The sequence below is a fragment of the Lepus europaeus genome, chromosome 13 (genome assembly GCF_033115175.1).
Source record: "Lepus europaeus isolate LE1 chromosome 13, mLepTim1.pri, whole genome shotgun sequence".
Lineage (NCBI taxonomy): Eukaryota > Metazoa > Chordata > Mammalia > Lagomorpha > Leporidae > Lepus > Lepus europaeus.
Window position 1 is genome coordinate 28,039,638 of NC_084839.1, and position 144,179 is coordinate 28,183,816.

General features: G+C 44.1%; 1 protein-coding gene and 1 pseudogene across 1 annotated transcript; one reads left to right on the forward strand and one right to left on the reverse strand.

The window, feature by feature from the left end:
• Positions 1 to 16,505: 16,505 nt before the first annotated feature.
• On the reverse strand, positions 16,506 to 75,001 carry SRD5A2 (steroid 5 alpha-reductase 2). Its single transcript, XM_062209211.1, has 5 exons — positions 74,697 to 75,001; positions 26,238 to 26,401; positions 24,005 to 24,106; positions 21,047 to 21,197; positions 16,506 to 18,423 (listed from the first exon to the last, which is right to left on the reverse strand). The coding sequence occupies exons 1-5, from the start codon at positions 74,975 to 74,977 to the stop codon at positions 18,357 to 18,359; spliced, it is 765 nt and encodes a 254-aa protein (XP_062065195.1). The 5' UTR covers positions 74,978 to 75,001; the 3' UTR covers positions 16,506 to 18,356.
• Positions 75,002 to 76,533: 1,532 nt separating this feature from the next.
• On the forward strand, positions 76,534 to 77,109 carry LOC133772306 (protein N-terminal glutamine amidohydrolase-like; annotated as a pseudogene).
• Positions 77,110 to 144,179: the final 67,070 nt, after the last annotated feature.

Below are 144,179 nucleotides of genomic sequence, written 5' to 3' on the forward strand. Positions count from 1 at the left end.
CTGCCTTTCAAATAAACCTATTTTTTTAAACTCACATGGAATCACAACAGACCCAGAATAGCTAAAATCATCCTAAGTAATAAAAATAAAGCTGGAGGCATCACAATACCTGACTTCAAGACATATTACAGGGCAGTTATAATCAAAACAGCTTGGTCCTGGTACAAGAATAGACATGTCGACCAATGGAGCAGACTGGAGACCTCAGAAGTTAATCCACGTATCTACAACCAACTAACCTTTGACAAACAAGTTAAACATCACTCCCTGGAGAAAGGGCAGTCTCTTCAACAACTGGCACTGGGAAAATTGAATCTCTGCATGCAGAAATATGAAACAAGACCCCTACCTGATACAAAAATCAACTCACAATGGATCAAGGATCTGAACCTAAGACCTGAAACATCAAATGACTAGAGGAAAACATAGGGGAATCACTGCAAGACATTGGAATAGGTAAAGACTACTTGGAAAAGACCCCAGAAGCACAGACAATCGAGGAAAAATAGACAAATGAGATTACATCACTGTTAGAAGCTTTTGTACTGCAAAAGAAGCACTGAACAAAGTGAAGAGACAACCTACAGAATAGGAGAAAATATTTGCAGAAGCCAACTGTATATCTGATAAAGGAATAATATCCAAATAAGGAGCTCAAGAAACTCAACAACAAAACAAGCAATCCAGTTAAGAAATGACCTAAGGATATGAACAGGCATTTTTCGAAGGATGAAGTGCAAATGGTCAACAGACACATGAAAAGATGCTCAGGATCACTACCCATCAGGGAAATGCAAAGAAAAACCACAACGAGGTTTCACCTCACCCAAGTTAGAATGACTATCAGCCAAAAAATAAAAAATAACAAATGCTGGCACAAATGTGGGAAAATTGGGAAACTAAATACACTGTTGGTGGAAATGTAAACTAGCACAACCATTATGGAACACAGTATGGAGATTCCTCAGAATTCTGAAAATAGATCTACCATATGACCCAGCCATTCCACTCCTGGGAATTTACTCAAAGGAGATAAAATCAGCATATAAAAGAGTTATCTATACCCCTATGTTTACAACAGCTCAGCCTACAAATAACTAAGATATGGAATCAACCCAGATGTCCATAAACTGGTGAATATATAAAGAAAATAGGGTATATCTATTGAAAGTCAGCCCTAGACACAAGGGTTTGTAAAAGAATAAAAATAAAAAATAAAAATAAAAAAGGGTGTGTATATATATATATATATATATATATATATGATGGAATACTAAACAGCTATAAAAAAAAAAAAAAAGAAATCCTGTCTTTCACAACATGTGATTCAAATGAAAGAGGCTGTGCATGGAGCAGAAACCGCTGTGCCAAATTAGGCAACTTGGGAATTGGGCACAGGTGGGGTCTTCCCGTGGTCCTCATTCTACACTCCCCTTCCAAACACTAGACAAGCACAAACTATTCGGGCAGCTTATCATGTTGGTAACCAACAACAGTGAGGGACAGAGTCCCTCCACAGATGCTTGAAGGAACCAGTCTGCACTCAGAGACAACTGGACCCACTTCTCTTTATTTGGTGGCTGACTTAGAGCCATCTAAATCCACCCTTTGTATTGAGTAATTCAGCACCATCTTTAGAAACGTTCAGAGGGTCAGCGCCGTGGCTCACTTGGTTAATCCTCCGCCTTCAGTGCCAGCATCCCATATGGATGCCTCGTTCTAGTCCCGGTTGCTCCTCTTCCAGTCCAGCTCTCTGCTGTGGCCCAGGAGGGCAGTGGAGGATGGCCCAAGTGCTTGGGCCCTGAACCTGCATGGGAGACCAAGAAGAAGCACCTGGCTCTGGCTTCGGATTGGCGCAGCGCGCCGGCTGTAGCGGCCATTTGGGGGTGAACCAATAGTAGGAAGACCTTTCTCTCTGTCACTCTCTCTCTCTCTCACTGTCTAACTCTTTCAAATAAATAATAAAAAAAATTAAAAAAGAAATGTTCAGAAACATCAGCAAGTTTCTAGATGACTCTACTCTAAGATATACCCTACTTCATGGTCTGTGCAAGTAATCAAAAAAAGAGCAAAAGAAAGCAAGCCAGGTGTGTTGATGGCAAATTACAGTCTGTCGGATGCCACATGCCTCAAATAAACAAGGTAGCTGCCAGTTGGCTCCCACTTACTGTTGACATGTAGAAACTTAGGTTTCCAAGGCATATGAAGATTTGGAGCTTCGTTGCCTTTCAGACTTTGTAAACTCCGTGTAGTTTAACAAGCAAAATATGTCCTAGGCTCTGAAGTTCGCAGCCTCCGATTAGCCAGACGTTCTGATGTTGCTGAGACCACTCAAGCTGGGAAGCAGCTGTTGGCCCAAACCAGATAGGATATGGCCAGCACAGGAGGATACCTTTGCCAAAGAAGGATTATAACTTCACCATGGGCCACCAAGTTTGAGAGAGAAAATCAAGAACCCAAGGACGTTCTTCTGGGAGCACACCAACACTTTGGAGGCAAATAAGGAAAAGGTGTGGGGGCTGGGAATTAACAGCCCAAGAAGTAGGAAGCAGGAGCTGACCTTGAGGTGCAGTAAATGATGCCACTGCTTCAAATGCCACAATCCTGTGTCAGAGTCGGGGTTCGAGTCCCAGTACTCTGCTTCCAATCCAGTTTCCTGCTAATGTGCCTAGGAAGGTAGCAGAAGATGGCCCAAGGCCTTGGGCCCTTTCCACTCATGTGGGAGACCTGGATGGAGTTCCAGGCTCCTGGCTTTGGCCTTGCCAGGCCCTGGGTGTTAGAAGATGAATCAATCTCTCTCTCTCTCTCTCTCTCTCTCTCTCTCTCTCTGTTGCTCCCCTTAACTCTCTACCTTTCAAATAAAATAAATATTTTTCTAAAAAGGATGTAGGATAGGGGCCAGATTATGATGTGGCAGGTTAAGCTACCACCTGGGACACTGGCATTCATAAGAGCACCAGCTCAAATCCTGGCTGCGCCACTTCCAATCCAGCTCCCTGCTAAAGCACCTAGGAAAACAGTGGAAGATGGTCCAAGCGCTAGAGCCCTTACTGCCCATGTGGGGGACCCAGATGGAGTTCTAAGATCCTAGCTTTGGCTGGCCTAGCCCTGGCGGTTGCAGCCTTGCAGCCATTTGGGGAGTGAACCAGTGGATGGAAGACTCTATCTATTTCTCTATCATCTATCTATCTATCTATCTATCTATCTATCTATCTATCTATCTATCTTTCCCCCTCTCTATAACTCTGCCTTTCAAATAAAAAAATCTTTAAAAAGAGAACAATAACAAAAAAAAGCAAGTAGGAGGCTAGCTAAAATACTGAAAAACACAGGCACCAAGGGAGACAAAGGGGTGAAGGAGGGAGCCACAAGGGAAGCGTGGAAGTGGTTCTCCAACCACACTTGAACTTGAGGCGACTATAGCTCCAACTGACAGCTTTACCATGAGCCTGCGAGAGACCCTGAGCCAGCACCACTCCGCAGAGGTGCTCCCAAATTCTTGATCCTAAGAAAAGGTGGAAAACAGCAGAGATGTGTGGTTGTGAGCCACTAAGTATTGGAGTCCTTCATTATGCAGCCATGGGGGACTTATGCAGCGAGAGCCTTTTCAGCAGAATGATGGGGCAGAATCCAGGACACGTTCTGCTAAACTGTGATTTAGGCAAGGGGACGTGAAGGAAGGGAACACAGAACTCCTCATGAAACTGACTCTGAATGCTGGTGGCTGACTGACAAAAAGAGCAAGTCTTCGGCACCAGGAAAGAGTTTGGTTCTGCTTTTTATTGGGAGAAGCCTGACTATGTTTCAGGAGGAAAAATCCATAGAGAACACTTGGAAGATAATTATCAGCGAGGAGGCTGGCGCTGTGGCAGAGTGGGTAAAGCTGCAGCCTGCAGTGTCGGCGTCCCATATGGACATGGGTTCAAGTCCCAGCTGCTCCACTTCCAACCCAGCTCCCTGCAAACGCACCTGAGAAAGCAGTGGAAGATGGCCCTAGTGCTTGGGCCCTAGCACCCACATAGGAGACCCAGAAGGAGCTCCTGGCTCCTGACTTCAGCCTGGCCCAACCTCAGCCATTGCAGCCATTTGGGGAGTGAACCAGTGGATGGAAGACCACTCTGTCTCTCCCTCTCTCTCTGTAGCTCTGCCTTTCAAATAAAATAAATCTTTACATACATACATATATATGTCAGCAGGGATGCTGATGCACCAAGGTCCTTGTGGAGGCAGAGGTAAGGAGGGACCTACTCCCCAAAAATGCAGGAGACAGACTGTAGTGCAGACAATGGAGCCAGAGGGAGGGGAAATGTGAAATCCACATCACGGGTGTCCAGCATGTCCAACTCTACCACGCAACGTCCTGGTCCTTTCCAAGGATTTGTATGTGCTCCCAACTCTCCACCCAGGGAGAACACAACAACCCTGATGGGAGCAAACGCATGACGTGGATAGTTTCCGTTCTGTTCTAGACCTGGAATTTCTTAGCGTCAAAGCTGGGTGTATCTAAGAGCATTGGAGATAACACTGTTCTGGAGGGCTTGCCGCTGGAAGACTCTGCTGAGAACTGTAATCAAGTGCTTCAGCAGTCAACCCCAGGGACTCGTGTGTTACGACTCCCTCCCAGGCTGACTTTCCCTCTTCCATGCCCCGCCCCTGCCATGCCCAGGCCCTGCACGATCAGATTGTAGCCAACCCCATTCATTCTGCGTCATTGCTGTGACGTCTCCTTCCTCTGATGCCCATCGCATTTTCTTCGTGCTTCATAGTTTTTGTTGTGCCTTAGATTCTTGTAATAGTGTCTGAGTCACTGTAGCAACACCTCTGACCCAGAGGCCATGCCACGTTGATCTCAGTATTCTCAGGGCATAGCACAGCCCCTAGCAGGTTAAGACATGGTATGAAAGATGCATCCAACGTAGCACTCGGCACTCAGGGGGTTCTCCTCTATTGTTCTCCCTTTTGGCTGGTTGGAAGGAGAAATGGCCATGTGTAGATAGACGTCTTAACTGGCCTATAGAGGAAGGAGGCCTGGCTATTTTGCCTGTCCTTGGAACATGCATGTCAGCACAAAACTGTCCACCCCAGGAAGGTGATACTTCATTTTTGCTTGTCTCTTGGAACTCGAGTCAACTGCACTGAAGATCAGTTCAATTCTAACATCTGGTTGTTGCTGGAAACTGGTTTAAGGCCATCCTGACAACGAATGGCCAAGCCAATACCCCTGCAGTTCAGTTCCTGTTACCCCTGTGGCTGGGTCTTTCCCACACAAACCTGACAAAGTGAGGAAAAGTCCCACAAAGCAACCACAACCTAGGGGACGAGACTCTGTTCAACTTCAGAGAAGTTTTTGTACTTATCATCAGAATTGGTTTTCATGGCTGCTGTGTGTCATCCCATTACTCAACAAAATGCTAGTCAACCCCATTGCGCCAACATGGGCTTTCACTGGGAGTGGCCTGTCACTCTTCCGAGGGCCACAGTCACTGTGTATGCTGATGTGTGTGGATCTCCCTCCACTTAAGTTTTGAGTAAGGAAAAGGCAGGGAGTACATGGAAGGTACTCTCGCACTCTACTTGTCTCATTGGCTTTTTTTACGATGAATGGTTTTGTTTAAAAATTTTATTTATTTATTTATTTATTTATTGAGAGGTAGAGTTACAGACAGTGTGAGGGAGAGACAGAGAGAAAGGTCTTCCATCCACTGGTTCACTCCCCAAATGGCTGGAGCTGAGCAGATCTGAAGCCAGGAACCAGGAGCTTCTTCCGGGTCTCCCACAGGGGTGCAGGGACCCAAGTGCTTAGGCCATCTTCTCCTGCTTTCCCAGGCCATAGCAGAGAGCTGGATTGGAAGAGGAGCAGCTGGGACTAGAACCTGGGCCCATATTGGATGCCAGCACTGCAGGCAGAGGCTTTAGCCCACTACACCTCAGTGCCAATCCAAGCTGTTTAGAGAAAACTATAGGGGATAGATATGAGCCAGGTCTCTGTACACAAGGACAGCTTTAACAAAGTCTGACAAATTGCAGCTTTGCTCTCCATCTTTTGTCTTTGAAAAATAAGCCATGATAATACAACCAAAGCTTCTAAAATACCCCCTCCCTAATCTCATGTTCTTCCATTCCCAGAGCACTAATAATTCTGAAATTGGTTTGCATCATTCTTGTGCTTTAAATGTTAACTGCACATGTATATATAAACAGCATTTGTTATTTTTCTGTAGAATTTTACACATTAAATGAATGGCACCACACAATTGCACAATGGTGCAATATTCTACCTGTGTCTTTTGCTTAATGTACTCTGCTTAATATTCCATAGTCTATACATTTGAGATTTCTCCATGCTTGCATGTAAACCTTTAATTTACGTAAGCTACTCTAGAGCACTTCATTCCATGGAGAGTAGTAATTATCCTGTTGATCAACAGAGAGATTGGTTCCAAAACTTGTCATTGCAAACAGTGACACCACAAGCACGTACGTGTGTGCACGTCTTCCTGAGGAAACGCAATTCTCACCACGAGCACAGTCCAAAAGAAATACAATGCAGGCCACACAGCCGATCTTAAAGTTTCTAGTAGGCACATGAAAAATAAAAAAGAAATATAAAATTTTAATTATGATACTATCACATTTAATCCTTCTATCCAAATATTGTCATTTCAATAAGTAGTCAATAATACGAATCAGATATGACTCTTCTTTTTCTAGTACAGGTTGAGCATCCCTAATTGAAAATTCAAAATTTAAAATGCTCCAAAATCCAACTTTCTGAGCACTGCCATGATGCCACCATTGGACAGTTCCACTCTTGCCCTTATATGACAGGTAAAACGCAGGCACACTAAAAATCTTGTATAAAATGACCTGGAGACTGTGTGCATAAGGTATATATGAAAGATACATGAAGTTTTGTGTTTAGACTTGGGTCTGATTCCTCCAGATGTCTCATTATGTATTGCAAGTATTTCACAATCTGAAAAAAATCCAAAACACTTGTGGTCCCAAGCGCTTCAAATAAGAACTCCTCAGCCTCTTATGTCTCATCATGTCTAGTCTTTGTTTTACGTTTGCAGGACATCCCACCTTTTCAAGGATCAGTGGCTACTCGGCTAGAGGCTGCTGGAACCGCACGTGGTTCTTGGCTACGAACCAAACAGCTGGCTTGCTGCGTGGCAATGTCAGCAAAGTGGCAGTGTCACGAAGCATTGTGAACATGCTCTTCAAGGTGGCTGTCCCGATTTCACTCCCAACAGGAAAGCGTGTCGTTCTGGTTTCTCCACTTTCTCATTATTGCAGGCATTTTGATTCTTGGAAATTTGATGGATCGCAGTATCTCTCTTTTGTTTTCATTTATTTTCCCCTGAGAGTGAGGTGGATCCTGTCATGGTAGATTCATGGTCCACGCAGCTTTCGTCATCTGTTAAGTGGCTATTTGGGCTCCTTGCCACTTGGGGTTGTTGATATGTAAGCATGTGGCTTGTTGTTCCCTTCCTATATCTTTTTCCTACAGAAGATTTTTTTTAAAAATATGTTCTTATCAGTCGTTTCCTTTGTGTGTGTGTGTTCTTTCTTCTCGGGGGGAGGGACCATTGCTAGAAAGAAAGTCTTTCCTATCTCAAAGCCATAGTCTACAGTTTTTTCTAAAAATTACCTATCACACAGGAAGGATAGCAATCTACAATTTAGTTTTTGTATGAAGTGAGTTAGGAATTTAAATTTTTCCCAAATGGCCAATTAGTAAATTGTACCAGAAAATTATATTGAAAGCCCATCTCTCCCTCATTTATAAGAACTGCTATATTTCTGTGATGATTTAAACACGTGGGTCCTGGCTCTTTGCAGGTATTTAGGGAGTGAACCAAGGGATAGAAGAGCGCGCTGTGTGTGTGTGTGTGTGTGCCTGTGTGTCTAGCTCTCTAACTCTGCCTTTCATGTAGGTGAAAATAAACAAACAATCATTATTTTTAAAAAGAAGAGAGAGAGAACTCTTTCCGAGTATGATGCCTTCTGGGTGTGCAGGGTTTTGACGAGCAGCTCACCTTCATACAGGTTGTGACTAGCATCTGGGCTCTTGCCCTTGCCAACATGGCCATCTCACTGCTCACTCTGGGCCCTGGTGTCATCCTAGCCACCTTCACCCAGAGCTCACCACGATTCTTCACCTGCTCAGTCTTCTTGCGACAATTTTAGCTTATTTTCTTTTCATAAAAATAAATCAGCACATTTATTGCATAAAGGTTTTTGTTGTCATTTGTCATGTTGTTCTTCTATCTGTATTTATATCTTTTTGTTGTATAAAACAAATGTATGGAAAGATCCAACATGGGAAATGGGATACACAGCAGACTCATAGAATGGCAGGCGTCCTAAACAACACTCTGGCCTCAGAATCAGCCCTTAAGGCATTCAGATCTGGCTCAAGAGCCCATGAGAGTATTGTAGGCATGGAAAGCCAAGACACCATGGAAAAGAAAAAAAGAAGAAGAAGACCTAAATGAAAGATCTCTGCGAGTGAGATCCCAGTGGAAAGAACGGGGCCATCAAAGAAGGAAGTACCTTTCTCTGAAGGGAGGAGAGAACTTCCACTTTGACTATGACCCTATCGGAATAAGATCAAAGTCAGCGAACTCTAAAGGCTTCCATAGCCCTGGCAACTCATGACTAGAGCCTAGGGAGATTCCTGATGCTATGAACAGGAGTGTCAAATTGTTAAGTCAGCAACAGGAGTCACAGTCACTGTGTACTTACATCCCATGTGGGATCTGTCCTTAATGTATTATCTAAATGTGCAGTGATGCTATAACTAGTACTGAAACAGTATTTTTACACTTTGTGTTTCTGCGTGGGTACAAACTGATGTGATCTTTACTAATTATATACTGAATCGATCTTCTGTATATAAAGATAATTGGAAATGAAAAAAAAAGAAACCCTGGTGTTAAATTGGAAATGGCATAGAAAATTTTTTTAAAAAAAATATTATGTAGGATCTCTGTCTTTAATGTGCTGTACACTCTTATTTAATGCTATAACTAGTACTCCAACAGTATTTTTTTTCACTATGTGTTGCTATATGGCGGCAAACTGTTGAAATCGTTACCTAATATATACTAAACTGATCTTCTGTATATAAAGAGAATTGAAAATGAATCATGATCTGATTGGAAGGGGAGAGGGAGCGGGAAAGGGGAGGGTTGCAGGTGGGAGGGAAGTTTTGGGAGGGGGAAGCCATTGTAACCCATAAGCAGTACTTTGGAAATTTATATTCATTAAATAAAAGTTTAATTTAAAAAAATAAAAATAAAAAATAAAACAAATGTATGCACCTTCTCCACCCCCAATCAGTTTTTCCTGAGGTTCATGTAGTTTTTGTCCTCAAAGAACTAATTGTTAGTGTTGTTCAGCCGATCTCAATTTTATTTTCATAATTACTTTATTATTTCTTCCCTTCCATGCCCACATGAGGATATTGTAGACAAATATCAGTAGCAGCTTTATAAACTGCAAGCAACATCTGTAGCAATCCAAACTGCCATCAACTAGCGCATAAGCAACGTGAAGGTACGCATTCATTCGAATTAAAAACTGCAATAATACATGTAATAGCATAATTCAAAAACATCACACAGAATGAAAATAGAGCACACACTGTATGATTCTGTTCAGCTGAAATTTTAGGAAGGCAAAGTCAGCAATAGTGACAGCATGCATCAGTGATTGTCTGAAAGCGAGGTGAGGGTGGGGTCCTTACTGAGAAGGACCCTCAGTGTATCTCCTCAGCGATGGAGATATCCTGTTCCTGGTTTGAGGCAGCAATTGATCACACAGCTATGGAAATTTTCAAAATTCATCAAATCGTACATGTAAAAGCAGGTGCATTTTTATTATACCATCATAAGCTCCTTTTTAAAAAATGCACTGAGATTCCATTTCTAAATCAGTGGAGTAGTTGACATTAAAAAGATTGGCAATATATATGTTGCTGAGAGCATGGAGCAATTAGAACATCTATTGTTAATGGGAGTGTAAAAGTGTATTCACTTTGGAAAGCTCTTCGGCAGTTTATGATCAACATAAATATGCGCCTACCTTACTATGTGGAAGTACATATCTAAGAAAAATGCAAAACCATGCCCACAGGGAGACTTTTCAAAAACATCCAAAGTTGTCTCTTTTTTCTCGAACAGCCCAAAATATAAAACAGCTCAAATGTCCACCAAATGAAAAGAGACAGTTAACTTGTGAGGGCAAGTTACATCGCTTTCATCCTGTATCCCAGTGCCTGGATTCCAGCCCTAGCTCTGCTCTGGACTCCAGCTTCCTACTAATGCACACCTTGGGAAGCAGCTGGTGATGGCTTAAGTAGTGGGGTCACTGCCACCCACGTGGGAGACCTGGCATTGAGTTGCAGGCCACTGGCTTTGGCCCCTGGCCCAGGGCCATTGCAGGCGCTTAGGGAGTGAACCAGCAGATGGGAGTGTTTCTCTTTCTCTTTCTCTCTTTCTCTCTCTCTTTCTCTCTTTCTTTCTCTCTCTCTCTCTCTCTCTCTCTCTCTCTCTCTCTCTCCCTCCCTCCCTCCCTCTGATAAAGACAAATAAATAAGTAGACACCAGTGAATTACTGATATGCACAAGAACGTGTGCAGGTTTCCAGGCACATGCCATGGGGATCCGTGTGAACACAGCAACCTCAGATACCAGCCCTCTGCTTACACACACCCCTCCCTGTCCGAGTACTCACAGTGTGTGAGTCCAGATTTTGGCTGGTGTAGTAAAATCATCATCCTGGTGTCTCCTCTGTGTGGGAGCTTCTTACCCTGTCCTGCCCCTTCACCTGCGGGGTAGTTGGACTTAGGTAATCTGGGGGCCAGAGTTTAGCAGGAGAATTTGTCCTCCATTAGTCTTCGATGTGCTATTCCTGGACTACCTCTGTTTACTTTTCCTCCCTGCAGGGAGAAGAGGAGGGATTGACCTATGGCAATGGAATCAGCGTGGTCCCTTCTCCCAGACTTACCGGTTAGCATCAGTCCAGCCTGAAGCCAAGTGCTCAACCCTGCTTAGAGTATGCGAAGGGAAAACAGCAATACTCAACAGTGCTTTGCCTGGAATTTCTTCTCTGCCTAGCTCACTGGAGAACCTGGTGTGGCCATAATTGGCTAACCCTGGGGCACCCTGGGAGCTGGCAAAAAAAAAAAAAAAAAAAGCTTATCAATCTGATTGATCTTTTCTAGGACCAGCTTTTTCAGATTTTTCTATTTTTAATTTCATCGATTTCTGCTGTTGTTTCTTCTGGTTGCTTGCAATTTATTTTTCCTAAGTTTCAAAAGTGTAACCTTAGATTAACAATTGAAAACTTTCTTCTTCTCTGAATTCTCAGTGTTTCCTCTGAGCATGGCTTAGACTGTGTTGTACAAGTTTTTGGTATATTGTATACTGATTATCACTTAGCTCAAACATTCATAACTTCTTCTGTGTTTTATTCTTTGGCCCTTGGGTTGCTTAGAAATATTTTACTTAGTTTTCAAATATTGGGAACATTTTTAGGTATCTGTTAGTGATTTCTAATTTGTTTCCATTGTGGTAAGATAACATACTCTGTACAGATCGAATCCTTTAAAAGCTATTGACACTGTAACTATGGCCCAACATGTGCTCTATGCTTGTACATAATCCATGTGCGCTTGAAAAGAATGTGTTCTCTCTCCATGTTGGCTACAGTGTTTTACAAGTAGAAATTAAATAAAGGTGATCAATGGCAGAGCCTCTCATTGTTTCTGTTGTCCCAGCCTTATTAAACTATGACTGATAACAATTACATAAAGCCTACAATGTGATGTTTTAATATCTGTGTACATTGTGAAATGATTACCACAATCAAACTAGTTAACATATCCATCTCCTTACATAATTAGCCTTTTTGTGGCAGGAAAATTTGAGATCGACTCTCCTAGCAAATTTCCATTCCTCTGTCTTTGCTGTGCCTCTTCCACCTTGAATGGTACACCTCTTGCTCCTCACACCTATTCAGATTTCCCTTGTACTTCAAGTTCTTTGTGATCAAATAAATTCAAGAAATTAAAGAAGAAGGCCTGGGAAGAGAAGGGGGCTTTAGTAACCATGCCACCTCTCCCAGCACAGCCTCTGGGGCTGAGTGTCCCCCATGAGCACAGTAAGCAGCCTATCACACAGGCACCTCTGCAGAGTCCAGTCTTCCTGGTCTGCTGTTCAGGGCCCTCTGTCATCAGTGAGTTTTTCCTCTGGCTCGGGGAGGGAGCAGGTGTCCCAAACACCTGTGATTCTCACCCTAACCGTTCAGAAATCCCCTGAAGGAACCCATTCCTCTGTCTTTGCTGTGCCTCTTCCACCTTGAATGGTACACCTCTTGCTCCTCACACCTATTCAGATTTCCCTTGTACTTCAAGTTCTTTGTGATCAAATAAATTCAAGAAATTAAAGAAGAAGGCCTGGGAAGAGAAGGGGGCTTTAGTAACCATGCCACCAAGGAGGGGGCGCCCTCTCAGGTCCCGATCCTGTCCCTGATCCATTTCATAAACTCCAAATGGAGGGTCCAGACAAGACCCAGCAGGATCGATTCAGCCCACTGTGCCTGCGCTCTGAGCAGCTCAGGATGGCGGCCGCCCTGGGAGACACCCTTTACCCTGAAGCTCTCGGGGGTTCCCAAGGCACAGGCCAGGGCCCTCTGAGCTGCTAAGGACCCATCAAGGTATCCGTTTCCCTCCTGTCCTGCTCTCGTAGCCGGCGCCTCTTCCTCCCAGGCTCTGTCCGGAGTGGCACGGTGCACGTGTCCTATGGAATTGGATTCTCTGAGTTTCTGTCAGTTCAATCAAGACTCAAAAATGGCCCTGGTTTTGTACGCTGGCTGCCTGGCCGGCTCTCGCTGCTGGGGAAAGGGAAATGTGCTTTCTCCATCCTACGTGGAAACAGAAACTCCTCGGCCCCCGTCTGCCTGGGAAGAACTGGACGCCTGTGGTCCTCAGGGGAGGACCTTGCAGGAGCTGCAGGAGAGCCACCACGGCACGGGCGGCCCACAAGCTCCCTGACTGCAGCTCCCCCGTCACCCAGCCGGGCTAGGGGCCCCGAGCCTCGGGGCCAGGCCCAGCGTGCCCCGTCAGCAGCCCCCTGCCTCGTTTGCTGTTGGTCTTTGAACGCTGGTTCCCTGCTTCACCCGGCGGCTTCAGCATCACCTTGGCTCCAGCCACTGTACGAGGGACCTCAGAACACTTCATGGGAAATGAGTGCGTACGAGAAAACGGAGACGGAAAGAGCACAAGTTCATCCTGCACTTCCATTTTCCGGGAACTTTTTAAAAATAGTTATTTTATTCGAGAGGCAGAGGAGCTGCTATGCCCTGGTTCACTCCCCCAAATGCCTGCCGTGGGCTGGGGCGGGGCTAGAGCCACGTCAAGAGCTGGGACTCAATCCACATCTGTCACATGGCGGCTCCTTGAGCCATCACCTGCTACCTCGAAGGCCTGCAAGAGCAGGAAGCTGGAAGTAGGAACAGAGCTGGGACTGGAACCCAGGCACTCTGAACTGGAATGTGAGCCCCGGAAGTGGTGTCAACCGCTGCAGCAAGTACCCTTCCGCGTGATCTTCCAACTTTGCATTTTACCTCTGGCCTGATTTCATGTATTTCTCAGCTCCACTCGCCTGCCAATAGTTGATTCTGTTATAAACCAGCACAAAGGACATTTGCTAAGGAAACAGTATCTATGACAAATAGAAACCGAGGAGTAAAATGGAATTGATGATATGAGATTTTCTTTCCAGGCGACACTAAAATCAACGCCTCCCTATAAAGAGGGAGCCTTTCCTGCAGAGACCCGCAGAGTGAAGGGGAACACGAAAAGTGCCTCCCCCTAGCCTCACAGCACAGGGACACTGCCACACACCTCTCAGAACCAGCCCTTCTCTTTCTCCCAAGTGTCCCAGCTACACAGACCTAAAACCATCTTTACAAGGTGAGCAGACAGAAATGCGATTAAATTATTTATTGTGAGGCACAGCCATATGGCTTGTGTTTTGAAAAGTCAGCTTCCCTTGAGAAAAATCGAAAAAAATCTCTTCCTGGGATGATAAAGGAGGGATCAGGCTCTGGCAGTCTGGACACACGGGAGCCAGGGACAGCCCCGTTTTCCAAAGCCTTTGTCTCAGCCCAGCACCAACTGCCTCTTTGTCCCTCTCCCACCATTCTCCACCTTCTTCTAATTTCTCTTCTTCCTTCCTCCTCCAAGCCCCCCAACCTCACTCATCTGGATTCTGACTGCTCTGAGCAAAATCAGACCCTGAACCCAAAGAGCACAGAACCAAAGACAGTAACACAGCATGGTGCACACTTGAACTTCCCCCTGGCAATTTACTTCAGTCCTCTAAACACCAAACTAAGGTTGGTGGGAAGAAAAGAAACACAACACAAATAGCACAGAGCCTTTTAAGATCGTGACTCACTGGTCTTGTAGAGCAAACGTACAACTCTCTTCCTTAGAAATTAAATCCACTCAATGGGTTATGAAGTCATCCAAGCATGCCTAGTGCCATCTGGCTGCGTGCCGCCTACTGTTGTCGTGGAACAGTGTAGATGCTGTAAAACCATCAGCAGCCTCTCTAAAAGGATTTGCTCTCCATTTATTGTTACTACACTTATTTTCCATGCCTGGCCCCCAGCCCACAGCCTGTTAGAGAACCAAAGGTGAGACAGGAAATAGTTCCTCATAAGCCCATTCCTTCCCATGCCAAGAGCTTGCTCATCTTGCTTAGCAAGATTGCCATAAAGTCACTACTGAAAGCCAACATAGCTATAGTAAAACTTCAGGGTTGTAAAACCATATGTGTATTCATTTGCTCCTGGAAGGACTTACGCCAACTAAATCACTATTTAATTGCTAATTTTTTCTTAGAGTGGTTTTTCCTCTTTTACAGTACAGTAGAGCCATGTTGCTCAATAGGAAGGTAAGTGCTGGGGACAAGGCAACTGTGACTTGGAACTTATTGCAAGTTGCAAGCTGAACACATATGTTATCACTTCTACATCAAGGTGGGAAACCACCACCCCCAGCTTGTCAAATAGATGGATGACCAAGGATCTGCCTGGTTCTCTCACAGAGTGAGGAAAACATTCCAGCAAACACACACAGGACAAGACGTATACCTCTGAATGGAAGCAGAGCACAAGAGTGCTAGCTGCTTTTCTCCTGTGTATGTTCCACAGAAATCCAAACAGCAGCTCCCAAAAGCCAAGTCCTATGTCTAATTCAGCAGCATGCTCCCATCCACTCAAATTGTTCACAGTGGACACTCAGTAAATGATTGGTGAGTATCTTCAGAGCCATCTGGGTGGGCTCTGCTTTGTCACTTATGGAAGCTGCACCTGTGCCTTAAGAAGAAAATAATTCTGGCTCTTGAAGGGGTGAGATGAGATGGTTGCTCCATCAGACTATGTATTGTGGGGAAGGGTGTTAACTCTGTGGACCTCAGGGTCTCCAGCTACAATATGAGGGGTGGGATTAGCCAATGTTTTATACTTGTACCAGCTCTTTCGGTGTAAATTCTGAAATGTATCTTCCACAAAGTCAGCAGGAAAATATGTCTTTCCTGAAAGCTTTGGCAAGAACAAGACAGATATTATCTTGTTCGCTAAGACACTGTAATAGTGTTTTAACTAAAAACCACTCCATAGAAATATCAATTAATCTTTTTGTTGCATTCTATGTTTTAAGGTAAATGGGGACAAATACATCTAGAGGTATCTATAACTCTATTATATTCATCTCACAAATATCCTAGCCCTAAACAACAAAACAGGGTTCAAAACAATGGCCCTATAGAACTGAGAACAGTTCAGTTACCAAGGGATGATTTCAGATTCCATGGAGTTCACACTACACTATAAATAAGGTCTATGGTCATGCTAACTTGAAATGGCAATAAAGTTATTTTTTTGTTTTCTGTTTTGTTTTCTTTCCTTAATATGTGAATTATCTAATTAAGTTGGGATTCGCCTACATAAAATTCCATAAAGCGCCCCCTTGTGGCACAAACATGCAATTACCAAACAGCCATTTTGTCCTGAGATGGCAGGTATTGCACAAACAGTAGCTCCCATGTATTGAATGCTGGTTACGTTTCAAGGACTAGCCTGGGTGTTTCGTACGATAACAAGATAAAAGGAGTAACAAAAGGCAGTTTTCAATGCCATGGAAAGAACTAGAAGCCTTGCAGGTCCCAAAGCTCAAGCTATACGGAAGATGTATCTCACTGTGAGGGTTCTTTACCCCTGCACGTAGGGTGGCAGCCAACCTTAGCTTCTGCCAACCTGGCACCTCCCCGGCGTTCTGAGCTCTGGTTGAGGAGCTCTAGAAGCCGTGCTTCTTCATTTTCAGCCCACAGCTCCTAACGTCAGGTTGGCAAAAAGAAAAGGACATCGACATCAAAACATCGGAGGGGAACAGGGAAAAGAACATGGCTCCATCCACTGCGGGCGACTCCAGCTGTCCCATATTTTTTAATTCAAACCAAATCACTGAACATCCATGACTCAAGAGGCATTTCATCAACAGCACAAGTACTCGTGATACGGTTACAGTTCCTATTTTACAGTAAGCTGCCCCATCTTCAGCTCTTTCAAGTTTCCAAAGCTTCTCGTGGTGGTTTTCTATACCTAGCATCACAGTGAACAAAATTGGTGTTGGCTAAATACTGTCAATGCTTGCCGTAAGCCCAGGCCTGAGAAACCAGATGTTTTCATATATCTGACCACGAGTGTCCACCTCTTCCACAGAGAGCCCCGTACAACAGCTGCCACGCTGGCTGACCCCTTCCCAGGGGTCACAGACCCAGACGCTTGCTCATTTCCCAGCTCACCTGGGTGCCCACATCCTCCATCTGCTTTAGAAAGTCAGAATACCAGAGTTGTAGGCAGCAGCCTCCCAGTTTTAAAATTTTGCAAACATTGAATATATATCTATATATGTGTAATCAAGCTATGTGTGGAACCTTATCTGACTCCACCAAGACAGGTTTCTGCCTACACGAAGTGGCCCTCCACCTGCAGTGCTCAGCTTCTGGTCTCGGGGCCTGTGAGGGTCAGTGGGCCCATGTCCCTGGGGACACACCTTCTTGGCCAGGTCCCACGGACTATGACGAAGGAACGCCAGGACAGGGAAGTTCTCAGTGCCTCTGATGCATTTCATATCCTTGGAGACATCTCCTCGAGCCAAACACCGTCCACTCTCACTCACAGGTTTCCCTCATTCCACATGTTCCCATGATGGGGCTATTCCCATCAGCTTCCAGAACACCCAGGTTTGCAACGTCTACAGTGAAACACTTCTCGGCTCCCTCACTGGCCATCCAAGGTCACATCTTTTTCTTTGTGGTCATAAAAGCCTGGCCTTCAAGAAAATGCACACCAGTTCTCCAGGCCAGGCTGTGATGATCTCTGATGGGGATTGAGAAATCCTCCAAACACAGAGGCACTCATCAGCTGAGAGGCTGCACAGCTCTCAAACGGACTCCGTGCATCAGCGTGTTCTCGGCCACCTGAGGAGGGGGCCCTTTCATCTAAAGTCTATCTGATCGCTTCGTCTCCTTCCTACTGAAGGAAAAGGAAGAGACGGCTCGGTCGCCATGTGGGAGTGAGTTTGTTCGAGGGCGGTGTGGTTTCAGAATGTACGTCTCTGCTACTGTGTAGAGGCACACACAATGTACGCCTTCACTAAGCTTGGCAAGCGTGTCCTCCACCCAGAACATTCCTGACTCCCAGCCCGCCCCCCTCCCCCACTGCTCCAGAGACCCCGGCAGGCACATGTAGCTGCATTCCCCATGGCAGAATACCAGGGGGAGCCTTGCACTTTCCGGGAGGAACAGCAAGGAAGGGGAAGTCTCTAGGGGACAGGGTCCATTTGAAGCTCCAATGGGAGACCAGTACAGAACTCTCTGGATGGGTGGGAGAAACCCTAGGCCAGCCCCACTCACAATCCCCAGGCCCGCTGGCAGAACACCAAGCGACCGACCACTACGTATGCAGGTGGCGGCACTTAAAAGTGAAAAATGTTGAAATCTTTACCTAATATATACTAAACTGATCTTCTGTATATAAAGAGAATTGAAAATGAATCTTAACATGAATGGAAGGGGAAAGGGAGCGGGAAAGGGGAGGGTTGCGGGCAGGAGGGAAGTTATGGGAGGGGGGAAGCCATTGTAACCCATAAGCTATACTTTGGAAATTTATATTCATTAAATAAAAGTTTAATAAAAAAAAAAAAGTGAAGTTTCAGCAGCTTGACAGTTTTCACTGGTGCTGTCGGAGCCTGGCTCCTGGTTTTTTCGCGTTCTTTAAAAGATGAATGGGATAAGGGCTCTCCGAGATTTGGGGTAGTCCTCAAACATTTTGAGGTAGAACCTAAGAGACAAGAAAGGAATAATTATAAGTGGAATGGAGCAGTGGTCATCAGTTGCATTTTGCTGTGCCTGAAAGCCTTGTCACATGCGTATCTATTTTCGGGTCTGGACTACCCCAGATGGCCACTTGCTCATCTTTTTACCTCCTACAGTCTACCTCGAGTAAGTGCTGTTGTTTCTTGCATTGGGAAAGAAAGGGTAGCAGGTCAGAGGACAATGCTGATGCTTGTACAACATTGTGGGTAAACTGATTGCCACTGAATTTTACACTGAATGCTTAGTCTAATGTTCTGTATATTCTACTGGGACAGAAAAGAGAATGGAATAGGTGGAAAGAAGTACCCATCGCAACTGAGCTTGTAAATACAGGGCTCCAGAGACCACAAAGAACATGAGCAAGCTTAACCCAGAGACCTGGCAATGTTCCCAGGGAAGTATCCTGACATGAGGTCTGGGGATGTCGCGAAAGTGTGAACTTACATTATGGATTCAGTGTCGCGCCCCCAAAAGATGGGCTGAAGTCTCACCCTCCAGGACCCGCAAACGGAACCTCATTCTAGAACAAGTCTTGCTGTAGAGCTCATTAAGACAAGGTCAGCCTGGGGTGGAGTGGGGGGTTGGGGACTGAGTGCTTCATCCAATGGGACGAGAGTTCTTAAAAGAACAGGACAACAGAACTGGAGACTGAGGCCCACGGGGCAGACAGAGGCTGACGTTAGACTGCTGCAGCTACACTAAAGCCAGGGAAGCCAGGGAGGGGCAAGGAAGGAGTCCCCGCTCCGGCTGTTACCTACTCCTTGAGCTCAAATTTCTAACCTCCAGAACTTCCACAGAATAAAGCTTTGAGGTCCGAAGCCCACCCTCGCTGGAGTCATTGGCCGTGGCAACACTAGGAGGCCAATGCATCCCGTCAAAAGCCTTTCAGCTTGGGGAACCAGGTTGTCCTCTTAACCAATCAAGCGTGGTAGCTCTTAAGCACCTTCGTTTGAATTGGGAGAGAAACAACAAGACTTACAAGAGGCGGCTGGGTTTGGGTGCCGGTTGCAGAAGACCGGCGAGCCGCCCCTGCCTGCGCCATCTCTGGCAAGTGCGTGCCTTTGCTTTTTAATCACCTGCACACAGCTCCATGCGGGCTGTGAAATAGGCGCCCCCAGACCCTCCCTCTGGGCAATCTGACATGAAAGGAAGAGACCTGGGTTTGGATTGTGCTGTGGCACCAGCTGGGAACTTCTGGTGGCTTCGCTGTCCGCCTCCCAGGGACCCTCCAAGTGCCAGTGGCACCCTCTCCTCTCCCTCTCCCTAGGGACCTTCCAAGTGCCGGTGATGCCCTCTCCTCTCCCTCTTGCTCTGTGCCTCTCGGAGACACCAGACCAGGCTGGAGCTGGGAGAACTGACTCCTAGGAGCCAAGGCCCCCCTGTCCTCTGCCCACCTCAGCCGAGGAGGTGGCGAGGAAAGGGCCCGAGGAAAGCTGTTGTCTCATTCATTTCTTCTCCGTGCCACTTTTTCTCAGAAGAAGGAACCCTCCTTGGTTTAACACCAGGGAATGAGTCACTGGCCAGATTGTGACTCCAAGGAAGAGCTGGAGGAGGACCCTCCTGGTCCGGGTTCCAGGTCCATGCCCACTAGGGGACAGACGCCCCTCCTTGTCCGTTGCCTGTCAGCATGGTCTTTCACCTTCCTGAAAATCAAGTTCAGGGAAGGGATCTGAAGTTCACACTCAGGTTTGAAGCCAAGTAACAACTTCCGAGGCTACCCCTGCCCTCCCCGTGACGATTTTAGTTAGCTCTTCTGTCTCCCAGGATAGCAGGGTGGGGAAAACCAGGCCGAAGACCTTTAGAACAGGTTCTAAATGCCTGCAATTCCAGCACTTCCCAGCAGATGGGGCTGTTTCAAAATTGCACCAAACTCACAATTGGCTTACCCTACCTCTCCAGGAAGCCAGGAATGACCTTGGCTGTGAGTTATGAGGGCGGGAATGTGAGGTAAGAAGGGAGGGACAGAAATAAGCCCCGGTGTTTCCAAGGAAAATAACCCTTCTGGAGTTGACAAAGCTCTGTGATGACCTGAACTGGTAGCACAAAACCTGGAATTAAAAATAGCAGAGTTACGGGCACCAGGGCTGGTGCTCCCCCCAGGGTCCTGTGTCCTGGCCATACCCCAGAATTATCTGTAAAGCTTTGGGAAATGCTGGCCATGGTCCCACCCATGGTACGCACTCCAAGAAATGTGGCAGACATGAACTGAACAAGCAAGGAAGTGGAAGTCACTTCTTTTGCCTCTTAACTCATATCTGCTGCTCACTTGTTAAGCAGTAAAGATCACCAGGCAAGCCTTCCAGGGCACGACTCCCTAGTGCTCCTCTGTGAACCCATCTTCAGCGAAGTTCTCAGGTGCCTTTGTCTACCTGCGCCAACTGCCACTCTTTGCAAAAGTTTTAGCGGCTGTCATCCAGCTAAATTCCAACTTCAAGAAGAGCCTGAACAGTTGCAATTTACCAGATTATTAATACCCACCTTCCTTTATAAAAACAAATGTCCTAGCTTTGTAAACTGGACTCCATGTGCTAAAACCTGCCGGGAGAAGAAAGTTTCATGGCCATTGCCACCATTATTGGAAAGTTTACCTATGGTGGTGAAAAGCACGCAGCCCAAGGAAACACAGTGAGAAAAATGCGAATGCAAATGCTGGGAGGGACCAGGCAGCCAAGGCATAGCCGATCCATTCAATGATCTCACCCAGGAAGTTGGCTCCAGAAACGTACGTGAACAAGCCACCTGTGTGCAGAAGAACCAAGGAGTCAACACCGCAGCTGACTGATTGTGACACGAAACCCCTCTGTTCTGTTCCAAAATGCATAAAGGCAACCAAAACAGATGCAGGGCAGGATACTCCCTCAGCAGTCACAGACATGCCAGTGGCCCATAGAACATTCTGGAATCGTGAGTGGCGGCCCCAGCTGCTTGGTGGGCTCCGTCCAAATCTCTAGCAACTACTGGACCACTAGCCTCGGGCAGACAAGGAAGAGGGGCAGGAGGTCTGGTTTCTGTTTTGTTCTGTGAAGGGACATTTTCAGGACACCGATCACTGCCACTCAACATAGTTCACATTCGGTCACATAGAGCAAATCAACGCGCTACGTCAACGTAATACAAATCAGAAGTGCTGTGAGAAGTAATCGTGTTCTCTTTTGGCATTTGCTCCCCCACTCCACACACACACACACACACGCACGCACGCACGCACGCACATACACTCACACACACATCTGCAAAGGAGCATGTTCCCTTGAAATTTAAAGAAGGGAAGAGGGGCGGGAGGAATGTGTCCCACAGGCCAGCTATGTCTGCTTCTGCTGTTTTGAAATGTCTCATTTTTCTATTCGACCAGATTATTGCCTTTCCCAAAACTGTATCTAGAAATCAGCACATTTCTAATGATATTAAATATATCCAAGCTCAAATTTTATGACCCATAATAAACTGGAGACGTTCTAACCAAAGCCATTTTTTTCTATAGTTACATAAAAATATTTTGTAAATCATCCTCCATCATAACTCAAAAGTTGGAAACTAACCTTGGCAACCTGGTTTGTAAGAGCTTTCTCTGCTCCTCTTTGTCTCGTTACTGACTGAAGATTTGAGAAATCAAAGCTCCTTAATGTTACCTTCCTTGAGGATGCCATTGTGTCAGTGGTTCTGGCCTAAGATTCCCTAGATCCTGGAAAGAACCAGTGATCTAGGGGTTGGCGCTGTGGCACAGGTTAATCCTCCTCCTGCGGCACCGGCATCCCATATGGGTGCACGTTCTAGTCCCAGCTGCTCCTCTTCCAATCAAGCTCTCTGCTGTGGCCTGGGAAAGCAGTAGAAGATGGCCCAAGTCCTTGGGTCCCTGCACCCGCATAGGAGACTGGAAAGAAGCACCTGGCTCCTGGCTTCAGATCAGTGCAGCTCCGGCCATTGTGGTAATTTGGGGAGTGAACCAGCAGATGGAAGACTTTTCTCTCTGCCTCTCCCTCTCTCTGTCTGTAACTCTACCTCTCAAATAAATAAATCAAATCTTTAAAAAAAAAATAAGAACCAGTGATCTATTGCAAAGGATCTATATCATTTTTGCTTGAAGTAGATACTCAAAACATATTCATAACATTTGAATTTATTTTAATGTGCTATTGAATTAATGATAACTGTGCCATTATTTTCTTGATGAATATTAATCTGCATTAATATATCAGAGTTCAGGAGATTTTTGGCTATAAAGGGATGAATTTATGTCAAAAAGGGTGGAAGCTACTGATCGACACAAATATTCTTAATGGATTTGGACTGAGTCACTTCCATCTGCTTTTATTGGTCAGCCTCATATCCTGTGTCCTTGGGAACAGTTACGATTTCAACTATGTTATACCTTTATCTCCAAAAATGTGCAGCCATGCACTACAGACCACTGCTTCAGTCAACTATGGGCCTCCAGTACAGCAGGGGTATACTGCAGGATTATAAAGGAGCTAAAAAGTTCCTATTGCCTGGTGACGTCATAGCCACTGTAGATGTCATAGCACGACGCGTTACTCACGCACACACACACACAGTCCGTAACACTTGATAGCTGTAATAGACAACTACGGTGCTCGTTTGTGCAGTCGCTATACTATGCTTTTACCATTAGTTTAGAGTGCACTTCTACTTATTAAGAAAAGTTAACTGCTCAGGCAGTTCCTTTGGGAGGTGTCCAGAAGAAGGCGTTGAAATCACAGGAGATGGCAGCTCCTTGCACATTATTGCCAACAAAGGTGTTCCAGCATGACAAAAAGATGTGGAGGTGGAAATTCTGACCCTGTGCAGACCTAGCCTATATAGTCACTGTGCATGTTTGTGTCTTAGTTCTTAATTGAAAAAAAAAAAAAAAGAAAGAAAGAGAAATGCTGTAAAGAGGGAAAAAAATAAAAATACTTAAAATTGGCTGGACCATACAGCCTGGGGGCATCATAAGCTGGGCCATCTGATTTGTGTATACTCCATGTTTGCACAACGATGGGACCACCTAGGGATGCATTTTCCAGAATGCTCCTTGTTGTTAAATGATGCATTACTGTATTTATACTTCTAAGTATAGAAGTATACTTCTAAGTATACCTCCCCTGCTAACATGTGATGGAGTGCACATGGTTCTCCAATACCTTTAAAAGGAAATACCCAAGTACTCCCCTAGTACTCACTAGATAAGTCCAGATCCATGGAGAGTGTTGGTGGTGAAGGATTCAGCTAAGCTAGCAAGGACTGGCCCTCTGTGTGTGTGGCAATCCTGTCTACTAGGTGGCAGTCTATCCCCACCCCACTCACACCTCACACTCTCTCCACCTCCAGGGGGTTAGTGTCTTCCTTCCAGGGGTCTCTTAGCTTCTGGGAGCAGACTAGAAAGGCAGATGTGCTGTGGCTGGGACAGGGCATGGAAGGCAAGGAGCAAGCGGGTTTGTACCACCTCACGTGTGCCCTCACTGCCCCTCCCCCTGGGTTACTATAGCTTTCTCGCTGGGACAGGCTCCAAAGAGGAACGGGGAGCTGGGGTCCAGGACAGGCATTACCTTGTGGGATCCTGTAGGTGATTTCTCCAGGCTTCCTGAGCTGGCGCAATATATAGTCACTGTGAATGTTGATGCCCATTCCCAGAATAAATATGCAGACACCTAGGCAAAGGAGAGAGAAGTTAAAATGTGGCCTCATTTTGGTGTTTTCCTTGCAAGCTACAGTTTTTTCTAAAACTGAAGGGAGAAGCCCTTATTTTCTAAGTCTGAGAATTGGACTGGGATATGGGAGGAGTATGGGGAGTGTGAGGGGAACCAGCCCTCGTCCAGGGTTTGGGAGGGGGAAGGGCTGTGCTGTTCCCTAGGCCTAAAGGCTGGCCCTGCACATAGCCACACGGTGGAGACAGGAAGGGGAAGCCAGGGGAGCGGGAAGCACCATTGTCTAATAGTTAACTAAACAGATGAACGGGTGGTTAACAGCAAGGCCCTGGCTCCTTCCCAATCAAACCAGGGCTGCCAAACTCAAGACTCAATTCCAACCCCTTCTCCTTTGTGAACCCTCCCAGAGGCTGGAAAGTTGAGGGCATCCCACGACCTAGTCCTGCCAATGAGATGCAAAGGCAGGTCTCCAGGGATGTCCTCTGAAACTCTCTTGCTTTGCTGATGGCCCTGGAGCCTCCACTTCCTCCTCAGTCCCCCTTTGCTTGCCCAGCATAACGCCTTGAGCGGCAGCCACTGCCTTGCAGGTGACCAACATGAGGGCCACAGGTGAGCGTGTTGAGTAGAGATGGGACAGGAAGCAGCCAGGTCCCTAATGGCCCCAGGAAGCAACCAAAGGAATGCAGAAGCCGTCAGCCCTCCATGCTGTGTAAGCAATGTGAATTTTTAATTGTTTAGGTGACCAGTCATTGGTTTGCTGGGACACACTGCGGAGAGCGTTCCTGACCCATGCTCATGAAGGGAATCTGAGGTAGATGAAAGGGCATGGCAATAAAACAGACTGCCACCACTGCCACTTCACACACACACACACACACACATATATATACTGATCACAGCTTTATGTATTTTTAACCACATATCCTGGTGGCGTCTCCACATGTACCATCCACTGGTACAGACAAGGGCCTGGTCTGAGCAGAGCAGAGCCAGGATCAGGGATGGGAGGCCCTGCATCCCAATGGGCACTATGACAATCCAGAACCCTCTCTGTCCCACTGAGTGGCCCAACCCTGCTCTCAACAGAGCGCATTTGGTCCTGATCAAAATGCATCAGAACCCAGGGTCCCTGATTTGGCATGATAGGAAGCAATGACCGCCCCACCCAGTCTACACAAAGGATCACTGGCCTGGGAGAAAGGGCACGGGCAGAGGTTGGGGGGGGGGGGTGGGCACAGGAAACAGAGTGGTGCAGAGACAGAGACGTGCCTGTGTGCCCACTCACTTCGCCTCTCTCAGCCTCAGATTCGTCATCTGTCAAACGTATATTCTAACCGTCACCTATGTTACAAGGGGAGTGCTGAGATCATTCATTCATTAATACTCATTGAGGGCTCACTAGGTACCAAGCACTGTCCCAAGCTCCTGGGCCCCGGAAGTGGCACAGCCAAGGGGTCCCTTGTTAAAGAGCTTGTATCTTAGTGGAAGAATGTAGAAATCAATTAAGATGATTTAAAAAGCGAAGCAAAAGATCACATTACGATCATCACAATGCAGAAAATCAAAGCAAGGTGATGAGACAGGGAGTAGAGAGGGGTAGGAGGTGTCTCTCTTTAGGTAAGTGGCTGGGAAAGTTTTCCCAAAGACTTTGCATTTCTTTTGTGGGTCAAGTAAGGGGAATGCAAAAATGGGACGCAGAGCAACCTGGTAGAGGGACTAGCAGGTACAAAGGTCCAATGCACTTGAAGAGTGAGGTCGGAGCAGGAGATAAGGAGATGAGGACAGGACGACAGGTCAAAAGTCACATCAAGGCCTCAGTGAGCGGGCAGGAGTTTCAAGTGCACCACGAAGCCATTGGTTGCTTTTAAGCAGGTTAGGCATTTCAGTTGATTCTGATTTCAGCTTATTATTTTTGGATTTTATCACTTGTTCCAAAAATGAACAAAGCCAGTACTCAGTGTCTTCCACTATTTGGGACGGGGTGGTCAGGGGAAGTCTCACTGAGGAGGCGTGAGACAGGGTGAAGGGGCTCACCATGCGGTCGCGGTGGTGGAGCGGGGAGAGGGTGAGGTGACTGGGACCCCGGGCAGGGGCGTTGGCTGGCCTGCGGAGGATCGCGTTCAGGTTTACTTACCCAAGCTAAACCTTAGATCCGTGTACCAGGCATCAGGGTAGTCCGCACAGTAAATCAGATAGTAGCCCTGGAGGAACCCATTTCCGATGCAGAAGACAAAGCCTTGGAAAAACAGTGCAGCTGGGAAAGGCCTCCCTCGGGTGAGCAGCGAGTAAATAAACGTCCTGGGGCAGTGGGGAGGAAGGGGAAGATTTTTGTGAACAGAAGACCCAGCAGGCGGGACGGCTGCAGGGAGGCCCTGGGATCTAAGCAATCATTGACACTAATATTTGTCATGTTTCATTAAAATCCACATTAGCCACCACATTTTTTTTTTTTTTTTTTACAATTTCAACACATTTTTACTTATCCCTAAAAAGTTGAGTGGGCATTTAGTCTGGTGATTCAGATGCCAGTCAAGACACCTGCACCCCTCATCAGAGTATCTGCCCCACATTGGAGTATCTGCCCCACATCGGAGTATCTGGGGTCAGGTCCAGTCTCCAGCTTCTGAAACCATTTTCCTGTTAATGCGGACCCCCGGAGACCGCAGTGATGGCTCAAGTCCCAGGCATGTGGGACACAAAGATTGAGCTCCCAGCTCTCAGCTTAGGCCTGGCCCAGCCCTGGCCATTGTGGGCATTTGGGGAGTGGACCAATGGCAGAGAGCTTTGTCTCTCCCAAATAAATATTTAAAAGAAAGCAGGGGTGGACATTATGGCACAGCAGAGTGTCTGGGACCTAATCCTGCCTCTCTTTCTGATCCAGCATCCTGCTCATGTTCATCCTGGGAGGCAGCAAATGATCGTGGTCCAGATACTTGGATTCCTGCCACCCATGTGAGAGACCTGGATGGAGTTCCTGGCTACTGGCTTCAGCCTGGTCCAGCCCTAGCTATTGCAGGCATGTGGGGACTGAATCAATAGATGGAAGATTTATTTATTTATTTATTCTTTTCTCACTTTTGCTCTCTCTCCATGAGAAGAGAAAGAGAACTTTAAAAAATAAATTTGAAAGTCATTTTTTAAGTAAATAAAAACATTTATTTTCATTTTAATTCCATCTGGATGGGATCACATTATTTGATTCTTAAAGAACAGCATCTTATTTCTTAAACTCATCATTATGTTTGAGACACAAACATGATGTGTATAACTACATTCCCTTTATTTCAGTAATTATATGTTATTGTTATGTTTAAATACACCACATCTGTTCCTCCATGTAAATTTGATGAATATTTCTGTTGTTTCCAATGTGGATTATTTTGTTACAATTCCCAACTCTGTCATTTTAATGATTTTCTCATATCTTTTATATATCTAAGTTTATTTTTCTGTAAGAAGTTAGATAAGAATCCAACTTTTTTCTGATGATGATCAATTTACTAAGTATCTCTTCTCTACTGATAGGCAATGCCATTGGAATTATGTCACTAAATTATCCTATGGATTGGTTCTTTTGGATTCTTGGTTCTGCGCCATTGGTCTGGTCCATTGCCAGTATCTCACTGGTTTGATAACTGTGGTCTGTTTTAAACTAACTTATAATATAATGAAATGTTAAATGCTTAAAGGGACAAATGTATTTATCATTGTAGATATTATACAATGTATATGTGTAACAAATCATCACATAGTACTCCACAAATATGCACAGATTAAAAAAGAAAATGTGGGAAAAAAATAAAAATGTTTGTTAACCCTTGGTGAAGTTACTCTTAAATCATTACACTTTGGAGGGTGGATTTGTAGGTTACCCTTGGTTATTTGTTCATGTAAACCATAAGATCAACTTTGAGGTGTTTTGTTGCCAGCAAGAGGGATTATAGTGACGTAGTGTTTGCTGGTTTTGAATTCCTGCGGTTGTAACAGGTGGACCTGGAGAGTCTGCCTCTGCACAGAAAACTCCTTGGGTCTCACCAGCAAGAAGTGTGGAGGAGCACCAAGGCCTAGGCAGTGGTAGGGCCAGGACTGTCCCACTGGAGGGCACCTCTGAACCTCGGGGCAGCTCTGCCATTGTGTTTGTTTAACTACCAGCAGGTCACCCCACGCAGTGACTTTATCTTAAAAGGCTTCCTGATTTCTGGAATGATTGAAGGTTGGTAAGGCAACATCTGATCTAATTTCCTCCTGATTTCACTATTTTCTCTGGGAAAAAAAAAATCTCTTGAGGTATGAAGCAGAGATGAGACATATGCAGGAACCAGGGGCAGGTGTGGGGACAGGAAGGCCCTTGCTTGCTTTCTTTGTCTGAAATATCTGGATTCTTGAGGTCTCCCACAGCTTGCCTGATTTCTAAAATGATGCGATATTGGGGCTGGCGTTGTCAACATCAGCATCCCATATGAGCAGTGGGAAGTTCAAGTTCTGGCTGCTCCACTTCCAATCCAGCTCTCTGCTATGGCCTGGGAAAACAGAGGAAAATGAAGATGGCCCAAGTCCTTGGGCCCCTGCACCCATGTGGAGAACCATGTGGAGTTCCAGGCTCCTAACTTTGGCCTGATCCAACCCTGGCTATTGCAGCCACTTGAGGAGTGAACAAGAGGATGGAAGATTTCTCTATTTTTCTCTCTCCCTCTCCCTAACTCTGTCTTTCAAATAATTTTTTTTAATTTAGTTGACAGGTAGAGTTACAGATAGTGAGAGAGAGAGACAGAGAGAAAGGTCTTCCTTCCATTGGTTTACTCCCCAAATGGCCGCTATGGCCAGCGCTGCGTCAACCCGAAGCCAGGAGCCAGGTGCTTCTTCCTGGTCTCCCATGTGGGTGCAGGGGTCCAAGCACTTGGGCCATCCTCCACTGCCTTCCCAGGCCACAGCAGAGAGCTGGACTAGAAGAGGACCAGTAGGGACTAGAACCTGGTGCCCATATGGGGATGCCAGCACCGCAGGAGGATTAACCTAGTGAGCCATGGTGTGACAATTAACGGAGAGAGTACAAATGGCAGGAGGGCCTCCTAGAGTCTACCCTTCCTCAACAAGCAAGAGAAAGAGCATCGGGGGTAGGGGAAGGAGATCGGAAACAGCTCTCACAGAACTCTGGGCATCAACCAAAGTCAACCAAAGGCTTGCTGCACCCCAGCGAGCATTTAGCCAAGAGCATGACGGGACCTCAGTAAGACCAGCAAGCTCTGTGACATCCCTAATTTTCTGTAGTCCCATCTCCCACTCCCTACCTCTGCACAGCCTTGAAAAAATGGCAGCCCCATTCCCAGGACTGGTGGGAGCCCAACAAGGATGGGGCTCTTTTGAAGCCTCTTGCCCAAGAGAAGTCATGCTCTTCCCTGTCTGCTTTTTCCTCCTCACCTCCCTGGTTCCCAGGCCCTCAGGTGACTGAATCACACCCCTGGCCTTCCTGTCTCCAGCTAGTAGACAGCAGATCATGAGACTTCTTGGTCTCTGTAATCAAGCTGGGCCAATTTCCATGATAAGCTCTTAGATGGAGATGTACATAAGCTACATAAAGATATGCACATCCCTATTGATTGTGCTTCTCTAAAGAGCCTTGACTAATACAAGTGTGATGGACAATATCTCTTTCTTTCATGGTATTGGTGTCTTTAAATTATCTGTGTCTTTTGGGACATCTATAAATTCTGAAAAATTCACATTTCTGTAGAAATAGGAAGTCACCCACAGAGTTCAAGTTTTTAAATGTAGTTGTATAAGACTGAAAGATGGTATTTTCCAGAACTCTGTGTATTTTATTACTCCATCAGTACAAAGATCCGTCCTGCTGCCTTTTCATAGCCCCACGCCTACCCCTGACCCAGTCCCTCGTAACCACTTTCTGTTCTCTTTTTCTGTACTTTGCCGTTTCAAGATTACATAAATGGAATCACTACACATGTAATCTTTCTAAGTTGGTTTTGTTCAGCCAGTGTAATTCCTTCAAGATCCAAATTCTAAGCTAGATTTTTAAGTGGAAAAATGACATAAGTGACAGTATGTACAATGTGCCACCTTTTTGCAATCAGCAAAGGGAAACAAGAAAATGTATGTACATACTTTATCATGTCTTAGGAAAGCTTCATTGGGATCTAACTTACATACATAAAATTCACCTCCTTTACAGTGCATAATTCAGTGACTTTTATGTGTATTCCAAAAGTTGTGCAACCATCAGCACGAACTAATTCCAGAATATTTTCATCATCCCAAAAAGAAACTCGGTACCTGATAGCAGTCAATCCTAATGTCCCCTCCCCTCTGCCCCTAGAAACCACTAATCTACCTTCTCACTCCGTGAATCTGCCTCTGCTGAACATAGAATCATACGATACATGGTCTTGTGTGACTGGTTTCTTTCACTTGGCATGGCATTTTCAAGGTTCATTCCATGTTGTAACATGTGTCACTACACTTCTTTATAGAAGCTAATAATATGCCATTGTATGGAGGTACTACATTTTTTTATCTATCAGTTGATAGGAATTTGTGCTGTTTCCACTTTTTGGCTACCATGAATCAAGTCCCTGTGAACATCCAAATTTTCCACGAGCATATACTTTTGTTTCTCTTAGGTAGACACCTACAAGTGGAAGGTGTAGGTCATACAGTTGAGAATTTGAGGATTTGAAAAACTGCTTAACATAGTAGCCAAATTTTCTTATTTCTGCAAAAAATAAAACCCTTAAAAGGGTAAATAAGAAATGAATTTTAAAAAATACTTCTAGGAAGCAGGAGGAAGGGAGAGGATAAAGACTGCAGGAACTAAAAGGAATTAAACTTCCTGGAATTTATCCTTTTTTATCTAGATTAGAGCTTTGGGCCACAGACATTTCTGTGTGCACTTAAAAACAAAATTATAAGGGCCAACGCTGTGGTGCAGTGGGTTAAAGCCCTGGCCTGAAGCGCCGCATCCCAAATGGGCACCGGTGGCCGGCAACGCAGCTCAGTAGGCTAATCCTCCGCCTGTGGCGCCGGCACACCGGGTTCTAGTCCCGGTTGGGGCGCCGGTTCTATCCCGGCTGCCCCTCTTCCAGGCCAGCTCTCTGCTGTGGCCCGGGAAGGCAGTGGAGGATGGCCCAGGTCCTTGGGCCCTGCACCCCATGGGAGACCAGGAGAAGCACCTGGCTCCCGGCTTCAGATCAGCGCGATGCACCGGCCGCAGCGCACTGGCCACGGTGGCCATTGGAGGGTGAACCAACGGCAAAGGAAGACCTTTCTCTCTCTCCCTCTCTCTCTGTCCACTCTGCCTGTCAAAAAAAAAAGAAAGAAAGAAAGAAAGAAAGAAAGAAAGAAAGAAAGAAAGAAAGAAAGAAAGAAAGAAAGAAAGAAAGAAAGAAAGAAAAGCCAAATGGGCACCGGTTTGAGACCCGGCTGCTCCACCTCCAATCCAGCTCTCTGCTATGGCCTGGGAAAACAGTGGAAGATGGCCCAAGGCCTCGGGCCCCTGAACCCACATGGGAGACCCGGAAAAAGCTCCTGGCTTCAGATCTGCACAGCTCTGGCCATTGTTTTCAATTGGGAAGTGAACCAGCAGATGGAAGATTTCTCTCTCTTTGCCTCTTCTCTCTCTGTGTAACTCTGACTTTCAAATAAATAAATAAATCCTTAAAAAATTATACCAAAAAGGAAAAATCAAATAATACAACAGAAAATAAACTGAAACATGAAATCAACTATACATAAAACTGGTTACACAACCACACATACAAAAGAATCATGTCAAGCGACTTTTGAATGTAATACTCTATATTAAAGTAGATATAAGAACAGAAAGAATGGCAAAGAAATAGCAAAAATTTATTTCATTTGATTCTTATATTACTGGCATTTTCATTTATAAATGAGTTTATGCATATTGTCAAAATGAGCAAAGAAGTAAATAGTCTGTTGTGATTAGGAAGCAAGATTTTCAGTGTCCAGGGCCGGGCACTGTGGCGCAGCAAGTTAAAGCCCTGGCCTGAAGCGCCAGCATCCCATATGGTCACCGGTTCTAGTTCTGGCTGCTCCACTTCCAATCCAGCTCTCTGCTATGGCCTGGGAAAGCAGTAGAAGATGGCCCAAGTCCTTGGGCCCCTGTACCCACATGGGAGACCCGGAAGAAGCTCCTGCTCCTGGCCTCGGATCGGCACAGCTCCGGCTGTTGCAGCCAATTGGGGAGTGAACCATCAATGAAAGACCTGTCTCTCTCTCTCTCTGCCTCTCCTTCTCTGTGTAACTCTTTCAAATAAATAAATAAATCTTTAAAAATAAAAAAAAATTTTTTTTAAGATTTTCAGTGTCCAACAAGAAGATTAAATACAAAATCACAGGGAAATCTATAGCATTAGGTTTGAACTGGAAACACCACTTTCAAGGCATGACTAGAAAATGGGCCCACTCAGAGGCCCTGGAGCAATGACACACCAGCAGCGATGAGCACACTGAGCAACCAGGTCTTTATACCTAAATACCATCCCCTAAAGGAAGCAGGGCACCAAGGAGGAAGAACCAACTGCACGACGGAGGCAGGGAACACACAGAGTGAGAGGTGTTTGAATGTGTTGCAAAGTAAGGAAAGAGTTGAAGACTGAAGGGCAGAGAGCAGGTTGGCAAAGGTAGAAAGATGCCAACTAGAAAGGGGTTCTGAGGGCCAAACTTGAGACACCTTGGCTCACAAAAAGAATCCTGACTAGAGTTAATTATAACCATTGCATGAATAAAAACTCATGGGTCCAAAGTGATAGTTTAAATTTTTTTAAATGTTTGCTACCATTGAACATGCTTATTACACCAAGTCCTTACTCCAATAAAACAATTAAAGGGATAATTAAGCACATCTAGTGTGGCCACCTTCTTAAAAGGAAGTACACATTTCAGCTGCTGAGTAAAAGCTTTTCTGAGGAATAACAGCTAACAAACAGAAGATGAAGTTGAAAGAAAACCTATTATTCACAGGATACCGAAGTATTACCCAACAGATCATGTGCTAATTGCAAGGAAAACATACATTTAAGAGGAAGAGATCTAGAAGTCATCATTTCCACCAAGAGACCAAACATAGCATGGCCAAAAGTGGGAGAATGTGTTACCGTGTGCACGGGGAAGCAGAGGGAGAATTGATGAGTCCAAACCCAGGCTTTTCTAAAAACCCTCTCCTGGAGGCTCAAGAGGTCACAAGAGAAGCACCTGTCAAGGCCACAGCCTCAGTGACCTAAGGACTGCCCACAAGACCCCGCCATCTCCCAGTGATACCTGGGCACCAAGCCTTTAACAAGTGGGTCTTTGAGGGACACCCAAACTAGTGTCCAAATCATAGCATGTAGCATTCTAGACAGGAGACTCAAGGACCATGCCATCACCCTGCGAACTTTCGCTGGTTCCTGGCCTGAATACAATGGTTCTCAGCAGTATTTGGAAGACAGCTGAAGCAGCATGACTACAAAGTGGATATGTAAATGTGATAAGGGAATTGCTATCTTCTTGGGCCATGTGTAGTCAGAGAACACCCTTATGTTTTTTAAAGATTTATTTATTTGAAAGCCAGAGTTACAAAGAGAGAGAAGGAGAGAGAGAAGGAAAGGAGAGAGAAGGGGGGAGGGAGGGAGGGAGGGGGGGAGGGAGGGAGGGAGAGAGAGAGAGAGAGAGGTCTTCCATCCACTGGTTCACTCCCCAATTGGCCACAATGACCAAAGCTGCACCGACCTAAAGCCAGGAGCCAGGAACCTCCTCTGGGTCTCCCACATGGGTGCAGGGGCCCAAGGATCTGGGCCATCTTCCACTGCTTTCCCAGGCCATTCCAGAGAGCTGGATCAGAAGTGGGGTAGCCAGGACTCGAACCGGCACCTATATGGGATGCCAGCACTGCAGTCAGTGGCTTTACTCATTACTCCACAACACTAGCCCCTGAACACCCTTATTCTTATAAGAGCCATGTTGTCACCCTTCCAAATGGATCACCAGAAATAAAATTATTGGGCAGGCATTAGATCTAGTGATGAAGATGCTAGTTAGGATGCCCACAACTCATAGAAGAGTGCCTGGGTTCAATTCCTGGCACCAGAGGCCAATTCCAGATTCCTACCTATGCACACCCTGGGGTACAGCAGTTGTTAGCTCACGTAGTTGAGTCCCTTCTACACACATGGGAGACCTGGGTTGAGTTGCCAGCTCCTGGCTTCAGCTCAGTGAAGTTCTGCAAGCATTTGGGTAGTCAACCAGTAGATGAGCTCACTTGCCCTACCTCTCTCAAATAAATAAGCAGTAAAAAATAAACAAAAGCTCTGATTTAAAATTATTATAAAATTACATAAGCATGAGAAATATAAAACAAAACTTTCAAAATGTTAAGTTGTTGACACTAGGTATTGGGTATACAGATGCTGCATTATTTTTTCAATTTATCTGACTCTGAAATTTTCCATTAAAAAAAATGTTGGCAAAAATAAAGTTATGTAAGAAATCTAGCCAGACAGGGCCTGGCACTGTAACATGGTGGCTAGGGCTGCCACCTGCAATGCCAGCATTCCATGTGGGCCCGGTTTGGTCCTGGCTGCTCCACTTCCGATCCAGCTCTCTGCGTGGCCTGAGAGAGCAGTGGAGGATGGCCCAAGTCCATGGGCCCCTGCACCCACGTGGAAGAACCGGAGGAAGTTCCTGGATGCTGGCTTTGGACCAGCACAACTCCAGCCATTGCGGCCAGCTGGGGAGTGAACCAGTGGATCGAAGACCTCTTTCTCTCCCCCTCTCCCTCTCTCCCTCTCTCCCTCTCTCCCCCTCTCCCTCCCTCCCCCTCTCTCTCTCTCTCTCTCTCTCTCTCTCTCTCTCTCTCTCTCTCTCTCTCTCTGCCTCTCCTTCTCTCTCTGTGTGTAACTCTTTCAAATAAATAAATAAATCATAAAAAAGTTACTGTCACAAAAAGAAAACAAAGAAAAAGGTTTTGATTAAAAAACCATTAGCAATAATTATTTCCATTGGGTATGATTAGGGGTGCTTTTTTTTTCTTACTGCTAATCTACATTTTCTAATTTTCCTAAAATAAATATACATATTTATATATCCACAAATTTCTTATTTTTCTTTTTTTAAAGATTTATTTTATTTATTTGAAAGACAGAGTTACAAAGAGAGGTAGAGACAGAGAGAGAGAGAGGTCTTTCATCCTCTGGTTCATTTCCCAAATGGCTGCAATGGCTGGAGCTGCGCCGATCTGAAGCCAGGAGCCAGGAGCTTCTTCCGGGTCTCCCACGGGGATGCAGGGGCCCAAGAACTTGGGCCATCTTCTACGCACTTGGGCCATCTTCTACTGCTTTCCCAGGCCATAGCAGAGAGCTGGATTGGAAGAGGAGCAGCTGGGACTAGAACTGGTGCCAAATGGGATCCTGGCACTTCTGGCCAGGGCTTTAACCTACTGTGCCACAGCGCCAGCCCCTATTTTTCTTCTCAAAAATATTTTATTAACTTTCTAATTTTTCTAAGCACTGCTCCTGAAGCAGTGCCATGCTGGTCTTGCTGGGTGGCATAGTACCTAGGTTACACATCCTTTGTGTTCTCTCTCTCTCTCTCTCTGTCTCTCCCTCCCCACACCCACTCACATTTAGGTTCCTCTCTCTTCTTCCCCAGGAGCCCTGTATCTGATATCAGCTACAGGGGATCCTACACAGCTGCCAACACAGGATTTAATAGTGCTACCCGGGCCGGCGCCGTAGCTTAACAGGCTAATCCTCCGCCTTGTGGTGCCGGCACACCGGGTTCTAGTCCCGGTCGGGGCACCGGATTCTATCCCGGTTGCCCCTCTTCCAGGCCAGCTCTCTGCTATGGCCCGGGAAGGCAGTGGAGGATGGCCCAAGTCCTTGGCCCTGCACCCGCATGGGAGACCAGGAGAAGCACCTGGCTCCTGGCTTCGGATCAGCGCCAAGCGCCGGCCGCAGCGGCCACTGGAGGGTGAACCAACGGCAAAAAGGAAGACCTTTCTCTCTGTCTCTCTCTCTCACTATCCACTCTGCCTGTCAAAAAAAAAAAAAAAAGAAAAAAGAAAAAAAAATAGTGCTACCCAAATATACCTGCACTAGCCCAATAAGTCCTCAAGTTTATCAGCCTATTAACCAAGCTTCCTTGCCTTACTAAAACTATATATCCATTATAATAACGTGAACTCATAATTCAGCCCTTTCTCTGAGGTCTGTCCCCCTAAAGACACCATCAAACTCTTAGGGTTTCTAGTTAACAACCACAACAAAACTCTTCCAGCTTGCAAATGAAGATGTATCCATAATTTGGGGAAAGCTCCACAATCATATTGAATGTGGTTCCAAGAAAGGCCTTCGGCTGTCCTATTTTTAAAGAACCAATAAATACAGAATACGTATGTTAGTCCACAGTGATGAATGAGTTCATTGACTGACTCTTTCCCTTTTCTTTGCTTATTTGGGCATCACACAGATGGCAACCTAGCAGGGATTACTGCATCGCTTGCTCTCAAACTCAACCCCCAAAATGGTAGGAATGTGAAAATGGTGAGAAGCCCCTAAACAGACTTAAGGCTATGACTGCTGGGTAGGGTGGGGCTGTGGTAACATCCTAGAGTGAAAAGCAGCCTGATCCAGCCTACGAGAACTCTTAAACTCTAATGTCCACCCTACCTTCTGCCTATTGCCATTGTGAGCAGCGACAGCTCAAGTTGCCTGGGATCTATGCAGCCCCACCAAAGGTGGCAGGATTCCTGTTGGGAGGGCCATGATGAGAATAGGCACAGCCTAACCAGCCATTCCTAGGGCATTCATTCCCTCACCAAATCCCCATGGCTAGGCTAGCAGATTGCTCTTCCGGTTGCTACTTTTAAGAGTTTAATGACTAATTGCTTGGATGTCATGGGGCCTTGAGGGACAGCAGTATTGTGGTACTTCAGACTCTCAACTTGAGTGTCATCTCTTCCTCTTTCTTAAGTCCACAAGGAGGAATGCTGGACTTGAGCCCTAACCCAATACACATTACCAGACATTCCCAAGGAGAACTTGACCCACAGACCAAAGTAATTAGACACTTGAGAAGTAAACCTAGAAAGAAATAATCAACAATATCAATAACACATAAAGTATCTAAGTAATATATGTAATAAATATTGAACAAACATCTACTATGGAACATGGAATCGCCACAGCAGAACAGCAATTTCAAATAAGCACAATAAATATCCTCAAAGAAGCTTTTCCTTCAAAGCAGGAAAAGAACCACATAAAATAACTAAATAAGAATGTTAGATATGAATAATGTAATAGTTGAAATAAAGAACGGAATACTTGCAATAAACAATAAGTAGCCCTGAGCAGACAGTTTAGAAAGAACAAGAGACTTAGGATCTCATGCAGGAAAGAAATGACTCATCATCGGTTTTAGACTCAAAGATTTTTATGGTTGGAAATTTTTTTTAAGTCCAAGAAATGTGGAGGTAGAAGAGACCTCAGCAATTCTCAACACTTGCATTTTTCAAATATGAGCAAATGAGGCTTGGGTTATAGAGCAGATTAGGCTGAGTTGAGTCTAAAACACTTATGCAAATCCTCTCTGGATATCATACTGGGTTTAAGACTAAAGAGACTGAATGATATATTTCTAGACCTAAAATTTTATCAAACTCTTTATTTTTATACATGAGAAAACTAGGGCCCAAGGAAATCAAACAATGTATCCAGAATATAGAATTCATTGGTGAGGAGGGTAAGGACAGGATCCAGGTCTTCTGATAAGCCAAATTCTCTGCTCTCAACTTTAATTGGCATTTTCAAAAAGATATCCACTCAGTCCTCTGTAGGTTTCACATCTGTGAATACAACCCGACTAAAAATATTTAGATAGAAATGTGTCTGTACTGAGCACACAGACTGTTTTGGCCATGATTCCCTAAGCATAATAGTAGAACAATCATTCACACAGCATTGATATTTTATTAATCATTATAAATAATCTAGAGAGGATTAAAAGTATATGGGAGGATGCAGAGGCTATATGCAAATACCACATCATTTTATATAAGGAAATGGAGCATCTGTGAGCTTTGGTATCTTTGAACAGATCCCTGGGGGTAGCAAAGGACAACTGTACTGTCAGGCATGGAATTGAGCGATATACCCCAAACAGGGGGTTATACCGTTAAGTAAGTTTGGGACTGGTTACAGCAAACAAACCTAACACATCCACTTACTGCGCTTACTTACACGTTTGCTCTTTCAAGCCTGGACTTGCTGAAGCATGTGGTGACTCTCTAGAAGGGACCTTTCAGGGTGCCACATCCGTCACAGAACTAGAGCTCAACTCCAGAACACTGGCCAAAAAGTGACGGGCACTCCCGCACAAATGAATGGATCCCGAAGCTCTGAGATACGACATTTGATTTTACAGATTTCACGGTCACCTCCCCCCACCCCACCCTCGCCACACACACACGCCAGCTACCTCCTCGCATCTCCAAGGCACTCCTTGCCTGATTTTTGTGTAGACAAACAAGAGAGACATGGCCTGGAGACTGCCACCGATGACCACAGCTGCATTGTGGATATGAACTCCCAGCACCACAGCCTGGCATGTGTTAGATCTCCTCATTGAAAGTCAGTGGTTTCAGGCCAGGGGAGAAGGGCCACCATTATCAGCCTTGCCGGGAAATGGGATGATAACTCCTTCCCTGTCTTCACTCAAGGCTGTGAGGGTGAATGTGGATGATATATGGAGAAGCAGGCTTCAAACTGCAGAGTGATTGCCAAGAGTACAGAGACAGGTGCAGCATCACAGGAGAGGCAGATTTTCTAGACACAGAACATCAAGGTGATCTTGAGGGCCTGCATTTTCCCCCTTAGTTGCACATCTTTCTTCTCTTGGTTCAAAAGCCCCTTGCTCTACCTTCCAGGCCCCTGGCCAGGTGTGAGTCATGGAGACCCTTATTAATCGGTATTAAAGAGCTGAGCAGGAAAGAAAAGTCCGTTGCCTGTGTTTTCTCTACAAGCTAAGTGCTCTCTTCTGCCGCACTTTCTTCTTTACATCTGGACTCTGGCCCCTGTGTCACCTCCAGAATACCTCCAACCCTATTCAATCATAGCAGTGCCTACAATTCATTTCTTTGCATAAATAATTATTTTCTGTGCTTCTAACGTATATCAAAATACACACAAGAGGGGAGAGGAGCTTGAATACCCAGCGCCAGACTGTGCGTAAGTAAATTATATTCTCAAGCACTGTCCCCTTTCCCAGAGTAAAGCAGAACAGACTGGAAATGTAGTGCAAAGGGCACATACTTGCTGGTCCAAAAGGCCTGGCTTGAAGGATTCTATTACTCCATAACTCTGATCCTGGACACATTTCATCTGCAAATGGACGTTAATCATTATTACCTCCTTGGATTCTTGCAGAAATTAAGTAAACATGATACAAGGGAAAGTACCCGGCATTGGATTATTGCTGAATAGTTGGTACTCCTGGCACTGACATCCTGTGAAAACTTCGGGAGCTTTAGTGGTAGCTTAAATTCCCCGAGGAAAGGGCCTTGGAAGGCTACAGAAAAGCATTATACTCCTCTGCTGCCCTGTTTAGGTCAGTGCCAATGAGGCCCCCAAAACAAGCTCAAAGCACAGCCATGTTTCAATTATACCATGCACCTACCCTTACTCTTCGAGCATTTTAAGTCTGAATGCAACACCGATATTCATTGCATCTCATCCAAAGGCATGCATGTTAATCAAGGCAGACTGCCTACTGTAACAACAGCAAAACATCGGAAGTTCAATGTAAGAAAACCTCAGTCTTGCTCTTGCTACAGGGTCGAGCTGTGCAGGGGCAATGCCCTGTTATAGTCAATCAGGATCCAGGCTCTTCCAAATCTTCTGTATCTGGCAATCGAAGGAAGACAGAGAGTGTGAGGGGTTGTGCAGGGCCAGGCTTCATGCCAGAAGTGGCATAGATTATTCCCACGCTCATTCCTTTGGCCCTGGCCAGTTGCAAGGAAGACTGGGTTTCCAGCAGGAAAAGGAGAAGAGGTTTGATAAACACACAGCCCAGGCAGAAGGCTCTGCAAAGCTCAAAGTTTTGGCAAACAAACAACATTCTCCTGAACTGAAAGTCTTCGCTGCTGAGATGAAGGTATACGAAATAGGATGCTTCATCACAGAAAAAGACAAACACGATGAAAAGAAACCCAAGTGACTGGCAATTAGCAGTGTAGAGTTTTAAGGGAGATTCCCCTTCAGATCCCAGACCCTGCAACAACATTCTCCAGTTTGAAACCATACCCCTTTAATTCCCTCCTACACTTCTAACATAGATTTTCATTCTTTTGTATTTACTGTGATACAGAGACTTGCAAGTATTCTGCAAAAATCAAGTTTTCTATCACTGCTAAGTAAATATTCATGTGAAGGGACTCTTATTGGAAAGGGTTAAATGAAATTGCAAATCAAAATTAAAGAAAAAAACCTTGAAAATTACACATCTTGCATATACCTACTGATATTTAACTGAATCTTCTTCAAATATAACTGCAATTGCTAAGATTATCAAGCCAATGGAAGATTTTTCACTATATGAAATTTCAAACTTCATTGTCAATCAAAATGGATTCAACTTCTATATATAAATACAAGGCTGCCAGGCCTTATAGACCGTTGCTTTGCGTGATAGTAACTCCTTCCCTGACCCCATGTCCTCTTTCATCCACTCCCCCACCTTTCTGCTTCCCTTTATAGAGTCATCTTCGTTTACCATTTCCGTGTTTCTCTTCTCCTTTCTGCCAGCCTTCACCCCAGAGGAACAGGTCTTGGTGAGGCCATCAGAGACCATATTTCGAAACTCAAAGGAGCCAGTTTTCAACTCCTCTTGCTGGGCAGTTATTCATTCCCTCCTTTTGGAAACGCTGTCATCACTTAGCTTCCAGCCCACCACTCTGTCCTGGTTCTACTTCATTGATTTGTCCTCATTCTCCTTTGCTGCTTTCTCTTATCTTCCTGAATTCTAAATCTCGGAGACCACAGAGCACAAGACTCTTGTCTCCTTTATCTACAGTCGCTACCCATGTGATCACATCTGTCATCGTGCATCGTTGTTACTGTCTGAAAGTGTCCCTCAGCATTCGTGGGCTGGAAATTCCATCTCAATGCAGCAGCGCTGGGAGGTGGGGTCTGCAGGGGAGTACTTAGGTCACCAGGGCTCTGCCCTCATAAAGAGATGAATGCCATTTAGAAGGACTGGTGCTCTGCTCTTTCATGTCCTCCTGCCTCCTGCCTCCTTCTTCAGTTACCCAGCCTCAGATTTGCTCTTATAGACCAGCTGTTATAAAATTACAACTTCCAGTTTTACATCCCCACACAAGATGTCTGCAGTCCTTGAACTCAGACTCACATAGCCAGCTCCCTACCAGATGTCCACATTCATGGATGTTTCAATATCAATACATATAAAATATCTAATTCCCTACCATTCTCAAGTCCCTGAGTCTTAGCCAACTCAGTAGATGTTGTTTGTTTTTTCCAATTGCTAATTTGCCCAGAATAAAGACTTTAGGCCACTCCTCTCTCATGTATTCTCCCTCTCTCTCCACTAAAATCTATTAGCAAACCCTGTCCAATCTCTAGAATATCTCCAGAATATGACCATATCTCACCAACTACACTACTCAATTGGAATCCAAGCTATCATTAAGCTGCTCCTGGCTATTTGCAAAATCCCTCTCACTTGACCGCCACACTTCCCTCACTATCATCCACGCTCAAGGCAAGTAAAACTTGTAAATAAGTAAAGCTATAAACAGAACAAGTAAAGCTATAAGCTGGATCATATTACTTCTTTATAAAAATTCCCCAGGTTTTTATGATTTCCTTGAAGACTCTCTAATGTCTGGGTCCCCCACTATTTCTCTGAACTCATCTACCACTTCTCCCCTGTTCGCCTCACTCCACGCACCCTGGCCTCCTTGCTGCCGCAGATCTTTATCAGCTCCCTGGAGAGCTCTTCCCAGATGTGCATGGGGCTCCTCCCCACCCCTTGTTTTTAAATCTGCTCAATGTTAGCTTCTCTGGCCACCCTACGTACCATACCAGATCTGCAATGCTTTCAGGGCTTGTCCTCATTAACCAGCCTTACTTTTTCCAAGAGCACTTTTCTGTACCTAACAGGTTATAGTTAGCTTGTTAATTACCTCCTCCCACAAGAATGTGAGATCCATAAGGAAAGAAATATTCTCTGCTCATCATCCATAGTACCTTGAACAGTGCCTGGCACACAGTAGGTCTACAATGAAGACTGAATGAAAAAGCCACTCATATGCTGTAAATAGTAGATATGATAAGCATATAACTTCTCAATTATATCCTATTAAATATGTATCATCACTTTCACTTCCTGGAAGGGGAAGTGGATATACTTTGCCCCTATCCCTCCTGCTGCATGTAACTAACTCCCTGGACATTATATAGAAAATAAACAGAAGAAGATTCTGAAAGGTGCAGAGACAGGCACACAGTCCCTTTTCATGGAAAACACAGTAGTGAGTTCCTTAGGTTTTCTTTTGGCTTCAGACAAGCTAGACTTGGAGCTGAGGAGGTTTGCAACCATGAAACACAACAGGCACAGATGAAAAAGCCCAACAAAGCTTGCTCTGCCTAGCCAAGGGACCAAACAATGGGGCAACCTAAAAGACATTGAGTTTTAGAAAACAAATGCTCTCCAACAATCAACACTCGGGGTGGGGGTGGGGTTTGGGATTGGGGGGGACTATGGTCCCATTCGCCCACCCCACCAGCCAAGTGTGATAGGAGTCTCAACTTTTCCCTCATCAACCGTGACAGGCACTCCCAGCTTCTTCTAGGGTGTCCGAGAAAGCCAAGGAGGGATCCAGCACTTTGATTCCTTCTGGGAAGTAACAAGGGCATCCGACCTCCCCACAGCGTTAGCAGAGACCACGCTGGGGCTGGGACTTTTTAACCCCATATCCTTGTCTTGGCCTGGGTGGTAATGGAGAAGTCCTCTTAGAGAAATGGAATATCCAACCTTCCCAGCAGTAATGGGGCTGCCGCTCACATACTACCTGGTGTCGGTAGAGGCCATTTGGAAGAAGAAAGGAAACACTCTTGGTTCTCCCAGCCAGACAAATAACAGTGGAGGACTTGGAGGGGCCCAGACTCCATCCCCCTGTGGTAACACAGGAACCTCCACATTCGCATGTCAGGGCAGGTCTTCCACCCCTATGACAAAATACTGAAGTGGTGCCCTCTTCCCTGCTGTTAGCAGTATGGGAGGCGGCCAGATAAAAGTTGGAACAAGATCCAGTCTCATAACAATGCCCAGGATGTCCATGTTTTCACTGAAAATCACTCATGGGCCAGCATGGTGACACAGCAGGTAAAGCTGCTGCCTACAATGCCGGCATCCCATATGGGCTCTTGTTCCTATCCCGGCTGCTCCACTTCTGATCCAGCTCCCTGCTAATGGCCTGGGAAAAGCAACAGAAGATGGCCCAAGTGTGCGCCCCTGTCACACTTGTGGGAGACCCAGCTAGGCTCCTGGCTCCTCACTTTGTCATGGCTCGGCTGACCATTGTGGTCATCTGGGGAGTGAACCAGCAAATGGAAGATCTCTGTCTCTCTATAACTCTGACTTTCAAATAAACAAATCTTTAAAATTAAAATCAGGGCCAGTGCTGTACCATAACAGGTAAAGCCACTGCCTGCAGTTCCAGCATCCTACAGTTCCAGCTGCTCCACTTCTAATCCAGCTCTCTCCTGTGGCCTGGGAAAGTAGCAGATGGCCTAAGTGCTTGGACCCCTGCACCCATGTAAGAGAACTAGAAGTTCCTGGTTCCTGGCTTCAGACCAGCTCAGCTCTGGCCATCTGGGGAGTGAACCAACAGATAGAAGACCTCTTTCTCTTTCTCTTTCTCTTTCTCACTCTTCTCTCTCTCTCTCTCTCTCACTCTCTCACTCTCTCGCTCGCTCTCTGCCTCTGCCTTTCACATAAATGAATAAATCTTAATAAATAAATAAATTTATCACTTAGGCCTATGCTGGGGCACAGTGGGTTAAAGCCCTGGTCTAAAGCACTGGTATCCCATATGGGCGCCAGTTCAAGTCCCAGCTGCTCCTCTTCCAATCCAGCTCTCTGCTATGGCCTGGGAAAGCAGTAGAAGACAGACCAAGTCCTTGGGCCCCTGTACCCACATGGGAGACCCAGAAGAAGCTCCTGGCTCCTGATTTCAGATCGGCTCAGCTCCAGCCATTGCAGTCATTTGGGGAGTGAACCAGCAGATAGAAGACTTCTCTCTCTTTCTCTCTCTCTCTCTCTCTATAACTCTATCTTTCAAATAAATAAAAACAAATCTTTAAAAAAAAATCACTCATCCTACCAAGAACAAAGAGGATCATAAACTGAATGAAAAAATAATAAACACCAATATATTATATAATCCAAAATATGTGGAGAAGAATATTTAATAAGACAATTACATTAGAAATGATGGAAATAAAGCAGTATAAGATACAAGTGACACATAAAGCAACAGAACATAGAAGAGATATTTCAAAAAATAAAGTAAGTAAATCCAAACAGAATTCTAAAAAAAGTTCAAGTAATCTATAGGAATCAGAAAAAGAGAAAAAAGAAATGGAAGAAAAACAGGAAGAAAAAGCAGAAAACAAAAAATAAAAGACAAGCATTATTATATCAAAAATTACAACAAATGTAAATTATCTAAATATAACAATTGAAAGAATTGACTAAAGCATTATTGAATTATATATAGCAAGGATAAAACTTTCATGAATGTCTATTTATCCAACATTAGTCAAAAGAAAGTAAGGAGAGGATTCTAGGAAAAGAGCAGAATCTGTCTCCCCCCCTTGATAACAATTACACTGGAAGAGTCTGCTTTGGAAATGGTGAATTTATTGAAGATTTTCAACTTCCAGCAAAAGGCTTGATGGTAAATTGTGCTCAGTAGCAGCTACTCATTCCCTAGCCCCACAGCAGGCTGCTGTTCATATGTTTCTGGAACACCTAACACACAGCTTACAGGAGGCAGGGTAAGCAAAACAAAAACAAAAACGAAGAAAACCCAAAACCTGCCCTCCAGATATCAGAACTGTGTGCTTGGGTCACACCTCTGCTTCAGATCACAGAGGTGCAGAGACAGAGCTGGGAGGCTATGGTTTTGCACCTCCCTTCATTGTAGCAAAGCCTTCTGTCACTGGCTGGAGTGACTCTCAAAGGACTTAAAGGGCCAAGCCCTCCTTTTCTCCCTTGATGTTCCTCTCTTTCCCCTTTTGGCAGCCAGACATTAAAAATGAGTTTGTTTGAAAACAACTGAATATACAGAGACACATGACCAAGGAAAGACACACACTTGAAAACACCTTATGTTGACACCTGATGGTGTAAAGACAGCCTAAAACAACAAAAACAAAATAACAAAAACAAATAAGCAAATCTTGAGGGAGAGAATCTGAGTTCCAGAGTCACAACATTATAAAATTTAAATGCCCAGTTTTCAGAAACTAAAAAAAAAAAAAAAAAAAAAAAAAAAAAAAAAATCACAAGGTATTCAAAGAAAGGAAACATGGCCCCTTTGAAGGAAAAAAAATTAACAGAAACTGTCCCCCCAAAGGTCTAATGACAGCTCTCCTCAACAAAAATTTTAAAACCACTGTCTTGAATGTATTCAGGGAAATAAAAAGTGGAGAGAGTCAAGAGAACAATGTATGAACAAGATGTCAACACCAATTAAAGAAACTGAAAACCTAAAAAGGAATAAAAAATTCTGTAGCTGAAAAGTACAATAAATGAAACAGAATATTCACTATAGCTATGCAAAGGCAGGTTTGATCAGACACAAGAAACAATCAACAAACCCAGATAGGACAATGGAAATTATTAAGTCTGAGGAAAAGGAAGAAAAAATAGTTAGAGAAGTAAACAGAACCCAAGGAACTCTAGGACATCATCTCTCCCAGGATGAGAAGAGAGATGCAGGGGCAAGCAGACGATCTGAAGAAACAGTGGCTGGAAATTTCCCCAATGTGATCAAGGACGTGCATATAAACATCCAACAATCTCAATAAACCCCAAGTCAGATGAATTCACAGAGATCAGCACTGGCTTACATGACTGTCAATCTTCCCAAAGACAGAGAAAAATCTCAAAAGCAGCAGCAAAGATCCTACTCACCATCTCTCCCTCTCTCTCCCTTTTAAGTAAAATGACAACAAAAATTTTAAAAGAATATAGAACTTCTAAAACTTAACAACAAAATAACTGATTAAAAATGAGCAAAGGACTTACAGACCTTTCGCCAAAGAAAACCAACAAATGACCAATGAGTGCATAAAAAAATGCTCAACATAACTAATCATTACAGAAGTGAACATCATAAACACAATAAAGTACTACTTCACAACGGTGATGGTAACAAAGTAACAAGCGTTGTTGAGGATGTGGAGAAATTACAACCTTTGTACAGTTAGTGAGAATGTAAAACCAGGCAACCACTGCAGAAAACAGTATGGTGGGTGTTTCCTCAATAGAATTAACATATGAGACAGCAACTTCATGTGGGTGTATGCTCAAAAAAATTAAAAGTAAAGTCTCCAATATCTGCAGACTCATATTCTTAACAGCACTATTCACAACAGCTAAAACATGGAAGCCACCCAAATACCCATCGACAGATAACGGAAAGGCAAAGTGTGGTGTCGATACTCTATGTGAAAGACACATGAAAGTTGTCAGGACCAAAATGGAGTTGCCTGTGTCAACTCCAACAAAAATAAACAAACAAATGAAGCCATGAGGTTATACAGAAAGGGTCTTACATACAATTGCCGGACAGTGACTGTTCCACAGAGGTCACCATAACCTTATACACAAGACACTTCTACGGTGACAACTGCCCAGCAAGTCTCTGTTCAACCTTAGACTAATGCCACTCTGGTTAATAATCTTTGTGGAAAAAAGATTACTGCTTCAAAATGTCTTATGAATCCTCCTCATTTGCGCCTGTTCCATTGTTCCCTTGCCTGAGCCTCAATCTCTTTGAATATGCCCATAGCTTACTATGGCAGTGCTTTGCTATTCCCAAACTATGTCATTAGCTTTCGATAGTCTCTCCTCTTATTTGTGTTAGCTTGTTATTTAGATTGATATATACAATGAAATAGTATGCAGCCTTAAAAAAGCAGCATATTCTCACATATGCTATAAGTAGAAGACCCTGGAAAGCATTCTTCTAAGTGAAATAATTCAGCTACAAAAAATAAAAATATAAATGAAAATAAATTATGAATGATTCCATTTATGTAGAGTAGTCAATATCAAAGAAATAGAAAAGTAGAATGGTGATTACCAGAGGCTAGAATGAGAGGGAATAGGGAGGTATTGCTTAACAAGGTGCATGGTTTCAGTTTAACAAAAAGGACAAAAAAAATCAAATAAAAAGATGGAAATGATGGTTGCACAACAATTATGACCATATTAAATATCACTGAAAGGTACATTTTAAATGATTATGATAAATAAAAATAATAATTTTTTAAAAGAAAGTAGAGGTTGCTATGAATTTCAAATAGACTTCAAAGCAAATAAAATTACGAAATCAGAGAGGGACATCATGTAGTGATAAAACAGTGAACTCATCATCATGTAACAGTGCTAAATGTAAATGCATCAAATAAGACAGCTGCTAATTATGGGAAGCAAAGCTGACAGAACTTGAAAGGGAAAAAGATAAATCCACTATGATAGTTGAAGGTGTCAGCATTCTTCTCTCAACATTAAGTGGGAAAATTAGAAAACCTAAAAAATTAGCAAAGATACAGAAAAATTCAACACCATGAATCAATAAGACACAATCAGCACTTATATTACACTCCACCCAAAAACGAAAACACTTTTTTCTTTTTTTTTAGTTAGAAAATTATGAATTTGAAAGAGTTACACAGAAAGAGAAGGAGAGGCAGAGAGAGAGCGAGAGAGAGAGGTCTTCCATCTGGTGGTTCACTCCCCAACTGGCTGCAACAGCCAGAGCTCCGCCAATCTGAAGCCAGGAGCCAGGAGTTTCTTTCTGGTCCCCCATGTGGGTGCAGGGGCCAAAGCACTTGGGCCATCTTCTACTGCTTTCCCAGGCCATAGCAGAGAGCTGGATCAGAAATGGAGCAGCCAAGTCTTGAACCAGTGCCCATATGGGATGGTGGCACTACAGGTAGCGGGTTACATGCTACGCCATAGCGCCAGCCCCTATAATTTAATTCTACTTTTGAAAAAAAATCTACTTGAACTTTACAGAAGAGAATTAGGAACTGAACTAAAATTAGTAGCAAAGTGTTAGCAATTTGGATTAATTAGCAAGAAGATAATCTGCAATTAATGAAAATTCTAAATTAGAATACAGTATTTAAAAGAAACTCTGGTTTATTACTTTCTATTACATTCTGTAACTCAGATCACTAAGGGAACTTGCCTAGAAGATCATCTTAGGAGACCTACTTTAATAAGAAATAATTAACATAATATCATGGAGGCCGGCGCCGCGGCTCACCTGGCTAATCCTCCAGCTGTGGCGCCAGCACACTGGGTTCTAGTCCCGGTTGGGGCACCAGATTCTGTCCCGGTTGCTCCTCTTTCAGTCCAGCTCTCTGCTGTTGCCCGGGAAGGCAGTGGAGAATGGCCCAAGTGCTTGGGCCCTGCACCCTCATGGGAGACCAGGAGGAAGCGCCTGGCTCCTGGCTTCTGATTGGCACAGCGCGCCTGCTGTAGCAGCCATTTGGGGGGGTGAACCAACAGAAAAGGAAGACCTTTCTCTCTAACTCTGCCTGTCAAATATATATATATATATATATATATATATATATATATGCGAATGGTACTTCTAAAGTATTTTAAATTACTCTTAAGCACTTTTCTTGGTGCAAAAAAAATTTTTAATTCGTGAATTTTTTCTTTTTTTTTCAACTTTTATTTAGTAAATATAAATTTCCAAAGTACAACTTTTGGATTATAGCAGCTCTTCCCCCATAACCTCCCTCCCACCCACCACCATCCCATCTCCCACTTCCTCTCCCATCCCATTCTTCATCAAGATTCATTTTCAATTATATTTATAAGCAGAAGATCAACTTAGTATATACTAAGTAAAGATTTCAACAGTTTGCACCCACACGGACATAACAAAGTATAAAGTACTGTTTGAGTAGTGGCTTTACCATTAATTTGCATAGTACAACACATTAAGGATAGAGATCCTACATGGAGAGTAGGTGCACAGTGATTCCTGTTGTTGATTTAACAATTGACACTCATATTTATGATGTCAGTAATCACCCGAGGCTCTTGTCATGAGCTGCCAAGGTTATGGAAACCTCTTGAGTTCACCAACTCCGATCTTATTTAGGCAAGGCCACAGTCAAAGTGGAAGTTCTCTCATCCCTTCAGAGAAAGGTACCTCCTTCTTTGATGGCACGTTCTTTCCACTGGGATCTCACTCACAGAGATCTTTCATTTAGGTCATTTTTTTTTTTGCCATAGTGTCTTTCATGCTTTTTTATTTTTTCTTAAGGAATACAAATTTCATAATTACAACTTTAGGAATATAGTTATTCTTCCCACCATATCAGGCTCTCACCCACACTCTCACCCCTCCTCCTCCCTCTCCACTTCCCAGTCCCATTCTCCATTAAGACTCGTTTTCTTTCTTTCCTTTTTTTTTTTTTTTTTTTGACAGGCAGAGTTAGAGAGAGAGAGAGAAAGAGAGAGAGAGAGATCTTCCTTTTCTGTTGGTTCACCTCCCAAATGGCCGCTACGGCTGGCATGGTGCGCCGATCCAAAGCCAGGAGCCAGATGCTTCCTCCTGGTCTCCCATGCAGGTGCAGGGCTCAAGCATCTGGGCCATTCCCCACTGCCTTCCCAGGCCACAGCAGAGAGCTGGACTGGAAGAGGAGCAACCGGGACAGAATCTGGCGCCCTATCCGGGACTAGAACCCAGGGTGCCGGCTCCACAGGCGGAGGATTAGCCAATTGAGCCCCGGCGCCGGCCAAGACTCATTTTCAACTAACTTTGTACATAAAATACCATCTCTATACTAAGTAATTATTTCAACAATTTGCACACACACACCAAAAAAACTATTTGAGAACTAGTTTTAGAGTTAACTCTCAGTACAACTCATTGAGGACATAGGTCCTGCATTGGGAGTTAGTGCACAGAGACTCTTGTTAACAATTAACACTCCTATGTATGATGTCAGTGACCACCCAAGGCTCTTGAAATCAGCTGCCTAGGCTCTGGAAGCCTTTTGAGACCACAAACTCCATCAGTATTTGGACAAGGCCATAAGCAAAGTGGAAGTTCTCTCCTCCCTTCAGAGAAAAGTTCATCCTTCTTTGATGGCCCCTTCTTTCCAGTGTGGTCTCTCTCACGGAAGTCCTTCATGTAGGACATTTTTTGCCACAGTGTCTTGTCTTTCCATGCCTGAAGTGCTCTCACAGGCCTTTCAGCCAGACCAGGAAGCCTTAAGGGCTGATTCTGAGGTCAGAGAGAAAATATTTATATTCAAGTGACCATGAACGTATGCCAAGATAAACCACCTACTAGATCATAATTCAAACTTCACAAATTTTTAAAAACATAATCTTAAAAAAATGTGTTCTTTGACCACAATAGAATTAAACTAGAAATAAAATGTTAAAAAGAAATCATTGAAAACTAAATAGCACATTTCTAAATAATTCACTGCTCAAAGAGAGAGCCTCAAAAGAAATTTAAAAATTATATTAAACTGTCTTCAGTGGATTTTGTATCAGCTTTGTGAAGTGAATCAGAAAACCTATTTCACAATTTTAAATCTCCCAGGGTCAAAATCTTCAGGTCCAAATGACTTCACTGGAGGATTCTATCAAACATTTAAAGAAAAATTAACACAAATTTTACACAATTTCTTTCAGAAAATAGAGGCTATTTTCCATTCTTTTCACAAAGCTCATATTATCCTGGTACAAAGACAGAGAGGTACAAGAAAAAAAAAGTATAGGCCACTATTGCTAAACACAAAAATATTTAATAAACAAAATTCATCGGTATACAATTATACCGCATGAGTGAGAAATTGAGGCTGATTCTAGAAATGCAAGGCTAGTTACTATTCAAAAGGAATCGATGCAATCCACCACATTACTAGAATAAAAAAGAGAAATAACCTGATCATATCAATCACTATAAAAATTCATGAAATTCAATACCTATTAGTGGTAAAATCTCAGAAAACAGAACTAGAGGAAAACTTCCTAAACTTGATAAAGCATATCTATAACTAACTTTACACTTAATGGTCAATGATGGGGGCTGGCACCGTGGACAGCAGATAAAGCCGCCGCCTGCAGTGTCGGCATCCCTTATGGGCACTGGTTTGAGGCCCGGCTGCTCCACTTCCAATCCAGAAGACAGAGATATCAGTTCTTATCACTCTTATTCACCAAAGTGCTGGAGTTATAGTCAGTTAATAAAGAAATTAAAAAGTAAAAAGCCGGCCAGCGCTGTGGTGCAGCAGGTGAAAGCCCTGGTTTGCAGTGCCAGCATCCCATATGGGCGCTGTTTTGCATCTTGGCTGCTCCACCTCTGCTATGGCCTGGGAAAGCAATGGAAGATGGCCCAAGTACTGGGGCCCCTGGTGGCAGATTAACCCACTACATCACAATGCCAGGACCTCAATTGATTTTTGATAAAACAACAAAAGAAATTCAGTACAGGGAAATAGCCTTTCAACCAGGAGAAAATCCTCAGGAATTAAATCTAACAAAGAAATCTTATATTAACATCAAAAAGAGCATCCATAAAGTACAATCTTCAAATTGGACTTCTTCAACATTAAAACATTTGCACTGCGGTAGAATGATATTAGAAAGATGGAAGAGTAGGAAGACTACCTTCAATCTCTAGGAATCACTAAGTTAACTGATATACTGACCAGAATACCTTTATGAGAGTTATTTTAAAAACAGATTGCAAGTACCACAGATGAGCATAAAACCAAGAATGGCCACATTGAAATAAGTAACCAAAGTATTTCACGTTACCTGTATCAGCAGCCCCTTCCCCAAGCCTGCACAAGAGATCATCTCTACACACACTTCAGCTTCAAAGACTGCGAGGGGAGCGAAAGGGCCATCCCATCCAGCACTGCTGGCCTTTCTGTACATATCTCAGGGGACAGGTTCCTGCCTTGCCTCCCGTGGAACAAGGACAGAACCACCATAAATTGGACTTCTGGGAATCTAAGTACAAATGAGAAAGGGTAGGTAGACGGCTACAGCCCAACGCAGCTCTGTAGACTGGGAGAAGACTTAGAAGCAGGGGTATCTCCCCAAAGAGAGAGGGGGGATGTTGGCACAGGCGTTCAAATCCTTGTTCTCTCAGTGTATTGCCTGAGGGGCTGCTGTCTGCCCCACTTCACCTTAAGTACCCACAAAACACACAGTGTGATGGTGGCAGCTAAGGACAAAGGAGAGGGGCTGGCTGGCTTGCTGCTAGACGGGGTCCCAGAATTGCCAGCTGCACTGACTGGTGGAGGTCTTAAGCTGTCAAAGTCTTTTCTGTAAAGACTGAGACAGGTGTCAGTTCCTCAAATGTGCGGACACCAAATGTACAAAATTACAAGGAACATGAAGAACTGGGGATACAATCAATGGGAAAAAATAAGCCTTCAGAAATGGATCCTAAAGAAACAGACATCTCTGAATTGCCTGATGAAGAATTCAAAATCCTCATCTTAAAGAAGCTCAGTGAAGTACAAGAGAACACAAATAATCAACTAAAGAAAATCAGGAACATAATGCCTTTAAAATGAGATTATCAGTAAAGAGATAGAAACTATAAAAAGGAATCAACCCAATTACTGAACTGAAAACATTAATAGAGAGCTTCAACAGAAGACTTTAATCAAGCAGAAAAAAAAAATCAGTGAAATTGAAGACCATTTGAAATTATGCACTCATAAAGAACAAAATGAGGGAAGAAAAATCTAATGACCTTATAGAACACCATCAAGCCAACAAGTATATGCATTACGGTGGTTCCAGAAGAATATAAAGGAAAAAAAAATGACAGAAAAGATTATTTAAAGAAATAATTACTGGGGGCAGGCATTTGGAACAGCAGCTCAGATGCCACTTGGGTACCTGCATCTCATATGTGTATGCCTACATTCAAGTCCTGGCTCTGCTCCTCATTCCAGCTTCCTACTAACGCACATGCTGGGAGGCACCAGACAGGGCTGAAGTACTTGAGTGTCTGTTACCATTGTGGAAAACTCAGACTGAGTTCAGCTTCAGCCTGGCTCAGCCTTGGCTGTTTCAGGCATTTGAGGAGGGAACCAGTTGATGAGAGAGCTCTGTTTCTCTGCCTTTGAAATAAATAAATGACATATATACATACATGTATACATATAATTTAAAGCTTTAAAATAAAAAAATAATAATTTCTGAATACTTCCCAAAATCAGAGAAAGGAAATGAGACCACAGATACAATATACCTAAAGTCTAGACAGAGCACATTATAATCAAACAGTCAAAAGACAAGGAGCTTTTTGAAAGTAGCAAGAGAAAAATGACATGTCACATACCAGGGCACCTCAATAAGACTATCAGCAGATTTGTCAAGAGAAACCTTACAAACCAGAAGAGAATGTAACAATATACTCAAAGAGCTGAACTAGAAATTCCAACTCAACTTAGATAAATTCATTCCATGAATTACTGATTTCTAATAAAAAGAATTAATGATACATGCAACAATTTCCATGAATCTCCGGATAAATGTACTGAGTGAAAAATGTCAACTCCAGAAGTTTTCATATTTTATTATTCCATTTATATAACATTCTTTAAATTATAAAAGTGTAGGACCTAATAATAGATTAATGATTGCCAGAGATTGGGTGCAGGTGGGAAGAGGAAGGAAGTAAAGATGGCAACGTAGTAGATCCTTCTGTGGAAGGAACTGATCTGTTTCCTCACTGCGTGAATGTCTTAGTCTCCTGGTTGTACTTTAGCAGTAATGCTGTATAGTAATTTGAAGATCCTACCTTTGGAAGAAATTGGCTAAAGGTAACAGGTCACTTCTATGTATTATTTCTTATAATTACTTGTGAATATGCAGTCATCTCAAAATATAATGTTAGGGCAGGTGTTGTGGTACAGTAGGTTAATCCTCCACCTGTGGCACCAGCATCCCATATGAGTGCCAGTTCTAGTCCCAGCTGCTCCTCTTCCTATCCAGCTCTCCATTATAGTATGAGAAAGCAGTGGAAGATGGCCCAAGTCCTTGGGCCACTGCACCCACATGGGAGACCCGGAAGAAGCTCCTTGCTCCTGGCTTCAGATCAGCCCAGCTCTGGTCATTGCGGCCATTTGGGAAGTGAACCAGTGGATGGAAGACCTTTCTCTCTGTCTTTCCCTCTCACTGTCTGTAACTCTGCCAAATAAATAAAAATCTTTATATCATGTTAAATTAAAAATTAAATCATGTAATTGTGTATATATCATGACCAGTGGTGACCAACCCAGAGAATCAGTTTTTAGCTGTAACAGTTTTGTTTGCTTGTGGACCATTATAGTCTCTTGTCCTGGCTTAGGAGATATTCTAAATTGTCTAGGTCAGTTGCAGACACTGCCTGGCATCAAAATTTATCTATTGAGTTAAAGATTCTCAAGAATTTCTTAAATCTTTCTCCAGATGACTTTGATGCTATGAGCCTGGCACCCAGCCTCAGGAAAATTCTAACATCTAGATTCAAGAGATAATCCAACTATGTGAATGGCAGTCCAGTGTCTGGTAACTATTGGGAGAAAAAACGTTCTCAAGAAATTGTCACAGCACTCAATTAAAAAAACAGGATTGGGGAGGCCAGCACTGAGGTGTAGTAGGCTGAGCTTCTGCCTGCATTGCCAGCATCCCATATGGGCACCGGTTCAAGTCCCAGCTACTCCTCTTCTGATCCAGCTCTCTGCTAATGGTCTGGGAAAGCAGTGGAAGATGGCCCAAGTGCTTGGGCCCCTGCACCCGTGTGGGAGACCCTGAAGAAGTTCCTGGCTCCTGGCTTCAGATCAGCCCAGCTCCAGCCATCACAGCCATTTGGAGAGTGAACCAGCAGAAGAAAACCGTTGTAACTCTACCTCTCAAATAAATAAAAATATTTTTTTAAAAAGTATTGGATTACTCTAGCTTTAAATCAACAAGCTTTTAAATTATTTCTCTATAGAGATAACTGAACATGGTAGGTGTGCCACTTCCTAAATACATGATTATATTAGTTATCTATTGCTGCATAATAACTCACCCTCAATCTTAGCAATTAAAAATACAAACAACTTTATTATCACAGTTCCTATCCATTAGGACTTGCAAAATGACTGGGTTGGGTGTTTCCAGCTCGAGGTGCCTCCCAAGAGGGCAGTTGGGTTGTTGACCAAGCCCGCGGTCACCTGAAGGTTTACTCACCTGGAGGAGCTTCTTCCCAGGTGACTCAGGCACATGGCTGCTGAGTTGGTGCTGGCTGTGGAGACAAGATCTCACTTCCTCCTCACATGGGCTTCTCCTAAAGGCTGCTTGAGTAGCCTCAAGACATGCCCCCAGAGCAAGCAACCCAAGAGAAAGAGCCAGCAGAAGCTATATTTTATAACTTCATCTCAAAAATCACACATCGTTACTTTGCTATGACCCACATTCTAGGAGAGGGCACTGGATATGGTATTTTGGAAAAAAAATAGTGTAAAAAAATTAAAGGACAACTTTTTAAACCACCACGACAACTATGGAAACTTAACTCCTATGAACTCCAGTTTCCATTGATAAAAGATTATAATGGGGGCCAGCATTGTGGCATAGTGGGTTAAGCCACTGCATACAATGCTGGCATTCCATATGGGAGCCAGTTTGTGTCTCATCTGCTCCACTTCTGATCCAGCTACCTAATAATGGCCTGGGAAATGCAGCAGATGATGGCTCAAGCAGTTGAGTCCCCGCTACCCATGTGGGAGACCCAGATGAACCTCTTGGCTTCAGCCTGGCTCAGCCCTGGCCATTGTGGCCATCTGGGGAGTGAACTAGTAGATGGAACATCTTTCTCTCCATCTCTTTCCCCCACACCCCTTTGTGTGTGTGTGTGTGTGTGTGATGTAACTCTGGATTTCAAATAAATAAATAAATCTTTAAAAAAAGATTATAATGGAGTTCAGTGCTGTGGCATAGCAGGTGAAGCTGGCCACCTGCACTGTCAGCATTCCATGTGGGTGCCAGCTCGTGTCCTAGCCACTCCACTTCTGACCCAGCTCTCTGCTATGGCCTGGAAAAGCAGTGGAGGATGCCCTAATTCCTTGGGCCCCTGCACCTGCATGGGAGACCTGGAAGAAGCTCCTGACTTCAGATCAGCTCAGCTCCAGCCATTGCAGCCATCTGGGGAGTGAACCAGTGAATGGAAGATCTCTCTCTCTCTCTGCCTCTGTCTCTGCCTCTGCCTCTCTGTAACTCTGCCTTTCAAATAAATCAATAAATAAATCTTTTTTTTAAAAAAAAAAGATAATAATGACCCAACCTCAGAAGATTGTTGGAAAAAATATTATTTATAGTATGTACCAGTAAACACTAGAATTCAATGTCTAAGTTTTTCTTCTTCCAAAACTAAGGAACTACATCATTAGAGTTTCTCAGCACAAAGCTAGCCCAGGAACAAAGGGGAAGGTCACTACTATGCCCTGGGACCCAGGTCCTAGGAAATGGAAGAGTGCACTGTTTCTTCGCATCATATCTTCTGCCCTCTTTGCCTGCATCATATCCTAAAAGGTTATTTCTCCTGGCAATTTCCAAGCCTCCAAATCTTTCCAGTTTTATTATCAAAACTACCATTCCTTTGTCCAAATCCCTCAGGAGGGTCCACTTTCTACTGTCTTCTAAGGAATAGCTAAAACCTATGGCCAACGCTCTTTTAGAAGTGGAGCACTGTGCAGTTAGCATCGTTTGTGATCACATTTGCAACTGATCTTAAGAGAATGGGAAAGAAGCTCTAGTACCTTCTCTAAGACTCGTACTTCAATCCAGATTAGAAGATTGAAGATAAACACTACACCTTAAAGCAAAGTTGAACCTGTCACTCATTCATGCTTTACAGAAATACTCTAATCAAATAGTAATGCGACAGTATTTGCCCTACCTAAACCAACCCCACTGTGAAAATGAGAACTGTAATGGTGGAAGAGAGGTCTTTTTCCAACTGGAGAGACCTGGGGAAAGGAGTGATGTGGTTATCTTTTTAATGTGGATATTCTCTATGGCATTGTTATCCCCAAGGAATATGAAGTCTCTGCCTAATGACAGGAAAAGCAGTTAGAGAAGAATCCTAATCTGGGTGTGGAAAAACAGAAAGATCATTTTGCCTGAAGTCTTTATGGTTGCCTTACGTTCATACCAATCCCATGGTTGCCAGATAGGCCTATTCTGTTTATGTGTCTTGGTGATGGACGGTCTTGATAAGGCATCTAGCATGTCAACATCACACAACTACAGAGAACAAGAGAAAATGAAATTTAAATTAAGGTCTTGTGCTTCAAAACAATTCATTCCCTTCCAGCTGGAAAAGGAAATTGTGACCAATATGTTTATAACTATTTCAAAAAGTTCATGGACAACGGAATTAAAGATAAGTTTGCTTTGGTGCAAAAAAAAAAATGTTGAAACCCATGATTTTTCTTTTTTTTTCTTTTTCTAGCTTTTTATTTCAAGAGTGTTAAATTTACAAAAGAAAAACTGTAGAGTTGTCCAAAAGTCCCAATATACTCTACATCCAATTTCCCTTCCAATATATTTGTCATAATCTGTAACCTACACTCAATTTCCCCAATTTTTTAATTTTTTTTATATTTTTATTTGATAGGTAGAGTTACAGACAGTGAGAGAGAAAGAGAAAGGTCTTCCTTCTGTTGGTTCACCCCCCAAATGGTCGCCACGGGCGGCACTGAGCCAATCTGAAGCCAGGAACCAGGTTCTTCCTCCTGGTCTCCTTCACGGGTGCAGGGGCCCAAGCACATGGGCCATCCTCCACTGCCCTCCCAGGCCACAGCAGAGAGCTGGACTGGAAGAGGAGCAATCGGGACTAGAACCCGGAGCCCATATGGGATGCCGGTACCACAGGCAGAGGATTAACCAAGTGAGCCACAGCACCAGCCCCTCCCCAATATTTTAAATCCAAACTCCCTCTGTCCCTCCAACACCTCCCAGCCCCTAATAACCAACATTTTGTGTTCATAAGGACGGAGGACATTTTTGTCTTTCTGTGTCTGTCTTGTTTCACTTGACATAATGTCCTCTAGTTCCAACCACTTTGTGGCAAATGACAGCATTTCATCTTTATGTCCATAGTACTCCATTGTGTATATGTATACACACACATATATGCATGTATCTCAAAATGGTTTTGCACCAAAACTTGCTGAAGTCCCCTCATACAACTGGAAAATAAAACCCCACATGCTCTGGAAAAGAAGCATTTCATTCTGAGGTCCTAATTGCATTGGCAATGACCATCTTCATTCTCCATGCTCTGAGACCTATGTTGGTCCTCTACCATGACCTACCTCCTTCCCAGCCTTAGCCTATGTGCTCAGGGGAGGGGGGTGTCTCCTCAGGAGACAGCCCTGTCACACTGGTTGTATCAGGGATGAGCATGTGACCCAATGAACCCCAACAAAGTCTTGCTTATAGTTTTTCCTAGAAATGCTTGTTTCCATATGCCTTGAACCTATAAAGATGCAAGATCCTGGAGGCTACAGCTGTCATGCTATCATCAAAAGACGCCCTTTCTAAAACCAGAGCCAATGCAAGTAGAGTCATGAGCTAGAGAAATCAACCCAGTCCTGATGGTGCCTTTGGAACCACTGCATCAATCTGAACCTGAAGCTGAAACATTCCAGTCACAGTAGCTCGTACATTAAGGTTTCACTTAAGCCCATTCACATGAGCTTTCCTGTCACTTGGAACCAAAAGAGTCCTGATTACTGCAGTATACACTCTTCTCTTCAGAAATAACCACCAGGTATTTTTTCCGAACATAAAGTCAGAACTGGTGAAGTTTTAGTTTATTTGCATATTAGCATAAAATGGAGTTTCCCCTGAGATGGTCTCTTTAGAGAAGAACCACCAAGCAGCTTCTCCTTGTTGGAGCCTCTCTGTATGCCAGTGGGCAGAGGGACAAGTCCTCTGTGCCCTTGGCCCACTTATCAGGGCTGTTGCCAAGGAATAAACACAAACACTGACAAAGAATACTCACTGTGAGTATAGTCAGATGGTACCTGTTATTAAGAATGATTTTGGACATATTAGAGAATGGGATGTACAGGCCAAGTGAGAAGGTGACTAAACACAAAATGAGTCAGTGGTGAAGCAAATCCAGGTTGACTTTTTTTTTTTTTTTTTTTTTTGAAAGGCAGAAAGACGGAGAGAAGGAGAGAAGGAGAGGAGGGAGAGAGCACTCCCATCTGCTGGTTTACTAGTTTACTCCCCAAATGCCCACAATAGCCAGGGCTGGGATGTAGCCAAATAGGGAAGCTGGGAATGCAATCTATGTCTTCCTTGAGGATGGCTGGAACCCAATTATTTGCACCATCACCGCTGCCTCCCAGGGTCTGCACTGGTGGGAGGCTGGAGTCAGGAGCCAGAGCTGGGAATTTAAGCAAGGCACTCCAATATGAGAGATGGCCATCTTAATTGATAATTTAGGTGCCTGCTCCCAATCTTACTCTTCTTATGATTTCTTGTGTGGTGGGTTGAACAGTAGCCCCCTAAAAGGCTATGTCTATTTCCTAACCCCCAGAACTTATGGATATTACATTATAGTGAAAGACTGAATATTATTTTACAGTGAAATATGTGATTAAAGAAGGGGTCTTGAGAGAAGGAACTCACCCAGCAGAATCCAGGTGGGCCTCGAACACACGTGTCTCCACACGTGATGGACATAAGGCCCACACAGGAGCAGACAGCGTGAAGACAGAAGCCAAGGTAAGGAAACAGCTTCTAGAAGCTGGAAGAAGCAAAGAACAGACTTCCCATCAAAGCTCCCAGAGGAAGTGGGGGCCTACTGGTGTCTTAACTTCAGACTCCTGGCCCCCTGGATGAGGAGAGGAAAAACAAATATCTGTTCCTTTAAACCACTCAGTGTGTGCTGATTTGTCATTGCATGGACACATGTCCACAACATAGGACCACACTCCTGGCCACACATTCAAACCACCTAAGTGGCTTCACCATTACTAAACGGGAGGTAGAATCTTGAAGATTAATTCAACCGAATCTTGGGCTAAGATCTTAGGCAGCAGTAGATGTAAGCATTCTTCCAGATTATTTTAACATGCAGCCAGGTTTAAAACAACCACACAGTGACTTCAAGTGGCTGATTTAGGTTTTGGGTTTTTTGTTTTGTTTTGTTTTTTTGTTTTTCTTATTTGATTGCTCAGATGTTTTGGCCTCTTCCCAGGCTATGCCCAGAGATTGGAGTGCCAAACCTAGTAAAATGCTCAATAAAACCACTTTTTCCCCCTGTAATGGAGTAGTTGCTCCATTTCTTATTAAAGGCTGTTCAGGAGGAAAATGCAATGCAGAACTCACCTGGTCATCAAAAAGTTGTTTAATTTTGCTGCTTGGGGGAATGGGAAGAGGGGACGAAAAAGTGCAGAGGGAGCAGGGATGGATGAGAACTCGGCCACATTCCCAGAATCCACGCCGGCCAATGACGGCTCTGGAGATCTGCAGCCTCAAGATCCAGAATGGAACACCCTGGGGGCCTTGTTTTGGGGACTTCCCTAGAACAAACACCATAGCTGCTATTCCTTCTAAAACCGAACCAGCTTTCGTACACTCTTAGAAAATCCCACAGCCAGCTCCTGGCCTGCCAGAGGTCAATTCTGCCCGACCTTCTGACACAGAATCTGAGGTTGAACAAGCAGAGACAGGGCTAGTACTCACTATCTAACCTTCCAGATCAGCACTATGGAGGACTTGAGAAACGAGACCGTAGGCAAACTACATCCCCCCCTTACCACTGGGTCACTTTCTTCAATGGGGATCTGACTTGGGAGGCCAATGTACACAAAACACACAAGAGAGGTGCTTCTGCACTTGAGGAGCACCTGAGCCTTCCTGCGCCAGACCTTTGGTGTAGAGAAATACTAAGAGCCCTCAGCCATGAGAGGATTAGCTTGAGGGCAACCACTGCTCTGACACTGCACCAACTCCAGTAACCAGGAGCCACGTTGTTGACCACCTAACTGTCCTGTCCTGATGCATGTCTGATCCCTCACGGGACTCTCCCAGGTGTACGAGCTTCCCAGTACTTCGGTGTGAAACTCAGTAGCTAACACAAATGCTAAAACAATTTTAGAACTTATTGTCTCATAGCTCTGGAGGTAAGAAGTCCAAAATCAAGGGGTTTGCAAGAGCTTCCTCCCCTTGAAGTCGCTAGGGAAGAGTTCTTCCTGGACTGTTCCTCGTTTCTGATGATGGCCAGCAATCCTGGGCATTCCTTGGTTTGTAGTGGCATTACGCCCACTTCTACCTCTATCCTCTCGTGCCTTCTTTCCACTGTCTCTCTGCATCTCTCTTCTTAAAAGGACACCAGTAATAATAGATGTATGACCCATCCTCATCCAGTATGACCTCATTTTTTAAAAAAAACATTATTTATTTTGAAGATCACAGTTACAGAGAGAGAGAAATCTTCCATCCACTGATTTACTCACCAGATGGTCACAACAGCCAGAGTTGGGTCAGACCAAAGCCAGGAGCTTCATCCATATCTCCCATGTGGGTGGCAGGGGCCCAAGCACTTGGACCATTGTCTACTTATTTCCCAGGCCATTAGCAGGGAACTGGATCAGAAGTGGAGCAGCCAGGACATGAGCTGACACCCATATGCCAGACCAGCACTGCAGGTAGCAACTTAACCTGCTATGCCACAACGCCTGCCCCAGATCTCATCTTTTAAAAAAATAAATAAATAAGAGATTTCTTTTATTTATTGGAAAAGCAGAGTGTCGGAGAGAGGGAGAGAGAGAAAGAGATCTTCCATCCGTTGATAGACTCCCCAAATGGCTGTGACAGTCAGGGAATGTCACAGGTGATGTTAACCCACTGTGTAACAGCAACAACTCAGTATGGCCTCATCTAATTGCATCTGCAAAGAACCTTCAAGGGGTCCAATATTCAACCCCGTACACAGCTCTGTTCTTACCTTTGAGTGTACCCACATGGCTGGATACCACCAGCAAGGCCTGGTCTCTCCCAGATGCTATCCTGCCACTGGATACCCTGACTCTGCCTCTGGCTTGCATCAGCATCTGTTGACTAATGTTTGGGCTTCCTGGCTGTCTGATCTCCAAGCTCCAGATGTTACCACTCTAACCTGTCCTGCCACCAACCAACCAGAACAGAACACTTCCTTGCATATTTGCCTTTCCAGGTTCCAACCAGGAAAAAAAAGGATGAAGTTTCCTGCAGAAAATCCTACACTGTCTTTCCAGTTATGGAAAAAGTCCCGTGGAAACACCACTGTGACCCATTCAGTATCCCCCCTTCTTAATGATGGCTCATGTAACTTTCCTGGAAAGTGTTCCTTACTGTCATTCCAGAGCCTCCTTTTTGTTCTCAAAGCACCTTTATTCTCTGAATATTTTAACACACACTTGAATGGAGCAAAAACATTTTAATCTGAATTTGATTTTATTTACTCCCAGCTTTCTCTACCCCCCCTCAAAAAAAAAAAAAGAATAAAAAGATTCAAGGCCATAAGCACAGATGTATAAAGTGTAGCAAGGTAGCATAAAATTTATAGAATAGGAAGACAAATGCAAATAATGGTATGAAAGTAACATAGAACAATAACTAAAATTAATACTCAGATTCTATGCCAACAAGTCAGATATGCTTGCTAGAATAGGAAAAAAATTTAACTGTGATAAAATATAGAAATACAATTTTCTACTAACCAATGCAATCAGTGATCATAAGCAAACAAACTAACACACACACACACAATTCAGTTGTTCAGTGGGGTCTTCATGGCTTCTGAGACCAGGGAAAATTTCTCCTCTAGGTCTTCACAGGAAAAGTCACTGAGCCATGCTACAAATAATATCCCTGCAGAATGTCCAAGGAAAACATTCCTAGGAATAGAAGCTTACAGTCATTTCACAGAACAGGTTATCCTAAGACTGGCTCATCAGTGGGATCATCAGTTGGGAGAGGACTGGAACTTATACCAAAAAAGGATAGGTAACGTCATGGGTAAGCAGAAAGGTGGCAGGTCAAGCACCACGCTGGGCTAGGGAATTCCAGGAGTAGGGCTATCTGTCGAGTAGAGAAGCCTAAAAGAGCGCTAATGAAGCCAGCTTCCAGAACTTCGGGAGATCTCCAGTCCGAGCACCAAAGTGCCTTTCCCCTAATGGGTAGCAAAATGTTCAGGGACTACTTCCCACACTGCTGCCTCAACATGTTCATCATCCCTCAACACAATGAGGCTCCTCTCTCCCCCATCAGCAAGCCAAAAGACCCACTTCCAACCACCGGATCCAACTCCAGAGAGTAATCTCCAAGTCTGCTGCAGGAGTTGGGAGGACTTGAGTAGAAAAGGGTCATTTGAAACCTCACTTTGGAATTTTAACATCTTTTTTTTTTCCTAATTGAGCATTCCCATATTTATGTCTACACTAATCGCCTTGCTTAAAAAAACAAAAGGCACTGGCCACTGGTAATTGAGAATTTAGAGGGTGGGAAGATACATGCTCCAGAATATCCTATGACATTTGATTAACATATGGACTCTTTTTATTTTTTTTTTTATTTTTGACAGGCAGAGTAGACAGTGAGAGAGAGAGAGACAGAGAGAAAGGTCTTCCTTTGCCGTTGGTTCACCCTCTAATGGCCGCCGCGGTAGCGCGCTGCAGCCGGCGCACCACGCTGTTCCGATGGCAGGAGCCAGGTGCTTCTCCTGGTCTCCCATGGGGTGCAGAGCCCAAACACTTGGGCCATCCTCCACTGCACTCCCTGGCCACAGCAGAGAGCTGGCCTGGAAGAGGGGCAACCGGGACAGGATCGGTGCCCTGACCGGGACTGGACTCTTTTTAAAGAACGTATAGTTTTAGAACAATGGGCTGAGGCATAGCATTGAGTATAATCAGAGGCCATTAAAAACCAATACACAGATGATCAGATTACTAAAGACAGATGCTAAAACCCATGGAAGAGACTTGTGCTTTCAGGGAAGACAGGCTAACAAGAAACATTTACTCTCCAGACAATAAGAAAATGTCAAATTATATGAAACAATGTCTTACAAAACATTGAGCAAGACAGACAGTGATCATTGAGAGAAAAAGCCAAATGAGGTCAGCCTTATAAGTGACCCAGCTAGGGGACTCTCAGAAGCAAGCTGGGAGACCTCCTGAGTTGAGAAAACAGAAGTGACATCTCCTGAGATCAATACGTGTGGAATACTCAGAACAGAGCACCAAAGAGGAGAGAGAGGCCAGAGATCTGGAGATCGTTAGTGTAATTGTATTAGGAAACAATCACCCAGAACTAGCAAAGGGAGCAATACTCAATGAGCCTGTTTCTACCAGCCAGACAGAAAATTCCTTAGGCATGAAATAGCAGTTAGAATACTCCAATACTTACCTCAGAGGAAAAGATGAATTAGCTGGGGCCCTGACGCTCCACTTGAACAACCTAACAAATCAGATCAATATCTGAAAGGAACCAATTACTTCCAAGTGACATAACTGCACCCCTGCATAAAGCTCAGGGGTATTTACAGGAATAGGAAAACACCAAACACTCAGCGAGATGCAACTTCTTATCACACACAGATTACCAGGCACGCAAAAAGCAGAAAAAACACTTCCCATAATAGTAACAATTAATCCATCAAAACAGACCAAAAAATGACACAGATGTTAATATTAGTAGGCAATGACATTAAACAGCTATTAAAACTACGCACCCTTGTGGGAGACCCAGATGAGGCTCCTGGCTCCTGGCTTCACTTTGGCCCAGCCTTGGCCTTTGCGAACATCTGGGGAACGAACCAGCAGAAAGGAAGATCTCTCTCTATATATAACCCTGCCTTTTGAGCGAATGGATAAATCATTTTAAAAATAAATGTAAAGAGAAGTAAGCCTACAATTTTAATCTGTCATGTCAATTCTCTCTGAATAATTGATAAAACAAGTAGACAGAAAATCAGCACAATACATAAGATATGAAAAGTACTATCAATCAAATCAAATTAACCTATGGACATTTTTAGAACACTTCTCCTCACTGCAGTACATATATTCATGTTTACACAGAACATTTGCCAAGAAGACACAGCCTGGGCAGTAATATGAATTTTAAACTCAATAAGCTTGAAAGGATTTAAGTCATAAAAAGTCATATTCTCTGTCCAAAATGGAGTTAAGTTAGAAATTGATAACTAAAGTCATCCAGAAAATCCCAAATATTTGAAAACCAAATAACACTCTCCTAAATAAGATAGATAAGAGAATAAGTCAGAAGAGAAATATAAATATTTTGAAATGAATGAAAATGGCAAAAACATCAGAATTTGTGAAGTGTCATAAAACAATGTTTGTGGTGGGAGTCAGTAACAAATGTCCCTACTAGAAGAAAGGTAATGTCTCAATCGCTAGGCTCAGCTTCCACCTTGGGAAACTAGAAAAAGGAAAGCAGATAAAACTCAAGGCAGGCAGAAAACATAATGAAAATCAAAACTGGAAACAAACAGTAAACAGGAAGTAGAGAAACTCAATGAAACAAAAACCTGCTTCTTTGAGATCCATAACACTGATGTTCCAGTCAGACATACCAGAAAAAAGTTTTTAAAAAATGACTAAGCTCATAGTGTGCATAATGCTTTCTCACACTTCACCAAGATTTACAAGTCCAAAGATTCCCCACGCTATATGAGTATTTTGATAACCAAGAACATGTACATCAACTCAATCTGTTAGGAAAAACTGTAATTGATTTTCCTGGAGATGAAAATTGTGTAAGACAAAAATGATAACAAGCCTCTAAACACAAGTTTTGGCTAAGTTACAGTTAGGACACTGCATTCCCTTACTGTCCAATTTAAAATGACGCACACAGCAACAGGGTATACTAACGGTAATACTTCTAAGACAATTCATAATCAGATGGGTATTATTGAATGATGAGCAAGACGGTATTTTTCCATTCAATTACTTAACGTACTCCTATAACACAGCCAACAGAAATGCACACCATCCATGGCTATCACCAAAATGTAAATACAAACATATTTGCGTACGTTTCTGCTTTTATACTTCCTTCTGCCCCTCTGCTGCCAACACACTGCAGTGTGTATAAGACGGTGGTTTAACAATTCCAGGTCCAAGACACATCTTTTATATCAACTATAACAAAAAGATACATACAAATTGGTTAACTCACTACCTCTACTGTTTATCATACATGGTCACCCTAGGACATCTGTAAAGCTTAAATGTTGTAAAGAATGATCTTTGTCCACAATAAACACAGGTACTTTACCTGAAATGCACAAATGTACCTACTGGTCTAATCTAAAACCATCTTCTAGATACAGAGATACTAGCAAAGGTCTTTCTCTTTCCCTTACCCTCCACCACTCCAGGGGCCAAGCCCACAGCTTGTTTGCCTGTCCACCTGTTGATTAACATTTGGGTTGTTTGCAGGTTTGGGCTACTAAAAAGAAAGCCACTACAAACAATATTATCTGAATATTTGTATGACCATATGCTTCTATTTTTCTCAAGAAAATATCTAGAATTGAATGACTGCATCATGTGTTTAACTTTTAAGAATGAAAAATGTTTGCCCAACTGGTTGCCATTTTATAACTCTATTAACATGGTAAGAGACTTCCACTTCCTCACCAACACTTGGTATGGTCAGTCTTTTTAATTTTAGCCAACCTAGTGGATACATCGTGGTACCTCTGAGGTTAATTTACATTCCCCTAATGACTGACAGTGATCATCTTTTTCATATTCTTATTTGCCATCTGCATGTCTTTGGCAAAATATTTATTTGTGTAATCTGATTTTTTGAAAATTATTTTTATAGTTATTTGAGAAAAAAAGAGAAGAAATGAATAAGAGAGTTTCCATCCATAGACTTACTCTTCAAATGCCTGCAGTGGCCAGGACAGGGCCAGGGTTGCTGGGGATGAAGCCGGCAACCAAAAACTCAATCCAAGTCTGTTATGTGGGTAGCAGGAACTCAATGACTTGAACTATCACTGCTACAAACCAGGGTCTGCAGGCGGCTGAATCAGGAATCAGATCTGATTCCAATTCAATGTGCAACTCCACCTTTGTAATCAGCATCTTAAATTTAAGGTGCAGTAGCAATTCATTGGAGAGAAAAAAATAGTACTTTCAACAAATTTAACTAGAATAATTGGCTGCCCAAAGTCATAAGAATAAACAGGGAAATTAGACTTCATCAAAATGATAAAAAAGACACAAACTGGGAGAAGGTATTTGCTAAGAACTTAGGTGGTAAAATACTAGCACTCAGAATACATAAACAACTTTCAAAACTGTATAAGAAAACAAACAACCCAATACACTAATATTTGGATTTGCTCAATCAATATGTAACTTGGGCAAGTGAAGAGCATTGGCTGACTAAGGAATAGAACAGGTAAGTTTTGCAGGATAGAAGTAAAATCACACTCTTCTTAACAAGAACAGAGACAGGACAGAGAAAGATTGTACTCACACAACAAAGGAGGTGGAGATGTTTCATGGTAAAATAGGAAAAACATCAAAGCCAATTACCCCTATTTTGTTCACAATAATGCCTAAGGTCAGCTTTGACAACACAAAGCAAGTAGAAGGGAACAGTTTTGATCCTGGCCCACAGCCTGTTTAAGATTAGATAATATGGCATAGATACAGAAGATGTTTGGAATTAAAAAGTAGAAATATTGAAGACTGAATACAAGGAGTGCAGGACAACTTAAGTCAGAGATCACAAATCACTATATGCACCCCTCTTCCTACACCACTTCCCGCCCACAGATCAGGGACTAGACCTTCGTACCAGGACCAGCTTCAGGGCCTGCCTTCCCAAGCTCGCTCCATTCACCCCAACACAGTACCACAGCAATGGTAATCTCAGGACAAACAGACAGCAACGTGACACACATAACACACAGCCGGGAACATCCAGAGCTCAATAAATATTGGCTTCTGCTTCCCTTCACCCTCTCCCAGAACCAGATGGAAGGCAAATTGCACTTCTGGCCTCAGTTCAGAGGTTTTAAAAATTTAGAGCTTCTATGTGGAGCTGAGTCTCATTATAGGCTCCTGAGTTGAGCACAGAAACTTTTTAAACAACTTGAGTCCAGACTTCCATATCCCCATTACCACGCATGGCAGGCAGTCAACCGAGGAATGGAGAGAGCCCCAGTTCCAGAAGCAAGTCGCCAGGCTTTGGCAAAAATCAGTAGGTAGAGGACTTTTGTACTCTGTGCAGGGAAAAAGCACACTGTGCTCCCCTCCCACTTGCCAAGGGCCCTTATCAGAGCATCCCTGTTGGTCTTCCCACAGTCCCTCACTCAAGCCTCTCACAGAGGGAGGGTAGCTCAGCCGGTACCTAGCTCTGTGTCTTTTCCGAGCTGGCACCGCTGCAAGAAGCCTGTGGTTGTGCAGTCCCTGCCATCGCTGAGTATTTTTTAAGTACACTATTAGGAGACCTACACGGTCCAACATCTGCACCACATACAAACCCCCAAACCACCTTACCAATACTAAGGGTGGTGGGAATCGGTCTCTAGTTGATGAATTCTTGGGTCTACCTCTCAGTCAGCTCTGAACCTGGGTAGGGAAGAAGGGTGACTTTCTGAATGCCCTGAAAACCCAACCCATCCATCTGCCCTCTGTCCTGTGCACACTCAAAACGCAGACAAGCCCAGATCCTTGACATGACCCTGGTTCCTCTCAGTTAGATTTTTCCACCCATCTGCTGTGCTCGGGTTGACATTGCTGCCACCCAAAGTTCACCCCAGAAAGAGCAGGGGATGCACAGTGTGGTTCTTCGTTTCACTGTAGAGGACAAGTACCAGGCGCAGAGCTTCTTCCCTGTCTCCCATAAGACCCAGCATGGTTCCGAGAAGCTGGAACTGGGATAAAGAGTGGGGGTCCTGGGTTCAAGCCCCGTTCTGCCCCTTCCTTGCTGTGTAACTTGGTACAGATCACTTCCCCAGTCTGGATCTCTTTTTCCCTGTGCTGTTTGTGGTTTTAAGTGACATTCAGTTAGGTCTAAAATGAGCAAGTTGGTCCTTTCTTCAACGTTTAAAGTGAAATGCACAAGAGCTCCGAATCTTGTTTACACTTTTGGCAAACACAGTCCCGTATTTTTCAGATGTGCTTATGATGTCATCCCATTTAGAATGGACACTCCAAGTCTCTTACTGTTTCCCATAAGGGTTTCAATAAAGGACTTGGAACCCAAGAATTCTCAGAAAATATTTACCTTCAAGTCCCCAATCTAACAACAACAACAACAAAAAAGCAGTAGAGATTTTCTAAAATATGCCCATTGCTATGCTATAGAATCTAGCTAAATTATGTTATAGTTTTATACTCAGTGTCCCGGCAATTCTATAACATTCAGTTTTCTTAAGGAGGGATCAGTAAACAATAGCCTACAGGCCAAAACTTGTGCACTGGCTGTGTTTATAAATAAAGTTTTATTGGAATACCACCATGCCCATGTGTTTACAAGATGTCCGATGGCTGCTTTCCTGCTTTAGCAGGAGAGGTGCACTGTTGCCACAGAGACTGAATAGTTGCAAAGCTTAAAATAGGTATCTTTCTGACATTTTACAGAAAAAAAAATTGTTGACCTCCCAATCTAAAACATCTTTCATTCGATCTTAATTGATCTAAATTATGGATGTCTCATAATGTGTTTGACACATGACCAAATCATGATAAGAATGTTGCTTATTGTGTCTTGGCTTTTCTTCTTAGTCCGTGGCAGAAGACATTTTTGTCTAGTGTTTCCATGTAGGAATTAATTATCCCTCTGATTTTCAGCCACAAGCATTTTCCTCAGGGAAGCTTGATTACTTCTAAATATTTAAGACATCTGGGTTCTGGTGTTGTGGCACATTTGGGTTAAGCTGCTGCCTGTGACACCAGCATCCCATATCCAAGTGCTATTCAAGTCCTGGCTCCTCTGCTTCCCATGCAGCTCCCTGCTAATGTGCCTGCGAAAGCAGAAGATGGCTCAAGTACTTGGGCCCCTGCCATCCATGTAGGAGGCTCTGATGGAGTTCCAGGCTCCTGGCTTCAGACTGCACCAGCCCTGGCCAAAGCGGCCATTTAAAGAGTAAACCCCTCCCTCCTTCTCTCCCTCCCTCTCCCCTCCTTCCCTCCTTCCCTCTCTGTCACTCTGCCTTTCAAATAAATCTTTTAAAAAAATTGTTAAAGCTACCTGCACACCTCATGATATAAAAGCAGCATTATCAGAGCCCATGAAGAGATTCACATTCCCAATCTCCACTTGTCCCTGGCTCAGCCATTTGCCCTTTGCTTCTATGAACAGATGAGAACTGTTTCCTTAGAACAGAAAACTGGGACCCAGCATGAGAAGCACCACTCGGACAGTCACACTGGCTGCGACCGAAGCTCAAGGCACAGCATCGCAACTGGATTCACGGATAAGGAACTCAGGCAGGCTTCCTGGAGGAAACGACGGATCAGGAAGCATTCGTGCTGCCGCAGAAGGAACCTGCCTGGTCAAGCACGATGCTATCTGACAGAGGCATCACGGAACCTGGCCGATGAGGAATGTGTTCCAGCAGCTACGTCTCAGGAATGAGCTCTCCGTGTTCAGACTCCGATGTGTGCATTCCTCACTGCCGCTAAATGTGCACCCAGGAAGGTCAGACTGGCCAGCACCTTTTATTATCGGGATTTTTCTTTTTCTTTGTCATCCAATTACCAAGGTCCCATCCAACCTCAAGAAAGATATCAGGCCAGCACAGGCATAGGTGTTGTGATGTTCACTGTTCGGACACCACAACTTCTTGGCAATGTGAAGATAAATCAGAGAGGCTGGGTGAAGGGACACGCCAGGGCTATTGTTGAGATCAACGAGGGACAAGATACGTCTGACTTCAAATGACTTTGGCAGTGGGATTAGGCAACATGCTTAGGCAGCAGCATTTTCATATGGTTAAACAACCCAAACAATGCCAACAATAGATTTTGAAGGGAGGAGAGTTATCTGGGTTGACCTGGTCATGCAACCTCAGCAGTAGGCATTCCCATGTACTTGCCAGCTCCCCCCTGCTGCTCTGTACTCATGCCGCAGGTGGCGTTCACTGGAACACCCAGCAGACGTTAGCAAGGACCAGAACTTTTCAACACACTGGGGACGCAACCATGAAGAAATGACACAAAAACCCTTGCCCCTGTGGAATTTACATTTCAGTGTGTCATCCTGTATTGAGAAAAAGTGTGATGAGATTTAACTTCTATCCCAGGGGACTCGCCCACTGCTCTAAACTGCCCCCAGGACACATCTTGTAAAAGGGTCTGAACCAGACCTGAGTCATGCTTCCTCCTGAGATCTTGTCCCTCCGTCCCAGTCTCTGTGTCACGTCAAATGTACAGGACAGAGTGAGGCCAACACAGCCGAGAGCTTTATGCTTACGGCGTCTTCATTCTGCAGCCAAGAGACTCCTAAAGCCCCAGGGCAGATATGCGTCAAGGCCCTAAAGAATGTACATGGACTTTGGACCATGTCCCGGAATCTTAACCAAGAAAATAGTTCTTGCTTCTGAAAAAAAGTTACATGTAAAAATACACATCACTTCTTTATCTGACCTAGACAGAAAAAAACAAAGCAAATTACATGACCAACTATAAATGAAAGGATAGGTGAATTTCTAAGATAACAAGAAGCCATTAAGACAGTACTATGGTAATGTGGGAAAACACTTAATATAAAGTGTTAGGTCATCAAGTAGAACAAACCACTATATATTTAATATAACAAGGATGTACAAATATCTACCAAGAAAAAGAAAATATTGATGGATATGTTCCAAAACATTAATACCTAATAGACTTAGATGCTAACATTATATTTTTCTATTATTCTATTTTCCTTTAGTGATTGTTGCTTTTTATAATTAAAAAGTTTAAAGCCTATATATACTTTTTTGAAAGCAAGCATGAGGTTGCAAGAACAAGCCTAACACATCCCTCATCATAACTAGGAGTCTGAAATACAGAGCCAGACTTCCTGGGTCTGAATTCTGATTCCTCCAACTGTGACCATGGGCGAGTGACTGAACCTTTTCTCACCCCAGTTGCCTGCCTAACAATGGAGGTGGCCATGCTCCCTGTCTACACGGCTTGGAATGAAGTCACTTAGAGGGACTGGCACAGAGTTTGACACCCAGTGAGCATTCAGAGCAACAGATCCAATATCCTAGGGCCCTCCAAAAAAAGAGTTCCAGCTACAGGGAAGGAGGCACACCCACCTGACACACAGGGACAGGTCTCTCAAATTTGTGCCGTTAGTGGGCAATTTTCCCTCCAGCAGCACCAAGCCCCAAATCTTTTACTAACATTTTAAAATTTCCCCTGAAGAAGCAGAACGGCATGAAGGTAATTCATTTTGTAGATAATTACTCCCTTGGTTTTTCTTTTTAATGTACTGGTCATAATTCATTGTGCAAAGTGCCTTTTGGTTTTAAAAACAAGTCTAAAATTTATGTTAATAGGATTGTCAGAAAACACTAACCATTACACTGAGATGAAATGATCTCATAGAAATGCTGTTTATCCTGCTGACAGTAGTTAATCTGAAGATAAAAATAATTGTCAATACAGTCAGTTTCCTGTCAAATATCTACTCAAAAAAAAAAAAAAGTTACGTATCTGCTCCAAAATCGGTGAAATTAAAACTGATCTCTTATCTCTGGCATCTGACATCCATCTACCTGTGCAAACTAAACCATCTAGTGCTGGGCAAAAAAAAAAAAGCACAGCTGATCACCTCGGAAGCTTGTCCACCATATGTTTTCAGTAACTATCTGTGGCAAGAACATAAACTTTGCTTCTTAATGATTGCCAATTCTTATGTTTTTAAAAGAAAATTCACCTAAGGTTGCATAAATATTAAATCCTGGCTAATATAGAAGATCCAGGGGACAGGAGTGAATCAGGAGAGACAGGTGGAAATCTTGTCTGCCCCCCCCCCCCCCAAATGAGGCATCATTTTCCCCTCATGGGAGAGAGACTTATGCGGCTCAGCTTTCAGAGAAATTCTTTAACGTAACTTGTTCTCTAAATGTCCATGGTCTTTTGGGGCCCAGAGATCATCCTATTCAAAATAAGGCAGTGTTTCTGTTTGATGGCTTAATTTGCTTTGGCAACTTTCTTCTGTGGAGGGACTCTGCCCCCACCCCAAACCCCCCTCCTCCGGCTGGGTTGGAGCATCTCTCTACCCTGAACCACTGAGATTTACAGGCTCATGTTGGAACCTCGCTGGGCACTAGCTGTATCATATTCTCAGTCACAGAACCTCACTCGGCCCCAATCTCTGTAACATGGACCCAATGCTTAATTTCCCACAAAGTTCCCAGGCGGGGCTAAATCAGACAGGAGACACTAAATGGTGGCGCACAGCAGGTGATTAAAAACCGTGTTCTCCCCACCACCACCACCCCGGGAGGCTTCACTCCTCATTCTCCAGACCCCCACATCCCCTGGTTTCTTCCCTGCCTTTCCTTCCCAAGTCAAAAAGCAAAGCCTGAACTCGAAATTTCAGGTTTAGAAGAGCATTTAGGCTCTCTGCTAACTTTGATCAACTCACCATTCAAGTTCCAAGAGAAAGTCGCTAAGCTGGGGTTAGCTCAGTCTCTGTGGTTGGGAACTAAGGCGGAGGGGGTCCCCCATTCACTTTCTCACCTCTGGTATCCCGCAAAGACCCAAAATGACCAGGACCTCTGAGCCAACTTGCTACAGGAAGCGCCAACATTCAAATTCTCAAGCCCCCGAAGCAACCTGCCTGCCCCTTGCCATAAAAACGCGAAGGACCAGGAAGCGGTGGCGCCGGCGGCCCCCAGGTAAGGCGCAGCCGCTGCCAATAGCTCTGCCCAACCTGAGTTTTCAGCTCGCTGCCCGCCCCGTGGGGCCTCCTCCCCAGGGCAGCCAGAGGAATTGGAGCACCAAAAGAGGTGCAGGGCCGGGGGATGGGGACGGGGGGAAGGCGCCCTCTATGCCGCAGCAGCGTCCCAACCCAGACCGTCCAGCCCGTCCAGCCCCAGGCCCCCGCCAGGTGCGCGCACCCGCCCGGCTCCCAGATGCCCGCAGCGGGCCGCACTGCCCCTGCGCGCTCCCCAGTGCGCGCCGCGCGCTGTCAGCGCTCCTGGACGCCCTGGGCTCCCGCAGGGAAACGCTACCTGTGGAAGTAATGCGCGCAGAAGAGGCCCAGAAGCACAGTGCCAGGAGGTCCGAAGAGAGCGCGGGGCTGCCGGGCCAGGATGCCCGCGGGCACCACGAAGGAGGGCAGCTCCTGAAAAAACCAGGCGGCGCGCGCGGGCAGGCGGGCAGCCCCGGGCACCAGGCTCTCCGTGTGCTTCCCGTAGCCCGAAGGCTTCGCGAGGTACAGGGTCAGTGCCCCCAAGGCGGCCAAAGTGACGCTGCCTGCCACCACCGGGCTCTGCTGGCACCGAAGAGGCATCGCGCCGTGCTCCCCGCCGTTGGCCACCGCGCACGCAGAAGAGAGCGCGGCCCCCACGGCCCCTTTATGGAGCAGGAGACGCCACCCCGCGTCCGCCCCTTCGGCCTTGGCTCCCGCCCCTCCATCGTGCCTCCCACCTTGGCGCGGCGGGCCCAGGCTGGGTTCAGTCACGATGCCCGGCGCGCAGAGCTGGCGCGTCGGGATGCAGCCGGCGCAGAAGGGGAGGACCAAGAGTTGCGCCGGACCCCCGGCCCCCCCTGCACGCCCGCCTTCTCCTCCCAGGTCACTTGTTCTTCACCCGTCACACCCTGTCCTGCGCAACTTCTGAGGCTACGAAATCCCAAATGAAAGCCGCTGGGACGACCCAGCCGGGGTCGCTCTCCCGCCCAGCGCACATCCTCTGTGCGGTCGCCACGCCGCTCGCGCCTCGGTGCCCTGCGTTCCGTCACCCCCTGTGCAGCTCCCACCCAAGCCTGCACCCTTCTTTCCACCCTGCGCCCGGCGTCCCGGCGCTTCGAGGGTCCGCGGGCAGGGCTGCTTCGCCGCTGTCCCGGTCAGTGCTGGCCGTGCCCCACCACGCCCCCAGGCAAGTACTGGCCTCCCCGTGCTTTCTCTGCATCCCCGCATGGGGCCCTGAGTCACCTGCCTCGATCAGAAACGCGCGTCCGCTGGGCGCGGGTGCAAGCGCTCGGCTTCCGGCTGCCGGTCGTGGTCCTCGTCCTGTCTGTCCGCCCCAGCCCCGGCTCCCCCTGAGATGCCCTGGAGCTGGCCCGGGCCAGGTTGGAGCGTCTCCCGCGGAATGCCCCCTCCCAGCTCCTGAGCGGGGTCCCCGGCGCTTCGCAGGCTCAGACGCGGTTCTTTTCCCGCCCTTCTCTCTCCCTCCACCCCTGTCTCTCCTACCTCTTCCCTTCGGTGATTCCGCACGCAGACTTCCGTGGCTGCCGCCTCCTGCCTCGTGCCCTCTTTCCGCTTTTTCTCGCTTCCTTCTTTCTTGGTCTTGGCTTTCGCCTTCCAGGTCGATCTCTTCCCGCCTGCTGTTCCCCTCACGTTCGCATCTTCTTGTCCCAACTTCCTAAGATTACGTTGTTCCTGTCTCCTTTGGTCCTTTTCTCTTCCCTCTCCCTTTCCTTGGGAGCTTTCTTCACCCTTCTGCGCTGGCTCGCTGCAGCTCTGACTCCCAGAGTCCCACTCAAGATTGTCCCCAGCTGTTCCTAGTTAGACCAGTTGTTCCAATAAAAGCCCACCCCCACCCACCTCATCTGCTCCACCTGGGCATGTATCTCCCACCTGGGAGACCGGGTAGAAGGTGCTACAAGGCACCCTCTGCTTGCTAAGCAATGAGATTTACTATCTACCTGTTGGGTTGAAAGTCTCATGGTAGACTCCACTCCTGGAACCAGCATGGTGCGCTGCACACTGGCTCCTCCCTGCAACTGGCCGGCTTGGTTCACCTTGGACCCCTGCCTAGGCGGTGCCCAAGTTAGCCCCCATACAGGAGCAGGCCCTGCCACTGCCGTTGCTGCCTATTTCTGGCCAGCCAGCCCTGCACGGATGCCTGTGTCTAGAGCAGGTGTTACAGTGGAGAAAATATTCAGAAGCTCTGTCAACACATCAAGAAGCATGACCACTGTCTGTCCTATCCAATGACAGCAAGATGCTACCTATCTGGAAACGACAGGCAAGACCTGGGAAGAGCCCTGTGATCTGGGGTTAGCGCGTCGTTTTGCTCATGTTTCAAGTGCAGGACAGAGCTTCCTGTAGGACCTGGATGCTGTCTTGCCCTTTCCCTGACCCTCTGATGCTTATGTAGAAGATGCCATTGTTGGCCTCTCGGCCTTTTGGCTAAGATCCAGTGTAGAAGATGCCTTTAAGTCTGACATTCACCTACCATTCAGGAGGAAACCTAGAGCACTCTGCGGAGATTCTGCACAAAGAACTTTGCTTCTGGCCAATCGCACGTGAAAGACTCCAGGGAGAACTGGAGAGAGCCACCCCTGCCTTATCCCTGCCTTGGGACTGGGGGTTCCATGGTGAACCAGAAGCATTTCATCAGCATGGACCCTAAGGTGGGATGGGGCGCTGTCTCCACACTGTCTGAATTGGCACATTGGTTTGGCGATAAAAACTACTGAAGTTGACATCAGGACATGGAACTGCAGACACATTTAGGACATGAACAAGCCACCCCTTCATTTAGGACATGAACATTATGTATAGTTGCCCAGAATTATGCTTTTCCTCTTTTAATTCAAATGAAGGGAAACAAGTGTAAATGAACTAAGCAAAAACATTTTGTTTCTTGACCTGTCAAGTTGAAACTTGATCGAACGTCGAAGTGCTAAGATGTTCCTGGGGCTCATTTGTCAGGACACAGGGTGCCTTCTGCCAATGATGGCTCGTGTTAGGACAGAGGTGTGGACTCAGAGCCAGATGTTCCTGTGTGTTCTGGAAGTCTACAGTGTCTCTGGCTACACTGGAAGTTTCTTGGGGGCAGGGCTGTGGCTCCTTGCTCTGTGATTCTTTGATGCCCATCCGAGGTTCCCATAAAATGTTTTCTTGTGACTGCACTGCTACTTTAAAAGGGTAACAGTGTGAGCTGAATTAAGACTAAGTATTAGTCTTTTTGGACTTTGATGTTGTTAAGGAGATCATACTCCTCTCAAGCTTGGGTGTAATTTGGTTTGTTTATTTATGGTTTTGAATAAAACTGATAATTATTTTTGTTTTGAAGATTTTTGTGTCATTTTTGATGATCTGAGATACTGACAATATGTCAGTCGTAGATGAGAACCATTGACTTAAATTCATTTATCTCCTCCACCTTTTTGAAAATGTCTTGGAAATCTCACTTCAACCATGTCATCCCAAATAAAAGATATTTGGCATTAAAAACAAATTTAATGGTAATCATACTTCAGTCTCTATCCAGTCACACCTAGGATTCCCCCAGACTGACTGAAGCACACTCCATGCAATAATCAGATGTCAGCTAGCCCAGTTGCTGCCAGCTCTGTCTGCACCTGCTTTACTCTGCAGGTGTAGCCCCAGCCTCCTCAGTCACTGCCTGCTTGGTAAAGACACCCAAACCCAACCTCCAGCAGGGGCCTGAGCTTCAGATTCGCATTTTCACCCCGCTACAAAACTCTACTTGGATGCCTTTCAGAGACCTCAAATTCAACCCAACTCTGACTTAGTTTATCTTCCCCTTATCCCACCCACACCCAAATCCTCCCTGTATGGTCCTGGTTGCTCCCTCTTCTCTGTCATCAGCAGCCACAGCTTCCCCAGGAAGCCAACTGCAGACCCAAGCAACTACATCTTTCACGATGCCCTACAGTTTAGAACAAGCCATGTGACCTTTGAAAACCCAGCTCAATGAAGTGACTTTTTTTTATAATGAAATTTCTCCTGTATCAATTCCTCACCACCACCCAGTTTTTCTCCTAACTTCACCCATTTTGGTCTTCATTATCTTTTTTTTTCCACCACTGTAACAGCTTTTGCTGAAAAACAAACCACCCATAAAGTCAATACCTAATAAAAACCAATCATTCTCAGCTTGTGTGTCTGTGGGTTGGCTGGCAGTCATTTGATTCAGCTGGGGCTTGGCTGATCTCAACCATGCTCACTCCTTCTTCTATGGGGCAATTTAGGGCCCAGCTCCAGCCTGGGTTTGGATCAAGGGCTTTAGATGAGTGAGTTAGCACCCTCACCATGTCTGTGTAATGTCAACAAAAGAAGCAGACACTAGGAGAAGCACACAAAGCCTGTAGGGCCAAGAGCTGGCACGCTCCTAATTCCTGTCCAGGCTTATCCTCTCCTCCCGATTTCTGACACCATAGATTAGCTTTGCCTAGCCCTGAACTTCACCTAAGCAGAATGATACACTATGGACTCTCTGGATAGGTTTTATCTGCAGTTTGTTTTAATCAGTTATGGCAGGGCATGCAGACCCTGATATGACTGTCATGAAAGAAAAAGTGTATATTCACAGAGCCTTAGAAGCAAGAGGCTACTACACAGGGCCACGTGGGGAAGCACCAAGAATCAGTCAGCAGACTGCACAGTTAGAACCTGTGGGCACGTGTCTTTGGTGTGACTTCCTCAGGAAGGAGTGGGTGAGGGATGGACAGAGTTAAGACTGGATGGTTTGGAATACATCCGGTGGTTCCGAGGTATGGGTACTGTCTCTAGTTGCCTGTTGCCCAGCTCTGGGCTGATGAACCCAGGGTTTAATGGCCCTGAATAAGAGGAGGGGGTTGGGATACAGGCTGTGGATTGGTTGGCTTGCATATGAAAAGAACACTGGAGTTATTTATAATCTCGAGGAATTAGCCCTGAAAGAGGCAGTCCCTCCATTGTTGGCAAAGGCCCAGAGGTCAAACATCAGAAATAGAAAAAATAAAAAGATCTAATCCTCAGTGTGTGTGTATAATTCATCCATGTTGCTGCATATGGTTGTACTTTTTTTCCTCAATTTCCTATATCATTCCATTATGTGAGTAGTTGATTACTTATTTAACTGTTCTATTGTTGTCCTATGCATACTACCATAGACTGGGCAGCTTGAACAAAAGAAATTTATTTTCATATGGTTCTGGAGGTTAGAAGTCCAAGATCAGGATTCTGACCAAGTCAGTGTTGATGAAAGCTGTGCCCCTGGTAGAGGGCTGCTTTCTTGCTATGTCCACATAGAGCCTTTCCTGGGTGCAGGCACAATGGTGGGAGGGAGGGAGAGGTAAAAAGAAACATGTGTGTGTGTGTGTGGGGGGGTTAGTATAAGTTACCAAGTGTCTCTTCTAATAGACAGGACTCCGATGGGATCAGGAGTCCACGCTTACCATTTCAATTAGCCTCAACTATTTCCCTAGGGGCCGGATCTTCAACTACAGCCACACCAGAAGATTGGGACTGTGCCATGAACGTGGGCACCATAAACATTCAGTCTATAACAACAGGCTCTTAAGTACTAAACAATTTTATACACATTTATATAAACTGCTGCCCCCTCAACAACAGAATTCTCAGAAAATGTATGACCCAGAGGACAACTAAAAAATATATCTAAGATGTTGAAAAAAAATCCAACCAAGAATTTGATAACCAATGAGAATATCCACCAATAATGAGATCTCACTCACACACACACACACACACACACTGCAGGAAGCAGTGATACAACTTGACAAGGAAAAACCTACTTGAAGATGCTGAAAAGTGGAGGACAATACCAGACAGATACTGATGGAGGATTCACAAACCTATGAAGAGAAGAAGTGATCATCCACTGCACTGGCATCTGTTCCCCCCTTTTGAGACTTTGATTCTGCACTAAATGCTGTGGATGCACACAGCAGTGGCAGAGCACAAATTCCTGAAGTAGAGGAACCAGAGAGAGGACTCACCAAATGCTGTCTACCCACACCTTGGGCTGACCCATGAACAGTACATGTGCACAACAGACTCAGAACAGCTCAGATTAAGATAAACATTCTGTATAGAGGCATGAGAAACAGAGTTTCAAATTCAAGTTCAGCCAAAGAGCTTACCTGCTCGAATAAAGGAAATAATATTGATGAGAGTAAAATACACCACCCATATTCTACACGATTAACATGAATAATGTCCAAGATATAAGCCAAAATTACCTGAAATAATATAGGAAGAAAAATAAAATTAAACACATCCTCAAGAGAGAAAACCAACTGAGTCCCATTTAGAGATGAACCAAATTTTACATCTGTGGACAAGTGGCTACTACCATCCCATTAGTTTGCCAGGGCTCCTGTAACAAAGTGTCACAAACTAGGTGACTTAAAAAATAAAAATCTATTGTCTATATAAATAAAAATCTATTGATCTGAGATCAAGTTGTCAGCAGAGTTGATGAAAGATAACTTGGTCCACTCCTCTCCTATAGTTTTTGGTGGTTTGGCAGAAATCTTTGGCATTTGATAGCATGGAGAAACACCACACCAATTCCTGCCTTCATCTCTACATGGTCTTGTGTGTGTGTGAGTGTGTTTCCCCAAATTTCTCCCTTTTTATAAGAACACCAGTCATATTTGACTTGGGGCCCACCCTACTCCAAGGAACCATAATTCAAAGACAATAATTAACCTTAGTAAAATATAAAACCAAACTTGCTTTCAATGCATGAAAACCATAGCAGAGAAATGGGAAATCTCAGCAGTGAAGTAGAAACTTTTTTAAGATGGAAATTCCAGAATAAAAAAAAATGCAATTTCTGGGGAAAAAAAAAAAAACAGGGTTAGCTATAAGAGCTTGAACAAAGAAGACAGAGGTAAAAGCAGTGAACTTGAAAATAGATCACTAGAAAAACAATGGAAAACAAATGTATTATCAGTAGCCTTATGGATGAAATCAAACAGTCAAATGTATATGTAATGGGAATTCTGAGAAGAGAGACAGATTTAAAGCATGCAAAGAAATAATGGTTAAAATATCTCTAAATCTGATAAAAAAAAAAAAAGAAGTTCACAGATTCACAGTTCCAAAGAAACTCACATTGATGCTCAACATATGTAATTTCTTTCTTGAAAGCCAAATACAAAGAGCAAATCTCAAAAGCAGTAACAGAAAAAAAAATCACATTTTCTATAGAACAATACTCTGAATAACAACCAACTTGTTCTAAGAAAACATTTAGATCGGGAGAGAGTGGAACACTATCTTTAAAATACCAAAAGACGGGTGGGCGGTGTGGCATGGCAGGTTAAGCTGCCACTTGGGATGCCCATATCCCAGGTTGGAGTGCTGGTTCTGATCCCATATAGCATCCCATATCAGAGTGCCACTTCTGATCCAGCTTCCTGTCGATGCACCCTGGGAGGCAGTGGATTACAAGTCAAGTGCTTGGGGCCTGGCTATCCACATGGAAGACCTGGACCAAGAACTTGGCTCATGGTTTCAGCCTGGCCCAGAAATGACTGTTGTGGGCATTTAGGGAGTGAATTAATGAATAGGAGGGCTCTCTCTCTCTCTCTCTCTGCCTTTCAAGTAGATGAAAATAAATAAGTAAATAAATCTTTTAAATCGCTGAATCCTAACCACACAACAGTAAGTTGTAATGAACAGTCTTGTGGCTAAAAGACAAACATACCAGAGAAAAATTTGGATCCTTAACAACAACAACAACAAAAAAGAGGACATCGGAAATGGACAGCCAGGTAAACAAAAAAGAGCCATTATTTTGCCTCTTTGTTCCTCTTAATATTCTTTAATGCACTTGTTATGGATTTACTGTTGGTGTCCTCCCAAATTCATATGGTCAGATCCTAACCCAGACTGTGATATTAAGAATTGGGACTCTAGGGTGACAGGTTCTCAAGGCGGAGTTCCTGTGCCTGGGACTAGAATCCTTAGAGAAGAGAGATCACCGTCTGTGGTGGAATGAAAAGGCCATGCCAAGGTGGCCGCTGGCAACTGAGCATCAGTTACTCAGGAATGGCTTTGAAACCCACCTGGCAACGGAGCCTGCCTGGCAACAGGCTGTGATTGGATGGCTTTGGAAACCGCCTGGCAACAGGCTGTGATTGGTTGGGGCATAGACTGCCCCTTGACCAGATTGGCTGGTCTTGGCTATATAAGCTGCTGTACTAACTGAAATAAATGAGTCTGTGGGCTGCTTGCCTCAAGCCAGCTTTCACCCTACTCCCGGGGTCTGTGTGGTGACTCTGCGCCTCTTGCCCCCACCACACTCCTCCTCTCAGAAACGAATCCACTGCAACATTGTTGAGAAATCAACTGCAACAACTGTCAGCTATGGATCCAGCTGGAGGGAGATGGTCACCAGCAAATCAGAAAGAGCACCCTCAGAGGCGCCAGATCAGCCGGTGCCCTGATCTTGGGACTCCCAGCCTGCAAAACTGAAAAATAAGTGTTTGTTGTTTAAACCAGCCAGTCTATGGTATTCCATTATGCTAGCCCAAACTGTATAAAACACCATTTAACTATCTATTGTTGTATTATGATATGATTCTATAAAATTTATAAACTATCTGATGTACCATATACACAATTTTAAAGGATGGAGAGATACAAATGTATAAGATCGCAGAATTTCCCATTTTCTACAACTACAACTACTTTGTAAGTTATGAATGTATACTGACATCCCTAAGGGACCCTGTAACACAGTTAATAAATAATAGTCAAAAAAAAAAAAGTGCTGAGACTTAATTGAAGGTTAAGTCTATAAAAAAAAATAATAAAATAAATATTTACCTGCTAGGCCTGCAGCTGCTGGCCCCAGTATAGCAGGATTTTAAGATGGATAACTTCATGTTAGAAATGTGACCGGCGCCGCGGCTCACTAGGCTAATCCTCCGCCTTGCGGCGCCGGCACACCGGGTTCTAGTCCCGGTCGGGATGCGGATTCTGTCCCGGTTGCCCGTCTTCCAGGCCAGCTCTCTGCTGTAGCCAGGGAGTGCAGTGGAGGATGGCCCAAGTCCTTGGGCCCTGCACCCCATGGGAGACCAGGAGAAGCACCTGGCTCCTGCCATCGGATCAGTGCAGTGCACCGGCCGCAGCGCGCCAACCGCGGCGGCCATTGGAGGGTGAACCAACGGCAAAAGGAAGACCTTTCTCTCTGTCTCTCTCTCTCACTGCCCACTCTGCCTGTCAAAAAAAAAAAAAAAAAAAAAAAACACTGTCCTATAGCATTGCAGGCCACAGAGAAATTCTTCAGGAAAAGAAGCCACTAAATCCGGCAAAATTCATCACTATCTTCCTTTAAGAAATTTCCACAGCACCCCAACCATCAGCAACCATCACTCTGATCAGTTAGCCACTGTCAACCTCAAAGCAAGGCCTTCCACCAACAAATATTTAGTGACTTGCTGAAGGCTCCAATGATCATCAGCAATTTTAATACTAAGATATTTTTAAGTAAGGTATGCTCATTGTTTGTTTTAGACATAATGCTATTGCACATGTAATAGATGGCAGAATAATGCAAACATGAAAGTTCAAGGCACTGAGAAACTAAAATATTTGTGTGGCTTCCTGTCTTGCAATATTTTATTGCAGCGGTCTGGAATGGAAAGCCAAGATATGCCTGTCATCCTTTCTTAAAGCAGTAAACATTGCTCCGAAGCAGATAGACAAATAATCAAAAAGCACAGGAAAAGATGCTCAACACAAATCACCATCAAGAAAGTGAAAAGCAAAAATCACGAGAAACCACTTCATACCCCACAGGATGGCTGTAATAAAAAAGACATACCATAAAAGATGTTAACAAGGGTATGGGAAAATCGTATTCTCACACATTGCTAGTGGAAATGTAAAATGGTGTAGCCACTCTGGAAAATCATTTTGCAGTCCTTCAAAAAGTTAAATATAAGTTACCACATGACCCAACAATTCCATTCCTAGCCTGCGAGAAATGAGAACATATATTCACACAAAAATCGTGGACACTGAATTTCAGAGCAGTCTAGTTCCTACTGATCAAAACTGAAAACAACCTGCATGTTCATCAGTAGATGAATGACTAAATAAAATGTGGTTTTGTCACACAATGGAACATTATTCAGCCACAAAAAAAAAAGAAGCATTAATGCATGATAACAACATGAATCTCAAAAACATCATCATAATAAAACATTATTAGAAACATTATAATAATAATAAAGAACCTGTTCTCAAAGGACTGCATGATATGATTTAATATTCAGTGTCTAGAATAGGTAAGTATAGAGAGACTGAAAGTAGATTAGCAGCTGCTTAGGGCTTGAGGACAGAATGGGGTTGAGAGGGTGATTGCAAATGGGCGTGGGGATTTAACTGAGAGATGAAAATGTTATAAAATTTCATTTCAGTGGTAATTTCATAACTATGAATATATAAAAAATCAAATTGTATTATTTGTATGTATAATCTTTATATAAATTATATCTTAAGCTATTTTAAATGAGTAAACAAAAGTAGGAGGTAATAATTCCCATTTTATTTTATGGGATCAATATTATTCTGCTTGGGGCCAGTGCTGTGGCACAGTGGGTTAAGCCACCATCTGAAGTGTCAGTATCCCATATAGGTGCCCGTTCATGTCCCAACCACTCCACTTCTGATCCAGTTCTCTGATAATGCACCTGGGAAAGCAGCAAAGGATGGCCCAAGTGCTTGGGCCCCTGCACACATGTAGGAGAGTCCCATTAGAAGCTCCTGGCTCCTGGCTTCGATTAGCCCAGCTCTGGTCATTGTGGCCATTTGGGAAATGAACCAGTGGATGAAAGACCTCTCTCTGTCTCTCCCTCTCCTTCTCTATAACTCCACCTTTCAAATAAATAAATAAATCTTTGAAAAATATTACGCTGATTTCAAAATCAGCCAAAGGCATTACAAGAAAAAAGAAACAGGTTGTTACTCCTGAAGGATATAGATACAAAAATCCTTAACACGATATTGATAAAATGAACCCAATAATACACCCAAAAGGTAACATATCATAAGGAAGTGGCGTTACAGAATAGAATAGAGAGTTCTGAAGTAGCCTCAAACAATTGCTTTTCTTTTTTTTTTTTTTTTAATTCACAGAGTTAGACAGTGAGAGAGATAGACAGAGAAAGGTCTTCCTTCCGTTGGTTCACCTCACAAATGGCCGCTACAGCCGGAGCTACGCCAGTCCAAAGCCAGGAGCCAGGTGCTTCCTCCTGGTCTCCCATGCGGGTGCAGGGCCCAAGCACTTGGGCCATCCTCCACTGCCTTCCTGGGCCACAGCAGAGAGTTGGACTGGAAGAGGAGCAACCAGGACTAGAACCCAGCACCCATATGGGATGCCGGCGCCGCAGCCGGAGGATTAACCAAGTGAGCCACGGTGCCGGCCTCATACAATTGCTTTTCAACAAAGGGCACCCAAACTATTATGGACTTTTAAAATTTTTATTAGCATTATTTATTGTTGGATGAAGCAATTCTAAAACTACCTTAAGAGCTATGGGATAAGGGTTTGCGCAGTGGCACAGCAGGTTAACGCTCTGGCCTGAAGTGCCAGTGTCCCATATGGGATGCTGGTTTGAGACCCGGCTGCTCCACTTCTGATCCAGCTCTCTGCTATGGCCTGGAAAAGCAATGGAAGATGGCCCAAGTCCTTGGGCCCCTGCACCCATGTAGGAGACCCAGAGGAAGCTCCTGGCTCCTGGCACAGCTCCGGCTGTTGCGGCCAATTTGGGAGTGAACCATCAGATGGAAGACCTCTCTCTCCCTCTGCCTGTCCTCTCTCTGTGTAACTCTTTCAAATAAATAAATAAATCATTTTTAAAAAAGAGCTGTGGGATATAGATATTGGATTGAGAAAATGTGTAAGTACATGATTATGTTAATGTTGGTAGGAATCAAATTTCTCACTGTGGAAAAAGTGATTGTACATTCTAATATGGAATGCAAGAATTAAAATAAGCTACCCCATGGAGAAAGACTGCATAATATATACATGTATATTCATATGGATGTATGTATAAGCAAGCACACATGCAAACATTTCCTAGCTCTGTATGTAAAAAGGGACAAGAAGCAAAGACACTACAATAGCAGTAAACACACCTAGTGCCCAGATCTTAGTCTCTAATACCAGTCTCACTAAAAGGATCTAGAGCTCCTTAAAAAAAAAAAAAAGAGGTGGGGGGCTGGTTCCAGAGCTAATGCAGAGAAAGTATAAAATGTGGCTGAAATATCTTGTTATATCACAAAGTAAGAAAGTTCTCTAAACATAAAGAACAGGGGCAGGGCATACCATAATGCTATAGTTTCTCAACTTTGATCTTAAGGTCTCTCTCGGGACAGCAATAACAAACTCCACTGACCCCATGGAGCTCCAGTGGACGTGTGCGTGGACATTTGCAGTTTGCCTTTCACAGGACACTTCAGAGCCTGGTGGACGCCCTGAAGCCTATGCAACCCTTGCTTGCAGGTGTCTCTCGCAGGAAACTTGTTTCTACAGGCAGCTGCTCCTGTGGCTCTTGTCCAGCAGGTTAAGCCCGTCCAACATTTGCTCTGGAGAAAGACATTATCCCAGTCAGGACACAAGGATGCCTTCTCCCTGGAAGGAGATCCCATCTCTTTCTTCCAAACTGTCTGCTGTAGAAACTTTCTTGGAAAGGCGACTCTAGAACACAACTGTCAATGCTGTGACAAGAGATTCCAAACGGAAATTGCCCCCTGAACTCATTACCCCTGCTTGCCACTGGAAAACCTCCCCATAAAGGCAGATGGCCAGTTCTAGCTGAGACCACATCAAGTCCACCTGAGACAACCCATTCAATTTGCCTCAAGCAGCATTTAATTAAGGCTCCTTTGAGCAGGACTCCAAGTGGGAGGCTGAGGCTGAGGCCAACTCACAGAGCCAACTTACTCCCCAGGGCTCTGAATGAACACCTGCCATATTCAAGGTCTACCTCAGAGAGCCAGCTGCCTTTGCCTTTAACTTGCTGTAGCAACCTTCTGCTTGGCCCAAGACAGAAACCCAGCTAGAGCAGGATGTATTATTGATTGCCCGGACTCCAGCATTATCTCTAAGAAGGGTGTCTGAGGGTACTTCTACCATCTACAGCCACTCTAGCCGAAGAGTTATGGCTGATTTCCTGAAAGCTTCCCATAGCTGTGTTCCAAGTCTCTTAGGGCCACCCTGAAGGTGCAGGGAAGGGAGCCAAGTTACAGCCTGACTTCCACACAAGAAATACAATGCTGACAGTGATTATCATTTGGGGGGTCCCTCCAAATGGGACCAACAACAGAAAAGAGACACAGGTTAACAGTGGCTCCAACAGCACCTCCTGGCCATCGAGGAAACCATAGACTTCCTGGTTGAAATAACTGAGTCTAGTCCATATTTTAGAGAATCTGCTCAAGGACAGCCAGGTCAACCTGTCCTGTTTGTCCAAAACACCAGCCACTTGGGATTTGTACACCCATAGATGGCTGCAAATAAGGGTGGTTATGGCATCAAAAGGTTTTTTGGAGAGGCCAGCACTGTGGCGCAGCAGATTAAGCCACCACCTGCAATGCCAGCATCCCACATAGGCACCAGTTCTAGTCCCGGCTGCTCCACTTCCAATCCAGCTCCCTACTAATGCACCTGAGAGAGCAATGGAAGGTGGCCCAAGTATCTGGGCCCCTGAAACCACATGGGAGGCCCAATGGAGTTCCAGTCTCCTAGCTTCTACCTGGCCGACCATTGCGGCCAGATGGGGAGTAAACCAGTGAATTCTCTCTCTGTGTGTCCATTTTCCCCTCTCTCTCTATAATTCTATCTTTCAAATAAGTAAATCTTTGTTTTAAGGAAAAAAAGTTTTTTGGCATGGGAAGTACAGGATCTGTGCTTTTTCTCCTGTCATTTTCGGTAGACTTGTTGACAAGGTTAAAGCAAGTGGTGAGAAAAGCACAGAGCCTTCGGAGGGGGAGGCGGACTCAGCAGGCAGTGCAGCCTTGGGCACTCGCTGCACTCTGGCATCAGGACTTTTCTCCCACGTGGGAAAAGCTCCAGGTGAAGTCCCACCAAGTGTGCCACCCCGGTGCCCCTGTGGTTTTTGTTAAAGACAGATGCATCATGCACCTTTGCAGGTCTACATAGCCCCCTCCACCTCCCCTTCCCTTCCCTTCCCTTCTGATAATGACCCGAGAAGCCAACAGGTGCAGTCAATGAAACACCTGCCTTACTAAGGACATGTGGACCAGGCAAAGAAGAGAGGTAGCTTCCAATTATTAATCCACTATTGGCCCCCACTCTTGGTTGGATTCCCAAATTGGTAGCCTCTGTGTCAGAAACATGGAGTCAGATTCAGTTAGTAGCTTCATTCTGGTTAGTCTTATCAGAGAATGGGCCCTGACTGTGGGCATCTCTGAATGTTTCAGATATTTCAGTCAGCAGTCACAATCTGTTCCCACATTTCATAGCCACAGAGAGGGATGTAATTAATCCACCAGTGTTATTTCCATGTGGCAAACCAAAAAGCTAGACTATTGGCAACAACCTATGAGTTAGTCAGCTTCGGTGTAGTCTAAGCCCAAATATTTACAGGAACTTTGGTAATTCAAGGGCCCGTTGAGCAACAGCTTTACTTCAGGCAGTGAATTGGGCAATACCGATTCTTCCAAAGTGGTAAGTGCCACTTTTCCACCTGGAGCCAAAATACTACTGAGCCCAGGCCAATTGTGTTCTTGAATATACTATTTCCGTATGACAAGAGGAGCACTTGGGTGTCTACTCAATGTATTAGTCATCAAGTCTGAGTTAACCCACCCAAAAATGGTAAAATCAAGCCAGAGGGTTGGGTTACAATGGGTCAGTTTCTACAAGAACTCAGTAGCAAGCTAACAGCTGCCTTTCTTTTTGGTAATTTTTTTTTATTTGATTGTTTTATTTTAAAAGCAAACTGACAGCAAGAGAGAGACAGACAGATCTCCCATCCACTGCTTCACTTGCCAAATGCCCCCAACAGCCAGGACTGGGCCAGACCAAAATCAGAAGGTAGGAACTCAATACAGGTCTTCCAGGTGGGTGGCAGGGACCCACCTACTTGAGCCATCACCTGCTCTCTCTTAATTTATGTATTAACATGAAGCTAGAATTAGCAAAGGAGCTGGGACTTGAATCCAGGCACTCTGATGAAGGATGCTGGCATCCCAAGAGGCATCTTAATACTATGCCAATACCCCCAACTCTCGTCACCAACAGCTGCTTCTAAATAACTTTGCCTAACCTTGGTTCAACAGGGAGATATTATATTTCGTATACTGAACCATATACAAACCTACCCTTTGCTACACAAGGAGACCTTATCTTCTAAGTTTTGGTATACAACTGTCCTTGCAAAGGTAGTCTGGAACAAGAGAGCAGTGTAAGTGCCTCCAGATGAGGTGCGCAAAGCCATCTCTGTGTTCTTCAGCAGCTGACCGTCATATGATTTGGTTTCCAATGTATTGAGCCTACTTGGTACTCCCAAAGACTCTTGGATCACGAATTAGCATCATCAAATCAGGAAATTTGTCTGCCAAGACTTCTTCAAATATTTTTCCTTTATTCATCTCCATCTCTTCTTCTGAGACTCCAATATATATGACATTGCTTAACATAGTTTCACAGATCACTGGGACTCTGATATATCTTTCGACCTTTATGTTTTCCTCTGGGTAGTTCAGTTTGGATGACTTCTAAGGATCTGCCTTTAAATACATAACCCTTTCTTCCACAGTAGCAAATTTGCCAACTAAACTTTTTAGTTCAAAAATTGTTCTCAGTTCTAGTACTTTCATTTGGTTGTTTCCTATGGTTTCTATTTAACTTCTAAATTTTACTCCTAACATTTTTCTATAGATTCTCTAATGTGTTTCAGTGAAGTCACTATCTACTTATTCAAACATCTGGTGTCTATGGGTCTTCTTTTTTTTTTAAATATTTATGTATTTATTGTCATTGTTTATTTTTTTTAAAGATTTATTTATTTATTTGAAAATCAGTTACACAGAGCAAGGAAAGGCAGAGAGAGAGAGAGAGAGAGAGAGAGAGAGAGAGGTCTTTCATTCACTGGTTCACTCCCTAGATGGCCCCATTGGCCAGAGCTAGGCTAATCTGAAGCCAGGAGCCTGGAGCTTCTTCCAGTTCTCCCACATGGGCACAGGGGCCCAAGGACTTTGGCCATCTTCCACTGCTTTCCCAGGCCATAGCAGCGCCAGCACCCCGGGTTCTAGTCCCGGTTGGGGCACCGGATTCTGTCCCAGTTGCCCCTCTTCCAGGCCAGCTCTCTGCTGTGGCCCAGGAGTGCAGTGGAGGATGGCCCAAGTCCTTGGGCCCCTGCACCCCATGGGAGACCAGGAGAAGCACCTGGCTCCTGCCTTCGGATCCTTGAGCCCCTGCACCTGCATGGGAGACCCAGAAGAAGCTCCTGGCTCCTGGCTTCGGATTGGCACAGCTCCCGCTATTGCTGCCATTTGGGGAGTGAATCAATGGATGGAAGACCTTTCTCTCTGTCTCTCTCTCTCACTGTCTGTAATTCTGTCAAATAAAAAAAAATTTAAAAATAAAATAAATTTTAAAAATTAGTGACAGCTGAAATGAAGGCAATAAAATAAATATTATGAAATAAATTATAAAAGTAATGAATTGTACCTATCCCTATTATTTATCCAAATGTCATAGACCAATCAAAAGATACCACACATACATGGTATAGTTATTAAATTCTATGAGCATTCATGTTTGATGAGCTCCAGTTAAGAATAAATCATAGCTTTACATGGATTTTTCAATTCTGTCACATTGGAGGGTTGTTCCATTCTCATTACTCACAGCAGTTACGTTCTACAAAGTCACTGAGGGACCTAGATTGCTGAATACTGAATTCTTGCCCCTGAAGAAGCAGAGAGCTAGATTCCTTCGGAACTGTGCATCCCAACATTTTTATCAACTGCTAAATACTTAACTTTGATTTCTGTCTTTTATCAATGGATTAATACATAAATTCACATTACATGTACTTTTTTTTTTTTTTTGGACAGGCAGAGTAGACAGTGAGAGAGAGAGACAGAGAGAAAGGTCTTCCTTTGCCGTTGGTTCACCCCCCAATGGCCGCCGCGGCCGGTGCACTGCACTGATCCAAAGGCAGGAGCCAGGTGCTTCTCCTGGTCTCCCATGGGGTGCAGGGCCCAAGGACTTGGGCCATCCTCCACTGCACTCCCTGGCCACAGCAGAGAGCTGGCCTGGAAGAGGGGCAACCGGGATAGAATCCGGTGCCCCGACCGGGACTAGAACCCGGGGTGCTGGCGCTGCTAGGCAGAGGATTAGCCTATTGAGCCGCGGTGCCGGCCACATGTACTTCTGCTAAACAACACTGCCAGCCAACAGCAGCAGCCCAGGCCTGAGGGAAGCGTATCTAAGCCGAGTGTTCTCTACACTGGGCACACCACAGCCTGCTTGCACTTAGGAACCCTGCCTGCACAGCACTTCAACACTATCCCTAAAGACCATTTGCAACAATCAAAGAACCATGAGAAAGCAGAAAAACGTGGGAAAAGATAGCGTTAAACATGCACAGGGCACTTGTTTTCAGCATAAGAACCAAAACAAGAAGGCAGAGTGTCACCTGTTTGACTGCACCTGGCAACATGCAAATTGGAAAACACATTTTTCTACACTGTGTGCATGTACATGAATTATCACCCAAGTCTCTGCTTTGATCACTACTTTGAGGATTACAAATAAATTGAGCAAGTAGGCAAATTTTAAAAACATAGTATCAGGTCCGGCACCATGGCACACTAGGTTAATCCTCCACCTGCGGCACCGGCATCCCATATAAGCACCGGTTCTAGTCCCACTTACTCCTCTTCCAGTCCAGCTCTCTGCTGTGGCCCCAGAAAGCAGTGGAGGATGGCCCAGGTGCTTGGGCCCCTGCACCTGCATGGGAGACCAGGAAGAAGCACCTGGCTCCTGGCTTTGGATCGGCATAGCTCCATCCATTGTGGCCATTTTGGGGGTAAACCAGCAGATGGAAAACCTTTCTCTCTGTCTGTCTCTCTCACTGTCTTTAACTCTACCTGTCAAAAAATAAAAATAAAAAATCTTTTAAAAAAACACAGTATCAATAAATAATGGAGATCTGCGTGTATTTGTCAACACAGTGCATATTTTGTTTAGTAGTTAATTGGCTTGAGTTATTAGTTCTTTTTTGAGTGACAGAGAGAGAGAGAGGGAGAGAGAAAGAGAGATCGATCCTGTCTTCTGGTTTATTCCTCAAATGTCCATAATGAGAGGGATGATTTTGAAGTTGAAGCCAGGGTTCAGGAACTCAGCCCGGGTCTCCCACATGAGTGGCAGGGGTCCAGCTATTTCAGTGATCACAATGTCTCCCAGGGTCTGCGCTATCAGGAAGCTGGAGTGAGAAACCAGAGGCAGGTATCAAACCCAGACACCCGGATAGGGAACACAGGTGTCTTAATCAGCATCTTAACTCCTAAGCCAAACACTTACCCCTGATTTATTTATTTTTTATTTATTTATTTGACAGGTAGATTTACAGACAGTGAGAGAGAGACAGAGAGAAAGGTCTTCCATCCGTTGGTTCACTCCCCAAATGGCCACAACGGACGGAGCTATGCCAATCCGAAGCCAGGAGCCAGGTGCTTCCTCCTAGTCTCCCATGCAAGTGCAGGGTCCAAGCACTTGGGCCATCCCCCACTGCCTTTCCAGGCCATAGCAGAGAGCTGGACTGGAAGAGGAGCAACTGGGACTAGAACCTGGGGTGCCGGTGCCGCAGGCAGAGGATTAGCCTATTGAGCCGTGGCACCGGCCTGCTAGTTATATTTTTAAAAATTGTTTTCTATAAAGCTATATGCTGTGTTCTACTGGCAGCACCTTCACATTTATCACTTCTCTGGATTGCATCAAAAGGCCTTGTCCAGTGATTGCCCTGTACCAGCTAGCTTGGCATCTTCAGTTTTTGCATAATGTTGAAATCACCTAGTGATATACTTCTCACAGCGTAGCCTCTCATAAAGTGACATATGACTGCATTTAGACATGTGAAATTATGGCTTTGATGAGACTCTTACCCAGCCCCACAAATACTGAGATTGGGCCTGCTTCTTGCCCTAAGGACAAGCCTGCGCAGAACTGGGAAGTAGGCAGAGTTCGTGGCTACTGCCTTTAATCTACATATTTTGAGCACCAACACCTTCCTTTGGCCCCTATTGTCTTATTCACAAATCTTCATCACTCCCCGTCCCAGCACCGTGCTAGGAGACCCACACACACACTCACATACGCATCATGACTTTTTTTTAAATTTATTTGACAGGTAGAGTTAAGAACAGTGAGAGAGACAGAGAGAAAGGTCTTCCTTCCATTGGTTCATTCCCCAAATGGCCGCATGGCCGGCACTCTGTGCCAATCCGAAGTCAGGAGCCAGGTGCTTCTTCCTGGTCTCCCATGCGGGTGCAGGGGCCCAAACACCTGGGCCATCCTCCACTGCCCTCCTGGGCCACAGCAGAGAGCTGGACTGGAAGAGGAGCAACCAGGACTAGAGCCCAGCACCCATATGGGATGCTGGCACCACAGGCGGATGATTAGCCAAGTGAGCCCCACGGATCATGACTTTCTTCAGCCACCAACTCTACCAAGAATGGAAACCAAGGCTAGTTAAAACAGAAAACTGCAATGCACATTCTGTCTCACCCCTCCATCCAAACATACCTGCCTGTCTGCCATTCCCCCAGGGCCCTGTGATGTGCTGGAGGAGATAAGAATACAATGATCAGATCTAATAAATCATTTCATGATGGTGAGCTGTAGAGCTCCATTAAATTATGCCAATGTGCTAGGACTTCCGTGTGAAACTAAACCTCAACTAAGTTTAGTTCTTGTGCTTTTTTTTTCTGGAACCTTGCTGAAAAGTGACTCAGGATTTCAGACATGCTGGCAGATCTTTCAGGAAGATATCTGAGGGCTGTCCAGAGCTTTCAAATCATATCACCAAATGAGAATCTGTTCCATGAGACACTTTATGAATTAAATGTGATCCGTTTCCTAGTAGTCAGCCAACAAACATCATCAGGAAGGCCAGGAGACAGCCCCTTCTGTGTCCTGAAGGAGAATGGACAGGCCATTAGTCAGGCAGAAGTTTACACATCAAAGGGCATAGGCTGTGGGGGTGGACACAGACCACAGGGCTGCTGGGCCAAGTTCATTGTGTTCCTGAAGCAGCAGGTCCACACATTGAGGAAACTAGGTCAAGGCTAAGGGCAGTTGAGGTCTAATACTAGAACAGTGCAAGTGGGGACTAGGAACTGAACGAATCTAGGAACCTTAAACCTATCACCTCCAAAAAACAAGCCTCCTGGGGCGGGGCACTTGTGCAGTGAGTGAGACACCTGCATCTCATATAAGGGTGTCTGGGTTCAAGTCCTCACTCCGCTACCTACAACCAATCCAGCTAGAGCTGGTGTTTACCCTGGGAGGAAGCACGTGATGGCCCAAGTACGTGGGTCCCTGCCACCCACACGAGAGACTCCGACAGAGTTCCCGACTCCTGGCTTTGGCCTGCTCTAACCATGGCTGTTGTGAACGTTTGAGGAGTGAACCAGCAGATGGAAGATAACTCGGTTTGCGTGTGCATATGAGTGTGTGCATGTGTGCCTTTCAAACAAATATAAATAAATAAATAAGCTTTTTTAAAATGCTCCTCCTATTCCCAAGACTCTGGGAAACCAATTTCTCCTCAGAACTCCACAAACAGGGGTTCTCACATTTTCTCATATTTCACAAACTTAATGTTTTAGAATTATGATCCAAGAATTGTCAACATTGTACTTGGATAACTGAATACATTTTTAATAAAACTGTTTGCTACTATTTCAATTTCACAGAAGACATGACATTTTAACATCAAAGAAATAGAAAGATATCATCACAGAATAAAGGAAAGTCTCTCTCATTCTAGACGCAAGAGCTGAAGACCCGACAAGGGCAGTTCCCAGCAACCCAGGGAAAACGCCTGTGCACCCTGGGGCCAGCATCTGCAACACGTTCTCCAGAACCAAGCTTGGCCTCGGGACTCAGGGCCCCAGGGCCCCAGGGCCATGGCTGAATCCTGAGAATCTGAACCCGGGGTCTCCACGGCTCCGGCAGAGGAAAGCCTGGGTCTGGGGCAGTCGGCCTCACTGGGCATCCCTTCCTTAAGCCTCCCGCCTGGGTGCTGATGGGAATGTGCGGTGCCAGGCAGAGCTCAGACCTCGACAGGAACCCGGCCTGGAGAGGAGTCGAAGTCGGATTCCTGGAAAGTGACACTCTGTCTCCTCCTCTCCATGAGGACAGACCCTGGCTGGGACCCGGGGGAGAAGGATGTTCAGATGGCAAAAGCAGCAGTTGTGCCTGGCTGTGAAACTCCCCTGCAGGAGGCCAGGTGGCTAAGAACAGCAGGACAGCAGGGGGAGGGACACGCTGGAGACAGCACCTGTGAGGGCCCGCGCTGCAGGCCACCTTCTGCATCTCGTTCACTGTACGTGTGCAAGAGACGCCAGGGAAGCAGGTGGGCCCTGACCCTGGGCACCAGGGTGGGGACGGCATGAAAGGTTTGCAGGAGTCTTTGTCAAGGTGTTTTCTCTCTCCCTCAGGTGTTTGGTTGAGATTAGATGCACCCCGGCTTATGCTTGCCTGACTGCTAAACTACCTGTGAGAAGCCCTGACCTAGTTGCAGTTTCTGGAAATGCTATTTCGAGCTGCAAACATGCTGGTGTATGTTTCCAAGTCCTAGCGTCAGCTGTTCTACTCATTTGTCATAGGACTTGGGGGCATCATCACAAGTTGTCTCATGTCACATCACACCACGTTCCTCGAGCTGGCTGCCTGTGAGGTGGCGGTGACACCCTCAGATGCCCGTTTGTGTTACCACTATCGCTGCAAACACGCGCGCCATTCTGTGTATCTTCCACGGACAGGGCTACTCCCCAAGGGCTCCTGGGAGAAGTTTGCCAAGGCGATGTACAACACGAGAGTCCCATTGAAGGGAGTGCTTCCAAGAGGGAGGAGTGAACAAGGAGCTCCAGGGAAAGGAGTGACACAGTCACCATTAAGCTGAGCTTCCTGAGTGACTTCTGACCATGGGAAAACTGTGTCATAGTCACAGTCGCAGCTCATTTCCCTGAGAACCCTGGCCCTTCCCGTTTGCGTGCTGTCTGGCCGGCAGCAATACATCTCGGACTTTGGAATAAGATTTCATGGAGATATGGAACTCACAAGAATGTAGAGAAATGGACATCTTTGCCTAGAGGACAAAATTGACTACTTGATCAAAGCAGGAGAAATGACTCGGGAGCTAAAGTAAGGTTTGAATAAACTTGAAAAGAACGCTATTTTCTACTACGTGGTGATAGCAGGTGGTAGCCAAAGGAACTGAAAAGCAAGCTTTCCCAATGTTAATTCCACCCCGTGCGAAGGAGGCACAGTGACGCCTTGGAACAGGATCGGTCGATGGGTCTGGACGCAGTAAGGCAATCTGCTCTTCAAGGCTACCCGAAATCCTTTGTCCTGGATCAAAAATCACCAGCAAAATGCTGGTGATGGTTCTGGCTCCCTGCTCATTAGGGATAGAATGCCTTGAATAGAACCCCATACCCAGGCCCCAAGACAGGCATATTGTCCCCCCGAAAACTGGAACACTGGCTCTCCAGTTTTCACGGCAATTTCATGAGAGCTTCCCTTGAGAGGATGGGAATTAGACAGCGTTATTCTTTGTGGGAAGACAGGCACGTACCTCGCCCTGCAAGACTGACTACTGTCTGAGGACCCCACTGAGAAGCTAACCAAAGGCCCCACCAGCCTAGCTCTCTGCCCCTTGCTTGGCAGCGTCCTCTGAAATCAGCATTTGTTACCCGTTGGCCACCCTGTATTACTAGTTAGTTCATCACCAATTTTCCAAGTAAAGCACAAGTGTGTCCTTTACATGTTTGTCAAAAATAAGTTGCACAGTACATAAGTGCAGAAACATCCAGAAAACTTCTTGTTGTACTAGGGAAGGGTCTGGATGGGGCTGAGAATTGGGAGCAATAGAGTAGGAAATGCAACAGGGTTGACAGGAGCTTGCGATCCAGTGGATTGCAGCTGTAGCTGCACCACTAGCTGTGGGGTCTTAGGCAACCTCCTTACTTTCTCTGTGCCTAATTATCTTCCTATGTAAAATGAGAGTGTTTCCTAGAATGCTCAAATCTACCCTCTAGAAAATCTGTGTATGAGCCGCTGAGGTTCACAACTAGAGTATCAACCAGAGAATATGTCCATCCCTCAAATTCAGCGCTGCAGGGAAGCATTGAGGTTCAGTTCCTTGATAGGACATTAATGCCAATTTTCTTAGCCCCAAGATTCCCTCAGCCAGAGACACAGGTACGTGTGAACAAACGACTCTCGGGGCCAGTTGAACCTCCCTCGTGGAGTCTAAGAGAGGAAGCCACCAGCAGTGAAAGGGATCTGAATGTTCCAGTGCTTACAGAACTCCACCCGGGACAATGTGACCCCCAGTGAGTCAGAACTCAAAGCCTCAGGTCAGGACAGAGCTGAAGAAGTCCTTGGATACACAGTGACACTCTTCGATCTGTGTCCTGGCCAGTTGTCCTGCTGGCCCCTTTCCAACCCGTTGGGAAGGGTCCTGCAACCTCCAGTCAGTATGGGAACAGCTCTGCATTCTAGCCAACAAACTCCAGTTCCCTCTCCATTAATCTCAAAGAAAAACCACTTGGGCAGTCAGGCATCTTCGTTGGCAGACAGCTTGAGCTACAAGACATTGTCCTAAGTTTTTACTTTCAAAACCCCCAAATACATAGAAGAGAAATACACATATGAATATCCATATGCCTGTCACTTAATTTTTTACTTGCTAATATTTTGCCCTATCTGTTTTTATCAGTTTGGTTCTGCTACAGTATTTTAGAGTAAAGCATAGACATGCCAGCACTTCATCCCTATTTATTTCATTATGCATCTCTGAAAAGGGAGATCCTGTTTCTACATAATCACAAAAGCATTTGTGAGTGATTTATTTATTACTAATCAAATTTATAATAATTTCCTAATACTCAGTCTATGTTCAAAATTTTATCTGTGTTCCCCTGAAACATATTTTATAATGGTTTTTTGCATACCAAGGTCCAATCAACCTCACATTATATTTGATGAATGTGTCTCCTTGAGCTGAGAACAGCCATCCCCTCCTTCGTTTCTCTTGCTAAAGAAACCTACTCAGGGCCAGTGCTGTGGTGTAGTAGGTTAAGGCCTCGGCCTGCAGCACCAGCATCCCATATGAGCACCAGCCAGTTCGAGTCCCAGCTGCTACACTTCCAATCCAGTTCTCTGCTATGGCCTGGGAAAGCAGTAGAAGATGGCCCAAGTCCTTGGGCCCCTGCACCCGTGTGGGAGACCCGGAAGAAGCTCCTGGCTCCTGGCTTCAGATTGGTACAGCTCTGGCTGTTGCGGCCATCTGGGGAGTGAACCAGTGGATGGAAGACCTCTCTGTCTCTACCTCTCTCTGTAACTCTGTCTTTCAAATAAACAAAATAAATCTTTTATATATATAAAAAAAGAATCCTACTCAATCATCTTGTAGAAAAGACATAGTTGTCTGTTTCTTTATGGTTTTAATTTTTTCCTGTAGCCCCTATATTTTCTTTGAACTGAAGTTAAACCTACAAGCCCACTTAGATTCTGGGCAAACATTTTTTTTTTAAGATGTATTTATTTATTTGAAAGTCAGAGTTACACAGAGAGAGAAAAGGCAGAGAGAGAGAGAGAGAGAGAGGTCTTCTATCCTATGGTTCACTAGAGAGAGAGAGAGAGAGAGAGAGGTCTTCTATCCTATGGTTCACTCCCCAGGTGGCCTCAATGACCAGAACTGTGTCGATCCAAAGCCAGGAGCCAGGAGCTTATTCCGGGTCTCCCAGGTTGGTGCAGGGGCCCAAGGACCTGGGCCATCTTCCACTGCTTTCCTGGGCCATAGCAGAGAGCTGGACAGGAAGTGGAGTAACCGGGTCTCGAACCAGCCCCTGGGCAAACATTTTCGGCAAGAGTACAGGTCGTGCTGTGGGAGCCTTCATCCGCTCATGACCAGCTGGAGGAAGCATGCGTCATTTGTCTGGTTATCTCACCACAGGGCTGTTGAGCTGATGGTTGGGACAAGGGAGTGGCTACCAGATCTCTGCACTCTAACTTTCTGTCTTCCCCACTGGGAGCAGCTCTGGGTGTGTCTGGTGCTGCTTCGTGTCTGTCCAGCCCCCTGAGTCATTTCTAGCAGGCATTCTGCAGGAAGGCAGAGCTCTCCTTTAAGTCCTGGGACTGAGTGGTTGTCCTGGTTGACAGCCCCTGCTGGAATGATAGCCTGTGTGCTGAATTCTCTTCCTGGAATCACCAATACTCAGAGCAGAAAACTGTGGTCATAGACACCCCCAATGTTAGGAAGGAAGGTTATGTTTTATTTAGGATTTTCCTCAGCATAATTATGGACTGGTGATTTTTTATGTGCTTAGTATGTGCCAATCATCGATAGTCATAAATCCTCTGTTGTCCCAATTTTGGCTCCTGGGAGTCCCTGCACGCTGGCCCCTGGGTCCTAAGATGTGACTTCAGCAGACTTTGAGCGCTTACTTGCTTTCTAAATATCAAGTCAATCCAGGCTCAGCTTACATACATTTTCTTCCCCAGATGTGGAACCATCTGACTCTCCAGATGCCTTGTTCTTTTCTGTATGGAACAGTATTTACAAACCAAAATCTGGCCATGTGGGATACTGTGCTCTGGGACACCTTTGCTTTAAGATCCCTTTGGTGACCAGAACTGTGAAATGTATTTGCTTAAATCCTGAACTTGTACTGATAATTCAAATTTAACATTACAAGATTACTGCTTGGTTTTCTTCAATTTTAGGTTTTATCTCTTCTCTTATTGGTTAAATATTGATTTCTGACATCAAAAACATAATCGCTCTTTTGCTTCTTTCATCTTTAGTTTTAAAATAACTGCCTTCAATAAATCTACTTGCATTAGTCAGCTTTTCATTACTTTAATAAACCCCTGACGGGAGCTACTTATGAAAAAAGAGAGGTTTATTTTGGCTCGTGATTTTGAAGGTTCACAGTCTAAGATCAGGCAGGTCGCCTGGTTCAGCCATCTGAACTGTGTAGGGTGAGCCAGGAAGCAGAGAAGCCCAACTCAGCTTTTATAATCAACCCACACAAAAATTACTTTCTGAGGACACTTCTCCAGTGACCCAAGGTCTCCTCACTTGGCCTACCTTCTATACAGCACAGTTGAATTGAGCTTCCACCTTTTTAGTACCATCAACTTATGACTTTGAGATATAACTGCTTGCATGAGTTTGGGGCTATATCCTATTCAAACTACAGGACGAGGGGCCGGCGCCGTGGCTCACTTGGTTAATCCTCCGCCTGCGGCGCCAGCTTCCCACATAGGCCCCAGGATCTAGTCCCGGTTGCTCCTCTTCCACTCCAGCTCTCTGCTGTGGCCCAGGAAGGCAGTGGAGGATGGCCCAAGTGTTTGGGCCCTGCAACCGCACGGGAGACTAGGAAGAAGCACCTGGCTCCTTGCTTCAGATCGGTGCAGCGCGCCAGCCGTAGTGGCCATTTGGGGGATAAACCAATGGAAGGAGGACCTTTCTCTCTGTCTCTCCCTCTCACTGTCTGTAATGCTACCTGTTAAATAAATAAAATAAAAAATCTTTAAAAAAAAAAAACTACAGGATGAGACCACTTCATGAAGTTTAAGATTTCTTTGCAGTGCAGTACAGAACCAAATCCTAACTCAATTTTTATTTCAAATCATTTGAAATAATTGTTTTCTCCATGCAATTGACACAAACTTGACATAAAATTGACACTGACTGTCTATGTGTGATTCTGCCTGTCAAGTAAACCAATAAAAAGTGGTTGCAGGGATTGACAGGTGGCAACTAGGATGCCCACATCCTGTATCAGAGTTCCCCGGGGTTCAAGTCCCAGCTCTTCTCTCAGTCCCATATTCCTGCTAATGTGGACCCCAAGGCATAGCACATCATGGCTCAAGTGGTTGGACTTATGCCACCCAAAGGGACCAGGATTGAGTTACTGGGTTTAGACTTCAGCCTTGCCCACGCTAGCCATTGTGGGAATGCAGGGAGTGAGCCAGCAAATAATGGCACGCTCTCTCTCTCTCTCTCTTTCAGATATTCTTTCTCTCTCCTCTCTCCCTCTCCTTCTGAAACAAAGAAAAAACTGAAGTAAAGGTAAATTCACTTGTTTTCAATTTTAGGATTTGTTTTTCTTTAATGATTTGAATGTATAAAATATTCATAAGCTTTCAAATTTAAGACAAATTTAAACTCTGCCCTGGGAAGGCTTACTTACCTGTTACCTTCACCTCCCTACACCAAACCCAACAAGTGACCACTTTGAATTTCTAATTCAGCATTCCAGTGTTTCTGTGAAAATATGCTTTTATGTTTTTCCTCTCCATCTATATGCAAAATGTAAAATACTATATGTATCATTGTTAGAACACTGCCTCCTAGAGACCACCCCATAGCAGTAATGAGGGCCTCACTCCTGTGACTGCATCATACCCCACAGAATGGTTGTTCCATGGTTTACCCAATTAGCCCTCCATTGATAAACACTTGGATCATTTCCAGGATGTTTGTTTTAAAAAAAAAGCTATGACTCATAATTTTGTCATCTATCACTCCTTACTTGTCAGATGTATTTGTATGATGGATTCTTGGAGGGGATTTCTGGACCAGAAATGCACATATAATTTTAATAGATATTGCAAAACTCCCTCCCTGAGGGTGGTACCATTTGTACTCCCACCAATAATACTTCTCTCCTCATAACCTAGTCAGCAGAGTTTGCTGTCAGCTTTTTGGATTTCTTGCCTATCTGGTAGACAATAGATGCATTTATAATGTGCATTCTTTTATTATGGGTGAGGATGGGTAATTTTTCATGTTAGGGATATTTGCTGAGCCTAATTCTCCATGAAGCTATTTGGGCATGAAGCCACCAGAAAGACCTTTTTGACGATTTCTCTATTCCTTTTATTAAAATTGATCTGTTTAGACTTTTCCATCTCTATTGCAGTCAACTTGGGAAAATTATATCTTACTAGATAATTTTTCATTTCATTTAGATGTTCAAACTAATTCACATAGAATTGTATGTATGAATGAATATATCTTTTTTATTTAAGTCTCTTTCTATTTCAATTATTATCCCTTTTTGATATTATTTTCTTAATTAACAATGTTTAGGTAGCAGTTTGCTAATGTTTTTCAAAGAATCACCTTGCTCATCTATTTTTTTTTTCATTTCTAGGATAATTTTTTGGCTTGGGGAGGTTAATTTGAGAGGCAGACAGACAGGGGGAGAAAGAGAGAAGTTCCCATCTGCTGTCCTACTTTCCAAATACCCTTAGAGGCCAGGGATGGGATAGGGCCATAGCTGGGAACTGGGAACTCAATTCATGGCCCTACGTGGGGATAGGAACCCAGTCACTTGAGCCATCACCACTGCTTCTAAGGGTCTTCCAGCCTCCCCCATATCAGGATCCAGAGCTTTGAATCAAACCCAGGCTCCATGGGATGCAGTCATCTTTACTGCTAAGCTAAAAATCTTCCTCTAAGGCCGGCGCCGCGGCTCACTAGGCTAATCCTCCGCCTTGCGGCGCCGGCACACCGGGTTCTAGTCCCGGTCGGGGCACCGATCCTGTCCCAGTTGCCCCTCTTCCAGGCCAGCTCTCTGCTGTGGCCAGGGAGTGCAGTGGAGGATGGCCCAAGTCCTTGGGCCCTGCACCCCATGGGAGACCAGGAGAAGCACCTGGCTCCTGCCATCGGATCAGCGCGGTGCGCCGGCTGCAGCGCGCCTACCGCGGCGGCCATTGGAGGGTGAACCAACGGCAAAAGGAAGACCTTTCTCTCTGTCTCTCTCTCACTGTCCACTCTGCCTCTCAAAAAAAAAAAAAAAATCTTCCTCTAATTTCAGGTGTCATCTTTATTAACTTATTTCTTTTATTTATTTGTTCTTTTCATAATTTCTATATTATTTAATTCATTTTTGTTGCCATAACTACTTAAAGTTAATTTTTCTGGTAATCGCTTTAGCTATATTTCATACATTCTGATCAGTAGTTTTCACTAGTAGTGTACCCTGGAAATTTTATAAATTTCAGTCTGCATTTCTCATTTGACCCTTGCATTGTTTAATGGGGAGGATTGGGTCTTATTTTTTAATTTCTAGGAGGGAATTCCCTTTTAAAGTTTTGTTAATGACTTCTAATTTATGACACTGTGGTCAGAGAACTTGCTTGTGTTAATTTTATTTTTTAGAATTCACTGAGGTTCTCAAACATACAGTAAATATTGTCAAATAACCCATATTTACTTGAAAAGAACAAACATTCTCTATTATTAGGGGAAACTTCAAAACCATCTCACCCAAGATGGATGAATTCTGAGAAGTTGCACCAATGTCAGCCGCAGAAAGATACCAGAGAAACAATGGAAGGACCATGTTCCCAGGGGACTGATGGAAATGTTCAGTGGAGAAGTGGCAGAACAGTACAGAAACTCCGGAGCAATGAAGAGAGAAGGCAGACATGTCAGCTGCACTGCCAGCCACCCCGACATCTATGCAACCAGCTCTCAGATGGAAAACGCTGTCTTGCCAAGAAAGGGTTGGAAGAAGGTGCTGCAGCCCCCACCACCAGCAGCCTTAGTGGAGGGAGAATTCCACAGTCCCCACTGACTTCAAGTCCAGATGAGGGTTCCGGCAGGGATCAGAGACACTATTTTGCTTTCAAAAAGGAATCCACAGTGCCTCCTTCCCCTCACTCCACCAAAGTGCCAGAGTCAGTTTGCTGTGGTAGAGTTGTTGCTGGACTCTGTTCTGATCTGGGGAACAGCAGGCAGCCCCACTGCTGCAGGGGGTTAGCTGAGCCAGGGACAGGGTTATTCACAGGGCAGAGAGCGTACCACCTGCACCCTGTGGCTGAGGGATTTCTGGGCGTAAGCTCCATAGCTGGGAAAGTCACAGATCGTGGGTGGGTTCCTGTGCATCCCCCCAGCCGGATGGTGGAGACTCAGAGCTCTCTGCACACCGGGCAACGATCTCACAGTGGGGTCAGAGGATGCACCATAGAGTGAGTCAAAGTTCTAGACAACGGGCATGCCTGGGTGAGTGGGCTGCACTGGTGCTGTGGACTCACTCTGGGCTCTGAATCAGAGTTCACCCTGGCATGGAGAAAGGCGGGAACTGTGAGCGCATCAGCCAGCTCCAACCACCCCTCCCCTCCTCCACTGACTGCAGCCAGAGCTGCTCCACCACACCTCCTTGTTTGTCACTCTGGACTCTTGCTCCACCCACAAATCAGGGCTGGTTCCCTGGCCGCACTCAGCACTTACCACTAGAGCTCAAGGGTCTTAGGCACACCATTGAGCCTTAGACACACACCTCCAGGAAAAAAAGCCTTCACTCAAAAAAAAAAAAAATCTCCAGAAGAGATAGAAACACGAGATCCCCAAGATGAACAAAAATCAACGTATCAACACAAGAAGCTTGGACAAGGAAGGTAATATCACTGTAGAGAAGGGGGTACTGATGAAATGCCGGAAAAATAATTCAAAGGAATGATTTTAAGATTACTACAAAATACAGGGACACAGTTAAGTGAAATTAGGAAATCAGTACATGACATGCATGAGAAACTCAGCAAGGAGATAGAGATAGTGGAAAAGAACCAAACAGAGTTATTAGAAATGAAGAATTCAGGAAGGCAAATAAGAAACACAGAGGAAATCCCTAACAACAGATTTGATGAGGCAGAAGAGAAAATGTCTGATCTAGAAGATATTTCTTTGGACATCTCAGACAAAAAAAGAAAAATAGAAAGAATTAAAACCATCTTTGGGATCTGTAGAATACCACCAAATGACCAAATGTATGAGTTTTAAGAGTTCCTGAAAGCAGAGAAAAGTGAATGACTTGGAAAACCTAAGCAGTTAGGCCGGCGCCGTGGCTCACTAGGCTAATCCTCCACCCTGTGGCGCCGGCACTCCAGGTTCTAGTCCTGGTTGGGGTGCCAGTCCAGCTCCTGCTCCTCTTCCAGGCCAGTTCTCTGCTGTGGCCTGGGAGGGCAGTAGAGGATGGCCCAAGTGTGGGCCCTGCACTCACATGGGAGACCAGGAGGAAGCACTTGGCTCCTGGCTTCGGATCAGCACAGCACCATAGCGGCCACTTGGGGGGTGAACCAATGGAAAAAGGAAGACCTTTCTCTCTGTCTCTCTCTCTCACTGTCTAACCCTGCCTGTCAAAAAAAAAAAAAAGAGAAAGAAAACCTAAGCAGTTAAATAATATCAAAAATATCTGCAATTTGAGGAAAAATAATGGATGTCCAAATACAGGAAGTGCCTAGAAGCCCAAATAGGCATGATCAGAAAAGATCCTTCCATAACACATTATAGTCAAACATCCTAAAGTAAAACACAAAAAGAATACCCTAAATTCACAAGATCAAAATGCCAGGCAACTTTTAAAGATTCTCCCATGAGATTAACTGCAGATTTCTTAGCAGAAACCTTACAGGACAAGAGTATAGAAGGAAAAAATTTGCTAACCCAAAATATTTTACCCTGCAAATCTCTCATTCATAAATGAAGGTGAAATGAATACCTTGCAGGAGAAGCAAAAAATGGAAGAATTTGTCACCATGGAGCCAGCCTACAAATGACACTTAAGGTTGTACTACCTACACAGAGGAAGACAATCATCTGATGAAACAATGTAAATTATAATCTCATAGCTGGATCTACTTGGCCATCAGCGAAGTAAACATTAAGTAGGAAAAAACCTCCCTTTCAGACCAAAGGGAAAGAAAGTTTTTAAGTGAGAATATAATTTTCCTCATGGGCATTGTCTACCTTAGAAAAACTACTACAGAACATGCCTGTGAAAATAGACTTGTATTCAGGCCACCGAAGATTAGAGATGGGACACGGGCACTCCCATGACTTGCATCCTCTGGTCTGCTTTAACAAAAACCAGGAGGAAAAGAAAGCTAGGCATCAGAAGCAATGGGTGGCAGGCCTATTAATGGCTGATCTGTACAGGGATCTGCCCTCAAGGAGACCCAACAGGCCAGTCCACTGCAGTGGCTTTCAATGTGATAAGCCTGGGCTTCAGCAGAAGTCAGCTTGTGAAGAGCCCTGGCAGCTCTGCCAAGAGTTGGATCACTGGAAATGGACCTGCCCTGGAGTCGAAGGATGCCCAGGTCAGAGCCACAGATCTTATTGGCTCCAAGCTGAAAAGCCCTTCACTCAGCCCAACTTCCAAAGTGACCACTGCAGCTGAGGGGACGGCCAAGTAGGGTCAGCAACATTGCAGGCAGAACTGTAAATTTCTTGTTAGAGATGCCATCTGCCTTTACCTGGCCAGCTCTCCTCCCAGGCCAGCTAAGTAATGAAAGTCAACAGAGTGCCTTCCCCTAGGAGGTTCACACCTCCCTTAGGATGTACCCCATGTGAAGAGATAGATAGGTTTGGGCCTCTTAATTTACAAGGCCTAAACCCCAACAGATTATTATCAAGCCCCTTCTGTCAGGTTCTATTTGCCTCTCAATCAGAAAAAACTTAATTGTAGCTTAGACAGCACCTTTCTTAGCTCCTCTAATAATGACTCTGTCCTTTGTTCTAGACCCTGTCTAGCGCACTTGGGCCTCATTCCTTTGTAATCATAACCTCTACTCTACCACCAATGGCTCTACTCCCAACCTGTGTGTACTGATGCTCCTCTTCCCCACTTAATGCTGTATAATTGTTCAAACCTGGTAAATGCCACTCTTAGGATCATTGGTTACTATCCTCACTCTGTCTTTTATGACCTTGTCTAAATATGATCAGAGTCGGCAAACTTGGAAGGCTTCCATAGCCTTGGCAACTCATGACGAGAGCCTAGGGTGGTTACTGGCACCATAAACTAGAGTGTCCATTTGTTGGGTCAACAACAGGAGTCACTGTGCACTTGCTCCTCATGTGGGATCTCTGTCCTTAATGTGCTGTACATTGTGATTTAATGCTATAACTAGTACTCAAACAGTATGTTTCACTTTGTGTTTCTATGTGGGTGCAAAGTGTTGATATCTTTACTTAATATATACTAAATTGATCTTCTGTATATAAAGAGAATTGAAAATGAATCTTGACGTGAATGGAAGGGGAGAGGGAGCGGGAGAGGGGAGGGTTGCGGGTGGGAGGGAAGTTATGGGAAGGGGAAGCCACTGTAATCCATAAGCTATACTTTGGAAATTTATATTCATTAAATAAAAGTTAAAAAAAAAAGAAGAAACAATGTGAAGGCATAAAGCCTCCTAGTAAAAGTACAAAGGAAATTCAAGACAAACAATGTAAATATTTATGGAGAAAGTAGGAGATCAAGTCACTACTTATCACTAATAACCTTGAATGAACATGGGCTAAATTCTCTAATTAAGAGATACAAACTGCCTAAAGTTGTATTTATGAAATGAATAAAGTTTGTATTGCTTAAATAAAAAGTTTCTGGGGAAAAATACAATTTCAAAAAAATATATACAAACTAGAAGAATGGATTTAAAAAAAGATGCATCTCTATGCTACCTGTAAGACACATACTTCACCAATAAAGATGCACACACTGAGAGGATGGAAAAGACATTCCATGCAAATGGGAATTAAAAATGAGCAGAAAGAGCTGTCCTCATATCAGATAAAACAGACTTTAAGACAAAAATGGTTAAAAGAGACAAAGAAAGTTATTAAGGGATCAATTCAACAGGAGATGTGACTATAGTAAATGAATACGCACCCAATGCTAGGGTACCAGTTTTATAATATAAATATTAATGGACCTCAAGGGAAACATAAGCTCCAATATAGTAATAATGGGCTTTAACATTCCACTTTCATCAATGAAGAGATAAACCAACAAAAATCAATAAAGACACAACAGAACTAAGCTACACTACAGACCACTGTTGCAGAACACACATTCTTTTCATCAGTGCATGGAACACCCTCTTGAACAGACCACATACAAGGCCATAAAGGAAGTCTCAACAAATTCAAAAAACTTGGAGTGATATCACGCATCTTCTCAGACAACAATAGAATGAAGCTGGAAATTAACAAAAGAAACTATAGAAAAATACAGTAACACATAGAGACTGAACAACATGTACCTTCAATGAACACCTGGTAATAAATAGAACAAATTTGGGCCAGTGTTGTGGCATAGTGTGTGAGGCCACCACCTGCGATGCCAGCATTCCATGTGGGTTCCAGTTAATATCCCAGCTGCTCCACTTCCAATGCAGTTCCCTGCTGATGGCCTGGGAGGAAGCAAATGATGGCCCAAGGGTTTGTACCCCTGCCATGCACATAAGAGACCCCAATGATGCTCCTGGCTCCTGGTTTCCACCTGGCCTAGCACTGGCTGTTGAGGCAATTCGGGTGATAAACCAGCAGATGGAAGATCTGTGACTTTGACTTTTAAGATAAGTAAATAAGTCTTTTAAAAAATTAAAAGGGAAAAAAATCTTGAAACAAATAAAAATAAAAACACAGTATATCAAAACTTATCGTAAACAGTAAAAAGCAGTGTTAAGAGGAAAACTTATACCAATAAGTGACTCAATCAAAAAATTGGAAAGGAGGGGCTGGCATTGTGGTGTAGTGGGTTAACCACCACCAGTGATGCCAGTATCCCATATGGGTTTACATCCTGGCTGCTCCACTTCCAATCCAGCTCCCTGGTTAATGGGAAAGGCAGTGAAAAGTGGCCCAAGTGCCCTGGCACTCACATGTGAGACCCAGCTGAAGCTCCTGGCTCCTAGCTCAACCTAGCTCAGTTCTGGCCATTGTGGCCACTTGGGGAATGAACCAGTGGATGGAAGATCTATCAATCTCTCTCTCTCTCTCTCTCTCTTTCTCTCTCTCCCCCTCTCTCTCCTTCCCTCCCTCTCTCCCTTTCTTCCTCCCTCACTCCCTCCTTCCACCACCCCTGTGCAACTCTGACTTTAAAATAAATATATAAACCTCTTTTAAAAATTTGAAATGTATCAAATAAATAATCTAACATTGCATCTCAAGGAACTAGAAAAACAAGAATAAACCAAATCCAAACTTAGTAGAAGGAAAGTAATAATAAAAAAATTAGAGAATAAACAAAATAGAAATTTAAAAATCTATACAAAAGAACAACAAAATGAAGAGCTGGTTTTTTGAAAAAATAAGAAAAATTGATAAACCATTGGCTCAAATAAACAAAAAAAAGGAGAAGACCCTAATTAATAAAATCAGAGCTGAAAATCAAGATGTTACCACTGATGCCACAGAACTACAAAGAATCATTAGGAATTATTGCAAAAATCTATATACCAACATTCTGGAAAATCTAGAAGAATTTCTGGATGTGTATAATTTGCCAAATTTGAGGCATGAAGACATAGGAAACCTGAATAGAGCAATAACCAAGGCTGATATTGAAGCAGTAACAAAGAGCCTCCCGGCAAAGAAAACCCCAGGATTTTCTGAATTCTACCAAACTTTTAAGGAAGCATGAATACCCATTCTTCTTAAACTATTCAAAACAAGTGAAAGGGAGGAAATGCTCCCAAACTTGTTCTATGAAGCCAGCATTACCTTAATTCCAAAACTAGGCAAAGATACAACAAATAAGAGAACTGTAGGTCAGTATCCCTGATAACATAGATGCAGAACTCCGCAATAGAACACTAGCAAATCAAACCCAACAATACATCAAGATCATCCACCCTGATCAAGTAGATTCATCCTAGGGATACAGAGATGATTCAACATATGCAAATAAAGAAACATGGTACATCACGTCAACAAAGGAAGAATAAAACCACATGATTATCTCAATAGATACAGAGAAAACATTTGATAAAATACATCATTTCCTGATAGAAATCATAAAAATTGGTAAAGGAATATACCTCAACACAATAAATACAATTTGTGAAAAACCACAGTCAGCATCATATTGAACAGAAAAGAGTTGGAAGCATTTTCACTAAGATCATGAAGAAAACAAAGATGCCCACTCTTACCGCCATTATTCACTATAGTTCTGGAAGTTTTAGGCAAAGCTATTAGGAAAGAAAAAGAAATCAAAGGCATAAAAACTGGAGAGGAGGAAGTCAAATTATCCCCGTTTGCAGATAACATGATCCTTTATGTGAAGGAACCAAAAGACTCCACTAACAGACAATCAGAATTCATAAGAGAATTTGGCAAAGTTGAAGGATATAATATCAACAAACAAAAATCAATAATATTCTTATACACCAACAGTGTTCTGGCTAAGAAAGAACTTAGGATCAGTCCCATTCACAATAGCCACCAAAAAAAATTAAGTATTTTGGGATAAATTTAACTAAGGATGTGAAATATCTCTACATTAAAATTATAAAACCATTAACGAGAGAAATAGAAGATATCAAAAAATAGAAAAATAAACTCCCATTTTTATGGATTGGAAGAATTAATAACATCAAAATGTCCATACTACCCAAAGTAATTTATAGATTCAATGAAATCCCAATGAAAATCCCAAGGACATTTTTCACAGAACTAGAAAAACAACCCTAAAATTCATATGGAAGCACAAAAGATCCTAAATAGCCAAAGCAATGAAACGATAAAAACAAACCTGGAGGCATCACAATACCAGATTTCAATCATACTACAAGGCTGTTAAAAAAAAAAAAAAAACACCTGGTATTGGTACAAAACTAGAGATGTAGACCAATGAAAGGAAGCAGGAATCCCAGAAATTAACCCACGCATCTACAACAAAATAATCTTTGAGCATGAGCTAAAATCATTCCCTGGAGAAAGGACAGTCTCTTCAACAAATATTGTTGGGAAAATTGGATTTCCACATGCAGAAATTTGAAATAAGATCCCTACCTTACACTCTATACGAAAACTAATTTCAATGGATCAAGGATCTAAACTTAAGACCAGAAATCATCAAACTACTAGAGGAAAACATAGGGGAAATGTTGCAATACCTTGTCCTACACAAAGCAGTAAAAGGAAAAATAGACAAATGGAATTACATCAGGCTAAGAAATTTCTGCACAGCAATACTGCCTCATCCAGACTATACATGGGGCTTGAGAAACTCAACAACAACAAAACAAACAACCCAATTAATAAGTGCACAAAGGATATGAAGACATATTTTTCAAAGATGAGATACAATTGGCCAAAAGACCTGAAAATATGGCCTGGATCACTATTCGTCAGGGAAATGCTAACAAAAAGCACAACAAGGTATCACCTCATTACAGCTAGAATGGCTGTCATTCAAAAATTTAAAAATAGCAAATTCTGTTAAGGTTGTACAGAAAAAGGTACCCTAATACATGGTTGGTGGGAATACAAACAGGTACAACTATTATAAAAGAGTATGGAGTTTCCTTAGGATACTAAACACAGATCTACCCTACCACATGACCCAGGTATCCCATTCCTGGGAATATGTCCAAGGAAATAAAATCAGTATAGGAAAGAGCTACCTGCACTCCCATTTTTATAGCAGCTCAATTCACAATAGCATAGATATAGAACCAACCTCGATGTCTATCAACTGATGATTAGATAAAGAAAATGTGTTTTATATATACATAGCGGAATATTACTCAGCCATAAAAAAGGATGAATCCCTGACATTTTCAACAAAGTGGATGGGACTGACATCATTATGCTAACTGAATAAACCAAACCTGGAAAGACAAATATGATGTTCTCTCTTATTTGTGGAAGCTCAAATATAGAGCATAAAAATTGTGTGTATGTGATATCACTGGGTATCTAGTTAGAAATATTGCTTCATTGAATCATATCATGAAAATGACAATACACTATTCTTTTCCCAAATTATGATCATTTTCATGAATCTCTCCCCCATGGTATTAATATCTCTGTTTTCAAGAAAAGTAGCACATGTGTACTTTCAAAATAGCTATAAGACTTGCCTTATTGTGTTGTTCAGATGCTGTATATATTTTTCCCCCTTGATTTGTCTTAGATTGTACAGAAGTCTCCTACTATTCATGTAGTTAAATTTCTCTCCTTACATTCACTGTAGTGGATACTTTATGCAACTTGCCTGTGTGTTATTTGGTACAAAGAAAATCATACTGAAGTATTTGGATTGTGAATTATAGCTAGAAATAGAGGATCAGGCTCTCCCAAGGCTTAACCTGTTCAGTGAACACTGGGTGGCTCTCAACAAAACCTGTATCCTTAGCTAACTTCTAAGTCTAAAGTTGGAATTTTTGGAGCGAAAGTGGACACCAAAGCATAAAGTGCATATGGATAGGATGATTTTTCAGATGTGAATTGACAGGAACCAACTTAGCAATGCCTTAGTCAGTGCCAGTTAGGAAGAGGTGCACATGAGTGACCCAACACTGACACTTCCTTACTAAGACTTGAACTTCTAAGGTTGAAAATATACAGAGAAACAGGGTGTGGTACAGCAAAAATGCAAAGGAAGGAAGGGGTAGAATAGAATGAACTGGTAAACCTAATCATTTATATTGGAGTGTGGCAAGCCAAGGATGCATGTGTGATGGCTCATTTTAGGAGTCCATTTGGCTGGGCCACCGTGTCCAGATACTCGATCAAACGTTTTTCTGGAGGTGTCTGTGCAGGTGTTTTGGAGCCAAGTCAATGGACACTGAATGAAGCCAATTATTCCCCATAATGTGGGTGGGCTTCATGCAATCAGTTGAATGCCTTGATAGATCAAAGACTGACCTCCCCCAAGAGAAGGAATTCTGCCAGAAGACTGCATGTGGACTCAGACTGTAACTCTGCCTGCGTTTCCAGACTGCCAGCCTGCCTTCAGGGTCTACACTGCACCCTACCATCATGTGACCCAATTCCTTAAAACAATCTCTCTCTCTCTCCCTCTCCCTCCCTCCCTCTCCCTTCCTCTCTCTCTTTCTCTCTCTCTCTCTCTCTCTCTCTCGTTTGTTTTTCCCAGACATTCCTAATACATATGTTGTAATCTTTATAGTAACAACTAAAATATTATTAAAAGAACATATACTGGGGCCGGTATTGTGGCGTAGTGGGTAAAGCCACCGCCTGCAGTGCTGGCATCCTATATGGGTGCCAGTTCTAGTCCAGGCTGCTCCACTTCCAACCCAGCTCTCTGCTATGGCCTGGGAAAGCAGTGGAGGATGGCCAAGTCCTTGGGCCCCCGCACGTATGTGGGAGACCTGGAGGAAGCTCCTGGTCCTGGCTTCTGATTGGCACAGCTCCAACCGTTGCAGCCAACTGGGGAGTGAACCAGCAGATTGAAGATTTTTCTCTCTCTCTCTCGGCCTCTGTCTCTCTATAACTCTGCCTTTCAAATAAATAAATATAATCTTTTTTAAAAAAAAGAATATATACTAATAAATTTTTAAATGGTGAGATGAAATAAATTCTAAAAAAAAAAGGTAGTCTAAGAAAGAAGCAAAGATAAAAGAAAAAAACACATAGGTTGTCCAAACAGCAAACCGGTAGATATAAACCTAAACTTATCTCCAGTTACGACAAAGAAGGTCCTGGGATAGACGTTTGGCTTAACAGTTAACTTGCTGCTTGGGACATCCACATCCCTTATCTGTGTGGCTGGTTTGTCTTGGCTCTTCTTCTTCCGACCCAGAATCCTGCTGACGAAGTAGCAGATGATGGTTCAAGTACTTGGGTCCCTGCCAACCATGCAAGAGAACCAGATGGAGTTCCAAGTTTCTGGATTCGGCCTGGCCCAGCCCTACTGTGGGCATTTGGGTAAACCAGTAGAAGGAAGACACCCTGCCTTCCTCAAATGAAATGAAATAAAAAATTTTAGAAGAAAAATATAAAGAAGGTCAGAATAGATTTTTTTTAATCTGTCACTTAAAAGATATGTGACTATGGAGTCTCAGAAATATTAAAAGTAAAAAGATGGGGAAAGATATACTACATACACACTCATTCAAAAAGGTTGTTGAAACTACAGTAACATCATACAAAGTGCACTGGAAAACAAGAACCATTACTGGAGAAAAAAAGGAATATCTCATAATGATAAATGAGCTGGTTTTCTAGAAGGATATAACAATCTTAAATATGTTTGTATCTAATAACATAGCTTAAAATAAGTGAAGCAAAAAGTGACAGAAACAAAAGCAAATACAAAATTAGAGACAGACTTTAATGTACCTCTCTCCCAAATCCCCCTTTTTATAAGAGCATAGGTATAATGGAAATGGGCCATCCAATGACTTCATATTAATTTCTCATCTGCAAAGACCCTATTTCCAAATAAAGTCCCAGTAACAGGTGCTAAGGATGAGGATTTCAACATCTTTTGAAGGACACAATTCAAATCAGCCTCAGAAAAATTGGAAAAGACAAAATTCCTCATTTTACTAATTATAGTAAAATCATCATAAGAATTAAGCTAGAAATCAACATCAAAATAATAACTAGAGAATCCTCCAAAAGTAAAGCAGTAATATCTCTAAATAATCTATGGGTCAAAGGAAATTAGAAAGTATTTTGAGATGTAGTGTTAATAAAAATGTCATGAAAACTGGTCAACACAACTACAGCAGTGCTTACAGGAGAATCTACTACATTAAACATATAAATTATGGAAGAAGAAAAACAGGAAACCAATAATTAAAATCTCAGACTCAATAGATTAGAAAAAATGGCAAATTTAGTGCAAAAGAATAAAAAGAAATTTGTAAAGATAAGAGAAGACATTAATTAAACAGAAAACAATCCTCCAAAGGAAGAAAACAGGAGCTGGCGCTGTGGCACAGTGGGTTAAAGCCCTGGCCTGAAGCACCCACATCCCATATGGGCACCGGTTCTAGTCCCGGCTGTTCCACTTCTGATCCAGCTCTCTGCTATGGCCTGGGAAAGCAGTGGAAGATGGCCCAAGTCCTTGGACCCCTGCACCCACCTGGGAGACCCAGAAGAAGCTCCTGGCTCCTGGCTTTGAATCAGCCCAGCTCCAGCCATTGAGGCCATCTGGGGAGTGAACCAGCAGATGGAAGATCTCTCTCTCTCTGCCTCTGCCTCTCTGTAACTTTGTCTTTCAAATAAATAAAATAAATCTTTAAAAAAGAAAAAAGAAAGAAAACAAAACCAAAGCCTGTTGCTTTTAATTTAATGAAATTGATAAGCCCCTAACAGAACTCATGAAAAAAGATAGAGAGAGAGTGGTGGCACAAATTATCAATAGTTTGAATGCAAAATGAGAAATCTCTAAAGTTTTTATAAATATAGAATCATAGTGAAAGGATAAGAAAGATGAATTTATACCAACTTCAACTTTTCAAATGATATGACATATTACTAGAAAATCAAAGCTCACCAAAACTAAAACAAGGTGTCTATTAAAGAAACTGACCTTTTTATTTGAAACTATCCCAAGAAGGAATCTCTGTGAAAAGATAGCATCTTTGGTAAATTCACCAATCATACATGCAATTCACCAATCATACATGAAAGTGTTCAGAGAACAGAAAACATGGAAATATTTCCCAACTTGTGAGTCCAAAACAACAGTGGTTATGAAACCTAATAAAGTCATCACAGCATGAAATGTATAGCCCAAGCTCTCCCGACACACATGCAAAATATCCAAGCAAAATGATCCAAGTCACACACAGTGGGATATGTGCGTGTGTGTATTTCTGTGTGTAGTCCTCACACTGCACCGCTGTGTGAGACCTTAAAAACAACTGGGGAGGTGGGCGCTGTCACGCAGCAGGTAATACTGCCACGGGGGGCCCCCACATCCCACATCTGAGGGCCTGGTCCAAATCTCAGCTACTCCGTGCTTCCAAAGCAGACTAACGCATCTGGGAGTAGCAAATGATGGCTCAAGTACTTGGGTTTCTGCCACCCATGTGGAAGACCAAGATGGAGTTCCTGGCTCCTGGATTCAACCTGACCTAGCCCTGGCTGATGTGGTCATTTGGGAAGTAAACTAGCAAATGGAACATCTCTCCCTCTCCCTCCTTCTTCCCCACTGCTTCCCCTCCCCCCCACCTCTACCTCTACCTCTCCTTCTCCTCCCTCTCCCTCCCTCTCCTTTTCTCTGTCTCCCTCTGTAAAAACAAAATCCAATAACTGTGGATGCTGAACTCACACAAGCAAATTTAATCACCAGTGACAAAATTACAATTGTTATGTGACCTTTAAAAATGATTGCCAAGACATTACAAACTCTGTTGGTATAAAGGCATAGGAAAAGAAATATTTATTTATTTAGTTAGTTATCAGTAATTTAAAAATCTTAGAAATACTGAAAATTGAAACACTGTGTGTCTTTGTAAAAAAATAATAAAAATCCCTACCAAGCCAAGTTAGACTAGAGCTTGTCTTCCTCTCATGTCATAAGAGAGTGAGATTCTTACCTGGGCTTTGCTGGACTCACAGCTTGTGTCTCATGGATGGCAGCCACCTTCCATGACCCCATTCACGCTCTCTTCAAATTTCATTTCCAGTGTTATCACTTCCTGTTTCTTGTGCTTTCCTCTTTGTTGTCAATTCTTCCAATTTCTCATTGTTTCGAATGTCCCATGAGTGTACCCCTGGGAGAGGAGGAGGCAATACAAGTGAGTAAGATGGGCTCCGTAACAAACCCTCAACACACTGTGAAGGAAGTGGCAGAACGGCCCACCCAGCTTGATGCTAGCAGCAACATGTGCCCTCCATGCAGTCCCTCCCAGTTAGTGCACTGTGACAACTGCAATTCAAGCAGGGTTGCCGGGAGACTGGGGATAGCTAACTAAATTGTGTCCAGGGAAAATAGTGCATGCTGGCTGCCTGCAAGGGATGGCGGGCCTGTCTGTGATGACTTCCCTGGGCCCATGCCACGTGGGCACTGTGCTTTACTGACCTTCACCCATCTTTTGATGCTCAGAGCACTCTGGAACAGTCTCCCAGGGAACAAGAAGTTGAGCGTATAGACCCAGGAGGAGATGCTCAAATGCAGTTTGGTCAAGTGAGAAGCTGAGGCTCCCCCACAACGGCCATCCCTGCTCGCTTGGGATGTTCTCTCCTTGATGCCTTTCCCACACGTTCTGAGTAGCAGCTGACCTGAGATACAATGGCAGGAAGCCTTACGTTGATGTTCTGCTTACCGTCACTCCTCGAACCGGACCTGAGACGTCACAAAGCTGTCACCGTGGTGCCCACGTGCACAGCCAGCAAGTTCCCATAGAGTCAGCAGTCATTCTCTGAATCCTTCAGGGTAAAGTAGGTGTCATTAGAGCACTAGGAGTCTGGTGACACTGTGACCCAAGGAAACCCAGTTTCTAATACAACATGTTCCGCTTGTCCTTGAATGTTGTAATGTTTTTTTAAAAAAGATTTATTTTATTTATTTGAAAGGGACAGTGCGTGAGAGAGGGGAAGGAACAGACAAAGAAATCTTCTATCTGCTGATTCACTCCGCAAAAAGCCACAACAGCTGGGGTTTATGCCAGAGCAAAGCCAGGAGCCAGGAAACCCATCCAGGTCTCACAGGGGCAGGAGCCCAACCACCTGGACCATCTTCTGCTACTTCCCCAGGCACATTAGCAGGGGGATGGATGGGAAGTGGAGCAGCTGGGATTCAAACCAGTATTCCTATAGGATGCTGTCATTACAAGTGGGAGCGTAACTCCCCGCCCCACAACATGGGCACCTCCAATTCTAAATTTGAGCCAACTTTTCACAAACGCTCCATATATAAAATCGCCATTCCAGTAAATTAATAGAACAATCATATCCATCTCTCATTTCTACTCTTTTTTAAGATTTATTTTTATTTATTTTGAAAGAGTTACAGAGAGAGAGAGAGAGAGAGAGAGAGAGAGCGCGTCCATCTGCTGGTTCACTCCCCAAATGGCCACGATGGTTGTAGCTGGGCCACGCCAAAGTCAGGAGCCAGGAGCTTCTTCCAGGTCTCCCACGTGGATGTCAGGGGCCCAAGGACTTGGGCCACCCTCTGCTGCTTTCCCAGGTGCATTAGCAGGGAGCTGGATCAGAAGTGGAGCAGCCAGGACTTGAATGACTGCCCATATGGGATGCCAGCACCGCAGGCCAGGGTTTAACCTGCTATGCCACAGCGCCAGCCCCATCCCACCTCCACTCTTAACCTCTCTCTGTGCTCTCTGCTTACAGGGGTAACTGTAGTCCTCTCTTTCTTTCTCCAAAAGCCTGTGAGAAGTCCATGGGACTAACATGGCTGTCACCTGAGCTGCAGGGTCCCTAGCAGAGCACCCTAGGGCCTGGCACTAGTGCTGGACCCTGCCAGATATTGACAGGGAAGGAAAGAAGAAACAGGGTCTGACCTCTAGAAAGGCATTTTTCCTACTCTACCACGGGAAAACCTCTAAGACTCCAATCCTGATGTTCAAACCTGGACTGACAACTTCAAGTGCTCCTAAGGGAAAGAGGTGGAACCCAGGACAAGTGTGGGTGTAACACAGCCAGATGACCCCAGATCAAATTCAGGACTGGGTATCCCCAAGAAGGAACGAACATGTGTGAGGCTAAATGAAATTGGGCTCATCTCGTTCCAGCCCACATCTGCCCAGGCCATGATGCCTGCTGCCCAGGGACAAGAAGCGGGGAGTCCCGAGACCCCTTCTCGGACTCTGTGGGAGAACTTTCAGCATGAGTGACAGCTCATCTCTCTCTCTCCACTCTTCTACCTACATGAAGTCCTTTCTGCAATCAACTGTTCAGTAAACAAGTGACTCTGTGCCTTGATTATGAAAGTACTGGACTTGGAAATTAGTTGGATTCAGGGTTCAGGGTTATAACCTTATACGGTATTTCTCTTTTGCAGGTCACACTCAAGTTCACAGGCAAGCGTTCTCTCCACTGCTTAGAAAAGCCAGAACTTTTCTGCCTGGGTCCTTGTGAGTCTCTTGGAAGCCACTAGAAGCCACCCTTGGTAGCTGTGCTACTCCAGGAAACGCAATTCCCTGGCTACTCAGTCTTCCACTTTGTCTGCCGCAAACTGTCACTTGTCTGAAAACCGCTCCTCTTAAAGCCCTCTCCATTTCTTCACAGCCCATCCCAAGCTCCCCCCCAGGACTCCATTCAGGCTCCTCCTGTTGGCACAGAGGCACAGCTAAGAAAGTACCTTCCTTCCCCTTCCACCAGAGGGCTTCAGCCTATGTTTGCTTCCTTTTCAACTAGGCCAGTTCCACAGCCAGTGAGGGTCCTTGCAGGATGCCTCAGGCACAGAAATACAGTCATCTGTTAGCCCCAGGGCAAGCCAGAGCCCAGCACCGCAAGGCAACAGAGGACAGGAGTTACTCTTCCAGGCTTCAAGACAGATCTCGGCCAAGAAATGAAAAGGATCTCTCTGTGCCTCGGCACAAGGCCTCAGGCTCTACAATGACAACGGGTGACAGGTCTCCTGCATACAGAGGCCTGGAAAGCAGGGAGGCTGGGGGCTGTGAGGAGTTTAGCCACAAAAGCTTCCAAGAGAAGGGATCCAGAAATCAGGTGGCTGAAAGCCAGGGAGGAGCTTTTAATGCACCTTTGGAGATCCCCTGTGTGGTTCTCAACGATTGACGCTGACTCTGGAAGGTACTGTGCTCTGCAGAGAGGGAAGCCAAGAGGGGCAAGGTGGAATTTCCTGTGCTCCGAGAGCTTCTGATCTTGTAGCTGAGAGTAAAATGGAAGGCGAAGCAAACCAAGCAACATTCAGTGGAGTAGTCTGGGAGATGTCAGAACCGGATGTCTGAGCGAGAGACACGGGAATTGACTCCATGGGAAGGCTGAGAAACAGGAGTAAGAGTGAGGCAGAATTGGAACTCAGTTTTACAGAAAGAAGAGGAATGTATTAGGGAGAAAGTCAGGGAGGACAAAAGAAAGCACCGCAAGCCTGCAGGATGGATTCCGGCACACGCGCGCCCTCACGCTCCCTCCAGGGCGCTGAGGCTGCCAGGCACAAATCATGCCTTTGTTTACCAGGCCAAAGAACACAGCCTGCTGCCTGCGTAGTCACCTGGCCACATTCCCTGCCCCCGCCTGCTTTATTAATGAGCACAAGGTAAGTTTTCTCAGGCAACTACTAAAACTATTTCAAGAGAAACAAAAAAAAAAAAAAAAACAGTCATCTACAAGAACCGACTCCTGAGTGCTTGCTCTGATCTGAATTTCTTAGTCATTCTCACATATGAGAAATGGTACGTGAGAATCAGCTAATATAAACGTCAGAGATCTTGGCAGAGAGATGAAGGTTTCAGCCCCACTGGTGAAGCTAGCCAACAAGTGTGTAACCCCATCCAGGCTGTAGACCTGTGCAGGGGCTCCCCCAGCAAAGGAGTTCTGTGCAAGCCGCCTCCTTAGGGCTTGGAGGAGCATGAGTTCCAACCCCAGTTAGGCACCTGCAGGGCTTGGAAAAACGCAGGAGAACACGACAGAGGGGTCCAGGCATTTTATCCTGGACCCACCATAACTCTCCGGATGACTTCATGCTTTAGTTCTCTCCTCCTCAAAATGAAATGTCCCAGGGTGGGGGATGTGGCACAGTGGACTAAGCCACCATTTGGGATGCCCACATCCCATGTCAGTATGTCTGGGATTGTGTCCCACCTTCACTTTGGAACCTGCTTCCTGCCGATGTGCACTCTGGGATGTAGCAGATGACAGCTCCAGTGCTTGGGTTCCTGCCGCTCAAGTGGAAGGCCAGTATGGAGCTTGTGGCTCCTGGCTTCTCCCGGGCCCATTCCCAGCTGTTTCAAACATTTTGGAAATGAAGCAATAGATGGAAGATCGATCAATCTCCCTCTCTCTCTCCCCACCTTCCCTTCCTTCCTCTCTCTCTCCCTTCAAATAAACAGAAATAATTTTTTAAAAAAAAAATGAAATATCTCACTGATCTCAAAAGCAATGGTTTTCAAAAAAAAAAAATCCATGGAAAATGTTCACCATCTTTTAAGCACATTTTTCCATGAGCTTTGTGAAATCCCTGAAGCTTGTATTTAGGTAGTAAGGTTAAAGGGTTTAGTGTCAACCAAAGACTGTTCAAATACATTTTAGCTGTGTCTCTTCTAAATGCATGATTTGGGGGAAGTTTCTTAACTTCTGTGAGCCTCACTCTCCTCCTTTGTAAAAGGAAATGAGATGACCTAGGTGAAGTTGCTGTGAGAAATAAGTGTGATAACGCAGGGGTGAAATGCCAGCACAGAAGCTAATAAATGGTTGCTACTTGACACTGCCTTCCCCAGGTTTTACGTCATAACACTATACATTTCCATGAAGGTCAAGCCCCCATATGTTACAAGGACTGAGGTCACATCAGGGGTGGAAATCACCAGAACAGAGAAAAAAAATCTTCAAAAGAGAGCCAGCAGGCCAAATTCCCTAATTCAAGATGCACTTGCATCTGTACGGTTTCCTAAACATGCTTGCTATAAGCAGTCTGTGGCCATTATCTGGACGTGGTCTGGAGAGAGACCTAGGAATCCGCATATTTAACACCCCCCCCCCCCGCTCCGGGATGGAGAGATTTTCCCACGGAGGCAAACCTGAGGAACAGCACTCGCCGGGTCCGCCCCAGCTCCGGCTTCCTCACTGTCTAACTCTGCCTGTCAAAAAAAAAAAATGCCTGCTTACGTCCTTTGCCCATTTCTTAACTGGGTTGTTTGTTTTGTTGTTGTAGAGTTTCTCGAGCTCTTTAGAGATTTTGGAAATTAATCCTTTATCAGTTACATAGTTTGCAAATAATTTCTCACATTTTATTGGTTCCCTCTTCACTTTGCTGAGTGTTTCTTTTGCAGTGCAGACGCTTCTGAATTTAATGTAATCCTATTTGTCAATTTTGGCTTTGATTGCCCTTGCCTCTGGATTCTTTTCCAAGAACTTTTTGCCAATGCCAGTGTTTCCCAAAGTTTCCTAGTAATTTGATGGTATCGGGTTGTAGATGTAAGTCTTTGATCCATTTTGAGTGGATTTGTGTGGAAGGTGGAAGGTAGGGGTCTTGTTTCATCCTTTTGCACACAGAGATCCAGTTTTCCCAGCACCATTTGTTGAAGAGACTGTCCTTGCTCCAGGGATTGAGTTTAGCTCCTTTGTCAAAGATAAGTTGGCTGTAGATGCATGGGTTGACTTTTGGAGTTTCTATTCTGCTCCTCCGGTCTATCCATCTGTTTTTGTGCCAGTACCAGGCTGTTTTGATTATAAATGCCCTGTAGGACGTCTTAAAATCTGGTATTGTGATACCTCCAGCTTTGTTTTTGTCGTATTAAGATTGCTTTAGCTTTCGAGGTCTCCTGTGTTCCATATGAATTTCAGCATCCTTTTTTCTTTTTTCTTTTTAAAGATTTTATTTATTTATTTGAAAGTCAGAGATACACAGAGAGAGAAGGAGAGGCAGAGAGAGAGAGAGAGGTCTTCCATCCGCTGGTTCACTCCCCAGATGGCCACAACAGCCAGAGCTGCGCCAGTCTGATGCCAGGAGCCAGGTGCTTCTTCCTGGTCTCCCACATGGGTGCAGGGGCCCAAGCACTTGGGCCATCTTCTACTGCTCCCAGGCCACAACAGAGAACTGGATTGGAAGAGGAGCAACCAGGACTAGAACCAGTGTCCATATGGGATGCTGGTGCCACAGGTGGAGGATTAACCTACTGCGCCACAGAGCCGGCCCCAGCATCATTTTTTCTATATCTAAGAAGAATGTCCTTGATATTTTGATTGGGATTGCTCCACTTCTGATCCAGCTCTCTTTGGAAGATTGCCAAAGTACTTGGACCCATGACACGCACATGGGAGACACAGATGAAGCTCCCGGCTCCTGGCTTTGGCCTGGCCCATATTTGGCCATGGTAGCCATCTGGGAAGTGAACCAGCAGATAAAAGATATTCTTTCCTCTTTCTCTTTCTCTTTAACATTCTCTCTCTCTCTCTCTCTCTCTCTCTCTCTCTCTCTCTCTCTTTCCTTCTCCTTTCTCTCTCTGTGACTCTGCCTTTCAAATAAATATATCTTTAAAATATAAATAAATAAAAGCAAAAAATAAAAATGAAACAAAAGTAAACTTGGCAGTTATCTTAGAAAAGGAACTGGAGATACTCATTCCATTTCACACCCCGTGTTCAGAGCAGGGATCATCAAGGACTAGGGATGAGAAGAAGAAAGCAGAGTGGACTCCCAGGCCTGCAGTCAGCAAGACAAGGACCTCCAAATAGGCAGCTGCATTCCACAAAGCACCTGGGAGCTCAAAGGGCAATGAATAGTCCTGGGAGACAATGGGCATGACCTGACAGAAGAGACCTGGTACAAGTCAGGTAAGTGGCATCAGCCTGTGACCCTGCTTGTCAGTGGGACCCCCAGGGCCCGGGCACCTGCCCGGAGGCTTCCACAGCCTCGCGGTGGCACCCAGTGGTGGAGTACAAAAGCCGGGACAGAAGCTGCTCAGCTGCACTCAGAAGCAAATGCCTCCTCCCACTCGTTCCTCCTGAGCTCCCTCAACCCACCCAGCCGGCAGCATTAAGATTTCCCGACTGTTAACTCCATGAAGCTCCTCAAAGACTCAGCTCTCTCTGCTCTTGACTTTGAAAATGATATCTTTTGTAATACTTAGTACACACAGAAGGGTGGATTGCATATGTGTACATATTTTTACAGATGCTCACATTTTATATGTGTATAAAACCCTCAGGAGTTCACTGTACAGAATAAAGACTGCAACAGAATCCTCTGGCACAGTTTCTGTTCTGTTATAGTTTGTTTAGTTGTTTTTTTTTTTTTTTAAGATTTATGTATTTACTTGAGAGGCAGAGTTACAGAGAGGGAGAACAGAGAGAGCAGTCTTCATCCACTGGTTCACTCCCCAAATGGCCTCAATGGCAAAAACTGGGCTTATCTGAAGCCAAGAGCCAGGAGCTTCTTCCGGGTCTCCCACGCAAGTGCAGGGGCCCAAGGACTTGGGCCATCTTCTACTGCTTGCCCAGGCCATAGCAGGGAACTGGATTGGAAGTGTAGCAGCTGGGACTTGAACTGGCTAGCACCCATATGGGATGCCGGCACCACAGGCAGATGCTTTACCCACTGTGTCACAGTGCCGGTCCCATCCCTCTACTATTTTTAAATGGTTGTTGTTAAATACTAAGTATACACTGAAGAATAACTATAAAGAAAAATGAGGTAAATAATATCTGTGTGCCCAACATCCACTTTCTACCAAGAGCCTTGGGCAGGCATTTGGCACAGTCATCAAGAGGACCCTTCGTGGGTCAGCTTAGGCCTCTGTACCCATGTGGGAGACCTGAAAGAAGATTCTGGTTCCAGGCTTGAGACGGGCCCAGCTGCAGCTGTGGCAGCCATTTGGGGAGTGAACCAGCAGATGGAAGACCTTTCTCTCTGTCTCTCCTTCTCTCTGTAACTACCTCTAAATAAACAAATCTTTAAAAAAAAAATTCCCTTCAGACACCCACACCCCATGTCAGACTACCTACGTTCAAGTCCTGGCTCTTCTTCCAGGCCAGGTTCCTGCTAATGGGTGCCCTGGGACACAGCAGGTGATGGCTCAAGTGCTTGGGTTCTTGTCACCCATTTACCCATTGAGCACCAGACTCCTGACCTCAGCCTGGTCCAGACAGGTCTGTTGCAGGCATTTGGAGGGTGAACCAATGAATGGATGATCGCTCGCTCTCGCTCTCTCTCTCTCTCTACCTCTCTACCTCTCTACCTCTCTACCTTTCCCTTTCAAATAAATGAAAACAAATAATTTCTAAAAATAAGAAGAGCCTTGTGAGGACACTTCAAAACATTTGTGGAAAAATTGAATTCAAGGATAAGCTTACTTTGGCACAAACATTTTTAAACCTGTGCACAGTTTTTTCCTAATCTGCATTTTCCATGAACTTCTTCAGGACCCCTCCCCACAGTATTACCTGGAGAGCTCCTGTGGGTCTCTCCTTACTTCTGTTCACAGCTATTGGCTACCACCGGGGATGTGGGGCTTAGAATGTGTCCCAGGGGAAAGAGTTCTGGATTTAGAGTGTTCTTAACACTGTGTGCTCCACAGCACAGAGGCTGGTTAAAATGGAAGCTATTCATTTCATTTGGTACACCTTTTCCCAAGTAAAGAAAATTATTACCTTGGGCTAAGAGGGGGAGCGTGGGAGACAGAGTTTTAAAGCAACTGCTTTGTGGAAGTCAGGGACCATTCTTCAGTTTGCCATGTGCTTGGGGGCAGACTAATTAATAGTCGACCCTCCCCCATAAACATCCCCTCCTCCTCCTCCTGAGTAGCTTCTTGTATCAGTATCCATTCTCTCCCATTCTTTAAATTTTCTATTTCCTTGGGTTCTTTCACACTTAAAAATGCCCAAGGCTCTCCCATCTTAAAGCAAAACAAAACCAACTCCCCTGGCATCTTGAATCCACTCCTTCTGCTTCTCTCCTTCCTCTCCCTACCAACGTCCTGGAGAGAGTGGTCTGTCTTTGTGGCCTGTCTTGGTCCGTTTCTATTGCTGTAACAAAACATCTGTGCTTGAATAACATGTTAAGAGGTTCATTTAGCTCACGGTTTTGAAGGATCAAAGTCGGAGATCAGGCGGTTCCACCGTTTCAACCTCGGGGCAAAGGGCATCTCGGTGGCCTAAGTCTGTGCAGATGAGATCACAGGGCGAGAGGGCGGCCAGGGAGATTCGGGGACTAGACTTACCCTCTGGATAACAACCTCTCGGTGGGAACCAGCGGGGACCACAGGTGGACAAACCAGCTAATCACCTTCCATCAGGCCCCACCTCTTAAAGGTCCCTTCACCTCCAGCACTGCCCCACTGGGGACGGAGCTTCAGCGCCCGAGCCTTTGGGAGACACACACAAATCAGATCACAGTGCCTCCCACAAACTCCCAGCCCACGGTCACGTGGCTTCACTCTCCGTCTCCCCCGGCCCCAGTGCTGCCAACCTATTTTCAGCAAGATCGAAATCTCTTTCTTGCTAAACCCAAAAGCCATTTGTGAGTGCTCATCTGACTTCAGCTCTTGGCACAAAAGGGCACCGTCTGCCGACCTTCAAACCCTTCCTTCCCCTCTGTTCCAAGTCTCCACTTTCAGCCCCCTCGTGTGTTCCCTTCTCCTTTGAGTATCTCCTACGGGATTCTCTGTTTATCCTTGAAAGTCTACGTTCCTGGAGACATTTTCTCGTCAACACTTTCATCTCAGTCTTAACATCCTCACTAGTGAGTCCATTACATTCTTTCTCTGACAGCGGATTTTTCCCCAAGTAACTGAAATCCACTGCACCAGGCGAGTTTCCAGGGACAGCCAGAGCAGTCACAGGGTGCAGAGCCCAGAGTAGCCAGCACTGCTGGAGCAGAGATGATCCAATGTTCTGTTACAGTAGCTTCAGAACTTACCTGAGTTAGACCCATTAGGTGGCACTATCAACATTTTTTTATAAGATTTATTTATTTATTTGAAAAGCGGAGTTAAAGAGGGTCAGAGGCAGAGAGAGAGGTCTTCCATCTGCTGGTTCACTCCCCAAATGGCCACAACAGCCAGTGTTGGGCCAATCCAAAGCCAGGAGCCAGGAGCTTCTTCCAGATCTCCCATGCAGGTGCAGAGGCCCAAGGACTTGAGCCATCTTCCACTGCCTTCTCAGGCCATAGCAGAGAGCTGGATCAGAAGTGGATCAGCCGGGACTTGAACCAGCGCCCATATGGGATGCTGGCTCTGCAGGTGGTAGCTTTACCCACTGCATCACAGCGCCAGCCTGACAATTTTATTTTTGGTCATGACTTTGTTTATTTTATTTTTTTTTACCCTAGAAACCTTTTTATTTAAGGTATTAAAATTCACGCATTTCATATACACAAATCTAGGAACACAGTGATTCTTCCCACCCTACCCTCACTCCCACCTGCACTCTCCCGCTTCTTCTTCCTCCCTCTCCTATTCCGATTCTTATTTTTTTCTAAGATCTATTTTCAATTAACTTTTACACATAAGATTAACTCTATACTAAGTAAAGAATTCAACAAATAGTATGAATTTAAAAAGATACTGTTGCTCAACAGTCAAGACAAGGGCTATTAAAAATCATCGCATCTCAAAGTGTCAATTTTACTTCTAAAGATTACCTTTTAAGTACTCTATTAGTTACCACATATCAGGGAAAACTTATAGTATTTGTCTTTTGGGGATTGGCTTATTTCACTAAATATAATGGTTTCCAATTGCACCCGTTTTGTTGCAAATAACAGGATTTCATTTTTAACCACTGTGTAATATTCCATAGTGTGTATATCCCATAATTTCTTTATCCAGTCTTCAGTTGACAGACATCTGGCTTGATTCCATGTCCTAGCTATTATGAATTGAGTTGCAATAAACATGGGAGTACAGATAACACTTTGATATGTTGACTTCATTTCATTGGTGTAAATTCCCAGGAGTGGAATGGCTGGGTCATATGGTAGGTCTATATTCAGATTTCTGAGGTATCTCCATACTGACATGACAATTTTAACAAAATATATCTGTAATTATATAAAATATAATTGAACAAAATGCTCCAGTTAAAAGAAAAAAATCCAAGGGCAATCAGACTAAATTTTAAAACTCAGTTATTTAGTGTTTAGTAGAGACACATCTAAACATGATGCAGGAAAGAAAATGAGTAGAAAATATATACCTTATAAATACAAACCAAAAGAAAAATGATTCTGCTATTTTACTGTTATTTGAGAGAAGACACCCAGTTGCATAATTATTTCTAGATACCAAAACAGCTGATTAACACTAGTGGAAATTTGAATTCACCAAGAAGATATGACAAAAACAAATGTGTATGTATGCACCTAACGTGTCCTCAAATCCATATACAGCAAAATAGGACAATATTACAAAGACAAATATAGCCAGATCACAAAAAGAGGTTTTATAACTTTCTCAGCATTTATCAGACTAAGCATACAACAATCAGTAAAGAGAGATGATATCTAGATATAGATTTAGATTCAGGCACAGAAATAGATATATAGATAGCTATCCTAATAGACAGATATAGACCAAGATAGGGAGATGGTGAATCTCTAGTTAACCTCTTGTTACTGATTCATAGCACAATTTCCTACAGTTTGAAAATATAATTCATACAGTTTCATTATTGTAAAATTTACTTTATGGTAGGGTGTGTTTGAACAATGTGTGCTGTGCAGTTATTGAGAGCAGTATTCTGTCTGCTAGGTCTGGCCCTGGCTGGTGAGGGCTGCCTGGCACCCCGGTTCTTGACTTCATCTCAAGAAAGAGCTCAGGGATGAGTCAGAATAGTGAATAGCAAGCAGCCAGCATCTTACTGAGAAAGCAAAGTATACACTCTACATCGAGTGTGCAGTTTCACTCAGAGAGGAGTGGCCCTGTCTCTGAGCTGTGCCTACTACGATAAGGGTTGTTTAATGAAAGGGGAGGTACATTCTAATAAAGGAGGAATAATCTGGGTTTTTCTGAGAAGCAGGGGGAGGTTTTCCAGAATTTAGTTACCACGCCTTTTGACTCCTCGTATGGTCCCATGTTTCCTATCATGGTGGCTGGTGGGTGTGTCATTTAGCCTGCTATTGTCTTATAACAAGCATATAAGTTGTAGGCCAATCTAGGTCAGCTTTGGCCCCTTAAACAATAGGATACTGGTCCAGACATGGGGTCTCTTTCTCTTCAGAGCCTAAAGAGGAACCAAATCCATATGCAGCCAGCGCCGCGGCTCACTAGGCTAATCCTCCGCCTTGCGGCGCCGGCATACCGGGTTCTAGTCCCGGTCGGGGCACCGATCCTGTCCCGGTTGCCCCTCTTCCAGGCCAGCTCTCTGCTGTGGCCAGGGAGTGCAGTGGAGGATGGCCCAAGTGCTTGGGCCCTGCACCCCATGGGAGACCAGGAGAAGCACCTGGCTCCTGCCATCGGATAGGCGTGGTGTGCCGGCCGCAGCGCGCCTACCGCGGCGGCCATTGGAGGGTGAACCAACGGCAAAAAGGAAGACCTTTCTCTCTGTCTCTCTCTCACTATGTACTCTGCCTGTCAAAAAAAAAAAAAAAAAGAAAAGAAAATCCATATGCTACAGGTTTGGGATAACAGGAGCCATCCCCAGGTAGCTAGAGATTCACCATCTATTTGGAAATCAAGAAACACACATCTGATTAACCCAAGGGCCAAAGGAGGTGAAAGCAATCTTGAATGGTAAAAATACTACATATTAAATAGTTGTAATTTGAGGATCAAAATACTACATGTTAAAATTTGCATAATTAAATTAATTTTTAAAAAATATAGCATGTAGGATCTCTGTCTTTAATGTGCTGTACACTGTTATTTAATGCTATAACTAGTACTCCAACAGTATTTTTTCACTTTGTGTTGCTATGTGGGGGCAAACTGGTGAAATCTTTACTTAATATATACTAAACTGATCTTCTGTATATAAAGAGAATTGAAAATGAATCTTGATGTGAATGGAAGGGGAGAGGGAGCGGGAAAGGGGAGGGTTGTGGGTGGGAGGGAAGTTATGCAGGGGGGGAGCCATTGTAATCCATAAGCTGTACTTTGGAAATTTATATGCATTAAATAAAAGTTTAAAAAAATTGCGTAATGAAGTAAAACAGTAATTAAAGAAAGTATTTAGCCATAAGTGGATTTTTTAAGTAAAAAGGTTTAAAATAATGAACAATGTATTGATCTCAAGAAACCAAAACAAAAAAGACAAAATATACCCAAATAAAAGAGAAAAATTAAGCAGAAAAAAATTAATAAAAGTAATCAACTTCTAACAAAACTGAAAAAAAATAGAAGAAAAAAATTACAAGAGCAAATAAAAATGCCTGTGAGGCTTCCATAGCCTGGGCAGCTCATGTCCAGAGCCTCGGGTGATTACTGACATCATAAATAAGAGTGTCAATTGTTAAATCAACAGGAGTCACTGTGTACTTACTCCCCATGTAGGATCTCTGTCCTTAATGAGTTATACTATGAAAATTAACAGTAAAACTAGTCTTCAGCTCAAGCTGACTTGCCCCAAATGGTAGAGTTAGAAACATACCAGGGGATTCCAATTCAATCCCATCAAGGTTGCATGTACCAATGTCATCCTACTAGTCCATTTGATCAATTTATGTTCACAATTGATCATAATGATAGGACTAAGAATCAAAGGGATCACATAAACAAGACTAGTGTCTGAAAATACTAATCGATAGAACAAAAAAGGGAGAGAACAATCCAACATGGGAAGCGGGATACACAGCAGACTCATAGAAATGGCGGATGTCCTAAACAGCACTCTGGCCTCAGAATCAGCCCTTAAGGCATTTGGATCCAGCTGAAAAGCCCATGAGAGTATTTCAGGCATGGAAAGCCAAGACACTATGGAAAAAAAAAAAAGTGACCTAAATGAAAGATCTCCACAAGTGAGACCCCAGTGGAAAGAACAGGTCATCAAAGAAGGAGGTACCATTCTCTGAAGGGAGGAGAGAACTTCCACTTTGACAATGACCTTGTCTAAATATGATAAGAGTCGGTGAGCTCAAAAGGCTTCCATAGCTTTGGCAACTCATGACAAGAGCCTAGGGTGATTACTGATGCCATAAACAAGAGTGTCAATTTGTTAAGTCAACAACAGGAGTCACTGTGCACTTACTCCTCATGTAGGATCTCTGTCCTTAATGTGCTGTACATTGTGATTTAATGCTATAACTAGTACTCAAACAGTATTTTTCACTTTGTGTTTCTATGTGGGTGCAAACTGTTGAAATCTTTACTTAATGTATACTAAACTGATCTTCTGTATATAAAGAGAATTGAAAATGAATCTTGATGTGAATGGAAGGGGAGAGGGAGCGGGAAAGGGGAGGGTTGCAGGTGGGAGGGAAGTTTTGGGTGGGGAAAGCCATTGCAATCCATAAGCTGTACTTTGGAAATGTATATGCATTAAATAAAAGTTAAAAAAAAAAAACTAGTCTTCAAACAGTACTTTATACTTTGTGTGTCTGTGTGGGTGCAAACTGTTGAAATCTTTACTTATATAGAGTTGATTTTCTGTATATAAAGATAATTAAAAGTGAATCTTAATGAAGAATGAGATGGGAGAGGGAATAGGAGGTGGGGTGGTTTGGGGGTGGAAGGGAGAGTATGAGGGGAAGAACTGCTATAATCCAAAAGTTGTACCTATGAAATTTATATTTATTAAATAAAAGATTTCTATTAAAACAAACAAAAAAAAGTCTGTGACAGTGGAGACGATTAAATGATAAGATATTACGAGTAGTTTTGTTAGGTAGGAAGTCAGATATGAGCTTCTGTGTGTGTGACAAAGGCCTAAGAAGACGTCTGTGTCCAACATATGCATCTCAAAGTCATCCCAATGACCTGCCAGGTGGGGGTCCCCGCCCCTTCTGCCTGATAATCTTCCAGGTGCATCCCAGTATCTGCATTTCAAATATGCATCCTGCCCTGCCCCTTCTACCCAATAGATAACCATTCTTCCTCTAAGGCTCCTCTAAGGCGGGGTGATGCCAGCCAGGCTTCCTCCTGTCTGATAACTTCAGGGGGAAAACTCAGATAGGAATTTTTGTATTTACATCCAAAAAGTCCTTTGTTCCAAGAGGAGCAGAGGTGGGGAGGCAAGACCCATCCCCTTAAAAACCCCCAACCTCAACCGGACTGCGCACTCAGCCCTCTGCCTCTATGCTGAGCCACCCACCTGGCCTGGCCAGGTGTAATCTCTCCACTCAACCACGTAACCGTAACCTCGCTCTCCCCCAATCTGAGCAACTGCGCACTCTCTCTCAGGTTCTGTCTGGAGAGGTGCCCATCTGTTCTTACGGATGTCCCTACCCTAATAAACCTTGCTATTTGCTTTCCACTTACTCTCTGTCTCACGCCTGAATTCTTTCTTGCACGAAGACAAGAACACTGCCAATCACCGGTAACAGTTTTACACTAAGAATTTGAAAATTTAAGTGAAATGGACAAATACTTTTAAAATAAATAGCCTAAAATATAAATAAATAGAAAAACAACCTAACTAAACTGACATGAGAAATAGATTGCTCCTACAATTACACAGGAAATTAAACTGAGGACTAGAAATATTTACACACACACACACACACACAGCAAATTCCGATTCAGATGGTTTGTCGAGTTCTTCAATATTTTTTAAAGAAACAAATAATTCTAATTTCACACAAATACTTCCAGAGAATAAAAAATACATCTATGAATTTTTATATGAGGCTACCAAAGTCTTGATGTCAAAATTTAACAAAGGTGGTATGACAAAGAAAAATTTTCTAGCCAACCTTATTCATTTGTAGCACCTAACTCATCAAGGTATTCTAACAAGAATATTGAGAGTTTTTAAAGGTTTATTTATTTGTTTTAAAGTCAGAGTTATAGAGAGAGAGGGGGGAGAGATCTTCCATCCACTGGTTCACTTCCCAAAGGTCACAATGGCCAGAGCAGGGCTGATCTGAAGGCAGGAGCCAGGAGCTTTTTCTGGGTCTTCCATGGGGGTGTAGGGGCCCAAGTACTTGGACCATTTTCTACTTGCTTTCCTAGGTGATTTGCAGGGAGCTGGATTGGAAGTGGAACAGCCAAGACTCTAACCAGCACCAACATGGGATGCTAGCTAGTACCACAGACAGCAGCTTTATCTGCTATGCCACAGAGCAGGCCTGGAGAGTGTTTTTTCACAAGTCAATGAGCAAAATGTCATTCAGTACAAAAATGGACAAAGGACTTGAATAGACACTTCACAAAAGGAGAAATGCAAATGGCCAATCAACTTAAGAAAAGGTGATAAATTCCTAAATAACCACGGAAATTAAGGCTGTGAGATCACACAATGTTTAAAGCACAATAGCTGTAATTCAAATGTCTGACAATATTAAATTATAATAGATTTTTGGCACTACTGAGGCAAGTAACTTTATACAGAAAAGATGTTGATCTGAGCTTACAGTACTGGAGGTTCACAGTCTAAGATCAAAGGCCCCACCTCTAAACACTATGATTTTCTCCACCCTCTTAGCACTTCAACACATAACACTTTGGAGGTTAACCTCTTGCAAAAGTTTAGGGGTCAAATTGTTAGGTAGGAAGTCAGTTATGAGCTTATGTGTGTGTGACAGGCCTAAAGAGAAGACATCTATATGCATCTGCATCTCAAAGTCATCCTAACAATGTTTCAGGGGAAGCCCAGATTTCACATCCTGCCTGCCCTGCCCCCTTTTACCTGATAACCTGCCAGGTGGAGGCCCTCACCCCTCCTGCTTCCTGCCTGATAAATCTTCCACAATCTCCCAGGTGCAGCCCAGTATCTGCATCTCAAACACCCTGCTCCCTTCCTCAGGTCTGATAACATTTGCATCCATAAAGTCCTTTGTTTCAGACCTTCAAGAGAAGTTTTTCTATTTACATCCAAAAAGCCCTTTGTTCCAAGAGGAGCAGAGGTGGGGAAGCAAGACCCATCTCCTTAAAACCCCCAGCCTCAACTGGACTGCGTGCTCAGCTCTCTGCATCTTTGCTGAGTTGCCCGCCTGGCCTGGCCTGGCCTGGCCAGGTGTACTCTCCACTCACCCATGCAGCCCCCCCTCTCCCCCAGTCTGAGGGACTGGGCACTCTCTCTCAGGTCCTGTCTGGAGAGGTGCCCATCCGTCCTTACAGATGTTCCTTCTTAATAAACCTTGCTATTTTACCTCCCACTACTCTCTGTCTCACGCCTGAATTCTTTCTTGCGCGAAGACAAGAACCCTGCAATTTCTCCGGTAACAAAATCATATTCAAACATAGCATTTTGCCCTTGGGCCCATGAAACCCACATCCTCCTCGAATACAACTACTATGACTTCATCCCCAGCAGTTCTAAAGTCAATCCAATCCAATCAAAATTCCAAAGTCCAAAGTCTTATTGGAGACTCAAGGCAAACTCGTTTTAACTATGAGTCCTCCAAATCCAAAACAAGCTACAAACATCCAAGATACAAGAGCAAGACAGGTGCGACATAAGTATTTCCTTTCCAAAAGGGAGTATAGGCAAACAGAAAGGAAGAATCCTCCCACAGTAGATCCAAAATCCAGCAGGCCAAACGTCAAATCCTAAAGCTCCATGTCCATATGCTGGGCAAACCGTGACAGGGATTGGACTCCCAAGGGCTTGGGCATCCAGCCCCTGTGGCTCTGCTGGTCTCAGTCCATCCTTCAGTACTCAGAAGTTGGAGTCATTCATCTCCATTTCTCCCCAGCTCCCATTGCATGCTGGTGGCTCTACAGTTCTGGGGTCTCAGTGGCAGTACCACCCCTGTGTTCTTGTTGGTCCATGTGGCTGCTCTCTCAGGCTGTATGCTGGTATCCCCAGATTTCCTGGGTACAAGTTGTACATTACTAGTTGCCGTATCTTTCTGTTATCTCCAGGTTGGTTCCACTCACAGCTCTATTAGGCATCACCCCTTTTGGGGTTCCCTGCAGAAACTCCAGCTCTACAGAAAACTTTTGCCTGGCTTCCCAGGCTTTCCTTTGATATCTCATGGCCACATGAAAATCTCATAACCCCATAATTCTTGCTTTATGACTGCCTGGAAAAAACATCATCCCATGGTTGCTTATGCCAAGGTCTGCCACCAGCACAAACTGCACCTGGGCAAACTTGAATGGTGGCTACAGACTTGGAAGGGCTACACTGGCTGAACACAGGGAGGAAAATCCCGAGGTATTTTTGAGCCACATTTGGTAAGCAGCCGAGAACTCCATGAAACCACTGCATCCTTCCAGGTCCCTGAGCCTATGATGAAAGGGATGGCCTTGAGGATCTCTGAGCTGGCCTTGAAGCATTTTTCCTGTTGTGCCTATTAGCACAGGACTCTCTCTCATCTTTGTAGCAAGCTCTTGGTCCTCGGCTGCACCCTTCTGTTCTGAACATACCTTTTCTTCACTCTTTGTCCAAACTGAAAATGCTCCAAGTCTTCCCACTTTGCCTCCATCTTAAATACACATCCCACCTTTAGATGAGGCCACCACTCCCAAGTCCTTCCTTCCGCAGCCAGTCAAAAGCAACTGAGCAGAAGCTTCGGTATTTCCTCTGCCACATTCCCCAGTTTATCAGTTTTTAATTCAGCTTTTCATGAAGTCTATGGCAGGGACACTAAGCAGTCAACTTCTTTGTAACAAGGGTGGCCATTAGTCCAATTTCATATAAAACCCTTATTTCCATCAGAGACCTCATATCCACATTTCTACCAGCATTCTCATCAGGACCACTCGCCAATCTCCAAGACATTCCAGCTCTTTCCTAGCTCCCTCACTTTCTAAGCCCTCATCAGGATCATACACAATGCTCCACTCTCAGCATTCTAGGCTCTTCCCAGCCTGCTCTTCCAAATTTTTCCAACATATGCCAGTTAGTCAATTCTAGAGCTGCCTCCACAAGTTTAGACATAATATACTATGATTCTATCCTCATTTCCAATTTTCTGTTTTAGTCCACTTTTTTAAAAAAAATTTATTTTATTTATTTGAAAGGTAGAGTGACAGAGAGGCAGAGGCAGAGAGAGACAGAGAGAGGGAGAGAAGTCTTCCATCTGCTGGTTCATTCCCCAGATGGCCACAACAGCCAGAGCTGTGTTGATCCAAAGCCAGGAGCAAGGAGCTTCTTCCAGGTCTCCCACATGGGCGCAGAGGCCCAAGGACATGGGCCATCTTCCACTGCTTTCCCAGGCCATAGCAGAGAGCTAAATCAGAAATGGAGCAGCTGGGACTCGAACTGGTGCCCATATCGGATGCCCACACTGCAGGCAACCATCTTGCCCCCTATGCCACAGTGCTGACCCCATCCACTTTTGATCACTATAATGAAATACCTGAGGAAGGTTAACTCTACAAGGAAAATGGGTTCATTTTGAAACACAATTCTGGAGGTTCACAGTCCAAGATTGGGTGTGCCTAATCAGTTTGGCCTCTGGTAATTGTGTTATTACTGGCTGGGCTCTGGGGTGGTGAAGAGCATCATGTAGCAAGAGATGAGGAGTAGTGCATTTATCCTTCTATACTTACATTCTCTCTCTCTCTCTCTCTCTCTCTCTCTCTCTCTCTCTCTTTCTCTCTCTCTTCCTCCCTGCCTCCCTCCCTCCATCTCTTTATAAAGTTACCAGGAGTCAATCATGAGGGATCCATCCTAATGATCTAACCGAAAATTAATTAGTTCCCAAAGACCCCACCTCTAAAAATACAAATGGATTGTTTTCTAACCTGTCACTACCATTGACATAAGACTTTCAGGAGGGGCCAGCACTGTGGCACAGCAGGTTAAAGCCCTGGCCTGAAGTGCTGGCATCCCATATGGATGCTGGTTGGAGTCCCAGGTGTTCCACTTCTGATCCAGCTCTCTCCTATGGCCTGGGATAGCAGTAGAAGATGGCCCAAGTCCTTGGGCCCCTGCTCCAACATGGGAGACCTGGAAGAAGCTCCTGGCTCCTGGTTTCGGATTGGTGTAGTTCTGGATGTTGCGGCCAATTGGGGAGTGAGCCAGTAGATAGAAGACCTCTCTCTGTCTGTCTGTATCTCTCTCTGTAACTCTTTCAAATAAAGAAATCTTTAAAAAAAAAAAAAAGACTTTCAGGACTAAAGTTCTGTGCAAGTATGGGGGAAGGGACAAGTGATATTCAAATCTTGGCACAAATGTTGGCAAATATGTGGGGGGAAATGGGACTCCATTTGATCTAGTATCTTAGAAAATGTTTGTCACTATCATTCATGTTGAAGATGGGGCCAGTACTATGGCTTAGAGGGTAAAGCCACAGCTTGCAGCATCAGCATCCCATAAGGGTGCCAGTTCAAGTCCTAGCTGCTCCACTTCTGATCCAGCTTTCTGCTGTGGCCTAGGAAAGCAGTAGAATATTGCCCAAGTCCTTGGGACCCTGCACCCATGTGGGAGACCCAGAGGAAGCTCTTGGCTTTGGATTTGAGCAGCTCTGGCCATTGCAGCCAATTGGGGAGTGAACCAGCAGATGGAAGATCTCTCTCTCTCTCTCTCGCTCTCGCTCTCTTTCTCTGCCTCTCCTTTCTCTGTGTAACTCTGACTTTCAAATAAATAAATAAATCTTTTTTTAAAAGTTGAAGATATGCACAAAGTAAGACTGAGCAGTTCTACTATTGATTGTATTTAGAAATAGATATAGGCCGGCGCCGCGGCTCAATAGGCTAATCCTCCGCCTAGCGGCACTGGCACAGCGGGTTCTAGTCCCGGTCGGGGTGCCAGATTCTGTCCCGGTTGCCCCTCTTCCAGGCCAGCTCTCTGCTGTGGCCAGGGAGTGCAGTGGAGGATGGCCCAAGTCCTTAGGCCCTGCACCCCATGGGAGACCAGGAGAAGCACCTGGCTCCTGGCTTCGGATCAGCGCGATGCGCCGGCCGCAGCACGCTGGCCACAGAGGCCATTGGAGGGTGAACCAATGGCAAAGGAAGACCTTTCTCTCTGTCTCTCTCTCACTGTCCACTCTGCCTGTCAAAAAAATAAAAATAAATAAATAAATAAAAAAGTACTAGATATACACATGTGCCATGAGCAGCTTAATCACAGTTTTTGTAATACCCAAAAATGAGAACAAACCAAATGTCCATCAACAGCTATATACAAGGTTATGCTATACAGTAAGGAAAATGACCTGTAGCAAAATAAGCCAGCCCAAAAAAGGACATACTTTACTATTCTTTTCCATAAAGTTTATAAACTGAAAAAAATATGGTGTTGTGTTCAAGGATGCATACCTTAGTGGAAAACTGACAAGAAAAGCCTGGAGGTTATTACCATAGAAGTTATAGTAATCTGTATGGGAAAGAGGTGTTTGTGACCAGGAAGAGGCCCAAGAAAGCTTCTGGGTTCTTCCAATGTTCTATTCCTCGATCCATATGGTGGTCACATTGATATCCACTTTATATTAATCTGTGAAGTTGTACATTTCTGTATGTGTTATTTTTCACAGAAAGTTAGTTAAAATTAATAAACCCAAAACCAGACTCATGTTTACTTTAGAGAGAGAGAACGGGACCCAGGAAGCTTCAGCACATTGGCAATGCTCTAGTTCTTTAATTGGGTGATGGGTCCATGGCTGTTCACTCTATTATGACACCTGATAACTTACACATTTTCTTTTCTTACATTATACATTGTTATACGTTACATTACATTTTCTTCCTTGTATCAAACATTTTACAATAAATATAAACATCATCCTAGATTATGTTAAGCATTTAAAAGGAAAGGGATAAATATTCAGCTTATCTTGTGTTTAATTTGCATTCAGGTCCTACCTCTTCTTTTTCTGTAGAAGCTTAAGTTTGGCAAGTTCTGAGTGGATTAACATACTTTTATGAGAGTCATGGGTGTGACAGTTATATCCTCTGTCACTTTTAGCAAATCAGAGTTTATTGTGTACAGCCACAAGGCTTCGGTTGATTTCAAAAAGATTAAGAAGCAATACTTCTAAAGCCTATTTAAGACATCTAACACTTGAGAAAATTATTGGCATCAGCAACCACTCTCTCATTAGGCTCTTTCCTAAACTAAGGCAGGCCATCAAGACGTAATAGAAAAATCACATTTCTTCAGCCCTTCTAAGAATTGCACTTACTGAGCTATGATGAACCCTTGGCCTCTCCTTTTATAGAGGATTAACACAGGAATCCCTCATGGCAGCAAATGAAAACATTATGTCCCACATATCCCTCATATTAATCCAAATATATCAACTTGGAGGAGAGCTACACTGATATATATATATATATATATATATATATATATATATATATATGACGTTGTCTGCTTTATTATAGCTACTCACTCACGTGATAGCATCTCCCCACAGAACACAACATGAAAGCTTTGTAGTGGTCATGTATCCCACCTGTTTTACATCCCCCTCAGAAGCAGCTTAGAAATACTGATTGATTCTTTGACTCTTGTGCGTATCTTCAAGAGGCTAATGGTAAAGAATAAAGAAGATTCTGGGAAGTACATCCAAAGGAGAGAAGCAAGAGAGAAGTTATGTTAACTTCATGAGGCCACGCAACCTGCCACTCCACAGAACTCAGAGCTGCTAAGTGCCCTGCAATAAGAAAGGGAAAGATAATTCACTTCAGAGTATTTCATCCAAAAAGAAAGAAAATAAAAATAACACTAAGGATAAATAAATTACCCTAAAACTTTCCGGAGAGAGAAGAAAACGAAAACAAAGCTCGTCAACAAAAATGGAACAAAAATGATTTGGATGACATTAGATTTCTCAGCAATATTAGATGTCAACAGACAATAGAGCAATGTGCTTGAAGTTCCAAGGCAAAATAATTTCTAGTCTCAAATTATTTAACCAAGTAAGAAATGAACTGTCTGGTTAATAGGACAGGGAATAAAAAGGTTAACATCTAACCAAGAGACAAACTGAAAAAGAAGGCTGAGATCGAACCTCAAGACAGGAAGGGAGGGTAAATCCTCCTTCATTGTACTAGAAAGCCAATGGGAAATGCATACAACTAATGGATTCAAATGGAGTTTCATCATTTAGAAGTTGTTATTTCTATAAATAACAACCAGAAGAACCAGTAAAAATGATTGGCTGCCTCTGGTAGCATTTGGCTAGCACAGGACTGTCACTGGTAACCATAGGCATATGTTCTCTAATAACATCTAAAATACTTCTATCGAAAGTTTAATCTCATTATAAATAAAAGAACAACAAAGCAATAGTGAAGCCGTTTTTTAATTTATCAAATTGGCAGAAGCTTCTAGAAATAATGATCAGTGTCGGAAAAGATGTTTAAGGAAGGACTTTTTCCTGGAGTGCCATCAGGACTATAAATTGGTAGTACTTTTCTCAAGAGCAATTTCGGCCATCGTCGCGGCTCACTAGGCTAATCCTCCACCTGCAACGCCAGCACCCAGGGCTGGCGCCGGATTCTGGCCCCTGGTTGGGGGGCCGGATTCTGTCCCGGTTGCTCCTCTTCCAGTCCAGCTCTCTGCTGTGGCCCGGGAGGGCAGTGGAGGATGGCCCAAGTGCTTGGGCCCTGTACCCGCATGGGAGACCGGGAGGAAGTACCTGGCTCCTGGCTTTGGATCGGTGCAGCGCATCAGCCATAGCAGCCATTTGGGGAGTGAACCAACAGAAGGAAGACCTTTCTCTCTGTCTCTCTCACTGTATAACTCTGCCTGTCCAAAAAAAAAGAGCAATTTAGTAAGATGTGTCAAAAATGCTTCAGCCACACAAAACTTTGGAGCTACCAATGCCTGTTCAAGGAATTGATTTTGTCAAATAATTAAGAAAGCATGCTAAGTTTCATTTACAAGTATATTCATCAAATCTTTGTTTTTAATAGTAAACTATTAGAAATAATAATAAAAGATTGTGTAAATAAATAACAATATATTCATAGGATGAAATACTACACAGTCATGTAAAACAAAGTAATAGAAAACTGTTCAGTGACATGGGGAAAATCTTCATAAGATATCAAATTTTAAAAACTGACAAAAATAAAGGATATGGGGGCTGGTGCTGTGATGTAGTGTCTGCAGTGCCAGTATCTCATATGGGTGCCAGTTCAAGACCCGGCTGCTTCACTTCTGATCCCACTCCCTGCTAATGGCCTGGGAAAGCAGAGGAAGATGGCCCAAGTCCTTGGGCCCCTGCACCCATGTGGGAGACCCAGAAGAAGCTCCTGGCTCTTGGCTTCAGATCAGTCTAGTTCCGGCCATTGCGGCGATTGAGGAGTGACCAGCGGATGGAAGACCTCTCTCTCTTTCTCGCTCTCTTTCTCTCTCATTCTCTTTCTCTCTCTCTTTCTGCCTCTGCCTCTCTGTAACTCTGCCTTTCAAATAAATACATAAATCTTTTAAAAATAAAATGAAATAAAAGGATATGTTAGCTCAAATTTGCTTCAAATACAATTCCTGAGGGAAGAAGTATTTCAGGACTTAGAGAAAACAAGATGGGCCATGCACTGATAATTCCAGAAGTCAAGTGGTTGGAAAGATCACTAGACTATTCAACCTGCTTTTGTATCTGTTTGAAAGTCTCCACATAGAGTTTTCAAGCACACTTATGATACATACATTGAAAGCTGCGTGATTATATCTGATCATTTATGACATTATTAGCTTATTTTTATTTTTAAATGATCTGCACTAAATGAACAATTACTTCTGCAATAAGAAATAAAAGTCTAACATATAATTTGCTCTATTTCTCTGTTCTCTATCTCTCGTATTCTCCCATATTTCCTTTACGATCCACTATCATACTATTTTTACCATTTTATTCTCATTGTTTTCCATGAACAAAAACTAGAGGGATGAACATCAAAATTATTTTTTATCTGAAGGTTGGAAAAGTTCATTCAGAAACTCAATACTGGTTCCTGCTTTAGACACAATGGCAAAATTACTGGTGATTTTCAGTATGTCCATCTTCTGTTCCAGTGGTTCTTAACCCTGGCTATACATTAGAATCACCTGAGAACTTTGTTAAGCAGGCACTACTTCTCAGCTTCTGTTTCTGATTCTGATTTTACTGGTCTGAGGCAGGGCTCAGTCGCTGGGCATTTTTCTAAGTTTCCCAGTGGACTCTCACATGCAAGGCCCGCTGAGAGCTACTGTCTTAGCACCTATTCTAAACAGTGGCTCTCAACCTTGACACTGGAGCCACTGAGAGGCTATAGAAACACTGATGCCTGAAGCCCACCCCACAAGATCATTTAATTGGTCTCAGCCATGACCTGGGCTTTGGAATTTTCACACCAGCCTGCAGTTGCCCACTCAATATCATTATCTTTCATCTTCTCATTGATGTCTGATATTTGTTTATTTACTAAGAATTTACTTCTGTTAAAGTATTAAAATCGCACTAAGACAACAGCCACTCAAGATTCGCAATCCTTGGCAATTTAGCATCAATTTTGGAAAAGTTTTGCCTATGGGGGAAAAGAATAGGGTAATAAGACAAAGAACTTGTAAGTGCCTGATACATTAAATAGAACAGTGGAAAGAAGGGAAAAACCACAAGAAAGAGAAATTGAGAACTAAGACAAATTTTCTCTGCATTTACATAAAGGAAATGACAGAAAAATACCTACTCGATGATTCCACTTAAAGGAGATACTCATAGAGATGGAAAACAGAATGGCAGTTGCCAGGGACTGAGGTGATGGGGCAGGTGGGAGTGGAGAGCTTATGTTGTATTTAATTGGGACAGTTTCAGCATTGCAAGATGAAAAGAGTTATGGAGCTGGATAGTGGTGAAGATTACACAACAAAATGAGTGTACTTAATACATTGAAGTACATGCTTAAAAATGGCTATAGTAACAAATTTTCTCTTATGTGTATTTTACCACAATGAAAACCAACTGGGGAAAAGAGTGGAAGATGGTGATGGTGCTTGGAAACCCTGAGGTGAAGTCTACACCACTAACGAGCTTTCCTGAGGATGCCCAAGAATCCTCAGAAGACCCAAAGTCACATTTCCTTGTGAGACTGTCCATTTTGAGCTTCAGGAGGATGTCTGTGCGGTTGGACCCTCAATTCACAAGGCCACACTGAAAACATCTCTGTGGCCCCTAATGTGCTGAAGTTGATCTCATTGATAAAGATTCCCAACTTTGTAAAGCATGTCCAGAGACATTTTTCTGGGAAATCTATTAAAATCTACCACTGATTTTTCAAAGGCCACAATTAAGATCTAGAGCTAGCCAAGGTTTCAATGATTTCATAACACAACATGTGGTAGGCATTTAATGTCTCATATGCTCATGCCACTTCTCTTTCTGGGAACTCATTTTTTTCAGAAACTTGCATGTTTTCAGTTCTCTTGTTCCAATTTTTTGTAACCATTTTCTCTCATGTCCAAAGTTTTCCTATTGTTTTCCGAACTTAAAACCATAAAACACAATGTGACTTTTGTATGTAACACATAAAACATTCGGTAAAATGGAAAATTCATTTAAGCAATGAACCATAATAATTGGAGATGACTGAGGAAAGCTCCCTTATAGCGCATATAATTTTCAGTGCTTTGTTGTAAAGTTGAAATCTTAATCTAGCTAAAGAATTTTCATTTTCTTCTCAGCACTCATGTCAGTGTTTCCCAAACTTGTCTAATGACACAGATCTCTTACTGTGCTTACATAAAATGCAAAACTCTCCCCCTGGAAATTCCAATTCAATGTCTCCAATGGATCCCAAGCATCTCTAACTGTGGGTGGCAGATGATCCTCCATGCCTACACTTGAGACAAAGAAAACGGGTGGCCACAGCTCTTTTCAACTCTGCCATTCTTAAGATTTGCCTTAATTTCCTATGGCAACTATGCCAGGATTTCCCTCCACTCGCCCCTGGGTTTTGACACCTGCTGCCACTCTAGCTGTTCAAGCCACAGTCCTCAGACCAATAGCAGCAGCAGTAGTTCCTGGGAGCATGAATGCAGAATCTCAATCTATACCCTAGACCTTCAGAATCTCCAGGTGACTCACGTGGGCATCCATGTCCTTACTAAACATCAGGAAAACACGAGAGAAAAGTGGTTCCCATGCTTTCCCATAGCTGCCAAGCTCCACC

What these genes read in the sequence shown, in the direction of transcription:
- SRD5A2 (XM_062209211.1), bottom strand. Translation starts at nt 74,977, where the DNA reads ATGCCTCTTCGGTGCCAGCAGAGCCCGGTGGTGGCAGGCAGCGTCACT. An exon ending in TGCGCGCATTACTTCCACAG is followed by an intron (nt 26,402 to 74,696) that starts GTAGCGTTTCCC and finishes CCACTGCCCCAG; the next exon opens with GACGTTTATTTACTCGCTGC. An exon ending in CACCTACAGGATCCCACAAG is followed by an intron (nt 21,198 to 24,004) that starts GTAATGCCTGTC and finishes TTCTGCACACAG; the next exon opens with GTGGCTTGTTCACGTACGTT.